The 144,179-nt window shown below is 37.1% G+C and overlaps 1 protein-coding gene across 1 annotated transcript; it reads right to left on the minus strand.

Annotated features, from left to right (window-relative positions):
- Window positions 1-2,123: 2,123 nt before the first annotated feature.
- FAM83B (family with sequence similarity 83 member B) lies at window positions 2,124-65,356 on the minus strand. The gene is made up of 4 exons (XM_030841004.2): window positions 64,913-65,356; window positions 15,733-15,897; window positions 14,920-15,044; window positions 2,124-4,425 (listed from the first exon to the last, which is right to left on the minus strand). Exons 1-4 carry the CDS (start codon window positions 65,354-65,356, stop codon window positions 2,124-2,126), a joined length of 3,036 nt encoding a protein of 1,011 aa, XP_030696864.2.
- Between the last annotated feature and the right edge of the window lie 78,823 nt (window positions 65,357-144,179).

Here is a 144,179-nt window from a genome sequence, read left to right on the forward strand (position 1 = left end):
ATACTTGGCTACTTTTCCTGTGAAAAATGACTGTTCACTCTTAATGTTTACATTTATGCTGTTAAATTATTAGGAAGTGTGCAAATTTTCCAATCTTTTACACTCAGCTTTCCAAAACAAGCAACTCCCACATGTAGTACTTGGAAATTCCCTATGTTATAGCAGGAGTTTTAAAATCTACTTTTATGAATGATGTGACATTGAGTACCATATTCTGGATTTGTGTATATAAAATGCTATTGTTGTACAGTTAGATATATATTTCTGCAACTCTTAAAGAGAGCAAAAGAGAAAGACAACGAAACCTTTGCTAGCTGATGGTTGTTGAGTCAGGAAATATAAACGTTCTCTCATTTAATTCTCAACAGTTTGGGTGAGGCAGGTGTTGAACACATTGGGGAGGTAATAGGATGTGATAATGTTATAGACACTTTAGTACCATGACTCACTGGTGATGTGGTTTGGGGCATTACTTCTCTGAGTCTCAGTGTTGCAATTATCACCTGTAAATAATGAGGACAATGGTAGCTGCAAAATAGTGCCGCGGGGACTTTAGATTCTAGCTGAGGACCTGGTCTATGAATGTTAGGTTTTCTTCTGCTGCTGTCATGTATTTTCCTGACATGTTTCTTATCATGGCTTTAAAATACTGTGGAAATTTTTTTTAATGACATAGATATTTCAATATCGTTATTTTAATTACTTAGTATTGACGTAGATATTAATATTTGACTGAATCTTGAATTTTGAAAACAACATGCTGCCTCATATAGCAACTTAGAAGGTGTTAAACCATATATTTAAAGTGTCATAGGGGATTTCCTTGGTGGTCCAGTGGTTAAGACTCCGCTGCAGGGGGCATGGGCTCAATCCCGGGTCGGGTAACGAAAAAAAAAAAAGTTTCATAGAAACACTTTCCACTTCTCAAATGATGCATTGTTTCTTGAATTCTGTTCTTTGTGGATGAAATAAAGCCAAGTTAAAGTCTCTGTAATGGATATAGAGCTTTTATTTCATTACTCTAAGAAAGGCAAAGTGTATCTTATGAACTGCATATCATCATCAAATTAAGATATAGAAAGATTTAAAACTTTCAATGAGGCCCCAAGGTCATGGAAAAAACAAGCCAGATAGCACTTCTCCTCATTTTCATCAGGGTTCTCTCAAGAAAATACTATGCAGTCAGAGTGTATTTGGCACAGTATAGAAAAGAACAAAGACTTTTGCAAGCAAAACACCTAAGCACTGTCGTACTAATCCAAGATAAAAATTTATGTAGAAGTTTACATTTCTAAAACCTTCTTTGTATTAGAAAAAAGAGAGGAATAATTCAGGTTTTCCAAATTCCTGTTGGCTTGCTATAAGTTTGAAGGAAAGAATGACAATAAAAGTTCAGCAGCTGATGGGTGGAGTGCAGTACAGGCTCTCTTTGTCCAGAGTGGAAATAAGCACATCCTGAAAATAAATTTCTATGGTGTACTTGAACTACCTGAGGTTGATACTTTGCAAACACCTCAGATAAAATAAAAAATGTGCTGTGCTATATGGTTTAAATTGTACTGTTGTTGCCCAACCAGTTCCACAGAAAAGTTAATAAAACATTAATAAAATACAAGTTATCTCATAGAATTTAAAGGTAATTAAAAACCACAAAGGCTTTGTCCTATTTTCTCATAATTTGAAGTTATGAAAACCCCACAAAGATGTACTATAAAGGACCATTGACAGCATTATGATCCATGATCCATTTTAATAAGGAAAGCATTTGCAATGAATGGTTAAAATCCATATACCGTCTCTCCCCCAAAGTTTCCATTTAAGACTTAAGAAGATCTTCAGTCTGAAGAAAACAATTTCATTACATTTGTCTTACTATTACCATTTAAAAATCATGTATTTATGGACATTCCATCTATAGTGTAATTAAGCACAACTAAATTTATCACACAGAACAATAACTTTACTATACATTAGTAAGTTGGTAAACATATACTTCACACCCAAAATTCCACCCCCATAGAAATCTATTAGGATATTACAAAAAAAATCTACAATGTTCTTTGGACAAATATTTATAGCCATATTTATTTTGTATTTTAAAGTCTATTTGTAGTTACAGTATTTCATTTATTTTTGTTTATGAAGTTTCCAAACTTCTGTATAAGTCCTCGAAACTTGTTTTCATTTGGCTGATATGAGTGGTAAACACCAGTGTTGTAATTAAGCATTGGGCTGGACCTGCCATAACTATTGCTCATAGTTGAGGATTTCATTTCTGGGTGGTGTGTACTGGTATTTGGCATGTTGCTTGTTGGCTGAATAGAGCTTTCAATACTACAAAATGGCTCAAAACGACTGTAAACACGCCGGTCAATTGAATGAGTTCTTATAAGCTCATCATTGGGCTTTGGTCTTGGAGAAGAAGCTGGTTTTCTTTCAGGAACAACAATTGCTTTAATCTCCTTCGAATCTCGGTACTGGATCTGCTCAGTGTTGAATCTCGGGGCAGAGGCATCTCCTGCTTTTTCCAAGAACTTGCTTTCAACTGGACCTGAAGAAGGTATAGTTTTGTTACTTTCATCGGATGAAGAATGTATCCCCTGAGATGAACGAACTGCTACATCTTCCTTACCCTTGTGGATGCTGCCTGGAGAGCTGGATGAAGAAGAATGTTTTCTTCTAGGAGATGAATCAATTTTGGGTTCTGATTTTTTTTGTTTTTGATTCTCTTCAGCCTCAGAAACTAAAGTGTCAGAACTACTACACATTCTATAAAAGGCAGGTGCTTTATTTTTGGATAGATTTTCTTTCTTTTCTGGGGTAAGGCTAAGTAATGACCTTAACTTCAGAGAGCCCTTTTTCAAAAAACTTGGGGAACCCTTCACTTCTTTCTTGGAAGTGAGTTCTTTGTTGGGTTCTTCTTTATTCTCATCGAGCAAAGCAGCAATGGAAATTGATCTGATAGCAGTGCCACTTGGAGGGTCTCTCTTGGTAACCTCTTCCTCATCCTCTTCCATGGCATGGGTCACATTATGAACACTTCTAGAACTTTTTAACAAATCCTCTTTAGTTTTTTCTGGTTGTCTAATTCGATTCCTCGTAAGTGTACTATACACATAATGCTTACTATTTCCATGATTTAAATTGGCTTTTGAGTGGTCAGTGAATGGGAAACTTCGCCTTTTAAGCAGATTCTCATTTTGTTGATTCTTTAGGTTTTCTGTCTGCTTATTTACAGACAAGGTCGTACATAAATGTTTGTTTGAGTCCATAGGGCCATTTGTAGTTGGGATTAAAACTGCCAGGTTCCTTTCGGGAACCTGTAGGGTGTGCGTTTTTGGTGCCTCTGACTGCAACGGGAGCTTGGGGGTTGATTCCTGTGAGGGTTTGTCTGTCGGATGCTGTGCGCCTGTTGGGGTGTCTGGGATCTTTTTAGGAGTGTCATTTCCCTGGGAACCAATGACTGTTGAATTTGAGGAATCAGTTGTACAACTGTTAACTTCCTGTTGCTCAGGTAAAGTGGGTTTAAACACAAAAGAAGAATGAAGCCGAGAGTGAGTATAAACGGTATTGGCTTTCAAATTCTCAGGACCGTCGTAGCCCTCAAACCGGTCACCTAGAACCGATCCATTGGAATCACAAGAAGCTTCTGAATGATCATTTAAGTAGGATTCAATTCTCCAGTTACGCAAGAATGACTTGGTGGTATGTTCAAGGTTTGGCATGTGTTGTTGCAAAAAGCGAATATGATTATCTGTCCCGTTAAAAGACTTCCGCATGTTGGAATTCCTTTCTGGAAGGTTTGTCGTCTTCCTCTGGGCAAGTCGGTCAGCAAAACTCTGGGCAGGTGTGTTCTGGTGGCCTGCATAGCCTCCCTGTGATGAGGATGCCACACTGAGACTATCTGAAGGCCTTTTCCAATTATAGGGAGCATTAATGGTTCGATTCAGAGCCCTGTGAAGCAGCAGGTATGGTGCTGTTTCTGGCTGTTCCCCAGCATAACTATGCCTCTTCCAATTTTCATTTATCTGACTGTGTTGATGCTGACGGATTGGATCATTAAAGTTGGAAACAAAATGAGGTCTGTATGCATGATTTCTTATGTTATATCTGTCACGTTCATTGAGAGTATATATCCCTCTGTTTTTGAAGTAGCTAGAATCTAGTTTATGAATTTTGTCTTGTGTACCAAAAAGGTTTCTTTGGCTGGAAATGGAAGCTAAGGAAGACACTGAATGCTGGTAAATGCCATTCTCCCAGAGTGCTTTGCTGTGCTTCACCCTTGCTGACTCTTCCCATGCAAATGAGCTGGGGACAGAGGACCTGGCATAGAGAGTCCTAAATTCTTCATCAAAGGACTCAACAAGTTGTCCTGTGATTATCTGAACCATGCTGAGGTGTGCTTTTTCAAATGACCACATGTAGCTGGGAAAAAAAAAATCAAAATAGGCAAATTTTAATTGTGCTGACAATATTTAGCTCTATTAAGAAAAGTGTCATTTAATGTTGACAAAAGAGTATTTTTGTTTATTTTCCTTAACTACCATAATTTAGAACATTTTCAGTCATTATATGCTTGCAGTACATGTCTCCCCACTCCCATATTCATATGTTAAATAACAAAGCAACACAAGTTCTGGCTTTCAATCCATCCATAATTTCAAGAAGTACAAAGAAAAGCCTGGTGTGCATTTTTCATCTCTGCCTACTAAGATTTTATGGAGTAAAATATGACATTATATTCCATATACAACATCCTGGCAGGGTGCAGGCAAGCTGGTATTGGAGGAAAAGTTGAGAGCCTCTGCCAAGCTGTCTATTCCACATGAACTTGGACCTCAGTTTCCTCCCAGCCAGAATGAGGATAAGGACAGCATAATTCGCTACAATTCCTTATGGTCCTAGCATGTCATGATGCAAGATCATCTGTGCTAATGCGTGTATTTCATCTCTGTGGCTTAAGTGTAAATGTAATTTAGGTGCCAGGGTTTGGAAACAGACAGGATTTGTGGCAGCAGCTTCAGCCACTAAGGGCATCCTTCACTTCACTAAGTATATACAGTAAATTCAGTACTTACAAACCATGCCAATCAGAATGCCAATTAAGACCTTTCCATGTAGAATACAACTGCTAGGGGATTGAAGTTTGTAATTACTTTATAGTACTTTGTGGAACTTCAAATCTCTCTCCTGAAGTTTAGAGGCAACAGTTATCTTGAAGTTTCATATATAATTTAAAATCTTATTTTAGAAAATCTTGATAATGTAACATAGAGAGTAACTGAGTTGAAAAGGCCATTGCTAATATGCTATGTCTCAAAAAATGTACATGATATAATGGGGTTTATACGAAAGAAAGAGGAGACAGAGCCATTCTCCACAATAAAGGAGCTTACTGTTTATACAGGGAAGATAATAACAGAGGGCAGATGGAAATATTAAAAGAATGTGCAGAACAATAATCTAAAATACATAAAATATCATAAACAGAGTGTATAACTTCCAGGTTTTCCTATGACAATTTCAAATGAGGGTATCCAATTCAAAATCTGATTTACAAACATTGATAAAAAATTATGTGTTTTATCTCTTCATTGTTAGTATCAAGATGTAGCAAAACACCTGTTGTGTTTTCCTGATAAAACTGTCCTTGTCACATGTGAGCTGTCACACAGTGTGTGACATGGTGAGTACAGATGCCAGACCTCTCTAGAAATGTTGAGCATTTAGCATTTCAAGAAGTTTTATGGCTAAGAAATTTGAATTAAAGAAGAAGGCATTCTCAATTTGCCTACAAGGAAAACAATGGCAATACTAGAACAGCAGAGATAAAGGCTGCTTTTACCTAAAAGGGAGAGTACATTTTTAACCAGTTTCTACAAAGACTGGTTCATAACAGTTCCACCAGATCCTCTTATATTTGGTAACAATAAGAAAAATCCATAATTATTAGTCAGAAAAAAACAAAAATGACAAGGGCTGAAAACCATCAATTTTTTTAAAAGAAGTATATTTAAAATTAACATGAAATAATAAAGAAAGTAGAGTTGTTAGATAATTGTTTTGGTGAATTTTAATAATCTGTGGTCCTATGTATTCCATATTCACTTACACAAACAGCAACTTAAATTTTGCCTCTGGCTTATGATATAGATAAGAAGATAAAGAGTTTCTGTTGCTGTTTGTTTGTTTGTTTTTTCCAACACCAATTTTAAAGTAGCTCATTTACAGTCATCTCAACAGATATCACCTGTTAATACCTAGTAAGACAAAATTGATGTGAATTTATTGTTGAAGATAATCTTCAAAGTCAAGTTAAATAATAAAAATAGAAAGTACTCATTATGATGAGAATAATAAACACCATTTTATAAGTCAAGTGAACTCCTATTTTAATTAAAATTTCAATTAAAACCCCTCTAAAAACAAGTGGGTCTGACTAAATAGAAACACAAATAATGAGTCTTTAAAAGAATTCATTAATTTCAAGCACTAGTTGTAACTTCTGCTCTTAACACATTTTCTTTTAAAATTCCAAAAAGGATTTTCAATATAGGGTCCCTGAGCTCAAAGAGAAATTTAGCAAATATTAACAGTTAAAACAGGCCTAAAATAGCAGTTGACATTAGGGGCTTTGGATGAATTAACTCATTTAATTCTTACGACACAAAGTAGGTTCTATTATTATCCTCCTTTTAGAGAGGAGGAAACTAAAGGGCAACCAAGTTAAGTAACTCGTCCACGGCCACCCTATTCAATGAGTTGCCTCCTTCTTGTGGACTTTTTAGTTCTTAAGAAAAGAGGCAAAATTTGCCCTCACATTGTCCTGTTGACATCCACAGCTCTCCTGGCTGCTTCCTGCAGGCTTTAGTATTGAGTGACCTAGGACTTCACGTGTTCTTTTTTTTTTTTTTTTCCTGGTCTGTTATCATGATGAATTATATTGATTGATTTTTTTTTACATCATTATTGCAGTATAATTGCTTTACAATGGTTTGTTAGTTTCTGCTTTATAAAAAAGTGAATCAGTTATACATATACATATGTTCCCATATCTCTTCCCTCTTGCTTCTCCCTCCCTACTACCCTCCCTATCCCAACCCTCTAGGTGGTCACAAGCACCGAGTTGATCTCCCTGTGCTATGCGGCTGCTTCCCACTAGCTATCTATTCTACGTTTGGTAGTGTATATATGTCCATGCCACTCTCTCACTTTGTCACAGCTTACCCTACCCCCTCCCTGTATCCTCAAGGGCATTCTCTAGTAGGTCTGTGTCTTTATTCCCATCTTACCCATAGGTTCTTCATGACATTTTTTCTTTTTTCTTAGATTCCATATATATGTGTTAGCATACGGTATTTGTCTTTCTCTTTCTGACTTACTTCACTCTGTATGACAGACTCTAGGTCCATCCAAATCACTACAAATAACTCAATTTCATTTCTTTTTATGGCTGAATAATATTCCATTGTATATATGTGCCACATCTTCTTTACCCATTCATCTGATGATGGACACTTAGGTTGTTTCCATCTCCTGGCTATTGTAAATAGAGCTTCAATGAACATTTTGGTACATGACACTTTTTGAATTACGGTTTTCTCAGGGTATATGCTCAGTAGTGGGATTGCTGGGTCATATGGTAGTTCTATTTGTAGTTTTTTTAAGGAACCTCCATATTGTTCTCCATAGTGGCTGTACCAATTCACATTCCCACCAGCAGTGCAAGAGTGTTCCGTTTTCTCCACACCCTCTCCAGCATTTATTGTTTCTAGATTTTTTGATGATGGCCATTCTGACTGGTGTGAGATGATATCTCATTGTAGTTTTGATTTGCATTTCTCTAATGATTAATGATATTGAGCATTCTTTCATGTGTTTGTTGGCAATCTGTATATCTTTGGAGAAATGTCTATTTAGGTTTTCTGCCCATTTTTGGATTAGGTTGTTTGTATTTTTTGTTATTGAGCTGCATGAGCGGCTTGTAAATTTTGGAGATTAATCCTTTGTCAGTTGCCTCATTTGCAAATATTTTCTCCCATTCTGAGGGTTGTCTTTTGGTCTTGTTTATGGTTTCCTTTGCTGTGCAAAAGCTTTGAGGTTTCATTAGATCCCATTTGTTTATTTTTATTTCCATTTCTCTAGGAAGTGGGTTAAAAAGGATCTTGTTGTGATTTATGTCACAGAGTGTTCTGCCTATGTTTTCCTCTAAGAGTTTGATAGTTTCTGGCCTTATATTTAAGTTTTTAATCCATTTTGAGCTTATTTTTGGGTATGGGGTTAGGGAGTGTTCTAATCTCATACTTTTACATCTACCTGTCCAGTTTTCCCAGCACCACTTATTGAAGAGGCTGTCCTTTCTCCACTGTACATTCCTGCCTCCTTGATCAAAGATAAGGTGACCATATGTGTGTGGGTTTATCTCTGGGCTTTCTATCCTGTTCCATAGATCTATCTTTCTGTTTTTTTGCCAGTACCATGCTGTCTTGATTACTGTAGCTTTGTAGTATAGTCTGAAGTCAGGGAGCCTGATTCCTCCAGCTCTGTTTTTCGTTCTAAAGATTGCTTTGGCTATTCGGGTTCTTATGTGTTTTGATACAAATTGTGAAATTTTTTGTTGTATTTTGGTGAAAAATGCCAGTGGTAGTTTGATAGAGATTGCATTGAATCTGTGGATTGCTTTGGATAGTATAGTCATTTTCACAACGTTGATTCTTCCAATCCAAGAACATGGTCTACCTCCCCATCTATTTGTATCATCTTTAATTTCTTTCAGCAGTGTCTTATAATTTTCTGCATACAGGTCTTTTGTCTCCTTCAGTAGGTTTATTCCTAAATATTTTATTCTTTTTGTTGCAGTGGTAAATGGGAGTGTTTTCTTGATTTCACTTTCAGATTTTTCATCATTAGTGTATAGGAATGCCAGAGACTTCTGTGCATTAATTTTTTATCCTGCTACTCTACCAAATTCATTGATTAGCTCTAGTAGTTTTCTGGTAGCATCTTTAGGATTCTCTATGTATAGTAGTATCATGTCATCTGCAAACAGTGACAGCTTTACTTCTTCTTTTCCGATTTGGATTCCTTTTATTTCTTTTTCTTCTCTGATTGCTGTGGCTAAAACTTCCACAACTATGTTAAATAAGAGTGGTGAGCGAGGGCAAACTTTTCTTGTTCCTGATCTTAGTGGAAATGCTTTCAGTTTTTCACCACTGAGGACAATGTTGGCTGTGGGTTTGTCATATATGGCCTTTATTATGTTGAGGAAAGTTCCCTCAATGCCTACTTTCTGCAGGGTTTTTATCATAAATAGGTGTTGAATTTTGTCGAAAGCTTTCTCTGCATCTATTGAGATGATCATATGGTTTTTCTCCTTCAATTTGTTAATATGGTGTATCACTTTGATTGATTTGCATATATTGAAGAATCCTTGCATTCCTGGAAGAAATCCCTCTTGATCATGGTGTATGATCCTTTTAATGTGCTGTTGGATTCTGTTTGCTAGTATTTTGTTGAGGATTTTTGCATCTATGTTCATCAGTGATATTGGCCTGTAGTTTTCTTTCTTTGTGGCATCCTTGTGTGATTTTGATATCAGGGTTATGGTGGCCTCGAAGAATGAGTTTGGGAGTGATCCTCCCTCTGCTATATCTTGGAAGAGTTTGAGAAGGGTAGGTGTTAGCTCTTCTCTTAATGTTTGATAGAATTCGCCTGTGAAGCCATCTGGTCCTGGGCTTTTGTTTGTTGGAAGATTTTTAATCACAGTTTCAATTTCAGTGCTTGTGATTGTTCCGTTCATATTTTCTATTTCTTCCTGATTCAATCTTGGCAGGTTGTGCATTTCTAAGAATTTGTCCATTTCTTCTAGGTTGTCCATTTTATTGGCATAGAGGTGCTTGTAGTAATCTCTCATGATCTTCTGTATTTCTGCAGTGTCAGGTGTTACTTCTTCTTCATTTCTAACACAATTGATTTGAGTCTTTACCCTTTTTTTCTTGATGAGTCTGGCTAATGGTTTATCAATTTTGTTTATCTTCTCAAAGAATCATCTTTTAGTTTTATTGATCTTTGCTATCATTACCTTCATGTCTTTTTCATTTATTTCTGATCTGATTTTTATGATTTCTTTCCTTCTGCTTACTTTGGGGTTTTTTTTGTTGTTGTTGTTCTTCTTTCTCTAATTGCTTTAGGTGCAAGGTTAGGTTGTTTATTCAAGATGTGTCCTGTTTCTTAAGGTAGGATTGTATTGCTATAAACTTCCCTCTTAGAACTGCTTTTGCTGCATCCCATGGGTTTTGGGTCGTCGTGTCTACATTGTCATTTGTTTCTAGGTACTTTTTGATTTCCTCTTTGATTTCTTCAGTGATCACTTCGTTATTAAGTAGTGTATTGTTTAGCCTCCATATGTTTGTATTTTTCACAGATCTTTTCCTGTAATTGGTATCTAGTCTCATAGCGTTGTGGTTGGAAAAGATACTTGATACAATTTCGGTCTTCTTAAATTTACCAAGGCTTGATTTGTGACCCAAGATATGATGTATCCTGGAGAATGTTCCATGAGCACTTGAGAAAAATGAGTATTCTGTTGTTTTTGGATGGAATGTCCTAAAAATATCAATTAAGTCCATCTTGTTTAATGTATCATTTAAAGCTTGTGTTTCCTTATTTATTTTCATTTTGGATGATCTATCCATGGGTGAAAGTGGGGTGTTAAAGTCCCCTACTATGAATGTGTTACTGTCGATTTCCCCTTTTATGGCTGTTAGTAGTTGCCTGATGTATTGAGGTGCCCCTACATCCGGTGCATAAATATTTACAATTGTTATATCTTCTTCTTGGATCGATCCCTTGATCATTAGTAGTGTCCTTCTTTGTGTCTTCTAGTAGTCTTTATTTTAAAATCTATTTTGTCTGATATGAGAATTGCTACTCCAGCTTTCTTTTGGTTTCCATTTGCGTGGAATATCTTTTTCCATCCCCTCACTTTCAGTCTGTATATGTCTCTAGGTCTGAAGTGGGTCTCTTGTAGACAGCATATATATGGTTCTTGTTTCTGTATCCATTCATCCAGTCTGTGTCTTTTGGTGGGAGCCTTTAATCCATTTACATTTAAGGTAATTATCGATATGTATGTTCCTATTCCCATTTTCTAAATTGTTTTGGGTTTGTTATTGTAGCCCTTTTCTTTCTCTTGTGTTTCTTGCCTGGAGAAGATCCTTTAGCATTTGTTGTAAAGCTGGTTTGGTGGTGCTGAACTCTCTCAGCTTTTGCTTGTCTGTAAAGGTTTAATTTCTCTATCAAATCTGAATGCAATCCTTGCTGGGTAGAGTAAACTTGGTTGTAGGTTTTTCTCCTTCATCACTTTAAATATGTCCTGCCAGTCCCTCTGGGTTGCAGAGTTTCTGCTGAAAGATCAGCTCTTAACCTTATGGGGATTCCCGTGTGTGTTATTTGTTGTTTTTCCCTTGCTGTTTTTAATATGTTTTCTTTGTATTTAATTTTTGACAGTTTGATTAATATGTGTCTTGGCGTGTTTCTCCTTGGATTTATCCTGTATGGGACTCTGTGTGTTTCCTGGACTTGATTAAATATTTCCTTTTCCATATTAGGGAATTTTCCATCTATAATCTCTTCAAATATTTTCTCATTCCCTTTCTTTTTCTCTTCTTCTTCTGGAACCCCTATAATTCGAATGTTGGTGTGTTTAATGTTGTTCCAGAGGTCTCTGAGACTGTCCTCAGTTCTCTTCATTCTTTTTTCTTTATTCTGTTCTGCAGTAGTCATTTCCACTATTTTATCTTCCAGGTCACTTATCCATTCTTCTGCTTCAGTTATTCTGCCATTGATCCCTTCCAGAGTATTTTTTAATTTCATTTTTTGTGTTGTTCATCATTGCTTGTTTCATCTTTTGTTCTTCTAGGTCCTTGTTAAATGTTTCTTGCATTTTCTCTGTTGTATTTCCAAGATTTTGGATCATCTTTACTATCATTATTCTGAATTCTTTTTCAGGTAGACTGCCTATTTCCTCTTCATTTCTTAGGTCTGGTGGGTTTTTATCTTGCTCCTTCATCTGCTGTGTGTTTTTCTGTCTTCTCATTTTGCTTATCTTACTGTGTTTGGGGTCTCCTTTTTGCAGGCTGCAGGTTCGTAGTTTCCGTTGTTTTTGGGTGTCTGTCCCCACTGGCTAAATTTGGGTCAGTGGGTTGTGTAGGCTTCCTGGTGGAGGGGACTAGTGCCTGTGTTCTGGTGGATGAGGCTGGATCTTGTCTTTCTGGTGGCCAGGTCCATGTCTAGTGGTGTGTTTTGGGGTGTCTGTGGACTTATCATGATTTTAGGCAGCCCTCTGCTAATGGGTGGGTTTGTGTTCCTGTCTTGCTAGTTTTTTGGCATAGGGTGTCCAGCACTGTAGCTTGCTGGTCATTGAGTGAAGCTGAGTGCTGGTATTGAGATGGAGATCTCTGGGAGATTTTTGCTGTTTGATATTACGTGGAGCTGGTTGGTCTCTTGTGGACCAGTGTCCTGAAGTTGGCTCTCCCACCTCAGAGGCACAGCACTGACTCCTGGCTGCAGCACCAAGAGCCTTTCATCCACATGGCTCAGAATAAAAGGGAGAAAAAGTAGAAAGAAAGAAGAAAGAAAGAAAGAAAGAAAGAAATTAGAGGATAAAATAAAATAAAGTAAGATAAAATAAAGTTATTAAAATAAAAAATAATTATTAAGAAAAACTTTTTTAAAAAATTAGAAAACAAACAAACAAACAAAAAACCCGATGGATAGAACTCTAGGATAAATGGTGAAAGGAAAGCTATACAGACACAATGTCACACAGAAGCTTATGCATACACACTCACAAAAAGGGGAAAAGGCAAAAAAATAATAAATCTTGCTCTCAAAGTCCACCTCCTCAATTCGGGATGATTCGTTGTCTATTCATGTATTCCACAGATGCAGGGTACATCAAGTTGATTGTGGACCTTTAATCCGCTGCTTCTGAGGCTGCTGGGAGAGATTTCCCTTTCTCTTCTTTGTTCGCACAGCTCCCGGGTTTCAGCTTTGGATTTGGCCTCACCTCTGCATGTAGGTCGCCGGCGGGCGTCTGTTTTTCACTCAGACAGGATGGGGTTAAAGGAGCCGTTGATTCGGTGCCTCTGGCTCACTCAGGCCGGGTGGAGGGAGGGGTACGATGCGGGGCGAGCCTGCGGCGTCAGAGGCCAGTGGGACGTTGCACCAGCCTGAGGCACGCCGTGCGTTCTCCCGTGTAAGTTGTACCTGGATCCCGGGACCCTGGTTGTGGCGGGCTGCACAGCCTCCCCGGAAGGGGTGTGTTGATAGTGACCTGTGCTCACACACAGGTTTCCTGGTGGTGGCAGCAGCAGCCTTAGCGTCTCATGCCCATCTCTGGGGTCCGCACTGTTAGCCATGGCTCGCGCCCGTCTCTGGAGTTCCTTTAAGCATTGTTCTTAATCGCCTCTCCTCGCGCACCAGGAAACAAAGAGGGAAGTAAAAGTCTCTTGCCTCTTTGGCATGTCCAGACATTTTCCCGGACTCCCTCCCGGCTAGCCGTGGTGCACTAACCCCTTCAGGCTGTGTTCATGCCGCCAGTCCTCTCCCTGCGCTCCAACGGAAGCCCAAGCCTCAGCTCCCAGCCCCGCCCGCCCCAGTGCGTGAGCAGACAAGTCTCGGGCCGTTGGGTGCCGGTTGGCACCGATCCTCTGTGCGGGAACCTCTCTGCTTTACCCTCCGCACCCCTGTTACTGTGCCCTCCTCCGTGGCTCCGAAGCTTCCCCCCTCCACCATCCGCAGTCTCTGCGAAGGGGCTTCTAGTGCGTGGAAACATTTCCTGCTTCACAGCTCCCTCCCACTGGTGTAGGTCCTGTCCCTGTTCTTTTGTCTCTGTTTATTCTTTTTTCTTTTGCCCTACCCTGGTACGTGGGGACTTTCTTGCCTTTTGGGAGGTCTGAGGTCTTCTGCCAGCGTTCAGGATGTGTTCTGTAGGAGTTGTTCCATGTGTAGATGTATTTCTGATGTATCTGTGGGGACGAAGGTGATCTCCGAGTCTTACTCTTCCGCCATCTTCCCCTTCTCCAGTTCACGTGTTTTTGGTGTTTTTATCTGCCTATTGATGTAGCCTTACTGTGTTATCCCATTCAGGACCAATGCCTGGAATTTATAAGGGAGTTTGAAGGCAGCACTTAAACTCTGGAATCAGCTGGACCTAGACTGGGTTGCCAGACCTGAACTGTCTTTTGGCCCTTAACTGTGATGTTTTGGGCAAGTCACTGAACCTTCTAGAACTTCCATTTCATCATTTATCAAATGTAGATAAAAACAACTGCCTTGCAGAGAAGTTTTAAGGACTGTGAGTGAAACATAAGAGCCAAGCTAGAATAGAAGTAGATATATTCCAGCAGTGGTACCCTAGAAAGATGCCAGAGAGTAGATCTGGGGCTGAAAAACCTTGCCTAGTGTCTACCATGGCATTTTTACAGCCAGACTCTTCAATGATTTTTCAGTAGTCCTATGATGACAACATGATAATCATTAGAGTCTCAATAATACTAAAATAAGAGCAATCCATTAGGCAGGTTCTTCAATGTGATAGCTTCTATTTTTATGAACAATTATTATGATTCATACTGTTTTCATAAGGAACAAAAACACTTTTAGCATATAGAGCTTTAGGAAACCTGAGATATAAGTCAATGCTCTCATTTTGGGGAGGAAGAACTTGAAGCCCAAGGAAGTTATGTGACTTGCACAATGACTTCACAGCCAGAACTGAAATTCAAGTTCCCAAGCTTTTCATGCAAGGGTTCTTCTTTTATTTTCAAGAAATAACTAAATAGATTACATTAAAACTTTAAACTCATAAATTCTGTAAATGATTGATAATACTGGAGGTAAACACAATGATCTTACCTGTAGGAACCATACATAACTTTCTGGCAGTCAATTAACAAAAATTTTTGTTCCATTTTTCCATGAAATTTTGCTCCTGTTTTGGAAAGATAATCTTGGCCTTTTACTGTCCGCACTCGAATATTCTAGAATTGCATGTAAATATAAAGTAAAAATTATGGCTAGAAAGGGGATATCTTGAAAAGTAAAATATGTCATCGTAAAAACTTAGTAACCAAAACAGTACACATGAAATAATTTTTTAAAACATATAACAACAAAAACAAATATAGTGAAAAGCACATTTTAAAACACCACCCAAAAAAGAAGGAACATGGTCACTTAAAATAATATATTTTAACATAACTTACATCATTTACACAGGATGGTTCTATAAGTCACTTAGGGTCCTACTGCAAGAGCCCCTTTCAGGTTATAGTAGCATGATAACAAAATAACTAAGAGTAAAATCCACCTGTCTTTTAATAAGTCAAACATCACTGAAAACACTATGCTAAATGATTGTGACAAGCAATATCTGCTGAATGAAAGATTATCACTCATGCCAGTCATTTCAAGGTTGTAAATTAATTATGACTGGCAGCAAAGTTAACTCAAAAGCTTAAGTGCCCCACCATCAAGAAAAGCATCCTATAAAACCATCACGAAGATGGTGAAGTCACAGTCTGAAGAGTACAAGGGACCCCTTCTGTGGTCAGCATCTTAAATATATGGTGTACATTTAGAGTAATATAACTTAACATGCCTTACATTCAATGACTGAGATAAAGATAAAATAGTTGAAGAAAACAAAACAAAGCATGAAATATTTACTCTGAGACGTTGAACTTGACAGCCCTGTTTCTCAGTCATACTTAGGAAATGATTAAAGTTTGACTCATCAAGCAGAATGTACACAGATATCCCTCGAGTTGATGCCTCCACTATTTCTTTGAAAATGTCCACGTCTGTAAATATATCCATCACTAAAGCAATGACCTGTTAAAGATAAGAATATGAAACAATTTTAGATACCCAATAGAGAAAGATCTAGAAATTGCTTGCTTTCAGGAAAAACTGGACAAAATAGAAAATAGTTCAATGCATAATAAATATATATATACACATATATATAAATGTATACACAAATATTTTTGCAGTTTTCTAAAATAGAAGATAGAAAAGTATATTGAAAATAAACAAACTATATACATATTTGTAACACTAAGTAATTTCATACTAGCTTTAAGTCAAAGGGAATCTTCATTTCAGTAGAATGTTGAGTGAAGGGCAGATCCAAACCATGGCAATCTAGGTTGCCTGTAGGGTGAATGGAGGGGACATTAGAGGGACAGATAGAGGGTAGAAATTGGTGCTACAGTTTTCATGGGAAATATTTCAAGGGAAAAGCAAGATTTCTGTAACTAGTTAAGAATAAAAGTATTGGAGAACTAGGACAGAGAAAAAAAATCTTCTAGAAATAGAAATATAGCTAAGAAAGGACCAAAGATAAGAAAGGGGATAAGAAGACTTGAAGACCAGAAAATTAAATACATATGCTTAAAATTAGCTTAGCAGACAGAACAAGTAAAAGAAAACAAAATGGACAAAAAGATATGATTAAAAAGGTAAATGCAGAGAGAAATATCCTAAGGAACAGGCCCCTAAAATGGAGAGTCCAAGTTAACTGTTGGAAACAGAACCATTATTCCCTTTGAGAAGCAGCAGGAGTGAAATGATGCTGAAAGAAAGGGAAATCATTTGACTGACTATATGCCAGATGAGAAGGACAGAATCCCTGCCCTTTGTGAAGCTTACAAAGTGGGGGAAGAAACCACAAGCAATACAGAGAAGAGGTAAATTATGTGATAAGCTATAAGATGATGTTTTTGGGGAAAAAAATAGAGCAGGATAAGGGGAAATCACAGTTCCCTGGAAATTGAGAAGTAGGGGTTTGGGGTTTTCAGGGTAAGCCTCTCTGAGAAAATGTCCTTTGAGGAAGTCCTCAAGATGGATATCCTGAGGAAGCATGTCCCAGGCAGGGGGACCCAGCAATGCAAAGGTCCTATATCAGGTTCAAGAAACTGAAAGGGCAGAAATGAAACAAGAAAGGGAGAAACTAATCACAACACCTTGAAGGCATTAAAAAGCCTTCAGTGGTTTTTCCTGAATAAGAGTGTAAGCTGTTGAGGGTTATTATTGAAGTAATAATATGGTCTCATTTATGTTAGAAAAGGATTTTTCAGGCTTTTCTTTGTTTAAGAACAGACTTTAAGGCTGGAAGGCAGGGTGGAAGCAGGGAGGCCAGTTAGAACTATTGGAGCAATTCCAGTGGGAGGTGATGGTGGCCAGGACCAGACAGTCCTGGTACCAGCCACTATCAGTGATGAGGAGAAATCGTCAGCGCTGGATATTTTGAGCCAAAAGGACTTCTAGATGGACTGAATATGGGATGTGGGAGAAAGAGGGGGAAAAAGAGGATGATTCTAAGATTTTTCAGCTCACCAACCTGAAGGACAGAGCTGAGATAGGGGAGGGTACAGCTACACTAAATTTTAGGTAAAAAACTGAAAAGGCAAGTTAAGTTTGAGGGACTTGGATATTCAAGTGGAATACTGAGTAGGGAGGTCTAGGCCAGAGCTGTCAACTGGGTGTTGTAGTGTAGAGATGACAATTAAATCCAAGTCATCCAGGGAGACTGGATGAATAGTTAGGAGATCTAGTACAAGAGGGGCTAGCAAAGGAAGTCTAAAAGAAGGGACATCCTGAGAGGCAAGTTAAGACAGGGTATCAAGAAGTGTGTCCTCAAGAGTGTCATACCCTACTGCAAGGCCAAGTAACATGAGGATTAAGCATTCATCGGATTTAGTAATATACAGGTAATTGATGACTTCACAGTGTAGTTTTAGTGGAGTGGTGAGAGCAAAAGCTTTCTTGGGAGGGGTTTAATAGGGTTTGAGAGGACAAAGTATATTAAAAGAGCCTAGGAGTGCTATATAGAATGCTAACTTTAAACGACAGTTATAAACACACTTATTTATCCTCCTTGTGTAAACTTTCCCTGCAACCTTTATGTGTATTGTCTTTATCAATCTTTGTGGTTTTCCAAACTGGTATACAGTCAGTATAATTATTAGAAAGCAGACTTCTTTTTAATTAAACATATTTCATTACAATAATTAGTCTGTGTACTCATTAAGTAGAATTATCTATCATTTTCTTCTAAACACTGGATTTGTTTCACAGCCTCAAACTGTCTCAGGGATCCTCCCACACCAAGTATTTATTAACCTCAGATACTGAAAGTTATCTGCAGGTATAGGTAACTCTTTTTGAGTAATCTGACTACAATGAGAAGCAGAAAAATAGAGCAGTAGCTGTGGGTAAAGCTGGGTCAAGAGAAGTTGTATTTTTTGTTTTGTTTTAAGGTGAGAGAAATAACAGCAGGTCTGTGTGCTAATGAAATGCTCCAGTAAAGAGTAAAAATCAGTGATGCAAGAGATGGTGGGAGGTGGGATGGGGAAACAAGGGATTTCTGGAGGAAGGCCTTTGAGCAGGAAATAAAAGACAGGATCTAGTGCAAAAAATAATTAGAGCACAGGGAGTAAGGATCTTCAAAAGATCATTGTACTACCAAGCCAGAAGGCTAGGTACAAGGTGCAGGTGCTGGTGGAAGTACAGATGTGGTGGAGGGGCTATGGATGTTCTCCTCGGAATAAAGCCACTTTCTCAGTGAAATGGGAGGCAAGGTCTTCAACTGAGAAGACCTTGGATTATGGAAGACACGTTAGCGGTATGAGGAAAGGCAGTTAAGTAGTCAGCTAGGAGGGTAGAAGAGGGAACGGACTACAGAATATAGTGTGACTACAGAGTGGCATTAAGGACCCACCAAGTCATAAATTTAAAATCAGACCAGTCAATGTGGTTGAGAGCTATTCTCTCTCACCAAGGAACAAAAATTGTCAAGAAATGAGAAGGAAAGAAATGCCCTGGGAATAGACACATGGCAACAACAGCTAGGATAATATACTGGATACATTGCAAGTATGTTAGAACATGAAGAAGGTCATGGATAATATATTATTTAATCCAATAAGATGTTAGAACAAAATGCTGGGCCATGTTCAATTTATACAAGATGATGACGTTCTTTAAGCTACCAGTGAAATATACTTCAATCAGATTTTCTTTAGGAAGAACAATTTCAATCACTCTAATGGCCTCATGTGATCCTTTCCTTATAAATGGTATGATGTGGCAGGAGAAGCGAGAAGCTAGTTAGAATAGCCTCACCTGTATCTTGTGCATATTCTCTATAAAATAGAACATGTGAAAAACTTTCAGTCACATCCACAATTATTAATGAATGCATTTATATACAATAATGAGTGATGTGATAGTGTATGGACATTGAGATAAAGAAATGAAAATGTCCATTTTATAAACTTATTTTACAAAATAACTTTTAAAAACATATGTCTGGAGCAGTCTAGCACTATTTTTTTTTTAACTAGAAAGGAATTTTTTAAAATAAAGAAACATTATTATACTACATGGTATTCTTTGTAAAAAAATAATCAGTATATCTAAAGAATTTATTTTTAATTTGTCTGATAGTCTCCTGTAACAAGTTACTTGAGACTTTGGAAATGAACAAAAACTCTTGACCAGATAAATAAAGGGTTTTGTTTCTAAAAAGTAATTGAAGTCACTCAGTCAATGGAAGATTCTAGCACATAAAAGGTAGAACAAATGACAGTCCCTCTTGTATGACAGATAATGCAATGCATCAGGATCTGGGAGACCAGATTACACATCTTTGACAAATTTGTGTGATGTCAATGGAGTCAGGTACCTTATCAGGATTTCTGGTTCCCAGCACCCAGTAGATATCTTGAAAACTTATATAAAGTCTACAGAAAATTTCAGCTGTGCCAAGAAAGGCAAAATAAAATGTAGCCTTTTTTTTTTTTAATTTAATGGTGGGTTACATTCATGGAAAGGAATGATAACTAGAAATGAGGTATGCCAAACCTGATCTGAAGGTGTTACACTCCCAGCTAGTTAACTAAATCACACTGTGCTGTAGAAATAACCACAATGACTATATATAATGAAATAAAAATGATATACCTGATTAGTACAAGGCTTTTCAAAAGGTATATTAATTGATTTCATAAGTCAATACAGAAACCAGTTACATTAAATGGCATTCATTAAACTACCATGTTATATAATTTTAAACTTCTTCTCTTGCTTCTTCATTAATTACTGTTTTATTCTTGTTTGATAAATTGAAAAAGTAAACAAGGAAATGCATTCATCAGCAACATGAGACTTAGAAAACTTTCAGGAAGATATTCTGAGTGACTTTTAAGATTTGAGTGAAACTTTGCATCTTTTAGTAGTTTCAGAGAAACTGATTCAAGGATATGAGTTTCCACTTATTTTTCTCAGAGTAGTAAATTTTCCTGAAGTGACCTAGACACACTGAATTAAAATAATATTAAAATTAAATATTAAAATAATATAAACAGTGACAATAAATTTATGATAACTTCATATTCATGATACAATTTAAGCTCATTTAGGAAAGTAAATAATGAGTTGTTATGTAATTCAGAGAAAAGGGAGAAAAACCTCTAAATGTACATGGTTGTCAGGGTGGGTTCCCAGTAGAATGAAATACACTACCAGGGCTTCATGAATAAGCCTTAAATAATGAATAAAGATTATTTTTAGCCATCCAAGCTGGAAGACTAGCATTACAGAAATAGAGGCAAAAATTAGAATGATGGCAACAGTAATATTTTAATAAATGTTTATTGAATTAACCTAAAGTTAAACACAAAGATTAACACACTTATGAATATGGAACAAATTTACTTAGGATTTATCTGCATAACTGCTATGAAGGATCTTGAAAATCTGACATATGTTTAGATTTGATCTTGAGAGCAATATAAATCCTGAAGAGGAAAATATGTGCACAAAATAGTGTCTTGGGAAAATGTATCTGATAGCAACATTCATATTGAAAGTATCTAAATTCTAATGAATCATATTGACTAACGAGGATCATGAAGCCCTCTTTTTATGGTAATGTTATAAGTGCAGTGAAATATTTTTTAAAATGTGAGGTAGAAATCAATGACAAGAAAAATGAAAAGTATGATAGATTTGATAGAAAATGTTCATCACAATGTTGACACTGAATTACTTGCATTTCCTTAGAAATATGCCTCACCATCTTCAGAATTTTAATTTTGAAACCCATACTGTATTTTCCACTATAATCCATTAAGATAGAACACTATTAGCAGTATGCTTTTATATGACCTAAATACTTAAAGAAATGTAAGTACACCTTGGGTTAATGATCTGTAGTCACAGAACTGTCAGTATTACCCTCAAAATTGAAAAAGTGAATATTATACCTTTTATGCTTCAAAATACTAAGCACCATTTGAAAGGATTCGGACTTCCTTGGTAATTGCCTGCATATATACAGGAGGATTTCCTTTTTCCAACAGAAGGAACACTAATAAGGAGTTCAAATTAAAAAAAAAATCAACAAAACTTTTTAATAACCGTATCTATAATAAAATTCAACACAACTAGAAGACCTTAAGAATTGAGTAATAGAAATCTAGGGAAATGATCACTTAGGAATTATATATCTCTGAGTCTGTAATGCCTATTAAAAGCAATGTGCTAAATGGATTTCAGAAAAAAGAGAGCCCGATATTAAGAATAAGTGCTTTTGGTCCTTATCCTTCTGCAGCCTAAATAAAAGTATCAATTTTCATATATAATATATTGTATGCACTATAATATTGTTTAGTAAGTTTAAGCTTTACATTATGAATGCCATAACTTTTGTACATATATAAGCATCTATACTAGTAGCTAAATTGATATCAATTGGTTTGGTCTGCCATAAATTGTGTAACCTTTGGAAAGTCAGTGAAGTGATTCTGAGTCTCACTGACCTCTATTATATATTAAGTAAATCACAGACGATCGTGTGTGTACCAAGTTCTAAAATTCTATGTTTCAGTAACTATTCATTCACTCCCAATTACCCAAAAATTGGATTAAAACATGCATTGTACTTAGATTGTAAAAATCTCACCAACCACTACCTGGTGAAAGTGAAAAACAAACAAGCAAAAATCCTGGGTATTGTACTAAAATTCAACAGAAGATGTAAGGGGGAATGTTTGGGCTGTGTTATGGCTACAACATAAATCTGTAGAAGTAGTACATATGTTTGACAACTCAGAAGCGTTGCATAATTTTGATATTTCCCTCCCTTTCTGCATTGTGCTACATGATTGAAAGTACTTATACACCAGTATTATGGACTGAATGTTTGCGTCTTCCAAAAATGCATATTTTGAAATCCTGAGCAGGCTTAAAAAAAAAACAGCAAGAAGAGCCATAGTCCTTTTACTGATTTCACAGTTCAGCCCTCGTACAAGCTCTCATTTCCCCAGCACTTCCAAAAAGTAACTTCTCCTGAAACTTGACCTGACAAGGGTCCTGAGCATGGGCCCCCAAGCCAAGGTATCAGAATCTAGATCTTGGCAAACTGACCAAAGTAACTTGTTTTCCTGACACTCTTAGGAGATCTCCTTTAACCTGTAGCATAACTATCCATTGGCTTGGAATACCTATTATCTTATTTAAATTTTTCCAATATTAAGGGATTTCTGTCAGGAAGAAAGGAGTGAAGGGCACTGCAGGTGGAAAGACAAAGAGGGAAGAAAGGAATAAGAATCTATTACTAGTTGTGTTGGGAAAATTGTAGAGTAGCACTTAAAGGGGAGGAAACGTTTGGGTAACAGGAGCTGAAGCATTAGGAATACTCACCAGGAATAGCATTAGAACCCATTTTTCTGGGTCATGGAAATCTGCTGAGGAGGAGTTAGCCATAAGGCTAGAAAGATTAGAAAGGTCAATTTGGCCAAGATTGTAGAGGGCAGCCCTTGCACGCCAGGCTAACTACAGATTCCATAAGGCACAATGGGGAAGCATGTAAAGCTTTTCGCCAAAGCGTTATGTGATTGGAAAAATACTTAAGAAGATTAACATTTTAGTATACATGGGATGAATGAGAAACTGGAACATCTACCAGCAAGTAGAGGAGTTAGGAGGTTTCAATCCTAATGCAGCATAAATGTGTAAGATCCCAATGTGAATGAAGGCAGCAGGAATAGAAGGAAGGGATGGAGGTAAAGCTGCAAAGGATGACTTGACAAGACTCAGTGGCTGAGTGCTTGAGAAAGACAACAGAGAGAGGCTAGTCAGGGCTCATCAGGTATTAGAGACCTAAATTACATGGAAAATTATTGTACCATTATAAGAAAATTTAAAATTTGAAAGGAGTATTTGTATATAAGGAAATTCAAAACAACGTGATAAACACCATGCTAAAAAGTTGTACTCTCTGTTTTTCCCATCTACCTATTTATCTATTCATCCATCCTTTCATCTATGCTTTTTTTTAAATTAGCCATTGAAACTTAAGTGTTTTTAGGCATACAGGAAAAGTTGGGTGGACATTAAAGGAATAAAATAGGAAAGAGGTATACAGTTGATGGCATACAATCTCGGTGGAGTCAGAATGGGATGGCATGAGCAGAGGAGGGTTTGCCTTAGAATTAGGTTCTACAGATGTGCTAAGACTACAGGGAAGAAGAGAATGAGTACTAACTGCAAGAAACGTTTTGATGGTGTATAGGGTATTGTGAGAGGAGGAAAGGGAAACAGATTAGGTGACTGTCACTGGATGCCCTCAGCATATACTTCATGGTTGGGGGTAAAGCCTACCTCTGGGGCTGTGGTCAGTGAAGGCTCAGACTGTGGGCTTGCATGGGAATGAAGAAGGTCCAGAACAGTTGCTCTGAGGAATACAGTACAGAGTTAACAGGAAATTAAAAGTTATTCAGTATAACAGTGAGAGGCCAACTGAACTTTTTCTTTTAATGTAAACTTGAAATTGACTTTTTAGCAAGTTTTTGAGAAATTTTCCATCAACATTCAACAAATGTCAAAAGACATTTAGGTAACAGAGAAATTTCAATACTGACTAGGTATTTAATAGTAATGCTTTTTTTAGGTTTGATAATTTATGCTTTTTAAAAAGCCCTTATTTTTTAGAGAATTATATGGAAGCAATTACAGATGAAATGAAATAATCTGTTACATGTGATCTTCTTCAACTTAATTCAGCAGCAGTGGAGGATACGGAGGAAACAAAGTTGAACACAAGTTGATAATTAATGAAACAGGGTGGTGGTACATGAGGAATCATTATCATATTCTCTCTTCTTTTATATACGTTTGAAAGTTTCCAAAGCAAGATGATAAGTAATCAAGAAACTATCTAAACTTTCACTCTATCCATTGTATTCCTTCTTCTCACTCTTTTCTATTTTTATCTTTTTAGTTCAGATATCATCCTTGCTAAATTTCCCCTTTAATTTTGTACTCCTTCTTCCTAAGTCACTCTTCAGTGTTTCCTTTACTTCCACAAATATCTGTTCCTACATCTCTCTCTGATTCTGTCATTTTTCTAGCGAGGTGAACTAAGAGAAGAACATAACTTTTTTGAGCCTCAAATTTTTCATCTATAAAATCAAGTGAATAACTCCCATTCTGTAGGATTATTGGGAAAATTGAGATGCTGTATATCAAGTCTGTAATAAGTGGCCCATGGTATAAGATGTTACATAGTATAAGCACGTGGCAAAGGATCACTGAATAGTTGCTACTATTAATAAAAGTGTGGGTGATAACAGAGCTTGAAGAATAGATATTTTGTTATATTTGAGCAAAATTTTATAGTCCCTAGTTTAAAGAGATGAGTAAAGTGTTTCACATGTTTCAAGCCATTATTTTCTTAATTTATAGCATTGGCCTTAACCAAATATTCCCCAATAATTAAAACAACAATTACAACAAAACAGAACAAAATTTTCTATTCATGTTTTAAGAGGGTGCATTCTTTACTTGAGCAATAACTGTGTTACTTTGATGTCAACTATTAATTAACCTGACATAAAAAAATCAAACATACCACATGGCAAAAATACCACAGGTCCTATTTATTCAATAGTAATTTCTATCTGGATAAGAAACTTGAATATCAAGGTATACATCAAAGGAATAAAATAGGAAAGAGGTAATACAGTTGATGGCATACAATCTCGGTGGAGCCAGAATGGGATGGCATGAGCAGAGGAGGAAGAGGTATCAAGGTATCAAGGAGTTACACAAAAGTTATGAAATATTGCAGAAGCATTTTTGCATTTAGTATAAGTCTTTCCTATGTCTTTATAGTCAAGTTACATGCACCTAATCCTCTGTTTATTTAACTCTACTACTCTCTTTTCTCTCTTGGATAATTTTTTCCACCTCTAGCCTCTGAGAATTGTGTATTATTTTTCACTTTGATGCCTGAAAGTTGAAAGGCCACATACCTTTGGTGGTAGGGAAGAGTCATTCTAAAAGCTAAGAGACAGGGGAAATAATTATCAGGGGCTCATCAAGCTAAATTGAAAAATGTTAACCGCATTACCTAGAATATTTCCTGAATAATCCCTCTCCCACACACTCCAGGTTTCTTAAGTATTTTGAACACCTAATGATACTCATTCTCTTCAGATAAACAATATACAGACACAAAACAGCAAATGTTTTTCAGTTGGGCTACAGAAACAAGACACAGATTTCCTATTTTACTAGCAACTATGTTATTTTCAAGTCTTAATTAATATGATTAAAATCTCATTGTGAGAATCTTCCCTTTCTCTGCTGAGAAAATTCTAAAGTATAATTTATTTATTTTCCTTATATAGGTTCAGAAGAAGGAACTTGTCAGAATTCTAGGTTGAAAGTCTGTTTCACTTTATTACATATTTTACATCTGAAATTTGAGGTTTTATCAAAAGGAAACGGTCTTTATCAAAAGCTGAAATAGCCACATTTATTCCAAACATTTTTATTAACTTAAACCAAATTGTTTTATCTGTAAAATTAAGGAAGGTCCATGTCCTTACATATCACCCTTGATTAATATTCTACATAAATATGTTATTGAAAAATAAAATATGTTTCATATAACTATATCCTCAAGCAGCTGGTAAAGTTATAGATTTTGGCAAAATGGAAATTAATGATTAAAGAAGAGGAATAGAATGAGATGAGGACAAAAGAGGAGAAAAACTATATAAAAATTCTCTTGGAGTAATACATTAAATTTCGTTCTTATACCAAATTTGTAAAATGACATTTGAAAAGTCATTTAAACTCTAAGTATTTCCAAAGGCCAAATAATTTCATCTTTTACATATAAGGACACAAATAATATTAAAAAGGTACTTCCATTCTAACAAAATTCAAGTTGGAGTTTCAATCTGGGCCAGTGAAATATTTTTGAAACAACTTAAATATGCCTGTAATTTAGATTTCTTGAGACTTAATTTTTGAAAATAGATCAAATGGCAAAAGAAAAGTACACTGGATAAGCATTAAAACATTCAGATAAAGAAAAAAACATATCCAAATCATTAAAATGTGAAGCAGTTCAGTAAGAAATCTAAACTTAAGCTTTTATTATTGAGCTGATCAAAGGCAACAGAAAGCCTGCCGATTGATAAGGAGACCAAAGGAATCTGTCCTCTGAGAGGAGTGTAGAAAAGGGGTATGCAGAATGCTCTCGTGAATTTAATGATCTGACAGGAGGGAACATGTCAATGACATATTTAGTTTCAAATTAAATTAAAGAAATTAAAGTTTCACGAGCATCTAGAAAAGATTTCCAACCATACTTTCTCAGATAGGCTAATTATTCAGTTAAAAGATCATCTCACAGTTCTTTTAGAAATAATGTTAGATTACTCTTTTTTACTTTCAAATCAAACTTCCTCAGTAAAATTTAGGAGCATTTCTTTCAATTCTAGTGTCTGGATCAGAAAGTAAACAAACAAGTGGTTAGCAACATTCTTATGACATGAAAAAAATGTATAAAATATTTTTCATAATTAGACACACACACATGGGGAGGGGAGAGGGAGACGAGAGAGAGAGAGAGAGAGAGAGATTGATTATCTGTCTCGTTCTCTCTACCTTCAGGGGAAAAATTACAAAAAACAGACTAAGAAAGGAAAAATTGCAACAATTTCACAATTATGCCAGGGACAATGGCATTTTCTTTTCTTCTTGGTATATACGTAGTTTTACAAAACTGACATTATTTATGTAATGTGTATGCCATATATTTGTCATTCTAGAATATTCTCCTATTAACAAACTGTCATAACATCACATGTTCAGAAAAGACAGTTCTCCAAAGCAGTGTGAAGAATGTAGTCTGAACACAGAAGGACCGACTAGGAATCTGCTGCAAAGGTCCAGAACCTGATCGGCAAAGTAGGTTACATCATCCAGAGGTCTGCCAAGAAAACATGTTTCCCTAAGAGTTTTCGTTGTTGAGAAATTAATGAAAATATTTACAGAAGTGTGGGTACAGTTAACGGAACTGACTATAGAGACAAGCAGGGAGAGAGCAAGAGAAAAACAAACAGAACATAAACTTCTCTCCAGCTGGTGTTCACTCTCCTGCTGGCACCTCCCACTGAGCACCCTTTCCTGATCAGGGAGGAGGTGGCAAGGACACCCAGGTGATGCAGTCTATGGCATCAGCGTTTGAAAAGCAAAGAGGGGCAGAGAAAGGTGGAAAACAGATCTGGGATGGGTGGGGATAGAGGATAATGTGCTCAGGGATGCAGAATGGAGGCTAGGTTTCAGAGATATTTAGGAAGTAGGTGGCAAAAATGCAATGTGACCGGCAGCTGGATGGTGGGGTCACGAGTAGAACATACTTCCGGATAACTTCCAGATTTCTGGATTGAATGACTGACTGGTTGGTGTCGTCAATGACAGACACAGGCAGTTGGGAGGTTGGAAAGGAGGAGGATGGCCTTGGGTCTATTGAGTGTCAGTCATCTATGACACATGGAAACCCTTACAGGCTGTGGGTTGTCAGGGTCTGGGATTCAGGAGAAAGCTTCTGGCCTCCAATGTTACAAATTTCCAGCCATGATTTAGACTATTTAAAAATATGTAATTTATAGAATCAAATGTAAATTCTTTACAATGGCATGCAAGGTCTATCACAATCTGAATGCCTTTTCTTCTTTGTTTCATGCTTCGCTGCATCTTCCATGCATCCCACTCTGATGGCCACGTGCCTTCACATCATGCTTGTGCAGTTCCTTTTGTCTAAAATCCCATGCTCTCCTTCTTTATGAAAATCCAATTCATCTCTCAAGGCCTAGCTTACCTGAAGACCTCTTTCACAAAGCCTCTGCTAATTCTCTGAGCCTAAATAAATGGCATCCTAACTTATGCTCCATCCATGGTGTTTAATACATTTAGCATAGCATTTATTTCATCAGCCTTGTGGCTCACTCGTTACTTTCAAGGGAGTAAAAAACTAGTGGAGGGTGGGGAAAATATACCTCAGTCATTTTGTATCCCCATCAACTTAACAATACAACTCAATAAAGTTTATTAAATTATTCATGCTTTCTCCAAAGCATCAAAGACAGCTATTTTCAAATAGTAAACAAGCAAATTTTTTAAATGAATATTTACAGTTCTAATTTGAATTCCTAAAGATTCCTATCATTTTCTAAATAAAGCACTGTCTCAGATATCTCTCATGGTACTTTTCATTTACAATTTACCAAGTCTGGGAAGGAGGTGGGTTGGAACACATGGACTGATGTTATTATTGTGTTTACTGGTCTTCTGTTTCTGGGCAATATTTTATGTATGTACACCTGTATGAAATAGCAAGAAGACTCCTGAAGGTCATCTGCCTGCTATTCAAATGAACTATGTCCTGAAATCTATCCTAAATGGCACAGGTAATAAAGGTAGAAAACATGGGTCCTAGTAAGTGGGGAATAATAACACTTGCACTGTGGAAGGTGTTAGTAAGAATCATCTTTCTCAAAATGGCTCACTTTAGTTGGGCTGGATAAGTTGTATTTCACACGAGTGACATCAGCAACAAAAAGCTAAAGATCATGGAAATTAAAGTATTTAAGATCACACAGTAAATGATGAAACTATGGCTAGAACTGATTTTCTTCTAGTTCAGTACTCTGCCATCAGGCCATATGCCCCCAGACCCTGCCTGAAGCAGGGGAAAATGTGTATACCTGAGGAGGTTCCAGAACTTGGTTCCAGACCATCTCTTTTGGTAGAATCCAGTTTGGTCACAGAGGTGTGGTTAATGCTTCATCAATAGTGAGAGGCAAAGAATAGTTTGATGCAGAGTTCTGTTCTTGAAATACAACTGTACCCCATGTTCTGAATCTTGTCTAAAAGTTCTGAAAATCTCCACAATATTACCATTGGGTTAAGCTAGTATTAAATTCTACTTTTTCTCTACAGTCTATCTAGAGCTATATCTGAGCCACTATGGGATAGAATCTTATTTTGAGAGGTTCTATTCCAAATGTATATAAAACCCACCTCACACCTGTCAGAATGGCTATCATCAAAAAAACAAGGTAGGATGCTTCCCTGGTGGCGCAGTGGTTGAGAGTCCGCCTGCCGATGCAGGGGACATGGGTTCGTGCCCCGGTCCGGGAAGATCCCACATGCCACGGAGCGGCTAGACCCGTGAGCCATGGCCGCTGAGCCTGCGCGTCCGGAGCCTGTGCTCCACTACAGGAGAGGCCACAACAGTGAGAGGCCCGCATACCGCAAAAAAAAAAAAAAAAAAAGTTAATAAGTGTTAGTGAAGATGTGGAGAAAAGGAAACCCTCGTGCACCATTGGTGGGAATGTAAATTAGTGCAACCACTATGGAAAACAGTATGGAGACTCCTCAAAAAATTAAAAATAGAACTACCATATAATCTAACAATTCCACGCCTGGTTATTTACCTGAAGAATACAGAAAGAATAACTCAGAAGGATATATGCATCCCTATGTTCCTTGCAGCACAATTTACAATAGACAAGACATGGAAACAACCTAAATGTCCATCAACAGAAGGTGTGATATACATGTACAATGGAATATTACTCAGCCATAAAAATAGAATTAAATCTTGCCATTTATGATAACATAGATGAACCTAGAGGGTATTAGGCTAAGTGAAATAAGTCAGACAAAGACAAATACCATATGATATCATTTAACATGTGGACTCCAAGAAACAAAATAAATGAACAAACATAACCAAACAGAAAGAGAGTCATAGATACAAAGAACAAACACATGGTTGCCAGAGAGGAGCGGGTTGAGGGGAGGGACATAGATGAGGGGGATTAAGAGGTAAAAACTTTAAGTTAAAAAATAAATGAGTCACAGATATGAAATGTACAGTGTGGGGAATATAGCCAATAACTATGTAACATCTTTGTATGGTGACAGATGGTAACTAGACTTATCATGGTGATCATTTTGAAATGTATAGAAATATCAAATCACTATGCTGTGTACCAGGAACTAACATAGTAGTGTAGGTCAGTTATACTTCAAAAACAAACTCATAGAAAAAGAGATGAGATTTGTGGTTACCAGAGGCGGGAGATGGGGTGTGAAGAGGGAAGGAGGAATTGGATGAAGGTAGTCAAAAGATACAAACTTCTAGTTGTAAGATAAAAAATATAAGGGATTCAATGTACAACATGATAAATATAATTAAGACTGCTGTATGTTGTATATGAAAGTTGTTGAGAGTAAATCCTCAGAGTTCTCATTACAAGGAAAACCTTTTTTTTCCTATTTAATTTTGTATCTATATGAGATGATGGGTGTTCACTAAACCTATAGTGGTCATCATTGCATGATGTATGTTAACTCAAATCGTTATGCTTACACCTTAAACTTATACAGTGCTGTATATCAATTCTACCTCAGTAAAACTGAAAGGAAAATGTATATAAGCCACTATGGATGACTTCAATACATGCATAAATTATATGAGATATGAAAATTATGCCTAGATTTTTTTTCTTAAAAAGTATAGCCGAAAAGTGGTTATTTGAAAAATCTATTTCATTAATTTAAAAATTAAAAATCAAGTAATCAAAATAAATCATATGTTCATCCATAATAAAATATATAGAATATTTTAAATAAGACAGGTTTCACAGCATTTAAAGGAGTTCTTGGTGGCAGAACTGTGCTCTAGGGATATTTCTCAAAATGGAAGAATCTCGCCAGGTAAGGAAAAGTAAAAGTAGAATGCTGCAAAAGTAAAAGTAGAATGGCTCATGAAAGAAATTGCTTAGTTTCTACTAAAGAAATGGAAGAAAAAATAAAGTGGGATGAGGGTGTAAGGGGTTTGAAGGTCAATGAAATCACTGACTACAATTCTATTAGTAGACTATCTTTTACCAGAATCTTTGCCAGCATTTGCCAGGCTTTTTTTTTTTTTTCTTTTCTCATGAAATGCCAAGAAGGCAGAGATTTCCATTTGGTCAATAAATGAAGTAGCAACAGCTGCCTCATATTTCACAAGTGTCAAAGTCCATTAATTTTTTCTTCCTCCAAATTTTGGTAAAGGAGAGCCTTAAATAAGTAATGGTAATTTTTTTTTTTTTTATCCCTCGAGTGGATTTTCTTTCATGACAGGTTCTATGTCATATCTGTTCAATGCCATTCCCTTGATAAAAATCATATGGTGACTCAAGCTAAATATGTCATCATAACATTTATGTCATTAGGTCTCTTTTCTGAGATTCCTTCAAATCTTAATACATTCTCTGAAGTTTGGTCCTATGTTTAACCAAAAAAAAAAAAAAATTCATTTGTTGAGCAAAGGCATGAATTAAATCAACTCTGACCTCTGAAGTGCTTTCAAACTCTGAGATACTATGCTTCTTAAAAAAAACACAACAAAAAATCTTCATAAAAGATTCCCTATGAAAATATCACTGAGAATTCTCCCCTACTTCTTCTGTCTCAGGCCATCGGCTCCTCATGCTGCAAGCTTATGCGATGTTAGACACAGAAGTTGAAAATGACTATCAAATGGGAGTAAAGAGAATAAGGAACTGAAGAGAACTTCACTGGGCTATGACATCACCCAGAAATGTCAGCCACCCTGGTGTCTTCTACTTGTATATTTCAGTAACATTGAACAATACTTTGGAGTCATTTGGTTGTCTTCCATGGTAATGTTTCCAAATGATTGAGATCAGTAAATAAAATTACACTATCTAAGAAAAATAACACATTCTTAAATAGCATTTGACTGAATAAAACAATGATGGGGATAATCTTCTTCAGTTTAATTAAAAATATAATAAGACTAATCTGGATAATGGCTTTACTACTCAGAAGAAACAACAAAAAAAAGGCTGGAATATGTTTCTAACATTTGTGGTTTTTTACCATTAACCAGCATTCAAGAAAAGGCACTGCCTGAAAAGAGATGCATAGCACATATTAAAAAGTAAGCTTTCTCCACATAACTGTAATGAGCTTTATATTTGATGCTCCTGTTTACCCTAAACACATTACAATAATAGAATATAATGGAAATGGGCACTTCATAAAACAGGATGAATTTTAATATAACCAGAAAAGAATGTCTAATAAAAAAGGTTCATACATATACATTGAATGAAAGAGATTGCATGATACTTGCCATACCTGTGAATGGATATTACAGTATGTGGTTATTTAGTTATAACATTTTACCAGGTCTTAGAGATAATTCTTAGCAACATTATATCAAATCACCATATATATAAAATCACCTATTAACTGTGGGAATAATCAATAACTTGTTTTGCTTTGACTCTATACTAGATTGAATTCTAAGTCTAGAAAAAAGTTGATTTTTTTCTTAATTTAAATTTAGATGATAAAATCATATAAAATAGATAAGGAAGTATAAGCAGCTTCTGGCAGGAAAGAGCTCTCTACAGGGGCCCCTTTTGTCTTGTCACTAACCTTACACCAGGCACTCCCATGCTCTACTCATCTCTGGCCCTAGCACACCTTTCAAACCTTAATCACACAATACCCTGCCCAATCTGTTGGTTCTTTCCATAGATCAAAGGAGTAGAAATGAAGAATAAGTAATTAACAGATGATCAGATCTCTTCCCTAACTTCCCCTTTAGTAATCTCGAGAGCGAACAGTGTGAACAAGATAGCATCTAAAGAAAAGTCACAAGAAGGCAATAAGCCTGCATACATGCCTGTGCACAGTGGGGTATGGTGACCAATCTGATGCCCTATCCCAGTGATTAACTGAGATTACTTCCTGTTTCTCTTTAAAACTTTCAAGGTTGAGCAGAATCTTTGGAGTTGGTTTTTGGGGAACACAAGTCCACCTTCTCCCCAGACTGATGGCATTCTGATTAAAAGAAACTTTCCTTTCTACCAACATTTCTCTGTCTCTCTCTCTCTCCCCTACACGCCCACTGATTTTTGAGCAGTGGGAAGCTGAACCTGATTAGGTAACAAAATCACCAGCTTAATTCAGCCCATGTACGTTACTTATATGGGATCATTGTCACAGGTTCTGGGACTTTTTTCTGCTCTTAATAGAATAAATGACCTAGCTTACTTCTAAATTGAACCAGACATTCTGTACTTTGTGAACTTTTGAAAATTCCATTTAAATGGAATTTCAGTTCTCCATAGAGATAAAACAGGAACGTCAGTTGAAACAAGTCTCAGATTTTCAGTTTAGTCCTTTCAGCACAAAGACACACCCACGGAGAGCTTCATCTTAGAACAAGGGAGGGAAGCTGTTTTCTGAGGCGAGAATCCCAGGCACCTGATCATCGTGGCACAAGCTGGGAGAGGCACAGCTGGAGCCCACAGTGATTTCAATCTGCTTCACAGCCTTCCATTTTGTCTGTGGCCAATAACCTGTCCTTTTCTCCACCTCTCTCACTTTGGGTGGAAGCACAGAACTTTATTCCGAAGCAGTTGACCTTTGGAGCATGGCTGGCAGCCACTCCCCAGCTCTGCCACTCCTTTTTCCCATGTGGTTGCTGCCTCTGGGGGTCTTTTCCAGGCTTCCCCAGGATGTCCTTCATTCTCCTTACAGGTCACTAATGTCCCCTCCTCCACCCTCCCCTTCCTCTTTTCTTTTCCTCCCTCTCATTTTCTTGTTTTCAATTGAAGTATAGTTGATTTACAGTGTTGTGTTAGTTTCAGGTGTCAGCAAAGTGATTCAGATATATATATATATTTTTTTTTCAGATTCTTTTCCATTTTAGGTTATTATAAGATATTGAATATAGTTCCCTGTGCTATACAGTAGGTTCTTATTGTTTATCTATTTTATATATAGTAGTGTGCATATGTTTATCCCAAACTCCTAATTTATTACTTCTTCCCTTTCCCTTTTGGTAACCATAAGTTTGTTTTCTATGTCTGTGGGTCTATTTCTGTTTTGTATATAAATTCATTTGTATCCCGCAATCCCTCTCCTGGGCATGTATCCGGAGAAAACCATAATTCGAAAAGAGACATGCACCCCAATGTTCATTGCAGCACTGTTTACAAAAGCCAAGCAACCTAAGTGTCCATCCACAGATGAATGGATAAAGAAGATGTGGCACATGAATACAATGGAATATTGCTCAGCCATAAAAAGGAATAGAATAATGCCATTTGCAGCAACATGGATGGACCTAGAGATTACCATACTAGGTGAATAAAGTCAGAAAGAGAAAGACAAATATCATATGACATTGCTTGTATGTGGAACCTCTCATTTTCTCTTGGTCTCTTTTTCCCTCTTTCTCTATTTCCCTGGATATACATTTTCTTTGCTTCTTTTTACTGCTTGGCTTCCCCAAAAGTCAGTTTTTGCCTCCCATGGCCACTCTGCCAACGTTGGATTGCATGAGGCTCCTGGAGCCAGAGCTACACTCTGGTTCTCACTCTTTCCTGGCACCACGGCTCTAGTGCTAAAGGTGTCTACTGACTCCGTCTCTGAACCCCAGTCTAATGTCTTAACAGCCAGAATCTCTTTGGCCCACCCATGGAACAAACACTGAAGTCTGAAATCAGCAGAGATGGGGTCTCATCCGTCTGCTTATTTTTAATTTTAAAAAAGTGCATTGAGCTCTCATTCTTTGCCAGATCCCAAGAGGCATTAAATCCAGGGTGGAGGAAGTGGGCAGTGTCCAGTGGAGAAGTGTTTATCTTATCTTAGAAAGGAGTGGGGAGGCAATAATCAAGATTAGAACAAGATGTAACTTTTGGACAACAGTACTTCTAGGTAGAGATGGTAATAGCTGTGAATTCACTCAACAGGGTCCCTTAGGACTTTTGGAAGATAATGCTACTCACTGCTTTGGGACAAGTTTTGTTTGCTCAGCTGGACTTGTTGATAACTGTCTGCGTATCAGCATATGTACTTACCATCACTCCCTAACACCATTAAATATCTGAGAAGACCAGCTAATTATAGACATTTTAGAAGAGAGAGAAATAGTCTTTTACTTATGATTTTTTAAGAGCACTGACTTATTACTTAACAATTGGACATTGAACAATATGTAAACAAAGACTTTAAACTTTGTGATTAGTCATAGGAGCCTTAAAATAGAAGCAAATATCTTTGCCAAATGGAGTGAGACAATAACCATCCAGGGTGCCCAGGACAGTTTCAGTCTAACAAAGAACTCTTCCCCTGTCATACAGGATAAGGGTTGACACTAATTCCTCAGTGAGGAGCTGGGAAGTGACATTAGAACCTACTCTATATATGCATGATCCATAAGCATATAGAGCAACGATTCTAATATTCACCTGGAAAATAAAATATGAGTACATAGAAAAATTCAAAGAAAAGGGTAATTGAAAGTGTACTCTTACGCTAGAATAAATAGTATGCTACTGGCATATAAAAACTAGACCAGTAGAAAGAAATGGAGGAAAAATAAAGAAGAATGAGTTAAAAAATATACTGTAATCAAGATTCTGTTAAAGATGATTTTCAAACAGTTAAGAAAGAACAATGTTATTACATTAATAGGGTTAGAAAATAAGAAAATAAAGACTAATACCCCAATAGAAAAATGACTGAAGCCAAGACACGTGGCCAATAAACATATGAAATGTAGCACAAAATCTCAGTAACAGAGAGTATTACAAATTAAACTGTCGTGTTTTACCTATCAGCCTGTCAAAAAAACTGAGGTGACTGACAGCACTCCATTTCGGCAGGTGGTGAGAGAAAATCTCAGCAGTTGTGTAAATTGAGACAATTTTCCTAGGTGACAATGTGGTAACGTTCTTAACAGTGAATAGGTACCAAACCACATCCTTTTTCCCACCAGGGCAATTCCCTGGACTCATCCTAAGAGAAACGGTACTCAAAGGTAGAGATGTACACCTTCATGTTCAACCCTGCACTCACTATGACTACACATATTTGTAAGCAGCCTACATGCCCAATAGATAATATGGCATTATAGTACATCCATATAATGGAAAACAGTGGTGACAATAAGCCAGGTTCAAAGCAGTTTGTAGGATATAAACCCATTGACTGAAATATAGAGGAATATATACGTAGAAAAAAATCTACAATTATAATCACCAAATTTATTTCAGGTTATTTTTATTGTCTTCTATCTTCCTCTTATTCTTGTACTGTATTATTATAAGTGAGACTAGTTCTATTTTTTGATTATCAAAATGCATTCGTTTTAAATATTTATGAAATCAAACTATATAATTTTCACCTTACGTAGGTGAGAGTTCAGTCATTCTGAACAAATCGTCTTGTTTTATCCTAAAGGCTGAAGTTAAAGAGCCCCTCAAGACACTTGTGTACAGAGACAACAAATATAGTAACCAGCACTCCTTGAAAAATTCTGTCCTAATGAGACTTATTTCTGCCTGAGTGTGTGAGCTACAGGTTATACATAGATAAGATTTTGGACATCACTAGTAGACAACTAGAAATAAAATGAAAGGACAATTTGACTCTTGTACAAAGTAAAGGAGGTTTGCCCAGAATTCTATGGTTCTTTTATCTTAGAACCCATACAAAAGTTTTGGAAATTGTCAAAAACAAGATAACTGTAATGATTAAGAAGGGCATGTAGCCTCCCCAATAATAATGACAAACTGACAGAATTCTCAGAGAGGCTAAGATCATAGTAGAGCTGAAGACTAAATCATGGCAGTCAATTCCTACTAATGAATCCCCAGGTAAGAAGAAATTCCGTATGATAGATATTGGACTTAGGAAATGTCTACCTCTGGAAGTTGGCAGAGTCAAAACAATGGGAATATGATCCAGGATTCCGAAAAGTGAATTCATGAGTTGTAGATTCAGAGCTCTGAAATAGAAGGTGGGGGGCACTTGGGGACATTGTCTTCCATTTTGGGGAACAGGATTATTTTAGCTCACATCATGCACTTGGATGTCAATGTCAGGGACAAGACACAGACACAGGACACAATGTTTGACCCAATAAGGCAACCCCTTTGCTAGGAGGTGGATGAAAGAAGAAACACAAAAACAAATGTATGGTTACCAAAGGGGAAACATAGGGAGAGGGATAAATTGGGAGACTGGGATTAACAGATACACTCTACTATATATAAAATAGATGATCAACAAGGGCCTACTGTATAGCATAGGGAACTCTATTCAATACTCTGTAATAACCTACATGGGAAAAGAATCTGAAAAAGAAGGGATATAGGTATATGTAAAACTGAATCACTTTGCTGTACATCTGAAACTAACACAACATTGTAAATCAACCATACTCCAATATTTTTAAAAAAAAGATATAAGAAAAAATAATGGTAATAAACTACGAAGAGAATTTTTTGCACCAAAAAAAAAAACATTTTACACCAAAAAAACCAAAACCAAAACCAAAACCAAAACCAAAAAAAACTGTGCTGAAAGTGATTCAAGCAAATGGTGGCAAATTCACAAATCATGAATGAAAATGAAGTCAGTCTTAACCTCCTTAAATAAGAAAGACCCAGGGCTGGGAAGACAGCTGGCTTCTAAGACTTGAAAAGGAGGCCGAGGAGGGATGACTCCTGGACTGAAATATAGTCTGTCAAATCAGGTGGCTTGCCTCACCAATTACACACCTGTCACTAAACAGCATCAGCCTGTCAGAGCTAAAGTGCTTAATTACCTTAAATAATTTCTTTATAAATCTGGCTAATAAAAATGAGCTGAATGTAAAATGCTGACTTCTCTTCAAAGTCATTCCAAGGTAGAACTTAGTGCCTCAACAGCCTAACTTCAGCAGCAACTGTTATTTCTTTCCTTTATGTTCAATATTAAAGGACTGAATAAAGAAAGCAATGTTATTTTTATGAGAACCTACATAAGTCATTTTATTAACTTTCTATATCATGGCAATGCTGTGTCACCACATTTTTAAAAACTTCTTCAGTTGAGTATATGATGCGTTATATATTCTTTCCTATGACAGGAAATTCTTTAACATAACAGTTACAGGGGATAAGACGATTGATCATCTACTTGCTTTATTGTAACAGGCTTTCACCATATTTGTTTCAAGAGCATAACAATACACATTTTTTTTATAACAGTGAGCAACGTTGTAAACCTGATACAGTATTACTGACTGAGATTCTAAATTGAGCTACATGGTTACCCAATTCCCCAGTCCCGGTGGTATTTCCAGTCTAGGAAAACGTGGTAAATATATCAAGAGGAGAGCAACAGAACTCGAGGAGGATAGCGTAAAAAGCAGGATCAATATAAATTGAGTTCTGAGACGTGTCATCTTTAAGCTTCAGGCTTCTTCTTTGTAGACTATTCAAAAATACTGATTTGGTGAGATATATAGGCAGATTCTCAATTCTTTTCACACGTGTCAACGATAGCTTTTGTTGCTAGCAACTCAGTAAATTAGTGAAGTTGACAAGTGCCAAAGAAGTGTCATGATCTATTGAAAAATTTAAATTTTGACCTATGATTGCCCTTTAATATCCTAATACACAATTAGAGATGCTTTGAGTGTTGAGTATGCCAGTGCAGTTACACGTGTGGTCTTGCACACACATTTCCCAGCCATTCTTACAAGGTCAATGGGATGGCCCATCATGCTCATCAGTTTCGGCATCTCTCAGTTTCTTGTTTTTTAAAAGGACTTATTTGAGGCATGCTGCCATTTAGCTGCAAGCAGAGTCAATTCAGCCTCCACAATCAAGCATTTTATTCGCTATGTATATTTGTTATACACATGTATAAATATACACATATATATACATATGTTGTCAGTGACATGTGCTTTTTCTCCCCTGAGTCATCAACATTTACTTGATTAACAGCAAAGACAGAATCTGTGGCACCGAAACTATTATTTTTATGAATGCTTCACTTGAATATGTAAAAATACAAAAACTTTTATTTTTGGTGCTTTTGAAGTATGAAACAGAAATCATACCAACTGCTGACTTCGTTCTTCAATAGCACTCTCACTTTTTCTGCCTCAATATTCTTCAAGAATACCACACTCCCAACAAGTGAAAATTTTCTTTACACATGGAGATTCCTCCCTCCCCAGGCTGTGAATGATCACTTTGAAAAGGCCCCCCCCCCAGATTCTACTCTGTTGCCGCAGGGGTGGGATGCGGCTGGGGATGCCTCACTCTCTTCCCATCTCTCCATCCACCGAAAGGCAACGATCTAAAGAGAGGTAAGTTCTTTGCTCCTGCTTTCAAGTTGTGCCTTGTATTTACATGAAGATGCTAAAAGCTGTAAGCCCCACCATTAAGGTGAAGTATGTTACAATATTCATTACATGAATAACTTTGTGTACATAATTGCATTGTACACATCAAATGTGCATTTTCACAAAATCTTGGTTGATTTTAAATGTGATACTGCATTTTGTAAACATTTATAAACTATCATGGGATAAACTCTTTTAACCTGCTTTATATACCAGGTTTGATTTTTGTTTGTTTTAACCCAAATCGTTTCATTTCATTATGATTAAAAAGTGTGCTCTGGGTCATTTGGGCCCTGGAGCTCAATTTGTCTTCAGTCACCAAAATCTGAGCATGAACATTTGAACAACATTCAGTTTGGCAATTTCCCTGAGCTTTTGAACAGAACACTGACAGACCCAAGTAAAGAGGGCACTGGAATTATTGGGTATGACAAAGGATAAAATGTGTATTTTGAATCAGGCTTCCAGTTGCTGCACTTACTACTACATCCTAAAATCTCAGTGCAAGTTGTCCTTGCATGCAATTTCTAAAATGCTGAAAAAAGGAAATGTTTGGAAAAACCTTGAACCTATTCTCTCATTCACACAAATGCTGTATGTAATATCTATTTAAAATATAATAATAAGGCTTTCCTAATTTCTACTTTATCAATTTATACCGCTGATTTTGGATTTCACGGCAAATCAGAACTCACTTTTCTATTTCTCATTTTTGTTTAAGAAGTATGCTGCACATTCACTATGTGCTAGGTATTTTAAAGTATACAAGGTAAAGTTCCTTTCTCAAGGACTTTAACGTTTAGTTGGAGAAACAGAGGCATAAACAAAGATTTGAATCACAGCAGGATTAAGGGCTAAAAAGATGTGCATGGGGGCATAGAAAGTAATACTAAGAGAACCAGGGAAGTTCAGGAAATGCTTAGCAAAGATGTGTTAACTAAAACATGAAGGTAAAGAAGAAACCGACAGGAGAGACGACTGTAAAAGAACAGAAGAGAGGTTCCCAAATCAGTCCAGATAAGAGACCATGCAAACCTGAAGTTGAGCAGATGACACTGGGCACTTGCACATCTTGGTGAAAGAACCAACAGGTCTTGATAAAAGTTTGGATGGGGGTAGGGAAAGATACATGAGAGAAGGAGTTAAAATGATTTCAAGGTTACTATTCTGAGTATTTTGGGGTTTTTAAAATTTTTATTTTATATTGGAGTATAGTTGAGTTACTGTTTTGAATGCATGTTAAGATGGTGATACAGTCAGAAAATATAAATGCAACATCTGATTTGGAAGTGGGGTAGAGATAGGAGTTCAGCTGAGGAAGTACTAAGTTTGGGGTGCACGGGACACTCAGGTGGCAATGTCTGGAGACGCTGGTGTGAACTGGTGATGGGCAGCATGTCATTCTTTCTGGCCTTTTTCCCAGTTCTCCACAAGTAACAAATGACCTACAAAGACCAGCCATCTCTGTGTCTGAGTCTCTGCCAAGTGTAGAGCATATCCGAGCCTGCTTCACACCTGAACAGAGCTAGCGATGAGCCTCCCAAGGACTCCTGTTTTTCCTACACGGCTGTGGGGCTGGCAGAGAATTCTCTGAGCTAGAGACAGCCGGGGAAGAAAGAGCACCAGACAGAAGCAATAGGCAGGTTTAACTATGTCAGAAGCTTCTGGTTCATTTCAGGTTTAATTACCAGGGGATATACAGAGAATGTCCTGTTGGATCCTTGGAAACCCTTTGTAAGACAAAAACATTTCGCTAAATATCCAGAGGGGGAGGAAGAAAATAACATTAGCCTCTCTAAGAAAGGCCACCCTGAGTAGAGGAAGGAAGGATGTTTTCCTTATTCTGGTCTTCTCTCGGGCCCAAATAATTGATTATTTTCCTTGAGTATACTGTAATTACAACACCAAAATTCCTTAACTTTAAAGGTTGCTAATTAGGAAAATAGTACAGGTACTATTTTTATTTTATGCGGGTCTAATCCCTACCTGCTAGCCAAAATCATTGCTGGCTGTGAACTGGTAGGCATGTGACCTGCTTAATTCTTCTTCTGGCAGATGCCTTAGTGTTACTTGCATGTCTTTTTTTTTTTTTTTTTCCTGTTACATTATCCTACTAGTTCAGACAAAAAGAGAGTGACTAGAAGTTCCAGAATATTCACCAATCGACAGCTTAAACACTTCGACCTGAATTTGACAGCTAACTTAACAGTTAGGTTTTCATGTTCTTTTGTCTTTTTCCAGACATCTGCAGAATTTTTTAACATGAAAATTCTTATTAGAATTTCTGTCAAAAGCTGTAAGAAAATTTCTGAGTCCTCTGTCCCTATATTCTATTTGTAGGGAACACAATAATACATAAGTACATGTCATAAATTTTAATCTCATCTAAGGGCTTTCCTATTTATAACATTTAAGCTACTCAGAATACACAACTATGCAATCAAGGCTTTCATTATCAGCAAGAAGACTACAAATATTATTTCAGATTAATCATGGTACCCAAAGCTGTTTCCCATCTGTGGTTTCCCTACTTTCCAGGTGCTGTTGTTGTTTTCTATTATCAGGTCATGTGATGGGTTACTCCACACCAGTGCAGCAGCAGTATTGGCTGGTAAAGCTGTCCCAGGTCTGCTGAAGGTACTAAGTAGCCTAAAGGGTCTCAAAGAGAGGACCTGGGAAGGAATGTAGCAGTGGTGACTAGGAAAATAATAACAATAAAAACAAGAACAGCAAAGACTCAAGTGAAGGAAACAGAGAGACAACATCTAACTAAATACTAACAGGATGATGTCAAATGTAATTGTATACTATTTTGCTTTTGTACTGTTTCCACACGACCTCTTAGAATCTAGACTTGACTATAATATTATTATGTTTAATTCTTAACAAATGCAGTTGATTTTTATTAAAGAAGATCCTTCCAAGGATTTGGGGTAACATGTATAAATTCAAACCAGATAAATTTTCCTGATAGTTGTTGAAATGTGACTAAATACCAAAACATTTTGTTGTTTTTATCCTATCAATTTTAAATTGACAGCATTCTTAAATACAGAATAATCTTCCCTGATATACACACTACTATATATAAAATAGATAAACAATAAGGACCTACTGTATAGCACAGAGAACTATATTCAATATCTTATAATAATCTATAATGGAGAAGAATATATATATATATAACATTATATATATATATGGAAAGAATTTGAAAAAGAATATATATATATATAAAACTGAATCACTTTGCCATACATCTGAAACTAACACAACATTGTAAATTAACTCTACTTCAATTTTAAAAATAGTTAAGAGGATAAATCCTCCCTGACTTCTCAAGCATAGTATACTGAATATAATTTAAATCCGATATTATTTAAATGTACTCTAAGACAATGACAATTTTAAAGGCTGTTGGCAGAGACACTTGCTACATGCTAAGGCCTTATGAGGCTATGCTTATGGTATTCGTTTGTATGCTTCTTACTGTTTCTCTCTTGCTATCAGGATGTCAAGCTAACACTTTCTTTTCTTGTCAGTGTGGCTCCTTGTATTCTAACTTGATATTTGTAATTTGATCTGGGTTTGGAAAGAGCTAATTTGAATTTTGTATACTATAAGGGACTAGGAGGCCTGTCCAACCAAAAAGCTATCGTTTTTGCCATGTCTATTTTGGCTGTTCTAGGGCTGATTTGTTTATTTCTTGGTTCTCTGCGTCATTCTAGATGGTGGTATAAACAGGCGGTCACATCTGGAAAGGTAACATGTTGGTGTATACTTTAGGTTTAAGCAATTGATAAAGTATAAAGTATTTTAACCAGTGATTTTTTTTTTTTAGTCTTTGCAACTGGTTATTGGTTTCAGAACCCATTTTTCCCTAATTTTGATGAAGCCTCTCTCAACAGAAACAACCATTATACACTACATTTACAACACACATGTAAAAACTATGAACGTGAACTTCACATGTTTATTTTCAGAATATATGATGCCTTGATATGTGAGTGTGTGTTAAAATTCTCTGCTGCAACAATCGTGTTTGAACACAAACCGCCTGAGAAGGTAAAAGCCAGAACCACAAACTGGTACGTCTACCTGAGGATAGGAAAAAAACACGCGTGTATTATAAAAAGATATGTACAAATCTCAAGGAAGTATTTTACACAAGGCTAAAATGATAAAAACTGAAGGGATCTTGATGTGGTATCGCATCTCTCCGTTCCCAGGTCTGTTCCCAAGAAAACACACCTGCCCCAGGCAAACCAAAGCTTGTCCTGTCCAGGCTCCATCATGATCATCTCTTCAATATCCCTTTGTAATGCGCATTCTCACTCACCCACATTTTGGATGTTACTGTTGTTGTTTTCCCACACCCCTTCTGAGTTACAGAGTCCGTGGCAATAAAGTATTTGTAAATGCCCTGGCAATAATTAGGTTCCAGGCTTGGAACTACCATGCTAGCCGTGGTCAAATTACTTCACTTCTTGAAATCTCAGTTTCTTTATCTGAAAAATGTGAAAATAAAGCATACCCAACAGTCTTTTCAAGGATGAAATAAAATAGTCTTTTAGGCATGTAGCATCATACCTAACACATGGGAGAGGCTGCGTGGTCGAGCTGAGGTTCAAAGCCAGGCAGTCGGGATCCAGGGTTCACGTCCATGTTCATCATCCCTGCCCTAAGCTGCCGGATACATTTGCATATTCTGAAGTTTCTTTCTGAAAAGTATCACATCAGATTTGTCCCTGCTTATTTCTAATAGTTTTCTGGCCAAACAAAGCCATTCTTCATGGGCAGCCTAAATTCCAAGGGTCTACTACCATTTCTAATATGTCTACTGAAAACTGAAGAAACAGGTTTTGTATTCTATTCCAGTAAAAAACAAAAACGTTAATTGAAACACCAGATGGCTGAGGCACACCCCTTTAGAGTTCTGTTTCTTAGCTTCCCTAAGATGACACATATTCTTAATTAAAATCTCTTCAGGTATGTTCTCTCAAATATAAGACATGACACTTGCATAAACTATATTGTATTTGTACCATTTTTGGCATATGTGTGTTTTTTTATTGGCAGACATCACACACATATGTTAAGAGAACTATATTCAATATCTTATAATAATCTATAATGGAGATTATGTTACAGAAAGTACATTATATTTCCCTAATTTACCTATAACTATCATCCTAAACAAAATCAAGAGACTCATCAGTATCCAAATAGACTATATACACCATCTATCAGGAAAAAAAAAGTGCTTCTAGGACTTGGAGTTTGTAAATTCTGGGCAGATCCATTGCTTCCTGAATTTAGATATGGAACACTGGGAGAGCCGTTTAAATCACTGGACAGCACAGTCACCGAAGGCCATTGGCTACATACGCCACAACACTTACGGGATTCAAGTGCAAAAGACACGCAGTTAAATATGAGCCTGGAAAGAACTCTTCTCTCTCACCCTTAAATTAACCCCCTAAATTAACAGACAAATATAAACGTCCAAATGGAAAAGAACAGTTTTCTTCATGGAATAATTAAAGACTGCTCTTCTCCGACGACCATAAAACACACTGATTCAGATTTGAGTAAGGTGACAAGAAACCAATTATCTTTTAGCACTTGACACACTTAAAGTAATTAGAATGTCAAATCACTTCCAGAATGGAGAGGAGTAGAATGGCTACAGGAATAAACATTGAGGCCTCACGTATATGCACATGTGCACAAGAAAGGACTCCTTGGAGGTTCCTTTTATAGTTCTCTTCATATAAATATTATCAAAGGAGAATCTTAGGTGCTAAACTTTTAGAAGGTTTTTATCAAGTCACATTCCATCTACATCACTTTGTTCAGATATTTGACCTTCGATTTAATTTAGAAATTGGTTCTGTATGTAACTTGATTTAGTAGAAGCAGAATATTTTAATTGGTCCATACATATTGGGCATATATCAAAGCTGGAACTGTGAAACTTGTGATGCTGAGAATGTCTTTTAAGAACCACCAGTTGATGGCAAACACCATCTCTAGAACCAAGATATGAGGTGTTAAGTGGCTGAACTGATATCAGAAATTTTGTTCATATTATAAGTGCTGATGTATTTTACATAGTTTATTAAACAGTTTAGACTTGTAAAAATTTGCCCTAATACACCAACTATAAAATATTATTAACAAATAACCATGATACGAAGAGTGTGTGTCAAGGAACAAGTCAGTGGTATAAATTGAAAGGGTTCTCAGGATTAATCTCATCTTGTTAGTTCAGATCAGGCTTCCTATAATAGTTATCTATCGCTGCTTAGCAAATTATCCCTAAAATGTAGTGGCTTCACACAACAAACGTTTATTATCTCACAGTCTACATGGGTGAAGAATTTGAGAGCAGCTTAGCTGGGTGGTTCTGACTCAGAGCTAAGGTTGTCGTCATCTGAGCCTGGCTGAAAAGGAGTATCTGCTCCCAAGGAGGTTCTTGGTTCCTGACCCCACGGACCTCTGTATAAATCGCTGGGGGACCTCATGACAGAGCTTACCCCAGAGCAAGAAATCAAAAGAGAGTGAGAGGCAAGCAAGATATCTTTTAAAACCTGATCTTACTTCTGCCATGTTCTATTCATTAGAGGGAGTCACTAAATCTAGTCCACACTCAAGGAGAAGGGAATTCAGCTCCACTTTTGGAGGGAGGACTGTTGAAGAGTTGTGGACATATTTTAAAATTAGCACACGTAACAGTAAGATATGTTGCCGAAAATTACACAATATTAGTAGGTAGAGATGGAGAAGAGTATTTCTGGAAGAGGGAAGGACAAAAGCAAACATTTAAAGGCAGAAAATGGCAGATATCAAATCTAGAAGGCAGATTCTGGATGTGGTCAGTGCTTCTGTGGCACTTGAAGAAAGCAAAGACACAAAGGTTTGTAATCAGAAAAGGATGATATTGATCCTTCTGGCAAGAAACTGTAGGGATACTGGAGAAAGCAGAATTGTTAGGGAGCAAGAGGAGTTAAAGGGACTGTTGCAATTAACCGTGAAAAGTTGGGAGCAGAACTTGGGCGGTAGCAATGGAGAGAATTAGGAGGAGGGAGACGTGGCCGAGGTCCAAACCTCAGGGCCCGATGACAAAACTGGAAGCGTAACATGAGAGAGGGATGAATCATATGTGATTCCAAGGTACTGTGGCCTTGGTATCTAAGAAAGTGATGATGCCTTTCACAGAGAGAGAAGACAGGAGAAAACACTTAGGGAGCTTCATAAACTTCTAGCTACTCTTTTGGACATAATTGCATTTGAAAGTCCAGTGAGCCATGTAGGTAAAGATGTCGGACAGTCAGCTAGAATTAAAGGGCACCGTTCAGAAGACAGTTCACACCAGAGTTGTAAAGAGCAGGAGGTGTGGAAGTGGAAAGGGACACCAAGGAATAAAATGTAGAGAACAGACCCAAGGGCTAAAACCTTTAAAACGTTCACTTTCAGAAGATGGAAACAGAGCTACCAAAGGACATAAAGAAACACTAGAAGTACAGGAAAAGAATGAAGAGAGAGAAATATCATAGAAACCAATGGTAAGAGATGAAAGGTGACCAGTGCCTACAGAGAAGTGGAGGAGGCTGAGGATTGTTAAAAAGTGGCTGGCGTGTCTTGATCATGTGGACAACAGTGGCCTCTGAGGCACTGGGTTAGAGAGGAATGGAAGACAGACCCAGACTGCAGAGATTAGAGGAAAGAGCAATAAAGAAACAGAGACGCTTGATGGAAAATACTCCCTAAGAAAGTATAATGATTAAAAAGTAAGAGAGAGAATGGTAACAGGGTGGAGGCAAGCAACTCACTGAGTATGTTGTACTGGAAAGCAGAGGGAAATAACTATAAACACAAAATAGAGATATAGAAATCAAAGTAATAGAACTGCAGGGGACAGTTAAGATCACAGATTTTTTTTTTTTTTTTTTGTCTGAAGAAAACAGGAGGTTAGGAGAGAGGACAGCCGATACTAAGCTTTTGAGGGGGAAAAGCTGGAGGTTGAAAGGGATTCACTTAGAAAGTCTTCACATCAGGGATTTATCCAGGGAAGCAGCTCTTGGCCTCTGAGTAGTAAAGATGTTCAATACAGTTTTAAATGCTAAGCCCCATAATAAACATGTGTAATTTTAAAAATTCTCTTGTCACTGTTTCTTCTTAATATGAGATTACATGAGTTGAATATACTGTGACATAGGTTACAGCAATCTGAAGCAGTTTCTTCAGCAGTAACCAGGAAACAAAACAAAACAAACAAAAAAAAGAAACGAAAGAAAGAAAAAGAGGAAAGAAAAAAAGGACTTTTTCTACTTCCAGGCTGAAGGGAGAATTTCACATGTGTAATCAATGAGTGCACTCTTTGGGTCACATTTCCTGAAGTGGTATTTTTAAATAATTGGGCTCTCAACTGCTTTGATCTTACCCTGAAAAATAAAACTGTGTGGACACACATGTTAAACGTGAAAATAAGCTCTGGGAAATCTGTGACTCTGAGCTCCAGGGACTTTGCTACTGTGAAACTATGCAAATAAATCTTAAAAGCCCTGATGACTGAATCAGAATGGGTCTACTTCTACAAACACATAAAAAGGCAGCTGACATGACAACCTTTTATTTTAGAAGTTAGCTTCATGGTTTTCCAAATTGGATTGTTAACGGAAATAAATTATTTGGAATGTAACTTAGAAAGAGAAAAAGACTGGTGTACTTGGCTCAATGAATACATTTATTTTTTGAATGTGGCAGATGTTTTTTGAAAAAAGGTGAAATGAACATACATCTGAAAAAATTAACACTACATTTTCCCAAACCTTATGCTTTCTAAAATACAACTTTGACAAATATAATGCTATAAAATTCTTGTATTTGGTTTCACTCAGGGCCATTCATTTCCCTCTTGATGTTTTGAATAGAATCTGACATTATATACTTCTGTTTAAAAAATTAGGTTTAGGGAGTTCCCTGGCGGTGGTTAGGACTCGGTGCTTTCACTGCTGTGGCACCAGGTTCAATCCCTGGTCTGGGAACTGAGATCCTGCAAGCCACGCGGCACAGCCATAAAAAAGAGGGAAAGAGAGAATATTACTAAAAAATTAAGTTTAACAGAAATTGTTAAAATATAAAAGTTATATGTACAAAATTTATATGTAAACTTCACTACTTAATATATCTAAATAATATATTGCTATACATGATATTTATATTTATAAAGCCATTTTAAAAAGATACACAGTTTTTTTTTTAAGGTTTTAAACCTAGGAGCACTTAAACCCTATTAAATTTCCCATGGAGTTAAACATTTATAAGTGTGCTTTAAGAAGTCTCTAAGATTTTAAACATGATGAAAAGCATGTACATATAAAACATATGTAAATATGAACATCTATCCTTACACAGATAGAACATCTATACATAAATGTATTCTCACATGTATACTATTTTTAAGTAGTATTTTAAACACAAGACTATCACTTGCAGCTCAGATAGACAAAACTCCATGAAGATAATGGTTGTAATAATGAGTTTGATGATGTGTACTGCATGGAAAAATGTTGGAAAAGTAAGGCATGAGGAGGAAAAATAAAATATAGGATGGTCTCCGTTCATAAACATGTTAGAAATTCTTAAAATAAGAGTAAAATAAAAATAGTCTTTAACTGATTCATTGAATGAGTACTATCTATATTTCAGTACTAGACATAAATTTTAAACAATTTTTCTCAACTTTAAAATAGTGATAGCTTACCCTTTATTTTTATTTTTAATTCCATTAATATATATCTAAGAGATGTGTAATTTTTTTCTCACATGAAGATTTTGTGATATTTAATCATACTAATTCTTCCTAAATTAAATGAAAGGGAGTCCTCTAATACAAGACTATGACAGCTTATATTAGACCAACATTCTTTCTGAAAACAATAAAGGCTATAAAACAAAAATAAAGGCAGCCAGAATTTGTGGAGCCAAGATCATAGATAAAGGAGAAGCAATGAGGAAAGCCAAGTGTTTCCTGCCACTTTTTCACCTAATATTTTTTCACATTTGCCAGTTCACACAGCAAGGCACTGAGGCCAAAGCAGTAAGCTGTGGTGAAGAGTTTTTAGCAATTTCAGAGGGATGAAGAAAACAGAAACTGGATTCCAGTACCATCAATGCAAAAAGGACTTACAGACACCTGATCACAGAGAAAGGGGAATCATGATAAACTGAACTCAGGATTCCATGCAATTATTGCCCTAAAGACATTTGGCAAATCTTAAATTGCACACTGAGTAAAAGGATGAAAAACAAAAGAGAAGAAAGTTGATAAGAGGGTAAAGAGCTTAAGAAAGCTTTTGAAAATCACATTAGGAAGATAAAAATTGGAGTTGAGATTCTTCCAAGAAAGAGAGGCTCCTCTAAATACCTCCAGTGAAATCCCAGAAGAGTTACCCTAGAAGTAGATGAAAACTGGAGATAGCCCACTATTCTGTAAGACTAAATGTCATCCTTATACCTCAATCCCTGTATGGAATAGGTTGATTTACCCTTACCTTAACTGTCAACTTAAAGAAAACTAAATCCTCTTTAGTGGAGATTACTTCTGCACCTTTTCATACTAAATATTCAGCATTCAATCAAAAGTTCCAAGCATGTAAGAGGACAGGGCCAAATGACCAAACACCAAGTGGAAAAACAAAACACAGATAATAGAAACAGATTTATAGGTGATCCAGATACTGGTGCCACCAGAAACAGACTTTAAAATAACTATTATTAAGGCATTCAAGAATTATCTGGCTGTTATACCCTGAGAAAACCATAATTCAAAAAGAGTCATGTACCACAATGTTCATTGCAGCTCTATTTACAGTAGCCGGGACATGGAAGCAACCTAAGTATCCATCAACAGATGAATGGATAAAAAAGATGTGGCACATATATACAATGCAATATTACTCAGCCATTAAAAGAAATGAAATTGAGTTACTTTTACTGAGGTGGATGGACATAGAGACTGTCATACAGAGTGAAGTAAGTCAGAAAGAGAAAAACAAATACCGTATGCTAATACATATATATATGGAATCTAAAAAGAAAAAAAAATAGTTCTGAAGAACCTAGGGGCAGGACAGGAATAAAGACGCAGACATAGAGAATGGAATTGAGGACACGGGGAGGGGGAAGGGTAAGCTGGGACAAAGTGAGAGAATGTCATGGACATATATACACTACCAACTGTAAAATAGATAGCTAGTGGAAAGCAGCTTCATAGCACAGGGAGATTAGCTCAGTGCTTTGTGTCCACCTAGAGGGGTGGGATAGGGAGGGTGGGAGGGAGACGCAAGAGGGAGGAGGTATGGGGATATATGTTTATGTACAGCTGATTCACTTTGCTATAAAGCAGAAACTAACACACCATTGTAAAGCAATTATACTCCAATAAAGGTGTTAAAAATAAATAAATAAATGAAAATCCCAAACCTAAAAAAAAAAAAAAAATTAAATGGCTGAAAAATACCATCCGAATTAAGAATTCAACAGTTGAGTTTAATAATAAATAATACTCAAAGAAAGGATTGGTTAAGACTTAAAGATACCTCTGTAGAAAATATCCAGAATGAAATATACAGGGAAAAAATTATGGAAGATACAAAAATGAATATGAATTATATGGGATGTGTTTAAGTAAAAATAAACAAAGATGTATACACCAGCAATTAGAATTCTTAGGACAGGAGCAGAAATAGAACAGGAGGATCAACACTTGAAGAGATGCTAGCTGAGATATTTCTAAAGCAACAGAAAGACAAGACAGATTCAAGAAGCTCTACTATGTCAAGGAAAAAAAAAATTAAAAAATAAGTCCTCATCCAGTTACATCATATTAAAGCTCCTGAAAATGAGACATGAAAAGGAAGCCTTAAAAGCAGATGTAGAAAAAAATACATTATCTCTAAACAAGCAACAATAAAAGTCTTTACAACTGCAATGGTAGCTTGTTTAAAAAAAAATTCACAGCAAGTACTGTTTGTATTTCATGCTATATTCAACATTGTAATGGAAGACCTAGCAATGTAGTAAGGTAAATCAAAAATATAAAGAGTTACATGGATTGCAAAAGGGAAAATAAAACTAGCATTAGTTACAGATATGATGATATATCTAGAAAATTCCAAATAGTCTATACATAAACTATTGGAATTAATAAATGAATTTATCAAGTCATTGAATCCAAGGTCAAAATATGAAAAATATATTGTATTTCTACACACTAGCAAAGAAGAAAAATTAGAACAAAAATATTCAAATATTATTTCTAATATCAGAAAAAAACAAATAACCATTAATAAATCAAACAAGTGATATGTAAGACCTATATACAGAAAACTACAAAATCTCACTGAAAGAAAGTATTTATAACTATAAATGTAGGAACATATGTCATTCATGGATTGGAAGATTCAATATTGTAACATTTAATTCTGTTCAAATAGTCTACAGATGCAATATAATACCAATCAAAAGCTCAGATTTTTTTTTTTAATTGACAAGATGATTCTAAAATTCCTACAGAAAAGCCAAGGATTTAGAATAGCCAAGGCAATACTGAAGAAGAGCAAAACTAGAATACTTATGCTACCAAATAGAGAGGCTTACTATAAAGCTATAAAAACTAAAACACTGTGGTCTTGGAACAGGGTTAAGAAATAGATCAAAGGAACAGAATACAGTGAGAAATATATTAATATCAAAGTGGTCACTTAAGTTATGACAATAGTGTCACTGCAGTACAGCATAGAAGGGATGATCTTTTCAATAAATGGTGCTAGGTCAACTAGATAGTAACTCTACAAAAATTAAAATGGACCCTGACCTCATATGACACACACAAATCAATACCAGAAGGATTTGTAAACCTAAATATGAAAGACAAAATAAAACTAAAAGCTAACAAAGGAGAACATCTTCTTGATCGTAGGTAGAAAAATATTTCTTCCATGAAACTCCAAAATAGCTAATCCTAAAATAAAAAATAAAAAATTGAGCTACATTAAAATTAAGAACCTCTGTTTATCAAACAAATATACCATATCAGGGTGAAAAAGTAAGCCACAGAGATTTGCAAGACATGTATCTGACAAATAATTAATATATGGCATAAAAAATTCTTAGAAATCAATCTTAAACAAATAACCTAGTTTAAAAAATAAGAAAAGAATGGGTAGAGAACCCTGAGCCCTATGACAGAATGCAAAACATATCTCATCTAAAATCCAAAGCACAAGTATAAAGGTGACAATATCATAAGAGCAACTAATCAACATCTGGCAAGAAAACTGATCAGGGCTCAATGTAGCAAGTAAAATTGAACATGGATTTTAAAAGATGAATGGGAGGCAAAGAATATGGAAAAGGATGTTCCAAGGAGGGGAATAATCATGTAGAAAATTAGGAAGCAATAAGCTGTCATGAAAGGCCCACAGAATGGCAGTAAGTAACACTGCAGGGTCAAGTGACAGGAGGGAGGTGGAAGGAGATAAAGCACAAAGGTGAGGATGCAGCGGGAGCCACCTTTAACAGGAGGAGCCTCATATACGCCATGCTTGTTGACCTGGACTCTATCTGGTACATCATCAGGAACCCGAATGTAATAGGACCTGTACAAAAGTGTCCTGAGAATTCAGTGGTTTGCCTGGTACCAGCATGGAAGGTCTATCAGGTGCTCTGTTTGGACTCAAGTACCAGCATTGCCTACTTCACATCCTAGTATAAATTATTTAACCTCTTTGTTCTTCACCCATGAAAGGAGGCAACAGAGGTACCTACCTGAGAGAGCTGTTGTGAATATAAATATTAATACATATAAAGAGCTTAGCACACAGCCTGGCACATACCAGCCAATAAATGCTAGATAGTATTAATGTCATGAACAAATTTAGTTCTCCTTCACAGTAGAGAAGCGACGTGATATGAGTCTGGGAATGGAAAACCCCTGAATATGATCTGTACTGAGAGTTATTAATCAGTTGGGTGACTTTGCACTTTTGGACTTTCTCAATTTCCAACTGCTCTTTAGTAAAAAGACCACATGGTCACTAACCCGAGATTCTTTTCTGTTTTTAAGTAACTGCTCCCAAATTTCAGCAGGCTTGAGTATGACTATGTACTGTGACTCAGATACTGATTTTTTCTCATGATTATGGATTTTCCAGTAGCACATATTGGATTGATATTTAGCCAAATGGCAATGTTTTTGCATTTTCACATTTATTTACTTATTTAAAATATTTGTTTGACTTCTTAGGGGGAAAATTGATAGGTGATGATTAATAAGACATTAATACAGCCCAAAGGAAAGAAAATGTACACTTACTGATTTTTCTGCTTTTAAAGCTTCGAGATTAATTATTGAGTAGCTAATAATTATGCAAAAATAGTTATGAGGCTTTCTTCATTTCTAAATTCTAAAGGCTTTCTAAAGGAATATTACTGGGAGATGCTCATCATATCAGTACTGGTGTGCCGAGGGGTGGGAGGAGGGTAGGTACGGGTCCAGGTAGCAGGGATCCGCCCTGTCTGCAGCAGAGGCTGCCCTGGTGAAAGAGCACATTATCCCTGATATTATTCACACGGTCTCTGCCAGCACACGGTGTCATAAAAAAAGCACACTGCCTTTTAGTCAGACTTATTGTTGTTTTCAAATTCCCAAGAGACAATGAACTTCCTTATTACCTGCACCCAAGCAGCCTCCACTGCCCCTGTTCTATATGCCTTTGCTTATCAGCACAGGAAATCAAGTATTTTATTATGGGAAAAATCCTAAGTGGAAAAAGCAGGAGGCAAATTGTTATACATAATTTCAAATATGATCTCAACTATTTTACATGCGAACATTCTATTTCAGCGATCTAATATTGGTTGTTCAGAGATCTCTCTCTCACACACACACACACACACACACACACAGTTGTGTGCACATGTACTTCTCTATCCATCTATTTATATCTTAGAGGGAAGAAAATTTCTAAAGTTTATTTTCTTAACCCCTTCCTGTATTTTCCCCCATATTTTCTATAAGGAATAGGTATACTCTGATAATAAGAAAAAATAAACCTTTATTCTATGCAATCATTGAACTAGTAATCTGTCTCTGCCAGCAAATATTTTGAAGGCATTTCAACTACATCAAAACTTTTCTACTTTGAAACTTCAGGAAATATCTCTATAACACTCTGATACACAGAGTAAAAAGGTGGGAAAAAAATCCAGCCCCTTTGTAATACATAGGTCACTCACATAATGTCCATACACCCTCAACCTCTTATCTGTACAACTCCCAGAAATCTTTTAGCACATCCCCCAAATATTAGACTCTAAACCACTTGAAGTGTTTATTTTTCTACTTGTATGACCTAACAGATTGTCTTGAACATAGCAGGGATTCAATAAAGACATATAAACTATATATAATATAGTATGTAGTTGAGACTTTTTATACAGAAATAAATTTTATTGACTTAAAATATTAAGACATTTTTAAATAGCTTTAAGACCTACCCCCTAAATCATCTTCTTTAGGGCACAGAATTAAGTAGTTATAGTTTTCTATTCCTGCAGGAAATTGAAGGTATATTCTCATTTCAAGAAGACGTCGTCAGCTCCAGGCCATTATCAGTCTGCTGGTGAGCATTATCCCAACATATGTTACAAACTGTTTTATATTTCCCTCTACATTTTAGCTAACCAACAAAATGTTAATATATCCAGGATCGGATGTAATGGTATTACTCAGAAACATTTCATGACCTCTCACTGTCCATACCCACAAAGCTGGACTGAAGGACCTTCACAATTTGATCTCAACACACACCCCCCACCGCCTTCCTTTTTACAGCCCCACTCTACTCCCCCCACATTCCCTGTTGTCTAAAATGTCAAGCTCTCCACAGTACATCTCCTACTCCTCAACATGTATGACCCAAGGTGACCTCTGAAGAAAGTGAGGTCCCAAAGGCACCCTCCCAGTTCTTGTTTTTCCCCTCACCTGACCAGCACATGGGGTTGCTTAACACTTGCCTTTGGGAGACTCTGTTTCTCAGCAGGTTATATAACCTCCTGCCTTATCAGGTCCCGGGTCATCATCCAGACAGTCTTCTTATCTCACATGTTTTTTTTTACCTACTTCGTTGTATCTGAGGCTTATCCAGGTACTTCCTAGGCCGCCTCTCACCTAAGAGCTCAGGACCAGAACTATTTCCAAGTCCAGCCACACTGGATGTAGATTCTAATCTGAACCCTAATCTCTATTTAGACACATGTTGCTCTTGGTGGCTGCCATCACCAGTCAACTATCTCAGGGCTCTGGTGAAAATGATAACTTAAAAGCCTCTGTGCCTTGGTCTCTGCCTGCTTTCTGATTCCAACTCTCTCATGACTCTGAGGCCAACCTCAAAGGACAATGCCATAATCCTAGTTGCTCAGGCCAAAAATTTTGGGGTCATCTTATATTATTAAACTTATTTCATACCCCACATTTTACTGCCTTCAAAATATATCCAAAATCTGACCAGCACTGCTACCATCCTGGTGATCTAAGACAATATCATCTCACATTTGAATTATTGTAATAGCCTCTGCTATGCTTATTCTTAAGCCCCTATAGTCAATTTTCAATACTGCAGCCAGATATGTCCTTTTAAAATAAAGCATATTTCAAATTGATCATGTCTCTCTTTTGCCCAAAATTCTCCAGTGGCTCCCCATTTTACATGGAGCATAAGCCAATGTCTTTGTGATGGTCCATGAAGACCTCCATGATACCTCTCTGAACTCACCTAACTCATCTCCCCTTTGCTTTCTTGGGTCCAGGAACTGGCATCCATACTGTTCCTCTAACAAACAAGAAGGCATGTCCCTGCCCTAAAGTTTACCCTATGTCTAGTCTGCTCTGCCCTCAAAGAGATGCAGGGCTCATTCCTTCTTACCTCAAATCTTGACTCCAATGTCACCTTCTTGATGAGGCCTCTTCTGAACAACCAATTTAAAATCGCAAACTAACCCCTGCCACCGCTCTTAATCAGCACTCCTTACCCAGCCATATTTGTGTTTTGTTTTTTTCCATAGCACTCCTAATTTATTACGCTTATTAATATCTAAATCTCCCTATTTGTCAGTAAGCTCCATTCAAAGATAGGGTTTCTTTGGTACTTTATTCTCTTCCGTATCCTCAGAATTTAGAACTCTACTTGACACACAGCAGACATTAAATAAATATTTGCTGAATGAATGAGTAGCTTGCCATACTTGTCACCTGTTAAGACTGGCCAAAGGCTGGCTGACCCAGTCATAGTTGAACCAAGAAGAGGCCAGAGGACAACCTCATTGACTGCCCTTCTCTTACTTCTTTGAATGTCCCCTTTATTTGAAACTCAGAGAACCCGTTTCTGTTCAGTACATTCTGATTTAGTCTGCATTCTAGGTGCTACATCTCATCTACGTATCATAACCTTCTGTCATTTCCAGTAGGTCACTTCTGACTTCTAATAGTAACCCCACAATGGCTTTGTACCTGACCCATTTAGAAACCAGTGCTTCCACATCCCCACCAACTGGTCTCCATCCCAGACCCTCTCAACCAGGTCTTCTAAAACCTCCATTTGGGAATATGCAGCTATTAATAGTTTCCAGTTATGACCCTTTTAGATCATTACCACTGACTTAGTCACACCTATCACAAGAAAGCAGATTATTCATCAGTAAAGTATGGATAATAAAAGTACCTATTTCACAGGAAGGTATGAAGGTCAGTTTAAAGTACTGCATGCAAAATACTGACCAGTACATGACACATAAGTGCTCAATAAATTACGTGTTCCTGTTACTAGATAACATAAGATAAATCTTTTACTCAAAATCAGATGCTAGTTCCAGTCCTGATAATAAAAGCAACGTTTTTCAAGATAATTTGAAGAGCGACTAGTTAAAAGACATGAATGATTGATATAAAAGTATATGCCACATGATGAATCTGTGGCAACTACAGGAGAATAGGCAGAATCCTTGGAATACAAACATCCGTCTGGTGTGAGAGCCACCCTCATCTCAAAAGGGTCCCCATAGCAACCCCCCATTACATTTCACATCTCATTAGGAGGACAGATAAGCAAAAGAAAGTTATATCCCTTTATTCTCATGGAAGTTAACATTTGATAAGATACTTCAATGTGTACCTGAGGTCCTAAGCTTATCATCCCATTCAGCTGCAAACTACATTTTATGTATAACATTTTAAACAAAGATGCCTACAGAGTTCTCTTCATCCATGTTCCTTCCGCTTCCTATTAGAATACTACTTGCCCCGTTCTCCTGTGCAGGGTTATTTTTCTGGCTTGGCTCTAAAGGCATCTGAGTTTGCAAAACTGCTAAATTCTATCCCTATGAACTTTAAGTATTATTTAGACATTAGGAAAACTGAATGTTTTATGATCATAATGTTTTATGATTAGCTTTGCCATTCCAACAAACTACTAAAGGTGTATTATCAGAAAAATATTACACACTTCAATAAATAAATAAGTTTTTAAAAATTTAATCCTATGACAGGAAGGAAAATGAGTAAACAAATTATCATAAAAAATAAACTGTCTATTTCAGAGAACCCAGAATACAAAGAACTAAATTTTGTCCCATGGTCAATAACAGGCTCTCTCAAAGTTCAAGAGAAAGATTGTACACACCACATGCAGTCCCTATAGGAATTGCTTCTCATAGCTTATTTTGGAAAAAGAAAAGAAAAAGAATTAAAGAGTACCAAAGGGTAAAAACTGAGAACAGAAAATGGTCTTAAAAACATTTCCCTTAATCAGATAAATCATGCTCACTCTGAAATAATTCAAATTCAATAATAATAATTCAAATCGGTTAAAAATGAAAATCATGGGTGATTTAAGACTTTACCTGATAAGACATAGCCTGGTAAAGCATCTGAAACTCATAAATCACACATGACTTTAGTATACAAACCAAGCTGGAGGTCTTATATAACAATTTTTTTTATTTTTTCATACACCAGATTTTTTGCTTCCACAGAGCAGAAAAACAGCCACTCTATCAGGAAAGCAAAGTCTTTTAATCTAAGACTAATTATGGTAGACCTTAAATAATATACCTAATATTACTTTTTGAATTACATCAGAATATTTAGTAAGTAATAATAGTTCATAAACTCAGAGTTACTTAAACCAACTTTTGACCCTAAATGGCAGGTCTATAATAAATATGAACTTTAAAAACTTACAAAAACTTGCTCTTCTTTTTTATAAATATGGAACCCTTGTATAATGTCTTTATTTAAAAATCTAATAAAATTATCACTTTTAAAATTCAAGATGAAAATGGAATGACTACCGTTTTTCCTCTTGGTCTACAGAATGTTCCCCTACCTCCACCTTAGCTTTTCACCAGAACTCTGTATCTTTTCAGATCTTTGGATCTTTATGTAAGAAAGCAGGTTTATAATTTTTTCTTCAACTCTGAATACCTGTCCATAAAAGAGATGCCTTTTCTGCACATCCAGAGTATAAAATTCATACATCTAAGCTGTCTTCACAGTGGGTCTTATTTTCAAATATACAAACTTATGTTGAATCAAAATTTTCCCATTTTGAACTTTCTAAGCAGTAATACTGGGAAAATGCTATGTAGATTGCTAATGCAGTGTACATAATCACCACGATACTTCAGAAATGGGTTTGAGTCATTTCAACAACAGCTAATAACCCTGGCTGGCATTCCTGGTAAGATGCTGTCTTGTTACATACTGGACCTGGTCATTCATTGCTCTCACTTTTAAAGAAGAAATGCCAAATCACAGTGATGCAAAAATACAGGCTGATAAAACAAATACTGTATATTAATGCATGTATGTGGAATCTAGAAAAAATGGTATAGATGATCTTATTTGTAAAGCAGAAATAGAGACACATGTAGAGAACAAATGTATGGATACCAAGGGGGAAGCGGGGGTGTGAGAGGAGTTGGGAGATTGGGATTGACACATATATGCTATTGATACTACGTATAAAACAGACAACTAATGAGAACATACCACATAGCACAGGTAACTCTACTTAATACACTGTAGGGACCTAAATCGGATGGAAATCCAAAAAAGAGCGGATATATGTATATGTATAGCTGATTCATTTTGCTGTACAGTAGAAACTAACAACATTGTAAAGCAACTACACTCCAATAAAAATTAATTTTAAAAATACAGGCTGATGGATTCTTTGACAAAATAAAGGTCTGGAGTAATGTAGTAAGAGGAAAAGTAGAAGAAGGAGAAGAAGGGGTCACCATCATCTCAACACCACACGCAGGGTATTAAACATGTGGAGGTGTCATGGTAGATAGGTCAGCCAATTCATTCCACTCTCTCAAGGATCCTATGGAGTATTAGCATCTCCGTTTTACAGATGAGAAAACTAAAGCTCAGAGAGTTTGTAGTATAATGTCTAGTGCAAACAGCTGTTTGAGTTGGGATTCAACCCAGCCCTAACTGACTCTGAGATTCAGAGCCTTCATGTCATTCCAAGAAGTCTCTTTGAAAAAGAGCATTATTTGAAATTGGCAATTAAAAGAGGCTGCAGCTTTCTGTGTAACTGTGTTAAAGTAACTATGTTAAAGTAACTGTGTTAAAATCATCAGGGTTATTGTTAGTAGTGGAGGATAGGAGTAGAGAACCAGGAGTTTGGCATATAGAGAGTATTCCCATGCAGACACAGTGAGAGTTAACATTGTAAAGTCAGTACAATTTTAAAAAGATTTTTAACAAGATCTCTCGCTCTCTTTCTCTCTCTGTCTCTTTCTCTCTCTGTCTCTGTCTCTGTCTCTCTCTGTCTCTCTCTGTCTCTCTCTGTCTCTCTCTCTCTCTCTCTCACACACACACACACACACACGTATATACACACACATAAAATGCATTTTATTCAAAGAAAAGCTGTTCAAATTAATGTCACAGGATACTAATGTCATTAAATCTTACTAAGTAAAAGCTATTTTTTGGAAGAAACTAATTTTGACTCAAATTTAAACAAAGAAATATTCTTTGTGTTGGAATGGGAGGGTGCAGAGAGGAAATTCTTAATAAAAATTGGGAATATCAGGAGAGAGATAACCCTAGTCTAATAAAGGCACTGACAAACACATAAATATCACTTAGCTGGGCAGGATATGGCTGCAAAGTAATAGTGATGAAAGTGACACACTATGACACAATTATTATTATTCATATAATGAACTAATTCAGTATAACATATTGAAATAATCTTGAGGTGGTAAGTGCTATTAGAGATTTGGATAAGAACATTCGATTTAAAAAACCCTAAAATGCTTTGCTTCATGTCTTTCATTAAACAAGTGAAGATACCTGTGGTGTACAATGACTTGTTCAATCCATAACTAGTTAGCTATCAAGCCTCTAGTCCAGTGCTACTTTTATAACACCCATCAAATCCCAGAAGCCCCCATCATTAGTCCACCTTCCCTTTTGTGGCAATGGGCCACCCGGTAGTAAATGTTTCTCTGTATTACTAAGAATTCTGAGGCTGTAACAGACACACCTAGGAACAGTGACTCAGGGAGCAACCAAGATCTGAACTCAGGAGATGCAGGACAGAGCACCTCAGGAATCACTTCTGCCCTAATTCTCACTAGACTTTTGCTTATGTATCTTCTCGACCCCATATTTCACAAGAGTAAGAGTCACATCTTATGGAAGATGCTAGCCTAGAATTAGGAAACAGAGAGGCCAACAGCATTCTGGTTAAACATTTACATATTCAAGACTACCAGAAATGGTTACTTTAGGGATATTTATCACTGAGTGGACAGAAGAAAAATGACTTTAGTGAAAGATGACTTTTTAAAGTAATTAGAGGGGACATTTTCATAACACAAAGTAGAAGTAATTAGGAATAAATGCATATATCATCTTGGGAACACCTCTTGACAGACAGATAATTACCTGGGAAAAGCCTTGCTAGATGCTATCAGACTTTATAAAGTTGAACCAAATTTAATTATGTCAACCACACAGTGAAAAATAGAAGGAAGTTAGGAAAGAGCCAGTAAATAAAAATAAGACCATTTTAGGGCACAGGGTATTACCTGTAATTAGATTTTCCCAAAGGAAAATTGTCAAATAGCCAAATAAGCAAATATACAAAAGAAAAAAAAAAAAAGAAATGGAAACAAAAGAAGAAAAAAAAAATCTCTCTGAATAACCTGTGACAACTGACATAAATGAAATGAACAAATACAAACAAATCTATGGATTTTTGAAATACTATAAAGATTATATTCTGCTTATAAAAACAGAATGATTCAGAGATAATAAAACTAATGCATATAAATTAATGAAATTCAAAAACAAAGTATTTTCAGTGGTTATGATCAGACTTCAAATGATTGGACCTCTAAGAAAACTGCTTTTGGCTCCTTTCTATTATTTTAAGATTTTTTTTTCCATTATATGACATTTATTTTCATAAGCACCTTATCTTAATTGCAAACAGAGCAGTGAAAACGAATTTAAGTTCTTCTCTGAGATCATTTCCTGGATTCTGCTTTGCTGGTTCCTAGCTCTACTTGTTATGGCCTCATAGCTCCACAGAGTTTCGTAATGTTGATTAACAAAATAATTTCACAGAGGCAAAAAACTTTATTCTATTCACTAAAATAAACATTATTCAAATACTTTATGAAAAAAAAGATCATCCTCTTCATACATTTCATCCTGTCATGACAATTCATTGAGAGTTACCAATAAAGAGAATTTGTTCTCTGAAAATAGTTCAGAAAAAAGAAGTTTATCATAATAACTAACAGGCTTGATTCTGAAGGTTTACAAGAGCCTAACTTACCTGCTGAATAAATGATAGTCATGAAAAGCAGGCAGAATATTTAAAAGGCAACGTGTTTCAACAAGCTGGTATTTCATAATAATATTTGCTCTTCTTATTTTAACATTTTTCACAGGACCTTGTTCAGTTATGGGCTAAATAGTCTAAAATTTTGTAAAAATGTGATCAATAACTTTTTCTTCTCTGGAGTATTGGATCCTTCAAAAATCTTTAAACTAACATAGTGACATATGAAGAAATTTCCAAAATATTCGCAAAATATACATCCCATGCATTTATAGCCCATTTAACCTCAATATTTATTGCATCTGATTAGAAACAAACACATTCTCCAATGCTTTCGGGAAAAAAAAAAGGAAAGAAAACCACTAAGTAATCTATTATGATTTATATTCAATTTCAATATACTCAACTTATAAAGTTCAAATAATTCTCTTTCTTTGAATTCAGCTTGGATATGTATATACAAGGTAATATACATACCTTGGGTATGTATAAAGGTAGAATTCTTTCTTATTTTATGCCACTTAGATTTGGTGAAAGAGAAGCAAAGCATTACATTATTGTTTTACAGTTTGGACTTTGAGTTCCTCAGCTTGTTAATTCAAGTAGGAATTCTAAGCAGACAATGACCAGGCAGAGGATATTACTTTTAGAGGCTCACTAAATAAATAGCTGCCACATTAGAAAGAAAAATACATCAGATGGTCATGACTAATGTTCAGTTTCCAGTAAGTGCTAGCCCAAGAACTCATGCTAGCTCCTGAATTTCATTTTGTGCCACAGAAATGCAATGCCCCGTAGGAGATTAGCTGTGGTGCAGGCTGATGAACTCATAACTACTAAGTTTACCATAATAACAAATATTAAGCTTCACTGATGTATTTTTCAATTTTCAGTTAACACTGTAGTTCAAAAACATATTGTCTCCCCAAGAAGAAATTCACAAATGTTCGTACTTGATATTTGTTGTTTTACCTTTACAAGGACTCATATATTTTCTTGACTTCTGTTGTTTCACAAAATACAATTGTATACTTTGTTCTCAGAGCACAGGATATTCCAGTTTTAAAAATCCTCATGGTTCAATTCAGAAAATTGAACTGACAGTTCAATTCATTCAATGAAAGTTTGGACACCTACCATGTACCTGATTCTATAGCTAATGTTTAACAACTGGAATAGATTAGTGCTCCCTTGATGTAACCCTGCTAAAGGAGTTAATATGGTTACAAGGTCAGGTTATTTGAGTTTAAAAGGTCCAGGGAAAAAAAAAATCACCTTACTTTTGCAAAGCCTGAGTTTGACAGTAGCCTTGGAACACTGTGTCTTCCTAATGTGAACGGGAGGCTCTTAGTTGCCTGTCTTCTAAACTACCATGTCCCTGTGGGTTTCAAGGGTCTAATATGTCTGTACTTCATAAAAGCATGCTTTCCCAAGCATCTCTGTGTCTTGTTGACATGAAAGAAAGCTATGCCGTGTATGTGTGCATCACAAGGCCCCTTTTAGGTCTAAATTTCTATACTGTATAGTATCCATAACTAAGAAATAGACACTTCATAGTTAACAATCATAACTTTTTGATCATATACTTTAAAACTCAATAAACAGCCTGGGAAATTTTGTTGTAGTTTCCAAAGCATCCATCATGGTGGTGAGTACATAGAAAACTCCCAAGAAGCTTTATTAGATTGATTAAAAGAACATTTCTACAGTTTTAGCTGAGCTTTAAAATAGAATTTCTGAGATTTATAAACCAATATAAATATTTAAGAGAGAGTACAGAGGCCCTAAAATGCTAAGCACCTCAGGACTTGACTTTAGAATTTTACATTATCAAGCCTGATTTTTCACCATTTTCACACAACTTAGGAAATAAATAAGAAAATCTATGCTTTATTTAATAGGATAAACTATATCCAGAACAAGAATTAGGGCTCAGTCCTGTTAAGAACAAAGAAAAATTCACCAGATTTGCCAACCACATATTTCCTTTCAGAGATTAAGGAAAATGTAAGTGATTTAGGCTATGAATACATCAAATCATCTCTTTTCCGGTCCATACACCTCAGCCTTCATGGGTGAAGATCTCTCATGTACGTGATGAAGAGAAGGAAATCTCCACCTGTAGTAGGAACCCAACACCACTCTCTCAGATATTTACAAGGTATGGGAAGTTACAACCTTTCTACGTATCCATATATATATTTCCTGAAATAGGCATGGTCTATACATATAGAGACTCTTTCATTAACATATATGTCTGTTATACTACTCTGGTGATTTTCCACATTTCAAATTTTTCATTTATAAATAGAAATATTACCTTTCTTGCTTCTTTTATCATCTTCCGAATGGTTTCCTTAATTGTAAATAGTTGTGCTCTTGGTGGATGAAAGAGGAGGTCAATTTGGGTACCCCTTACGAGTCCAGGCATCACATATGGCCAGCCCAATTCAAGATTTGGAGCTTCCACATCAGACTCAACGGGCCAATAAGTCCCTGAAGATGAGGTATCATCGCAGGAATTATCAGTACCATATGCTGTGCTTTGTGCCACTTTTTGAACATTTTTCAAAATATAATTAATTTCTTCCTCGGCTAGAAAGTCTGACACTCGTTCCTTGGCAAGAAATTCTTGGTATGCATCTAACCCCTGTTCAATCAGTGTGTCCACAGCTACTCGATACCATTCCTTGTAATGAGGTTCAATGTAATTGTCTAATTTACATTCGTCATTCAAGGAGGAAAGCATTGATGAGTTCTCCATGCTTGCAAACCTTTGACAATGGCACTTTCAAATGCCCATTCGTGCAGGGATGAGAGGTATCTGGGTATTTAAAAAGAAGGAAATCAAGATCAGTTAGAATTCTGTAATCAAATGTTTCATAATCCATGTCAACTGTTATTTTTACATTTACTCATAAAAATGAGTACCAGTAGCTCAATATGACATACATTTCATATCCAAAGTGGCAATAATAATACCATAATTCACATATCTATCACAAATAAGCTAAACAGAATCCCATTCACAGACTGCTAGCTGATATTCCTTTTCCAGGTTACCTCTAACTATAGTTTCTCATCTAAGGAAATACATCTTCCTTTTCTGATATCCAGAAAGTCCACCCTCCTTACCTTTAATCTGGGATTACACATGGTGTGATCAGTTTCTTTTTGGTTTTAAAATATTTTAAAATAGAATTAGAAGAAAACCAATGCCTGGCCAGCCATTTATATAAATCTTACTGATTACTTGTTATACATATATCCTGATGAAATATAAAAAGCACAGAACACTTGTTTTCCAGGAACTTATTAATTAGATGAAGAGGCAAAAAGTACACACAAAACTGTTTGTTACCCACTTTGAACAAAGACATATATTGCTAAGGGCCAAAATGAGTACTGTCTGTAGTCAATGCTTTCAGAATAAAAGCAAGTAGAGATCAATATGGAATAAAAGAGTTACGGATAGCCTTGCACAGGAGGGGGGCTTCAGGTGAACCTGGGGCAATGAGTAAGAATATCATCAGGTGGAAAGAAGGAATATTTTCATCCCACATAAAAATGTAAAGCATAAGAAAAGCACAGAACAGGTATGCACTTGGTGCATTCAGGAGTTAATTTTAAAAAAAAAAAAAAAATAAAAATAAAAACCTTGGTCTGCTGGAAATTAGGATCCTTGTATTAGGGGTAGGAGATAAAGTTGAATAGACAAAATGGAGCCAGGTGTGGAGGGCCACTGGAGACTGTTGTGATTCAGCAAAACTTGTGTTTAAAACAATTAGTCTGGCAGTATCAGGGGAGTGGAGGAGAGACAAGTAGCTAGGAGAGTCTTTCAGAGTTCAAAGTCTCAGTGAGGACGTGACAAGAATATTCAAGTGATGGTTCAAAGCATGAACTCCTGAAATTTGATGGCTTGACAACATACAGGTGGTAAAAAACTTCAGGACATCAAAGACAATTCAGATTTCTCATAGGAATTAAAATCTGCCTATCTGAGCTCATGCCCCATCCCTCATGCCCACAAAATGTTATCTGTTCCATAATTCCCTGCATGAGATAATGGACTGGACCTTATCTCAATCAAATAAGGGACTTTCTATGCTTTTGAAATCAGGATCTTCATTGTGTGGATTCAAACAAAGTACAACCCTATGATGTGCTACAAGCACAAAAGGGCTTATTTGACCAAAAACATCTTTGTCAGTGGCCGTGCCCTAGTTTACAATTTTCCACTTCACTCAGACTTTTTGGTCTCAGGTTTACCAAAAATTGAATCTGATTTGGGAGGGTAACCCAGGAAGCCATTACCATTTATTAACTCCTTACCTGAAAATATGTAACAAGAGTCACTACTCATAGACAGAAGTCGTGAAGGAATGGACAATAAATAGGGTCATAAGTTCTGCTGGGGGAGAAAAGATCAGAAAAAGATCCAGCATATAGGAAGGCAGAGATGAGGAGTGAGGAAGATACAGGGTACCTTACGTTACTATTTTAGTGCAGATAAGCCTACGTCCATCCCTAGGCTCAGAGTTTTTACAGAGAAAATCTAGCAGTAATGAAAGCCTAAAGAGTAAATCTGATACAAAAATAAAAACAGAACATGTCCCTTTTGGTCTCCTAGAGGGTCCTCAGCTTGAGCCATAACTTGATCCAGGCCAAGGAGACTGAACCTGTCCCTGGGTCCCAAGACCGTCAGGCTGTGCAATGTGGCATCTGAGTTCTGGGCAATACCGTCTTCCTGCCCCACATGGTATTATGGTGGAGCTTTGGGTAACACACTCTCACTCCTCCATGCGCAGAAGGAGGAATAAATACCAAGCTGTCTGTTCATGTGAGAGATACGGTATGAAGAAGTAAAATTTGTTTCTTTTATTACCTAATTACATTTAACTTAATCTATTGACATGCACCAGGAAGCCAATGAGGAAACTTTCATAAATGTCTCAATCTTGTATAAGGTGCCATCTTCTTTCGAATGACATTTTATTTGAGTCCAGTGGTTCTCAACAGGGGAGATTTGACCCCACCCCCATCCCAAACAAGAACAATGTCTGGAGATGTTTTTAATTATAAGGATTTGTGGGGAGGGTGCTACTGGCATTCAGTGTGTAGGGGCCAGGGATGCACAGGACAGCCACCCACAGTAAGGAATTCTCTGGTCCAAAATGTCAACAGTGCCAAGGCTGAGAACTCTTCATCAAGTTGCGCACTTCCTACGCATGATATCATACTACTAATTGATGACTTTTTGGTGTTCATTACAGTTCTCTTTGGCACATAACACTCATTTTTAACAAAGAAATAAGGTTTTTATTTGCTTGAGAAGATCAATCCATTTGATGAAAGTATAGTTCCCTAAGGTTTAGTGAGGTGTGGTTCTCACTTGATAATTCCAGTCCATGAAGGGACAAATATTCAGGGATGACATGAAAATCACACAGATTATCTGTAATTGTTAAAAACAGTAGGTAACTTCTGATTGTTCATAACAATCCCAAGTTTTTTGAGCACTCATTTTTAAACTTTTAAAATTTAACTTTTGAATTCCTATAACTTATGATGTTAACTGCCTATGACTTATCTGGAAATTAAAATGCAAAAAGTGCTTTAAAAAACTATATTCATTTCTTAGCTTTACCTACGCATATATATACACTCTGCAACTATAAAAAATTTATTGTTGAACTATGTGTAAGCTGAGATATCATAAAGATCGGAGGGATTAGGAAAGTAAAATAAAACTAGGAGGATAAAGTGGAAAGTTAATTATGAAGGAAAAAACAATTGAAAATGAGAAAAAAGCAAAACACTACAGGACTAATCAAATAGCAAAGCCAGAAATGATGCAGAAAAACACACCAAAGGAAAAATACAACAGCCATAAGCACTGAAGCTGAGATATGATTTATAAGGGTTAAGAAATAAATACACTTGATTTGTCCTGCTGGAGAGAGGCTATCTTTCAATGTCTAGAGATATCCATTTATTGCAAGAGGTGTTTACAAGGGATACTTATAAAGGAGCCATCTACAAACAAATTTTAATGGAGGAGAGCAAGGTAATGGCACCTACATAAACAGCTACTGCAATAAAATAGCAACAGTATTTAGTTATAGACTTAATATAATACTTTCAAAAGTTCAATTATTAAATATTGGAAGGGCTATAATTGAGGATAAAATGAATTGGGTGTACCTTTAAACATACAAAAAGCATTATTTAATTCATAACCATTAAAAACTCCTAGAAAGTATATTCTTTCAACATACAGGATAGAGTTAATAAGTAGAGAAAAATAAAATCTTGCCATGATATGAAAGCTGAGCAGAGTGCTAGGCTCGGCTGCTATTTAAGTGACTCAGTCCAGAAAAAGAGCCTTGGAAAATACATGATTCAAATCCAGGCCCCAAACCACTACACACTGCATTTGATATCAAACCTTTAGTGTGACTTGAGGGAAGTATAAATTCCAAATGTTAAATCTGTAAACACAAAAGCTATAAACAAGGTATAAAAGAATAGATTTCAGTGCATGGGCCACTCTGAAAAACAGTTTGGCAGGTTCATTTATAAAACTGCATATAAATACACAACTAACACATGAGGCAAAAATTGCACGCCTGGGGTTGATCCCAGAGAAATGAAAACTTATCTTCACACAAAAACTTGTATATGGGGCTTCCCTGGTGGCGCAGTGGTTGAGAGTCCGCCTGCCCATGCAGGGGACACGGGTTCGTGCCCCGGTCCGGAAGGGTCCCGCGTGCCGCAGAGCAGCTGGGCCCGTGGCCCATGGCCGCTGGGCCTGCGCGTCCGGAGCCTGTGCTCCGCAACGGGAGAGGCCGCGGCGGTGAGAGGCCTGCGTACCGCAAAAAAACAAACTTGTACATGAATGTTCATAGCAGCTTTATTAATAATAGCTCTAAACTGGAAACAGCTCAAATGTCCTTTGCAGGTGAATATTATACAAACCGTGGTAACCTCAGACCACGGAACATTAGTCAGCTATACAATAAACTAACTTCTGATGCCTGCAGCAACCTGGATGAACCTCACGAGGATTACGCTGGGTGAAAAAAGCCAACTCCCAAAGATTCCACACTGCATGATTTCATTTATAAAATAGTCTTGAAATGACAAAGTTATAAAAATGATCAGATTAGCGAATGCCAGGGGATAAAGAAGGGGTCGATGTGGCTATAAAAGGGCAACAAGGGGCATTTTTGTGGTGATGGAAACTTTCTGGATCTTGACAATATCCACGTCAATATACTGGGTGTGATACAGAATGACTTTTTTGCAAGATGTAACCACGGAGGGAAACTGGGTAAAAGATAACAACGAATCCCTCTGTATTATTTCTCTCAACTTCATGTGAATCTACAATTGCCTCAAAACAAATTATACTGATGAGCAATTTCATCTGCCTTAAATAGAAAGCAAAAACAAAAACAACACATAGCTGGGAGGGTGAGAGCTTGTGTGTAGGCTCACACCACCAGGTTCAAAGCCTGCTTCCCAAATTACAGTAAGTCCCCTACATAACAAACCTTCAAGTTGTGTCAAAGATGCAAACGTGGGTTCCATCAACGTCAGGCGTGAGTGAAATTGCAGCTTGCCCTCTGATTGTGTTAGCTGGGTACATAGGCTAACTTTGTTGGACTTAACGAACAAATTGGACTGAGGAATACACTCTCGGAACAGAACTCGTTCATATGTAGAGGACTTACTGTATTGCGAAGCTCTTGGACAAGTGACCTATGTCCACAAGCCTCAGTCTGTGTTTGTTACCGAATGCAAGTTCATGTTCCTGACCCCCAGTGAGGCCAATCAAACTGAAACATCAGAGTTTGGAGCAGGGAAAGGCTTACTGCAGGGCCCAGCAAGGAGAACTGGTGGCTTTGGTGGCTCACACTCAAAAACCCCGAGCTCCCCACAGGGTTCTAGCAAAGCATTTGTAAAGGCCAGGTGAGGGAGGGACATCTCAGGGAATGTGGTCATCTGAGGCACAGTTCTCTGATTGGTTGATGGTGAGGTACCAAGGTGGTGTCACAAGGGTTAACAATGTCAATCCTTAGGCTCCAATAGGTCTAGGGACTATGTGGTCATGGTCATCAAGTAGTTAATTTCTTCTATTTGGTGGTGGTTTTTAACATCTGAAAATCTCAGGAAATATGAGATGCTATTATTGGGGGGTACTTCAGAGAGGAGCTAAAGCAGAAGATAATGGGGCAGGGGTCTGTCCCAAGAAGGCCCAATAGGGTCCTACTCAGTTACATGTTAGTGGCATTAGGTCATTCTAAGGAATAAATGAGGTAATACCCTTAAAATATTTAGCTTTTATCATAATTATTATTATACTACTATTCGTATTTTACGTTTTAACAATCTGTTAGAGTATAAACACTATAAAGATACAAAAATTGTTTGTTCACAAGAGTCTTTTAGGATTCAAAAAAAGGTAGTGTTTTCTGTCATCCCATTAACAATGTTATGCACTGTTTTGTCAACTGCAGTATTAAGCAAACAGTCAAACCTAGTCTCCATTTGTTTATGGTTTCTGATCTAAGAAAACTCATTGAAAGACTTCTGAAATAAGAAGAGGTCAGTGGAAAAATGCTCCAAGGAGAAATTACAAGCTTCTTAAATGACAGATAGTCTGAGGTTATGATTATTTCATGTGCAAGCAGCTGGCCCCAAATCAGGACTTTGACTGAAAAATACCAAACAGATCAGAGTTGCCAGTGTCTTTGAGGTCCTTTTCCCAACTTCCATCTTAGGCTGTTCCTATTCAACTATTGAATGCTGTTATGAATTCAATTGTGTCCTCCAACAAAATATGTTTAAGTCCTAACCCTCAGTACCAGTGAATGTGATCTTATTTGGAAATAGGGTCTTCTTTGTAAGATACAGGACATAGACAAATACACAGGGAGAACTCCAAATGAGGACAGAATAAGAGATTGGAATGCTAAGGATTTCTGGCAACACCAGAGTTAAGAGAAAGCCACGGACAGACTAACCCCTAGAGCCTTCTAAGAAAATGAGGTTCTGAGGAAACCTTGATTTCAGAGTATTAGCCTCTAGAACTGTGAGAGAATAAACTCTATTGTTTCAGGACAAAATTTGTGGTAGTTATAGCAATACAAGGAAGCTAATATAAACACACATAGGATTGTCTTTATTTGTAAACCTTAAAGAACGTAAAATAAAGGAACTTAATAAAAAATTAATTTACCCTCCACAAGTAATTTCAAGTGTTTTTCTAGTTTATGTGGTATTATAAAACCAGTTCTCTGACATAACTTCAATGTTAGGCAAATTTCACTAAGGGACATTTTACAGTCTTTTAAATATTGAGGAAAAAATGCCTCATATCACTCTTTTTTTGGGGGGTGAGAACTGACTCTATGATGTGTATCAAAATGTCTACTTACAGGGCTTCCCTGGTGGCGCAGTGGTTGAGAGTCCGCCTGCCGATGCAGTGGACACGGGTTCGTGCCCCGGTCCGGGAAGATCCCACATGCAGCGGAGCAGCTGGGCCCGTGAGCCATGGCCACTGAGCCTGCGCGTCCGGAGCCTGTGCTCCGCAACGGGAGAGGCCACAACAGTGAGAGGCCCGCGTACCACAAAAAAAAAAAATATATATATATATATATATATATATGTCTACTTATAGAAGATGAGAACATGTTTTATAAAGGATTGTTTCAGAACATCCCTGTCTTATAAAATCATAATCTATGGTGGACCACTGTTCAAACTCATATATCTCTTCTTCATTCAAATTTGTACCTGCCAAGATAAGTTTGACTTTGATTATCAGAAATTTAAGATGACAATTAAAACATTAAAGAAGTTACTGTTAAATTAAAAATTCACTATAATACTGAAGCTGCCAAGGACAATCTGATATCTAATTTTGGCATCCAAATGTATTAGGAGATTCTAAGCTGGCTTCATAATAACACTTAAAACAAAATGGTCCAGTATCCAAGAGCACAGGTCACAGGCTTCCACAGAGCAGGCCAAGGAATACATGCCTGCGTGGCACACGCAATCAGAGTGTGGGTGTAGATGTCTCCATACGTGAGTCACCTACAGAATCACCCATCTTATCAAACTCATGAAAAGCACAAAACTAAGCAGCTCCAACTCATTTTATAAATCCCAAATGAAAATTCCATTTGCTCAATATCTAATCATTTATTAGTTTCCTTAATCTCTTTTAATTGGGGATAGAATGATGATCACTTTCACATCAAAATAATTGCAGGGTTTGTTTATATTGGCTGCTCTTCAATATATTTGCACCCCCAGTCTAAACTATAGTTCAAATGTAAGAAAATAAAGGCCACCAATTTATGTTAATGACATTAAAACATAATCCTTCACTACCATTTGGAAGGATTTATTGAGTAATTCCTGTAAAGAAATTTGTGGGAAAAAGAATAAACACTTTACTGAGAGAACATATACTTAATAGTCAAACTGCAGAGGATTACTCTATGCATGGCTTAAAATGCAAGAGAAATTAGAGTAAAATTACTTTTTGACCAATATCTAACCTGTTCCTGAACTGTGTTTTATTATGATATTAGTACACCAGAAGCTCCAATGGATGAAACAAGGTCATCCTGATGGGTTGTAACTTGTGCCAAAATGATCCATCTCCACCTGATCCTGATAAATGTGTGTAACAACCATTTGGACCAATAAATAGAAAAACATTGATACAGTTTACAGAATTGAACAATAGCATATATATTAGATGCCAGAATCAATATTCAAAATGAATTCAAAATGATCTTAAGTAGTGAAATATAAATTTATTTAAATTTAATAAATCAACTGGATAGGATTAAACTCAATAAAATAAATTTTAAAGTTTGAATTTACATTTAAAACTAGCTATACAAGTATAGGATGGAGGAGGGTTTGGGAGCAGATTATGTCATAAAGAATAGTTGAATAATTGGAATGTTTAGTCCAAAGAGAACACAAAGATAGGGCATATTAGGGTAGTCTTTAGTTACAAGAAATGGTGAAGCAGAATTATTTTAAAGGCAAATGACAAATCACAAGTTGGCTCAGTGACCCAGAGTGGGAAAGATGGCCCAGGATTTGACTTCTGCTCTGTCACATACTGGTTGTTAAGACCTAGGTCTTCATTATTTCAGGGCTCCAAACCTCGTGTTCCTCATCAGGAAAATGGGTAAAATAACAGTACTGATAGCAAAGGGTTTCTATAAAGACTAAATGAGATTAAAGCTTTACTCTATATCAGCCATAAAAACTGCTAAAAATGGTGAGGTAGTCATATAGGAAGGAGTTTTATTTAGTAATAAGGCTCTATTTTTCTTTCTTACTGAGAATCCTCTCTCTGTATGTAATCACACAGAGGACATATTTTTGGATAGAGTCCTATAATGTGTCACATATTGGCTTCCTGGGGGACCCTTTGCTTTAAATTTTTAACATGATGTTTATTTGGCCTTCTGAAGAGACCTGGGATACCCACAAACTCACGAACTTTGTTTGGAAGCAAGGAAGTGGTGAGCAAAGCGTTTCTTAGGTGTAACAAAGACCTGCCTACTATGCCCTGTCCTGGATTCTCCAGAGTCAGCCTTCACAGTTTAGCTTCATTCTTTTGAAGTTAAATAAACAACATTATACACAAATGCAAAACAAATGAACAAAAAAACCCAAGAAAGTCAGAAGGTGTCTCTAGTAGTTTTAATAGCAGGCAAAAATGCTTCTGTTATGATGCTATATGGACAAGAAGCAGGCTACCAAACTACAAAAGAGCAAAATTATAACTAAAGAAAATTCGTCCAAAACCAAAAGGAAACACACACATAAAAATGAGAGTGCTTGTCTTAGAGTGGTGGTTCTATGAGTGATGTTTTAAAACTTCTTTACACATTTCTGTATTTGCCAGATGTGTATCAATGAATATGTATTGTTGGCACTGGGGAAAAAGAAAGTTGATAAAAGAAGTATCCCAACAGTTATTTTTGACTTTAGAATGTCCTCCTCTTTTTTTCAGTCATGTGCTAAGTTAACTGTAATAGGTAATTTAAAACTCTGCATATAATAATTATTAGACTCTGCAGTCTAATAATTATTACAAAGCAACACATGAAAAACTACAAAATGTCCAGAAAATAAAGCTATGGTCACAGGGACCACAAAGAAAAAAATAAAATTAAAATAACTCCATGTGGTTAACGAGGTCTTACTAAGTAGCTCAGAGATGCACAGTGTCATCCCCAACTCTCAGGGGTCAGGACCAGAACCAGGGCAAGGAGTGCCACAGCACTCGTGGCACCTGTTATCACATCTGATGCATCAATTAAAGGCCTTATTCACGATACCTCCTTCTCTAGACTAGGAGCTCTGGGATAGAGGAGACTCTCTGTTTAGCACACTCATTAATGCTCAGGATGGACATAATTGTTAAATAATAAGCTAATCACATACTGCCTTAATAACTCAAAGTAAGAGAATGAGAGTTGATTAAAGTATGATAGGTCAAAAATTGCCAAAATATAAATTTTTTTATAAAGCAATAATACCCATGCAGAACTTTTAAAGATAGAAGCAACTACTTGTTTATATTAACTAGAGGTTAATTTTTTGACAATACAAAATATTACCCATTTGTAAAGCACTTCTAAGAAAATAATTAGAAACCCAGTGACTGCTGTAAGTCATTAGATAAATCCAGATATCTCTATCAAAAAACACAAACACTTATTTCAAATGAGCACTTTGTCAGGAGAATGGAGATGTTATCAAGTGTCACTTGGGGATTCTAACAAAAATTTGTATTTGGAAATGTTTAATTATGTTGAAGTCATTCTGAAAACGGTTTCTGTGCATTTAACATCTTTACTAGAGTATAATTGCTTTACAATGGTGTGTTAGTTTCTGCTGTATAACAAAGTGAATCATCTATATATATACATATATCCCCATATCCCCTCCCTCTTGTGTCTCATTCCCACCCTCCCTATGCCACCCCTCTAGGTGGTCACAAAGCACCAAGCTGATCTCCCTGTGCTATGCAGCTGCTTCCCACTAGCTAGCTATTTTACACTTGGTAGTGTGTATATGTCAATGTGACTCTCTCACTTCGTCCCAGCTTACCCTTTCCCCTCCCCGTGTCCTCAAGTCCGTTCTCTATATCTGTGTCTTTATTCCATTCCTGCCCATAGGTTCATCAGAACCATTTCTTTTTTTTTTTTAGATTCTATATATATGTGTTAGCATACACTATTTGTTTTCCTCTTTCTGACTTACTTCACTCTATATGACAGACTCTAGGCCCATCGACCTCACTACAAATAACTCAATTTTGTTTCTTTTTATGGCTGAGTAATATTCCATTGTATATATGTGCCACATCTTCTTGATCCATTCATCAGTCGATGGACACTTAGGTTGCTTCCATGTCCTGGCTATTGTAAATAGTGCTGCAGTGAACATTGTGGTACATGTCTCTTTTTGAACTATGGTTTTCTCAGGGTATATGCCCAGTAGTCGGATTGCTGGGTCATATGGTAGTTCTAGTTTTAGTTTTTTAAGGAACCTCCATACTGTTCTCCATAGTGGCTGTATCAATTTACATTCCCACCAACAGTGCAAGAGGGTTCCCTTTTCTCCACACCCTCTCCAACATTTATTCTTTGTAGATATTTTTTATACACCTGTTCCATTAGGAAGGAAAAGAACAAATTTTCAAATGCATAAGATGCTAGAAATGTATTGGGTTTTTCTTTTGTTGTTTTGTTTTGTTTTTTGCAGAACACGGGTCTCTCACTGTTGTGGCCTTTCCCGTTGCGGAGCACAGGCTCTGGACGTGCAGGCTCAGCGACCATGGCTCACAGGCTCAGCCGCTCCGCGGCATGTGGGATCTTCCCGGACAAGGGCACGAACCCGTGTCCCCTGCATCGGCAGGCAGACTCTCAACCACTGCGCCACCAGGGAAGCCCTCTTTGTAGATTTTTTGATATGGCCATTCTGACCAGTGTGAGGTGATAGATCATTGTAGTTTTGATTTGCATTTCTCTAATGATTAGTGATGTTGAGCATCCTTTCATGTGTTTATTGGCAATCTGTTATCTTCTTTGGAGAAATGTCTATTTAGGTCTTCTGCCCATTTTTGGATTGGGTTTCTGTTTTCTTGATATTGAGCTTCATGAGCTGCTTGTATATTTTGGAGATTAATCCTTTGTCAGTTGCTTTGTTTGCAAATATTTTCTCCCATTCTGAGGGTTGCCTTTTCGGCTTGTTTATGGTTTCCTTTGCTGTGCAAAAGCTTTGAAGTTTCATTAAGTCCCATTTGTTTATTTTTGTTTTCATTTCCATTTGTCTAGGAGGTGGGTCAAAAAGGATCTTGCTGTGATATGTCAAAGAGTGTTCTTCCTATGTTTTCCTCTAAGAGTTTTATAGTGTCTGGCCTTACAGTTAGGGCTTTAATCCATTTCGAGTTTATTTTTGTGTATGGTGTTAGGGAGTGTTCTAATTTCATTCTTTTACATGTAGCAGTCCAGTTTTCCCAGCACCACTTATTGAAGAGGCTGTCTTTTCTCCATTGTATATCCTTGCTTCCTTTATCAAAGATAAGGTGACCATATGTGTGTGGGTTTATCTCTGGGCTTTCTATCCTGTTCCATTGATCTATATTTCTGTTTTTGTGCCAGTACCCTATTGTCTTGACTACTGTAGCTTTGTAGTATGGTCTGAAGTCAGGGAGCCCGATTCCTCCAGCTCCATTTTTCTTTCTCAAGATTGCTTTGGCTATTCAGGATCTTTTGTGTTTCCATACAAATTGTGAAATTTTTTGTTCTAGTTCTGTGAAAAAATGCCATTGGTAGTTTGATAGGGATTGCATTGAATCTGTAGATTGCTTTGTGTAGTGTAGTCATTTTCACAATGTTGATTCTTCCAATCCCAGAACATGGTATATCTCTCCATCTGTTTATATCATCTTTAATTTTAAAGTCCTGTGTTTTTCAATGGAAATAGTGATACAAATTAGCTGTAAAGCATGACTCATTTCACCTCTGTTATTAATGTCAGTTATATTATTAAATGGATTTATTTCAGCAGGAAGGAATGATTCATTCTCTGTTTAAATGAATTATGATTACAGACGTTTGGTATATCATTAAGGTGAAACTGGCATCGACGATATATTCCAGAGCAGCCTGGAGAAGTTTAAAAGTCCACATTTTTTTTTTAACAGCGTGATAAAACACAGCAGTGTGAGGCTTCTGTTTGTGCAATAAATTATCCTGTTACAAAGCCAGATTATGGTTTCGAGCAGTATGTAAATCTCTCCATTCTAAAGGTACGTAAAACTTGTGCGAGTCACTTGGTGGCCGTCTGGGTTATCAGACCAACTGGGGTGTCACAGGGCTTGTGCTCAAGTGACCCTTATTTTACTTAATAACGACCCCAAAGCAAGAGGAGTGAAGATGGCAATTCGGAAACGCCAGAGAGAGGATGTAAAATGCTTCCTTTGAGTGAAAAGGCGAAAGCTCTGTACTTTTCATCAGGAAAGAAAAAAAGGTGTGTGCTGAGGCTGCTGAGATCCACGGGCTTAGTAGTACAAGATGAGCACTTTCTTCTAGATACTTTGAAATATTTACGAGAATGCGTCCACTTTAGGAAGAAGCTAGAGCCATGTGGCTGACAGGGTCTTGGTGCTCCACCTGGGTGTCAGGCCTGAGCCTCTGAGGTGGGAGAGCCGAGTTCAGGACACTGGTCCAGCAGAGACCTCCCGGCCCCACGTAATATCAAACGGCCAAAGCTCTCTCAGAGATCTCCATCTCAACACTAAGACCCAGCTCCGCTCAAAGACCAGCAAGCTACAGTGCTAGACACCCTATGCCAAACAACTGGCAAGACAGGAACACAGCCCCATCCAATAGCAGAGAGGCTGCCTAAAATCATAATAAGCTCACAGACACCCCAAAACACACCACTGGATGTGCTTAGCTAGCTATATCACAGTTGAAATAAAGTGATCCTCTTTTATTTTCTCCCAGAAATTCCCCCTAAAAACATGTGATTGGAAAAGTAGCCCATAAGCTTCTTCATTGGCTCCTCTCACTTGTTTATAAAACAATTGCACACGTAGAAATTAGTTAATCAGGTCTAAATAAAGAAACACATTTTTTAAATGTGTAAAATGCTGCTGCATTTGTATAATGGATTCTAGGTCTTGTGGATTTCAGGGAAACAGTAACCTGAGTTCCCTGTGATCTCTCTTCGTAACTGTGCTTTAATCTCTCTGACCGTGGTTCTAACCCGGAAAACTGTAATGACAAGCAATCCCTACAACAATGTACATTTTCAAGTGGAAAGACCCTGGCACTGTTCTGAAGGTGTGTTATCACTGGTTACATTATCAAAAGCTATCTTCTCTGTGCTTCAGTTGTAACCATCCTCTGTACAAATCAAGAAAGTCATTCACATGTATGTATACATGTGAATACATGTATACAAAATAAACAACTATTGAGGGTCCTCCCCAGATAATGGTATTACTATGCTGTGATATTAAAATCAAAAGTAACAATTTGTTTCTTTAACTCAAATCATTAATGATTTTATCAAGTCACTTACTGTGCACACACCTACTAAGGATGATCTAGGGCTCCTGTCCCAAATTTCTGGGGAATCATATTTGGGATCCAATGGCCTTGAATAGATTTTATGCTCTTTTCCCTTTAGGTTTCTTGTCCTAACTCTTCTACATACAAGATGCAACCTGCTAACTGGGAGTAAGTCTACTCTATAAACAAAACACGGGATTTAATATAGTTTGAAGACACTGTCTTAATAACAGCGCTCTGAATTAAGGCTTTGAGGATGTACCAGATGTGACTGATTTCTCAGGGAATACCTTTAGATGCGAGTGTACAAGAACTGGCCAATTGCACAAACAAATGCTTTTGTAATAAAGCACTTTTCATGTTACTCTCAATGTTTAGAGGCTGATGTTTTTTGCCTCACATTAACAGACACGGAAATTGTAGACATAGGCTATCATTTCAATTTTCTTTAGTATCATTTTTCTATTGAGATTTTTTTTAAAAGAAAGATTCAATTATATGTTTAAGTGGTCCCTTACTTAGTCCTTTTGACCTGTGACTTTTTCTGCATTAGACACTGACACTCAAAGTAACTCTTCTGTGATAAATCCAGTCTTTAATCCATCAACTAAGAAACATTTCAATTTACTGCCCAGTAAGGCTGTCAGCATGTCAATATGCAGTTTCAAAACATCGTTATCCTCTTTTTACTCTCTTATTTGCACTCTTATTTGAATATTTTATTCCAACTTGAACTTATAAGTTTTTGAAAAATAGATAAATGAAAGTCTCCATGGTAGTGATAAAATGCTTATCTGATAAATAGAATATAATCAAGGCAAAGATGGAAATGATTGGATATGACAAATGAGGCAAATCTTTAGTTTTAAACAGATGATCATTATACACCTGTTCCATTAGGAAGGAAAATAAATTTTCAAATGCATAAGATGCTAGAAATGTATATTTTTGTTGTTGTTGTTTTGTTTTGTTTTTTGCAGTACGCGCGCCTCTCACTGTTGTGGCCTCTCCCGTTGAGAAGCACAGGCTCCGGACGCGCAGGCTCAGCGGCCATAGATCACAGGCCCAGCCACTCTGCGGCATGTGGGATCTTCCCGGACCGGGGCACGAACCCGTGTCCCCTGCATCGGTAGGCGGACTCCCAACCACTGCGTCACCAGGGAAGCCCTAGAAATGTATTGTTAAATATTGTATTTAACATTAAAGTGTAACTGGCAATATTATTTATAGTTTGGCTATCAGAGAATAAAACTTCTCTTGTAATGTGTTTTTTTAATACAATTTGATTTTACAGATTTTTAGAAACATATAATGTACCAAAGTAGAGACCTGTACTGATGGAGATGACAGATGGAAATGAAGAAAGATAAATAAATAAATAGGGGAACAAATGGAGAAACAGACAAACAGAAGTAGGGAATGGGAGGGCTGGACAGAGAAAAGATGACAGGTGAGGTAGCAAAAGAAGACGAGAGAAAGGATGAGATGGTGGAGCAAAGAAAGAAAGAGAAGACTGAGGAAAAGAAAGAAAAGGAAGAGAAGGAACGAGAAGGGACAAAGAGAGGCCAAAAAGGCTAAATGGACAGTAAGACTGGAAAGCAAAGGAACGGTTGAGACTGCAAAAAAACCCTGAAATCATTGGGAAACACTGTCAACAGTTCCTTACTCTAAAAACACCTTACCTTTTTTTCACTTTTCTCAAACCAATAATTCAGGAGTTACGTTTATTTGAGAAAAATACATTTTTTAAAAAACATCAGGAAACAGCTATTGAATGAGTCAGATGATACTGAGTATTTGGAGCAACACACTGTTTAGAAGTGAAGCCATCATTGCTTCTGCATGTATATAAAAGACAGCCCAGACAGACATCCCATGGTGAGCGACGCTATTACAGCCATTGAGGTGGAAGATGCCGCTTTTTAGTACTCTGAAAACTGCCTTTCCTTCCCCAAGTGAGTAATGCTTATACAATCTGAGAAGCAACGTGATAATAAACAGAGAACTAAAACCCTTTGAAGTGAAAGTTGGACAATAGAAGTGGAAATAATGAGATTCCAGTGATACCTTGGGGAGACCTTAGTTAACACTATTTTATGGTACCGTCAATTAAAAGCAATCACAGAGAATTTCAGAGCACAATGGGATACACCAGTGATCATGTATCCAAGCCCTTTCACACCAGTGAAAAACTTGAGAGGTTGAGAAAATTTAAATACTCCGTCCAAAATCACCACTAACTCAGGTCTGCTAATGTTCAATTTCACAAATGATTAATGAACATATACAATATCTGCTGAGATCTTCACAGTATGAAGGAAATACTGAGTAAAGGGACCTGATCATTAATATCTATTTGTACTTATTAGGTTCCTAACTGTGAGCTTCCTGAGATCCAAGAACAGGATCTTGTTACCCTTACATTCCTGGAGTAGAACACATTGCTTGGTGCATAACTGTCAATATATATATGTTGAATGAATAGATAGGGCACAAGAGCACAAAGTTATAACCTTTACATCATGACTGCACAGCTTTTGTATAAACTCTTTAAAATAGGCCACTGCCTACTGGCTGTCATTTATATACATGCACATGGAGGTTACACCAGACCCTATGCCAGTACGCAAGAGGCTGACCACTACCACCACCTCACCTTCCCCAAGGATGAGCAGAGTCTACAAATTATTTGACACATAGCTCAAAGGATAAATGACACATGCCTCTAGGGGGCATCTGGGCTCACTCCAAAGGACAGTGTGAAAATAAAACAATATACAAACTGGGTAGTAATTAGATATCCCCCGAGGAAAAGTTCCACATAGAAGCCATGATCATGTGACTCAAGCACTTTGCAATGTAGATGTGTCCAATGGGTGAATATTCCTTATATTGGTATCATCTCTCCAACCCAGGCTCATCTTCCTCACAGCATCACAGCTGCTCAAAACATCTTTTACCTCCCTGATCCCCCACCCCTACCTCCTACGCATGCTAGCATCCTGGCTCCTTAAAAACCCTCCTTCCCAAATGGAAGCCAACTTACTCCCATTCAAGTTCACCTCCACACATACCCTTTCTACTGGAGCTCACCATCCCCACCAGCCCCCCCCCACCCCGTCCTGTGTCAGCTGCCCACAGTACTCATCTCCCATGATTGGCAATGCCAACCCCCGTGGGTTCCCGACTCTACCTTGTGGGCTGGGATAGGTACCGCAAACAGTGTCAAAGCCCACTGGCCCACCTCAGGAGGAAGGAAGAGTCATCTGAAGGCTCCAGAAAATTTTCTCAGAGAAATTGGTAGTTGGTGGATTTAATTCTTGATGGAGCTTAGGTGCTATTTGTATAAAATTTAACCCATGAAACCCCTAAAATCCATCATTTAGAATTCTGTTTCCAGGGTTCTGGGGGTTGCGGAGTGTATTCTGATTTTCAAATGATAAATTCACCAACAAAGTTCTAAAATACACTTCACTTCTAGATTAGATATAATTAAGTGATCAAAAGGACATTTTTAACACTGTGTTTAACAGACGCTGTGAAATTGTGAAACATCCCTGGGACACACATACTCGGCAAGTTACAGAGGGAGACACATGAACTTACCTAACTAGCTAAACAAGGGCAACTTGTAACTTTACAAATAATTAGTTAAATTAAGCTAAGAGTGGGGCCTTTTCAAAAGGTCTCCTCCAACCAGATTTACATTACAGAAGAGGCCTGATTTACTGGAATCATAACTTCACTGCAAGATTCACAGGGCCCTGTTACATCTTGGAAACTCACAGGTGTATAATGTAATGGAACCGGAAGCAAGGAGGTGAGTTGTTTCTGGTCAGTAAGTCATGGCCAAGAAAAGCTCCACCATAAACTGTAAGGGGTCTGCTAGCAGGAGGGGATGTACTAGAAAGAATAACCATCCCCCAAAAGTTTAGTCAGTTACAGTTAAAGTAACAATCTCCAGAGAGTAACCACAAAAAACATCACTGAGCAAGAGGTGTGGTTTGTCTCCATGTACGCAACACCTTTCGGCAGTTGTTCAATGGGTGATGCTTCCCACATTGGGTGATGCTTCCCACATTACATTCTGAGCATCTGGGGTCTAAAACGTGCCAGCTTGAAAGGCAGGATCCACCCAGCCCCTCAGGCAGGCTCTGCAGGGTGCCGCCAGCATTCTACACAGGTATGTACACGACGTGTGCCGTAAACTCAAAAGCAAGGGGTGAAATTTGGACTGGATGGAGTGGGGGCCTCTATCATGCTAGGAACTGCAGGAAGACAGGGAGAAATCAAACAAAACCAAGACCCGCTTCACCCCCACCCCATCCGGATCCATGCCACACTTGTTCTTTTGTTATTTTGCAAAACTGAAAAGACCAGCTTCCTCTTCTGAGTCCCTTTCATCCCTGCTCCCTTTCGTATTTCTTGTCAGGACTGATTCAGCCTCAGTCATGGGTTTCCCTGGGGCTTCTGCCTGTGTTTGGGATGAGAAAGTGAAAGAGGGGAGGTGCCTGCTGGTAACCTAGCATTATGTCTATCAAGTGGGAATCTGGAAAGGAGCTGCTGGACATCAGCGTCTGGCCTTGACTGCTGGCTACTAGCACCACTCTTTCCTAGTGTCCTGGCCTCCTTAGCTCTTATCTCCACTGCTGGGGCTGAGACGCTATAATTTATAAGCACATTCCTAGGGGCACAGTCTCCATGCGGTCCTGTGTTCCCAAATCTCCAGTCTCTTCCCTATAAAGCACCACTGTCTCTTCACACACCCGTGATTCCAACTACTAACATACATACATTATCTTCCTCTTCACTGCCCGCCCGCCATATAGGTAATAATTCTCCCAACACGACACAAAGAACAGACCTCAAGTCTCCATGTGACTTTCCAGGAGCAATCCCCTCTCCTTTTAAGGCCACCACCACCCTGGAGCAGTGGTTCTCAAAATCTGATAGGAACCAGAATGACCGGGCGAGCTAATCAAGGTCACAGATCCAGGCTCAGGGGAACTAAAATTTGAAAAGCACAAGTCTGGATTAATGTGAGAGCAGAAGCGGGATCGGACCCAAATAGGAGAGTGTGTCAAGGTAAACTTTTATTTTCCCTTTTGAGTGCTGTTCCCCACGCAGGGTCTAAAGGACACCCACGCCCTGTGCAGCCGCGGTCCCCACCTTTTCCCAAGCTCCCCTCCTCCATCCAGCCGCCCTCCTCCCAAGGAGGCCTCCAGGACTCTCCCCACCGCCGACCCCAGAGCCAAGAGGAAAATGATCCAAAGTACACCGCGAGCGGGGCCTGTCCCTCGGGCACCCGAACCCAGCTCGCCTGAGCCTGAACTTTTCAAACTTTCCAACTCACTCTTACACACACGCTAACGAAAGAAAAGCAGATAAAAGCAAGAGACAACTCTGCACGCCGGCAACTGTCCGATCCCGCGCGCGCTGCCCAGGGAGGTTCGCGCCCTCCTCCTGGCCGGCCCCGGGGTGGCCGTGGTCCCCGCCCCTGTCGCCCCCCGCCCGCCGGGGAGAGGAGGGGAGGGGAGGGGAGCCAGGACCCCACTTACCGCCGGGAGCGTCCCGAGCCGCGCGCAGCCAGGCCCGCGCCAAAGGTTTGCGTCCCAGGAAGCGGAGGTTAGGAGTCACCTGCGCGTCAGGCGCTGAGGGCAGCTCGGTCCCGCCCGGGCCGCGCCTTCCGGGCCCAGGTGCCGAGCCAGCGAGGGCGGGGTGGGGACGGGCTGCAACAGGTTCCAAGCTGGGTCGTACCGAAGCCCGCTCAGCCAGCCAGCGCCCCGGAACCTGTCTAACTCAGACCTCCAACCCTCGGCCAGCAAAATAGAAAGCCTTTCTTTCCTGTCCGCCCTCAGGGCTACCAGCAACTACAAGTCGCGACATCCCGGCCGGGCGAGCAGAGCCCGAAGGGCGGCAGCGCTCACCTGGGCAGGGGCTGGGCTCACGGAGCGGCATTCAGCTCCCATCCCCCGTGCGTCCCGGGCTCAGGAATGCGCGGGGGCGGGGGGCGGCTGGGTGAAAGCCGGGGTGGTACCACCCCCAGGGAGCGGATGGACTCAGCTCCAGGGAGATAATTCCCATCGGCAGCCCGCAATGCAGACCCTACCCCACCGCCCGAGTGTGTCCGGGCTTGGAGGAGAGCAGGAGGTGGAAAGGTGGAAGACAAACTGCGTGTGAATTTATCTTTTTGTAAGAAAGAGTTTTACGTATCATCAAAGATGTGGGACTGACTTTGCATTGTCTTGATTACTGATTTGGATGAAAGGAATACCTGCGCGAAAAGCAGGTCACTAGGTGGGGTGATATGGAGCAATGTTATGGACATAGAGACACTATCATTTGGTTTTAATATAAAATAATTGCAGCAATTAATGAAATTAATTTTATATTTTTTCTTCTACATCTCAGTAAATCTGTTTCGAGTGTTGTTAATAATTGTATAATCACGTCGTCTTCAAGATCTAGCCATTTGCAGCAAATGTTAAAAATGCAGCCTAGTAGGGAAAGAATGAAACTTAGGAAAAATAGGCATATTTTAAACTTCTGGCATGATATGTCAATTATCATAAGCTGGAATTGACTTTTTAAATGACTTTTATGGCTATGTTGCCCTGAATAAAACACTTGAGGAAAATGCTAAACTGTTGAGATTTGAATTAAGTCCTGACTGATGAGTAGACACAGGAGAATGAAATGTACATATTCTAGATGTTGAAACAGGGCAAAAGACAAAGGTGGAAAGTAAAAGTAAGTTCCAGCACATCACAAAGACAAATTTCCAGATTGTGGTATCTGCGATCTGTAGTTTCTTCAACAGCATGTGCAGAATATTCTTGTTTTACTCAGTTAACTTCTTTCTTCTGTTTCTGCTAATTTCCATGTCTCACCTTTTAATATTTTTGCAATTCTGGTCTTCATTTCTGGCATGAAATCTTCTGACTCACTCAGTCCATGTTCTCTGTGTGGATCTTCATTTGCTGGTGTTCAAAAATAATGCTGCATTAAGAGAACAATATTTATGAGCATTTTGAAACTATGTTCATAAATATATGCTTATCCTATTTAAAAAACAGCAAGAACATTTAGACTAAAATTAAAAGGGACCCGTGGGAAGTTGAATTTTATTAACATATGCATTCGTGCATAAATCAAGTGAAATCTATATCTACTAAAATGTTAATTATTCAAAGCAAAAGAGAGGAAAGTATCAGTAGAGAGGAAGAATCCATTAAGGGTGCTATGCTAAGGGCTTTCCATCCTTAGTGGGATGAGAGAATGTATAAAATTGACCTGACACCTTAAGTATCCTGCAAGCTAGGTGAGGAGAGAGGACACATGTACAGGAAAAGGAGCTACTAGACAAGGCAGTAGAACTTTTTTTTTTTTTTAATTATTATTTATTTATTTATTTTATTTTTGGCTGTGTTGGGTCTTTGTTTCTGTGTGAGGGCTTTCTCTAGTTGCAGTGAGCGGGGGCCACTCTTCATCGCGGTGCGCGGGCCTCTCACTATTGCGGCCTCTCTTGTTGCGGAGCACAGGCTCCAGACGCGCAGGCTCAGTAGTTGTGGCTCACGGGCCTAGTTGCTCCGCGGCATGTGGGATCTTCCCAGACCAGGGCTCGAACCCGTGTCCCCTGCATTAGCAGGCAGATTCTCAACCACTGCGCCACCAGGGAAGCCCAAGGCAGTAGAACTTTAAGTGGAAAGGCTCTGTGTGCTTTACAGGTAAGAGGAAGAAATGATTAACTGCTTAGATTACTGGGGAATGCTGATAGAATAGAAATGTTGGAGTTTGAATTGGGTCCTGACTGATGAGCAGACTTGGCAGAAGATGGAAGTTGACGTATAACTAGATGTTGAAATCGCAGACGAAAGGTTAGAGGTGAGAAAGTAAAAGTGAGTTCTGGGACCCTACACAGCAATAGCCACATGTGGCCATGGGTATGGCAGGGCTGCACTGGAAGGTAAGTTTCGGAGAAAAGTTTCGAGATATTTCCTCAGCTGCAGAATGATATCAGTGTTATTTACTGCCTAGGATTGGTGTGAGAATTATGAATTAGAAATAGTACGTGTAAAACCCTTACCATAGCACTGATATGTGATACTAAGTGGCCACTATTATTATACTTGGGCTCAGGTTGTGAAGAGCCCTGATTGCAAAGCTGCAAAACACAGACTTGGTATTGACTGATGGTGAAATAATGACTAATCTAACAGTTGATGCCCTTTAGGATAAATTCTAGGGTGTGAGGAAGAGCAGTTAGGCCAGCTGTAGTGTCAAAAGGGTGACAAGGGTAGCAGCAGTGACAACAGAGAGACCAATTAGACAGCCAATGAGACTGAAAATCAATATCATTGGGGGTCAGAGTGGATGTGGAAGTTCAAGGGTTTGAAATAAGAAATAACTGGAGCTGCTAAAAGTTATCAGTGGAGGGAAGGAAAGAAATAAACTAGCCATGTATGTGAAAAGTAGGAAGAGGCAGGAACAGGGTCACGTGGAATTTATTTCTGAGATGTTGGGGACCTCTCTTAAGTCTATAGGCACTCAGGGAAAGATTGTGGAAAGGAAATAGCAAAGGATAGAAAGAATAGTGGTAAGGAAAAAGAGCCAGATAGTGTGAGAAAGCACACATAACCCTCAGTCTTTCCATATGAAAACCGTGCCTAATACATTCTCACCTCTATGATTTTTTTTAAACAGGTTAGATTGAAAACAGGAACTAAAATTTTACAAATAATACTTTAAAAGTAACTAAAAAGATGAGTGAGAAGATGGCATGCTTGACTAAGAGGCTCCCAAGACAATATTTATTGATCAGACAGCAAGTCCATCTTCATTGCTTCTTTACCCCATTCGACAAAATTTAGGCTGAAGTCCAAGAACAAAATAGTGGCAATGTTAAATTACACTCAACAGATCTTGAGCTATCTCCCACATTGAGTTCACATGCACAAGGAGATTCAAAAGCAGTATCAGTTTCTTTTTTTTTTCTGATCCTCAACATATTTATAATTTAATTGAGAAGACAAACTATACATATATGAAATAGAATAACACAGAGTATTATACAGATGCACAAAAACATTCATAAAAATAAAAGATACAGAAATCATAGAGAGAAAAAGCAAATAAAGTTTATTGGAAAAGAGAATTATATTCTTGGTGACATTTTTTTTCTGACTGTTTATTTTGCTTTTAACAAACACGTGTAACTTCAAAACTTCTTAGAAAAATGATAAGAAGCTATTTCAGTGGGTTACCAGATTTCAGTCATTATTTGTAGACCAAAGGAGCACTAAGCTTCTGGTTCTTTCAAGAGCTTTAAAATAAACATTTTAGTGCACTTCAAGGCAATGGCTTCCAGGCAGATAAAGCCATTGATACAGAAAGAATGTCACATTTAACAATAAAAAAACAAGTTGTGCTTATCAATAACATTTTCCCTAAGTACATTAGGGAAAGTTAAGAAGCAAAATTCCGTATCAGTGTTGACAAAACCTATAGCTGGATGCATCATCACATCAGTTTAACTGTCTTATGACATTTCATGTATGACTACTGTGGAAATCATTGAAATGAACTTCATTTTATTTATGTGCCACATTTAAATTGCTATATAAAGTATTATGTAAGTGTCATTAATTCAACACATATTTATCAAGAGTTTTCTGTAGGAAAGGCATCATGTCAGGCACTAATTAGGGCAGAGGTTGGAAAGTTAATAAAGCATAGCAGATATGCCTAGGAATTATCTATGTTTATCTGAATTTTTGACATTTGTGTATATGTTTGTGTGTGTGTGTTCATGTGTGTGTAAAAACTTAAGTACAATTTAAAGTCCAAAAAGATGGTATGATTCTTTGTGAAAAGAGGTACGGAAACAAATATAATTAAATATTATTAGGTACATATGTAGATTAATAATAGTTTTTTCTGGGTTTTTTTTCTACTACTAAATTCTTTCAAAAGGATGGGAAGCACATTATTATACTTTGTGCTTCCTCCATTCTTCAAAATTAATGTTTATTACTATGTAATTATTTTTTTATCTAGAAGTATCTATAAAAGTTTAGATAATTTTTTTTTTTTTTTGGCTGCGTTGGGTCTCCATTGCTGCATGTGGGCTTTCTCTAGTTGAGGCGAGCAGGGGCTACTCTTCTTTGTGGTGAGGTGCACGGGCTTCTCATCTTGGTGGCTTCTCTTGCTGCGGAGCACGGGTTCTAGGCACTCGGGCTTCAGTAGTTGCCGCACCCGGGCCCTAGAGTGCCAGCTCAGTAGTTGTGGCTCATGGGCTTAGTTGCTCCGCGGCATGTGGGAATCTTCCCGGACCAGGGATCGAACCCATGTCCCCTGCATTGGCAGGCAGATTCTTAACCACTGTACCACCAGGGAAGTCCAAAGTTAGATAATTGTAACAAATTATTTTAGGAAATGAGGTAAAGAGAAATTAAATGGTAATTAAAACAAAGAAAACCATCATCTTTTATTTTTAAATCGCTAAACTCATTAGATCCTACCCTCTCATGAATGCATATTCTCTTCCTCTTGGGCAGATCAAATATGGGAAAATATTAGGTTGCTTACGTTTTTCATGACACACACAAATAACTTTAAAAATCTTGCCAGTATTTACTAGTAAAACACACAATCATCAATGAAGTAGAAGGACAGAACATGTAGTGATGCTGATAGAAGATATTTGATATAATCTACTGATTATTAGAGTTACTAATTTTTAATAAATTTCCATTAGTGTTTTGTTACCAGTGTTTGCTAAGGTATATGAAAGTTGTCCAGTTTAAATATCTTTTCAAAGGCTTCACCTAACTTCTGAAAAGTCATTAGCTATTCATCATTGTTATGGATGAATATGAATAGCTGTCTTCAAAGACATTTTAGAGTGGCAGTATGCAACAGCCATGATCACCAAGGTTATTAACATAATCACGGACATCCATCGTTATCCTACATTGTATGAATTATTTAGACATACTGCAGTAGCCATCATTTTAGTTGTCCTCAGGGTCACTCACTACCTGGACTGGATTTCACAGAGGTCAGCTGAGGTCTGGGATATAACTTGTGCTTTTGTGATTAAAACAATGAGAGGAGAGAGACAGAGACAGAGAGAGAGGAGAGAGGAGCAGCAGCTAATTGCCAACTCCAACTGCCTTTTCTGGAAGATCTAATTTGGGGATGTCTGCAATCCTATATCACTGTCTCCCAGATCATGTTTATTTGCACTTCATGCATTTGCCCACGTCTGCTCAGTGGATCCCTAGCCTGTGATGCCCTCCTGTTCCTTTCTGCCTCTCTGTAGGATAGCCATTGCTCAAGACCCATCTCTATTCCTACTTTGTCTAATTCTAGCTTTGACTAGTGTAGGCTCTTTAAAATGCAAAAGACTTAATCCCTTTACTACTTCTCTGCTAAAAATATGTGACCTTATAACATACCTATCATTGTTTTCCAGGGCTGTTACTGAAGTCTTCTGGTATAATTTAACCTTCCCAGCATCCTGTCTTCCAATCAGATCAGTGGTTCTCAGCAGAAGGAATACCAATCCAAAGAGGACGTTTGGAAATGTTACAATGATTGAGGGCTCTCCTGGCATTTGGTGGGCAAGAACCTGGAAAGGAATATGTCCTGCAACGGGTCCAGCACAATGGAAAATTCCCCCCTGTATTGTGCAAGTAACTGCAGTCCTGCCACATAATGAGGGTGAAAAATCCATTAATTATTACCTAAGACTAGAATTTCTTCCTTTTACATACAAGAATTGTTTGCAACTAAGTTAATTTTTGCAAGTAAGTAATTCTTTTTTACTTGTAATCTTTTACAAGTAAAAAGAGTTTTAACATACATTGAATTCCAGGAATCTAGTTACAATATATTTTGCTTAATTTAGAAATGTGCTAAGAATTATTCTTTATTCTGTAAATCACAACACTAGCAGAACTGCATCAGTTACCAGTAAAACATATCTGTCTTCCTAGGCAACTGTAGGTCAAGCATCTGATTCGTGTTTTCTGGTAGAATTCTGTGTGAATATTTATATATTAAAAAAACAGTATTGTTTTACAAATTGCTTGTATTTATATTACAAATGAGGGCATGACATTCCTTTTTAAAAATATGTGTGTAGGTTGTTATTTTATCAATAGTTTTCAGTTTGTTTCAGTATAATGAGGGGACATTAACCTTATTTGTTCAGAAACATAGAGGGACATTGAGTCTGAGAGTTGAGACCTACAGAACCAAATTATACTATTTTGTGGGAAAAGGAGGAGTAAGTAAAGTAGAAAACTAGGATTTACTAAGTAATTCCTTTGTATCGGGCACAGTGTCTTAGATTCTAATATACACACAACACTGCAGGACCAACCCAGTGATGGCTGCAACCACTAAGTGATGAAAGAGCAAATAGTCCAAAGGCATAAAACATATACTGAATGATAACAACAAAGTCCTTACCATGGCCTGTTGCATGCACTGGCCTGCCTATTTTGCTACTTACCTGGCATCTCCACCTCCCTTCACGCTGTACCCCCTGCTCTCACCTTCTGAGTTCCAGCCCCATCAGCTTCCTCCCAGTTCATCTGTTTTCCTGGACGTTCTTCCTCAAAGCATTTGCAAATGCTGTTCCTTCTGCCTGGAAAGCTCACTGTCTTCCCCAGGCTTTCCCTCTTTTTCCCTTGAGGAAACCACTCTCTAGAATTATTCCCATGTTTTTTTAAAGCATGTTTGTTAGTTTGTTTTTCTGGCTCAATATTACTTCATGGAAATCTTTCTGTGTCAAAAGGCAAAGCTCTAATTGATTCTTTTAACTGGGACATGGTACCTTTTGAAAGGATGTTTTATATTATATATGTGGCATTTCTCTATTGATTACAACTTTATATCCGGATTACTATATTTTTCTACTATTCACAGCATTGCAATAAACATCCTGGTGCATTTAAGAAAAGAGTCTAATATGAACTCCTCCTTCAGAGTTAAACGTTACCCTTCCTTCCACTGGAAAGCCTTCCTGGCTTCTCAGACGGGCTCATTTCCAGGTTTGTACATTTTCATGTGGTTTTTCTTCCTTAAAACTATAGTAATTATAATTTTAAGTTTATGCAAATGCTCAACTCCTCTAGTTCACAGGGAACAAACATCCATCTGTTTCTGTCCACCTCTGAACCCCTAGTGCATAGCAGGGGCTCAAAAATATATGAAGAATGAATGAGGGAGTGAATGAAGTATTATACCCAAGAGCACCTTCCCTTTAACTCTTCTAAGTGGTGCCTGCATACTCACGTTTTTGTCTCTTAGCAACTTCTGTAGCCGACATTTCCTCTTCTTCTGAAAATTGAGTTGATATGGTGTTGAAAAGAACAAATGTAAGGGATTGTGAGCTTCAAAGGCCTGACTTCTATATTGCTCAATATCAGACTTCAAATATCAAAATGTATCTCTTAATCTCTGCTCTAATTATGAGACTGGAATTATTCATATTTAAACACAGACACACTTTTGAACAGTGCCATGTTCTGCCTTCACCACCAACAGTATTCCAACCAAAAGTATATTACTTCCCCAGTGGGGATTATTTTAAATACACTAGACTTCATTTAAGCAGATGTTCCCTAAGGTTCCAATTCTGCTTGCAAACATAAGCAAAATAAACTCCACCATCATTATGATTATTAGCTGGACAAAAGGAGTTAACAGAGAATGTTTAACAAAGAAAATAATTTATAAAAACCTATAGGATACTACTGCTGTAGAGAGTCAGATTACATTGCTATTTGTTATTATATAAAGAACATAGCTTTTGGTTTTAATTTAAAAAATCTATTATGAAATTCAGTTGGGACATTAGGGCATCTGGAATGAGAAATGGTGAGAAGAAAATAGAAATCTGGATGGAACAGAAATTGAAATCCAATAACATTACCAAAGTTTATAAGCCCAAGTTGTAGAACCAGCTGATTTTCATTCAAATCCTGGATTTGTCATGACCCTTGGCATGGCATCTTAAATGCCTCTGTCTCCAAATCCATACCCCTAATCTGGTATAATTATAATAATACTGACCAACCTCAAAGAGATGTTAGGTAGCTTAGAAAACGTACAGTTACCATACAAAGGTCCAATATGACTATGGCTATCATTACTGCAGACATTCCACACCTATTTCAAACATCAAAGCCGAGACAAGCTCTAAGATGAATTAGGACAGAAACAGAGCCTCATTCTCTGCATGGCAAAATTCCATTCTGATGGTTCACCTTGTATAATCATGTTCTAAAAGGCAAACTGATATTTCAAAATAACCACCCCCGTCATTCGGTTTTCAGCTAGCACAACCTACAGACTAGGGGAAGCCAATCAGAGTTTCTCTTGGAATTTAGAGACAACTTCAGCATCTGTCTGGAGCTATAAAATCAGTCTGCGAGTAGCCATATTTAGTCATGGAGACAGAAAAGCAAAGAGAACTGGTCTGCAAAGAGAATGAGGACACAAAAGCCCACTGCAGAGTAGAGAGGAAAGATGAAACTGAGTCTTAATTACCTTCCACTTTCTAGGCTCAGATTCTGTTGTGGGCTTGAGTGCAATCCTGTCCTTGGGCTTGGGAGAGATGCATTCATCCTCTTAATGTATCTTTCACTCCTACATTTGTAAATACAAGCTGGTTTCTGTTACTCACAGTCTAAAGAATTCTAACTAATCACCTATTTTAGTATCAGGTGGAGGGCTGAGAATAACAGACCCTCAGAGAATGTGGAACTGGCTTTCAGGAGAGGGTCAGCTTGATTTCTCAACCCAGAGAGAGAAATTGTTAATCTGTATCATGCAGCAGTGAAGTATTTGATTAAGTAATATGCGTTGGCTCTTGAGATTTAGGCTAAGTGCTTACCAGAAATGAAACATTAGTGGAAATAGTAGCAAATAACGATATATGTGAAAGTGTGCTGTTTGCACTCTGAGATGTTTAGTTTTAGCCCAGGATATGCTTCAGTCCTGCATTCGTCTGCAAGCAGATAAAGAAAATCTGGGTCGGTGATTAAAAACATTTGAGATCTAGGCAAAACAATTTACCATAAATCACATGAACTGCAGTTGGTGCATATACCAGGTACTATGGATAAGATTGAAGCAATGGTTTCAAAGTACAGAATCGAAATTTGAGGGATATGTATGTTAAACCTTACCACCTGCCTCCCCTTCCATGTCTTTCAAGCAGTCTTCTAACATTTGTTCCCAGAAGTAATAATCTTTTCATTTCACTGTAAGCCTCATTTCATCACTACATGGTCAGGAGGAAGGTACAGGACCCGGTCACGGTTAAGAAAGGCTCCTTCCTCATTCTACTGTTACCCATCCATGGTTTGTGGCCGAGGTCAATCAGCAGGGGATGGTGAGAACTGGTCACAACTCATAATCACAGGAAGGGAACTTTCATGGTAAAATAGGGTTTGGAGAGTGTCCTTATAGGCAGTGTCTTGTGGAAATGTTTTTCAGCAATTTCAGTTCCCCCAAATAAAGTCAAAAGACAGCCCAAGAAGTTTCAGGGCAGAGGCAGTATAAAACTCTGAGGAACAGTTATCCATGATAACAAAGAGTGCAGGAAGTATTATCCCCTTGGGTCACCCTCAGATCCAAGATCAAACAGCACTAGGAAGTAAGGGGTGCCCAAATACCTATGTGTATGTGCCTACCCACACCCACAAAGAGGAGCCTTCCTCATGCTCCTCCCAGGGGAGGCCTTGAAGAGCACTGCACAAGGAAAAGATCAAGATTGATTTCATCAAAGATTCATTCCGTTTTTTCCCCCACCATTTTTATAAAAAAAATTTTATTGGAGTAGAGTTGATTTACAATGTTGTGTTAGTTTCAGGTGTACAGCAAAGTGAATCAGTTATACGTATACATATACCCATTCTTTTTCAGACTCTTTTCCCATATAGGTTATTATAGAATATTGAGTAGAGTTCCCTGTGCTACACAGCAGGTCCTTTTTAGTTATCTATTTTAAGTGTGTTGGCCACAATTAAGATTATAATTTCAGGTAGCAGTATATAAGAACAAACTGAAAATAAACTCGAGAAAGAATGAGTTTCACTTAGAGAAAACTAACCCATTAAAATTTCCTCAGATGTTTTTGTCCAACAACATCCGCCTTTTGGGAAAACCATATTTTCCCTGTTCCTTTTGGATCTAATGGGTCTGAGAACCTCAGTACCTCTTCACTCTCCCCACAGCCACAGTGGTAAGCAAATGGCCTAGCCTTCCATGTTCACTATTAAAGCAAAAAAGAGAGAGAGAGAGGGCCAGGCTGCTCAAATCATCTACATAGGGCCAACCAGAGGTTGTCTCTAGAATCAAAATCCCAACATTTAAATTTTTTTAATCATAAAATATCTTGGCCGTACTAAAATGTATAAGGAATAATATAACAAGGATCCATGTAACCAATACAGCCCTTACATACCCCACCACAGGCCATCCTGTGATCTTGGAAAGTTAATCATTCTCCCCAGTTTTCATTCCCATGTCTGTCCTGATACTTGATTCTTTACTTATGTACATACCCCTAAATGATATATAGGATTATGTTGTAAAGTTTAAAATGATATCCATATATCATAATGCAATTAGAGAAGTTAGAAGCTGTCTTTCTGCTGAGATTGTTAAGCTGAGGTGGGGAAGGATGGCCTCTTCCTTTCCTAACTGAATGGATGAATGTGAAGAAAAAGGAAATTAAGCCAACTTATGAAGGACAAAAACTTTAAACAGTTGGGAAGTGGAGGGAGAGGACATTTTAGTAAGATGATAGAGTCCTGGATATAGCTAACTACAAAACCATCAATCCAGCTCCTGTTTTAAACAGAATTTGAGTTGGATTTTGTCCCTTGCAACCCAAGGAGTCTTCATATATAAATTGGTATCTTAAAAAGGAATACTTCAGGTAACAAAATGTATGATGCAAATAGATTGAACTGCATTTTTTTTTAATAGACAATTGGCCATGGGTGGGCCCATGACCAAAACAATATCAATCTTGAGTCTTCCACTGGATTATATATTTGGATACTGGAGAAAAAACTGGGATAGCACACCGTGAATCTAATAGTGACCCATCTTCCCTAGACACGTGGAGAAAATCCCTCGGTAGTTGAGAATGTTAAGTTTACATACAGAGGGAAGCAGTGGAGGTAGAGGTACACATATTGGAAAATATTTTGAACTCTGAAATCTAGTTGAATCTAATCTAGAGTCAAGAATTTCCAAATTAATGATCTAATAACTTTCCCTTTTAGTTTTAAGTTAGTTTGAGTTGCTCCTGTCTTAAAAGTCCTGATCTATTCCCTATGGTATAGCTCTGTGTAAAGTAAAGAGTATTACTTCAGGATTACTCTAATTATGGAGTATTTAAGTGTTTGTTGTTAGGCACTGGTTAGTTGAATCGTGGATAGGATATCTTTGGATATATGGAAAGAAAGACATAGATGAGCTGAGAAGTCAAGAGTAGGACATGACATGTCTTTTTTGCAGTGCAGACAATTGCACTGCTGACAATAATCGTCCTTCCTCTGGGAACTTCCCAAGCATCGGGAGGGTGAGAGGGCAGCCATCTATAAATTGCATCAACTCCTGGATCCTAACAAGATCAGGAAGAGCTTACTGAAAAAACCTGGACAGATGACACTTTCTCTCTATTTAGAAATGATCTTGAGAATGAACTAGTTACTCGTGGCATGTGACTGGAACCACAACATGTAAACTCGGTGGCCGTGGCAATGCCATTTCGTCTTAAAGATGAGAAGCAGAGAAAGCCATTATGCAGAAATGGAAAAACCGATGCAGATGTGCAGAGATAAACAAGAGAAATGGAAGGAGATTTTCATGGCTCTCCTGGGCCTAATCCCATTGTCTTCTGAGGCTCAACGCCATTCCAGCCCCCTTATGTTGCTTCTCCACCTCTGCAAATTCAATTAACCTTCATTGTGTACTTGCCCAACCATTAGCTGGGTTCTGTTCATTTGCAACTGTATGTTTCAAAACAAAACAGCTGTGCCATTATAACAATAACTTTGATGGCTATGATAATAGTAATGTTAACTAAAATTAATCAAGCATTTTTCATAACTTTATATGACATATTATTTAATCTTCTCTATAACCTTATGAGATAGATGTTATTATTTTCCCCAATTTAAATATGATAAAATGAATGTTAGCATATATTGTTACATCTTTCTTTGAAAAATATTCAGGCAAGTTATTAGTATAAATTAAAGAATTAATAAATGTTGGGTTCCTTTAAATAAACTGTGATATTATATTACACCTCCAACAGAAAAGGTGAGAAATTATCCCAGGAGTTCTCTTTTTCTTTCAGTTATTTTTTTGATAGTGGTTATTCACTAGCATGGTATGATAGTTATTAAGAAGTAAATACTGACCATCAGGTGGCATTATGAGTCATTTTGACAGATACTATAATTTAATCCAAAAGTCCCCCAAAACAAACAAACAAAAATGATACCCCACTGATACTGACCCTATTTAAAGTTCTCATAGAAAACCTTGTGATTATGTTCAGAGAGATAACACATAGTGCATTGTGGCTTCAGGATCTGGCTTTGTTTTCCCCTGATATTTTTCTTAGTTGAAGCTCTGGTTTTAAATTTTAAACAAATGCTTACATGACTCAGACAATTTGATGTAACATGAAAGAGCAACTTTGACCCTACCCAAACAGAACCTCCGTGGCTGCCTAAATAAAATGTCTGAAAAAAAATTAACCATGGGAAATCTTGCCTATGGCATGACTTATCATAATATAATTTAATATAAAGACAGAGTTTCAATCTAATATAACATCGTATCTTCTACCATACTGCGTACACTCTTATGTAGCACTCACTACATATTTTTGAGAAAATCAATGTGAGGTGGATCCAATTTTGAACTGTATCCAGGGATGACTTGTATATGACCCAGAATGATTTCATTTCAAAAACCTGCCACTGTCATAATTTCCTGTTGTTAATATTCCACAGATTACTGGAATGCATTTTCACTGCAAACATTTGTTTTCATGCCTGGCTCCCCATTAGATGGATTTTCTTAATATCAGAGACTGTGCCGTCCTTATTCACCTTCTTTCTTCAGTGCCTAGTACATTGTGAGCACTCAGTAAAAATGGGTGAAATATATCCAACATATGATTATCCCAAGGTTCCAGGGCACTCAACACAAGGAGTACACAAGTAGTCTGGCCATCTGGTATGTCTCCTTATTGGTGTCATCTACAGACTTCTTAGACACCCAAGATTCCTTGAAGACTCTAACATCTGGTTAGCTCTCTGATTCCTGGTGAGTGCAGAATACACATAGGTCATCTTTCCAACACACCCTGGTTACTAGATTTTTGTTGATCCTGTTGTTAATCTCTCCTCCAATAATCTTAGCCTGCAACCCATCTCAGGAGCCATGCCCACGGTCATACCCTGGACTTGGCCATTACCAATAATGACACCCTCTCTGTGATGTTCATTTCAAATATCCCTCTCTGACCACCACCTTCATTCTTCTCATTGTTCCCACTAGACCTCTAATATCTAAAACCTTAACTCCATGGGCCTTCAATTCCTCAACTCTGACATCTTTTTACTCCTCTTTGCCTCCCTCATTCCTCATTCCTCTTCTACCTTACTTAGATTCAATGTTCATCACTAGGATCATTCCCTTACCTATACCCTCGATTCCCACAATGCTCTTTCCCTCCATTGTATTCTCCTAGCCAGGTTCCCAGTTCTGGGTGCATATAACTATCTCCTCTGCACATACACCCAAGGAGAGACTAGAGCTGGAGGAAAACCCACCACCATGCTGCCTGGTCCCAGTTCACATCTATGATCACTAACTTCCAGCAGCCCACCGCACGGCACCTCCCTTGTTCATTTCATTCTCCCACTGTTCCTCATGACTATTTCCCAGCTTCTCCTCTGTCCCCAAACCTCTAATGTCTCCTCCACCCTCCCACTCACAGCTGATGATTTTGTCCCTTATTTTACTGAGAAAACTGAAGAAATCAGAAAAAAATGTCCTGATATTCCAGCCACCAAATATAAAACCTAAAAATGAAATTTTGCTTTCACCTTTGGGTGAGCTATTCTAACTCCTGGGAAAGGCCAATCCCCTCCACATGTGCACTAGATTCTGTTCCCTGTCACCCACTGGAAGTCAGGATGTGGCTTCCTCTCTCCTGCTTCATACACTAATTGTCTCTATTGAATCTTTTCCATGAACATACGAACATGTTATAGTATTTCTCATCTAAAAGAAAATGAAAAAATTATAAAATCTAGTTCCTCAATTCTCTGCTCCTCTTTACGACAAAGTTTCTAAAAAAGTTTCAGGAATCTCTAATATTTGTGGTCTCATTCTTCTTTGAGTTCATTCCCATGAGGTCTTCCCACCCTCTCCCCACCCAAGTGATATGAACAGCTCTTTTCAAAAATATGTGTTTCATTCATATCGCCAAATCCAATGGTCAGTTATTGATTTGAACTTAACAGGATCTATCAGCAGCGTGTCACAGTTGATCACTCTGGCCTTCTTGAAACAGAACTCCCGACTCCATGCCCTTTGGCCTCCAAGACACCTCACTGACTGCTCCTTCTGAGTTTTCTTTGCTTATTTACCGTCATCTCTTGGATTATAAACACTGGTGTCCCTTAGCTTGTCCTTTGACCTCTTCTTTATCCATATGTATTCATTAGGTGATCCCTGATGAGCCTCCAACCCAGTCCTCTCTCTTGATCTGCAGAATCATTCATCAGATGCTCCCACTATATTTTAACTTGGAAGTATAATAACATCTAAAACTAACATATCCAAAGTTAAGTTTTGGTTAGGCTTGTCCTTCAAAAATGAACAAAACAAAACAATTTGCCCACCAGCAATCTTCCCCAAATCAGTAAATAGTAATTCCATTCCTTTTTATTTCAGCAAAAAATATGGGTGCATGCTTGATTTCTCTTTTTATAATGTAATCTGCATTCAACCTACTAACAAATTCTATTAGATTGTCCTTCAAAATACATTCCAAATCTCACCATTTATTATTATTCCACCCCTGCTTAATCCTGGTCATTTTTTCCTTGGACTATTGCAGAAACCTCCAAACTTGTTAACATTTCACCTTTGCTCCCACATTTGCTAGGCTTACATTCTGCTTTATTTAATAGGAGTACACAAGCAATAGCATGAACAAGATAGAAATTTCCAGGAGGTTCCACTGTCATCAGGCACCTGGCATCCTTCTATGTAACTGTTCCACTGCACTAATCTAAGAGGTCTGCTCCAGCTCGGGCATCTGTCTGCATTCTGAGAAGTGAGGGGAGAGAAAAACACAAGGAAGAGATCACTTTCATCCTTTAAGGAGTCTCAGTGGGAGTCTTCACATAAAATTTCTACTTATTATTAGCCAGAGCTTTGTCACTTGGCCATGCCTAACCACGAGAAGTGGGGAAGTATGGAGATGTTCTCATCAATGTGTTGAGTTAATCATCAGTGTTCTGTTACCAGAGAATAAGAAGAAAGTAAATACTGGGAAGGATTCAGCAGTTTCTGCCACACTTTCCCATTGTGTATTCTTCAGCACCTGCAGTTATTTTCAAGAAGAAGAACCATCCAGGCACCTAGTTGCTGTGTGACTAGAAAGAGACTCTTACCTTAGTTCTTGGAAGAGCATCTTAGCTGTTCTCTTTACCTTTGCCCCATAATGTCTATTCTTACAGAGCAGCCAGAGTGAAACTTTAAAAATATGTTTAACATTATCATTCTTCATTATAAAACTGTCTAATGGCATATCATCCCACTCATAGTAGTGGCATATCATCCCACTCATCCAACATCCTTACAATAGCCTGCAAAGTCCTGCACAAATTTTCCTCTGGCTACATCTCTGACTTCATTGACTTTGAATTGCCCTCATGCTCACTGTTCTGCACATGTGGTCCTTGCTGCTGTTACTTACATATTTCACACATAGTCCTGCTGCAGGGTCTTTTCACTCACTGTTCCTTCTGGCTCCAGGATATCCTTTCCTCAGCTTTCTTATGGTTTATCAGACATGACCTTCCCCAACTGCTCTACACAAGAGAAACTCCCCCAGTCATTGTCTAGCCCGTTTCACCCTTTTAATTTTTATTCATCTACTGAAACCACCTGCCTTGGCCAGGCATGATGCTAACCACTTGCATGAGTTGTCTCACAACAGGAGGTCCTGATAAGGAACATGGTGCTGGCATGGAAAACTCACCAGGAGAATTCAGGAGGGGCTGAAAGGAGGGAGGAGATGCCAGCCCATAATATGTCCTACCAGCCTCCCAGAATCCTTTTGCTAGAATCCATCTTGGCTGAGAGAAGCACGCACCACTAGGAAGGACCCTGCTTCAGACCAAATCTGAGCCAAGCAAGATGATTGGCCAGAGACAACCGAGAAACTACCTCCATTATCATAAAACTTGAGATTATGAGCCACGTGGCAGAGCAGTTCTCCTGGTCTCCCTTACCTTGCCGTTCTCCACCTGGGTGCCCCTTCTGAATAAAGTCTTTTGCTTTGTCAGCAGGTGTGACTTCTCAGACAACTCATTTCCAAGTTTTAGACAAGAGCCCAGTCTTGGACCTTGGAAGGGGTTTCCCTTCCTGCAACACTTACTCTATACATTTTTGTTTGTTTTTATGATTTTTGTGGTCTCTTCTTATCACCATGTAGTCTTTTCAAGGGTGAGGATTTCATCATATTTGTTCACAACTCTATCTAAAAGCATCAAGAATAGCATTTGACACACAGAAGGCATTCAATATATAATAGGGAGTAAATTATATTTATTAATGCTAGTTGGGAAAAAGTTAACATCTAGAGTAGAAAATAACTTTTTGAGTTCATTAACTTTAGCTTTCTGTATCCCTTTATATGAATATTCATTTAATAATGGTTTTATAAGGGAGCAGTTTGCCACACCAAAATATGTCTCTTTGGCATGAGAATTAATTTAGGCTGTTTTTCAAAACAAGACTCAGGAAATTCTTCTCATTACCTCACCCTTAACTGCCTAAAAGGATTTAGACAAAGGGCCCATTCCTAGAATAGAGCTATTACCAGAGATATCTGGAAAGAATATGGGCTGGGTGTGGTGGGGGAACTTGGCAAAGCCTAGAAATCAGAGTTCACTTTGCACCCTGTGAGCCCTGCCTAGCCCAGCAAACGTTTGTCTTTCCATCTCCATGTGAATATGCTTCCTCCCATTTGAAATCCCAACAATTTGCCACAACATCCTGGTTTGTCTTCAGATGAAGGTGGTATTTTAAGGTAAAGGTTTTAGTTCATTTTGGAGAGTAACTCAGTTTTCCTGAGTCTCTCCCATATATATATATGTTATTAAACTTTTATTTGATTTTCTGTAGCTAATCTGTTTCATGTCAATTTAATTCTTAGACCAGCCAGGAGAACTTAGAAGGGGAGAGGAAAATGTCTTTCTCCCTGACGGCTTCATAGGGAACATTAGAAGTGCTGCTACATAAATGCTCTTGATCATTCTGATCCCCTGGTGTGAAACATGACAATTAAATACATACATCCCATATAAAATGTTCATGAAATTTAAATAGATTTTCCTTACCAAGGAGTTTTGCTCAAGGAAGAATCAAAGTTAATGAAGCATCTTAGAATTACACTTAAATAGTTACAAGACTCACTGAAGCCAAATTTTTCACAGTGAGTGAAGATTTCTAGAGATTTTCATGTGTATGAATAAAGTGATTAGCTATTTCAACCTCTGATGATGAGGGTGTTGAAAGAGATCCTCTGATAATTTTCTATTGCTAGTATCCAAAATGTTCCAAGGTTTCTCCTTAGAAATAGATGTTTGGTTAAAAATGTTCCCTATATTTTTTCGAGTATCCATTCTGTAAGTTACTACTGTACTGAACTAACCTGACCATCTAATTCATTAACTTGGTTTATACTTTAATGGCTTAGTCTGGTTGGTCTTAAAGAAATTAGTTTTTTTAAGCTGAATTCAAATTTAAGAACAATTTTTCCTTTTGTCTTAGCTGTATGTGGATTGTGTTGCTTTACTTCCTAGAGATTTTGGATAGTTAATGAAAATATGTAAAATTTATTCATCGAGGACTTACTATTGAATCTTTATACCAGCTTAATGAAGTAGACATCATTAGCCTATTTTGAAGATGGATAACCTAAGATTCATACTATCTTTTCATATGCTTAAGATCTATTTGCATTTTCTTTCTTTCTTTTTTTTTTTTTTTTTTTTGCGGTACGCAGGCCTCTCACTGTTGTGGCCTCTGTGCTCCGGACGCGCAAGGCTCAGCAGCCATGGCTCACGGGCCCAGCCGCTCCGTGGCATGTGGGATCTTCCCGGACCGGGGCACGAAACCCGTGGCCCCTGCATCGGCAGGCGGACTCTCAACCATTACGCCACCAGGGAAGCCCTATTTGCATTTTCTTATTCTGATAATTTTTAATCATACATTTTGTCCACTTTTCATTGGTTGATGATTATTTTCTTAACTATTTGAAGGAGCTTTTTTCTAAGCTAGGGAAATTAAATCTTTGTCTGAAAGTTACAATTATGTTCTAGTTTGTCTTTATACTGATTTTTCTTAAGGGGATTTCAGCCATGCAGAAACTTTAAAAATTTTCACTTCTGAGTAGTCAAATTTGTCAATATATTATTTCATGGCTTCTCTCTCTGTTTTGTTTTATTTTTGTATCATATTTGGAAAAAGCCTTCCTCATTCTGAGATTAAAAAAGAATTGTCCCCACATCAACTAAAATGACTACTTAAAAAAAAAACAGAAAATAACAAGTGTTAGGATGTGAAGAAACTGAAACTACAGTGCATATCTGATGAGAATACAAAATGATGCAGCTGCTATAGAAAACAGTATGGCAGTTCCTCAAAAAATAAACAGAGAATTACCATAAGATCCAGCAATCTCATTTCTAGGTGTATACACAAAGGAACTGAAAGCAGGGATTTGAACAAAATTCAAGTACTATTAGTCACAAGAGTGAAAAAGTGGAGAAAACTCAAATGTCTTTCAACAGATGAATGGGTAAACAAAATGTGGTATATACATACAATGGAATATTATTCAGCATAAAAATTGAGCAAAATTCTGATACATGTTACAACATGGATGAAATTTGAAAACATTGTGCTAAGTTAAATAAGCCAAGCACAAAAGGGCAAATATTATATGATTCTACTTGTTTGTGGTACCTAGATTAGCCAAATTCATAGAGACAGAAAGTAGAATAGTGGTTACTAGGATCTGGGGAAGGGAGGAATAGGAAGTTATTGTTTAGTGGGTACAGATTTTCAGTTTGGGATGATAAAAAAATTTCTGGACATGGATAGTGGCGTTGGCTTCACAATAATGTGAATGCACTTAATTCCACTAAATTGTACACTTAAAAATGGTTAAAATGGTAAAAATTTGTGTTATGTATATTGTACCATAATTTAAAAAACAATTATCCCATTATGTCATTTAATACTTTTGTAGTTTCACTTTGTGTTGGACCCTGGTTGCAAGAACCAGGTCAATTTTAAATAAGAAAAGTTTATAGGAAGCCATTTATTTATCCAATTTTATGCTAGTTTGTTTATTATTAAAATGGAATTTATTTTTTAAATACTCATAAAAACCACATTATGGAGACTTTCCTGAAATGTATACTTAAGTAGAAGATAAAGTAAAACCTGCTTTTATTTGTTGTACTTCAAGATGGGAAAAGGAGGAGATACTTTGCAGGCTCTTTTTTTTGCTAGGTATTATCAAAAATTAAAATTGGATAATCATACTAAAAGATAAGTCAGGGTCAGATTTTTATCTTCATAAGTTCTTCCCCTTTAGAAAATGTCAATTTAGTAACATCTCTGGTGTTATGGTTTTATTAACAGTACATTAACATCTAGTTAAAATGAATTTTTTCAAAACTCATATGAGAATTTAAGGGTGACTTATAATGCTTATTTTTTTCAAATAAATAAAATGTATTTCTCCAAAGACTACAACTTCCACTATAATGATGATTGTTTTCCCCCAGGAATTTCAACCAATATTTTTATATAAAATCCAAGGGTTCCATCTTATTTTAACTTAACACTCAGGGAGTGATACTAAAATTTTAGAAATTACTCTAAATACACACCTGCTAACAGGACTATGTGCCATGTGGCTGTTGCAAAGTTATCATGTGTGAGAGTGGAAAGTGATAAATTCAGAGAGATTTCTGGGGCCAGGTTATGTAAGGCCCTGCACATTCTGGTGAAGCCTGTGGATTTTTATCCAGGGGGATACAGGGAGGCACTAGAGGGATTTTAGCAGAGGAGTAATTTATATGAAAGTGAAGTTTGGACTGCAGTGTTTGGAAGATTCTGCAGAAAGGTAAGGGCGGAAGCAGCTGGATCAGTTAGGTAGCTATGTCAGTAGTCCAAACGAGGCATGAGGGTTATGTGGTCTAGGGTGGTGGCCCGAAAATTGTTGAGAAATGGTTGGATTTGAGGTATGTTTTGAAGTTGGAGTCAGGGGGATTTGTTCACAGATTGGCTATAACTTTTTAGAGAAAGAGAGGAGTCAAGGATGAGTCTGAGATTTTGGAATTAGGAAATCTATATTGGGAAGAAGTGGAAAATTAGATAGACACAATGAAGCAGAATAAAAGAGCATTTCAGTGCCAGATGGAGTCGTCTGGGCTTGCTCCTGTAAGCATTACAAAGTTGCTTTAAGATCTTGGGAAGGAGAGCAGCATGATGTAAGAGGTGCTGTTGGATCACCGGCTGCATTGTCTAGCTAGGCTGAGAGAAGGCTGACGAAGGCAGGACTAAGGAAACAGGACTGTGCTAGTTTCTGTCTGAGGCTGGTAAGACTGGTTCCTTCTCTTCCCCCTTTGGGAATGGAGGCCCTCACACCCAGTGGTTCCTTGTCTATCTGTCTATCAAATATGCCCTCCAGTTCCCAGTGGAATCTGTCAGAGTGAGAACATATTAGAATTAGTATGGTGGATCACACAGCCCCCAGTCACAAAGGGAGTTCACATGCCTCCCATAAAACGTTCCTGGCAGTGCACTGAGCAAGTTTGTGGAAACTCAGCTCAGACTATCTGATTTTGCATTCTGGTTTTACTGCTTCCATTTACCCAACTTTGGGCAAATTATTTAACTTCCCCACATCTCAGTTTTCTCACTTGGGAAATAAGGTTAAAATAGTACTCAACTCATAGGGTCAAGGTGGGAACCAAATGAGCCTTACGTTTTAAAGCATTTGGACAGTAAACGTGAGCTGATTTTTTCTTTACCTTTCAAAAAAATCAATGTGGACTAATCCTTAGGATATGTTCTATAGTAATCTTGGTATGGATTGATTAGGATTTCCAGTAGACGAGAGTGAGAAAAATTATTTCAAGAGAAGAATAGCAGAATTTGATATCTCGATAAAGGAAATAAAAGTGTAAATGATGACGCTGAGTGACTGGGGAAGAGTGGTGTCCTAAACAAGTAATGAGGAAAGAACCCATATTTCAAAAGGGGAAGTTGGCAAATTCTTTTGGAAATGTATTTATTTAAATCAATATTTTTGGATAACCATATGATGCAAATTATACTTACAACAAAAAATGATTCTCTAATTGCCTGTCACAAAGTTTCTCTCTAGCTGTAATGCACAGATTTATTGATTAGGGGAGAAAAGAAGAACAAAATTCTCAAGGAGAATAAACTATGTGTGATCACTTCCAAATATAAATTTATGAGAAAGGAACAATTCACCATTATTATAAGGCTGTGTTTCTATTTTAAAATGGTCAAATGCATTTCTCCTGGATTGAGTGTCTATTCTATTACCATGCAGATTTACAAATTGTGTTTATGTTGACTGGGTGATGTTGTTATTGATCATATATGATTACATGATTTAATTTGTTGTGTGTTTTCAAATAACTATCAGCCAGGAATATTTTCATCTTCTTTAATGATAAGAAAAATATTTAAGACACAAAAGCTTTGATTTTCAAAAAAAAGTTGTCTAAGTAATTAATGTGACATTTAGGCATACTGAAAAGAGGTCTGAATTTCTGAGATTAATATGCTTATTTATGAAAACTATTCCTATACCTACTACTCATTTGAGGGCCTTTAATTCTTAGCATATGTGGTAGGAAGAATAATAATGACCTTCCAAAGATGTCCATGTTCTAATCGCCCAAACCTGAAAATATGCTACATTATATGACAAAGAAGTATTAAGATAGCAGATGGGATCGAGATTGATAATCTCCCCTTGAGATGGGGAGATTATCTTAGATTATTGTGTGTGTGGGTGAGGATGTAATCACAAGGGTTACGATAGATGTAAGGCAGAGAGAAAAGAGGGAGAAGCAGAGAGATGGCAATGTGAGAAAGACTAGACCGGCCATTGCTGGACTTGAAGATGGGAGTAGACCATGGACCAAGGAAAGTGGGTAGCTTCTAGAAGCTGGAAAAGGCAAGAAAACAGGATTCTCCACCTAGAAACTCCAGGGCGAACACAGGCCTGCTGACACCTTGATTTTAGGCCAAAGAGACCCATTTTGGACTCCTGAGCTCCAAAACTTCAAGACAGTAAAGTTGTGTGGTTTTAAACCACTGAGCTTGGGGTAATTTTTTACAATAGCAATAGAAAACTAATGTAACACCTAAAGGAGATATTGCAAAATGTGTACAGAATAAAGTTTGAGAAAAAGTTTTGGACTTTCAGGAAGTTCAGGAGATGAGAATAATGGAGACAAATGTTTCAATTCAGGATTTATACAACTCCTAATATCTTTCACCAAAGGAAGTGAAGTTATATTTTATACTCAAGTCTCAATTTAGCATCTATAGCATTTTCATTTTAACTTTATTCTCTGATCACTGTCTCATTCTATCTATAGAATTTTCACAGATTTTGGTACACCTATAGCAGTGAACATCAAATACAAAAACTTTAGAATAAAAAATGCTTTATGATACTCTTCTTTAACACATGAGTGGCATTCTTTTTAAAATTTACCAAACCTGTCATTAAATTCTACATAAAACATATAGTTGGGAAACTTCCCTGATTTGAATTTGATTCTATTCAGATGTATACTAGTTAGTTTTATAATCATTAGTCTATATTTCTAGCACTGTCCCCAATTTACAATATTACTTTCAGCACATCACTTGCCCTCATCATATCTTAGATTCCACATTCACAAAGAAATAATTAGAGACACTTAACCCAAGAAGTGAAGTGATAGCTAATTAAATTGTGTCTGTAAAATATACATCTAATAACACCTTTCATCTGAGGATCCCAAAGCACAGTCTATAGATATTAATGAGTATTATTATCTCAAATTTACAAGGGGAAAAAAGGCAGAAGGGATTAACTAGACTAGAGAAAGCCATAAATTCCCCACTGGTGGGAGACTCTCATGGCTGTACTTGCTGTACTTCTATCTGCTTACCAGCATTTTAACCTCTATTTGATATCAGTAGGAAATAGATACATAATCAATAAATTATAATATTATTTATGAATGTAATATATAATATATTACTAATAGAATCAATACTATCCCAAGTCCTAAAACATATAGAAAATGCTCAAGAGAGCCTAGACTGTGTTTAACAGTCTGTGGAAAGGCTACTCATCTGTGTAACATTTCCAGGATTATTGCTGTCAGACCTAAGTGTATCATAAAGAGAAAGGAGATTTTAATATTTGTGTCATCAGTCACATTAGCTTTGCTAAAATTGTGGAGGGCTCTCACAACAGACAATGCATGGATTATATATAACAATTGAAACTCCTTATAAGTACTGTAATTAATTTAAGAGAATTTTGGCTATTGCATAAACGCTGCTCCTATTATCTTTTGCTTTGTTGTCTACAGTTAATAATACTGCATTGGACACTTAAAAATTTAAGAAGGTAGATCTCATGTTAAGTGCTTTCATTAATAATAATAATAATAATTATAATGAAAGTGGTGTTCACAAGTTTTTGGATTACCCAAATCAAGTTTAATACAGCTTCAACTACCTCTATCAACATTTTTCCAGGAGCTCCTTCTCCATCCCTAAGTTTATACAAACACCTATGCAAGCTCATATGCTTATTTGGTTCAGAAAAAAATTCCACAGCTTTCACAGCAAGCTCAGTTCCTAATGGAAGTAGAATATCTTGGTGGGCTCTGGTCTGCTGTCTCTGTCTGATGCTGAAGTAACATCCAATGTGGGGTCTTTCCCAGCTTCCTTTCCAAAACAGAGGAACCTGTTCAGCAGGACAGCTCCACTTGTGACTCTTTTCCCTCAGGTCCAAGTTCTATCATGGGGGCCCCTTGCTTGGGCTCTCAGGCTGTGCTGCTTACTTAGTGTCCCCCTCCTCCCCTCTCCACCATATCCTTGGTGCTCACAGCTACCCAGGAAGCTGTGCTTTTTTTCTTTTTTTTTCAGATCTTGATTCCTAAGAAAGAGACTTCAAATAAGATTTCTCAGGCTCCTGTACCTCTCACAAAACTTTCAGTCCTAAAACTCTCCCCTGTCCCTGTGTGGGTATCCCCTCTTCTTACGATTTTTCCCACATACACACCACATCTCTAAATGCAAAGCTGCCATAACTTTCTCCTTCTGGGATGCCTACCTGCTCCAAAGGTCATAAAGATTTGCCATCGGTGTTTCAATCCCCATTTGCAATTTCATCACAGTCATGAAACACAAAAGTCTCTTTTTCCCTGAAATCTTCATGTGAAGAAGGAGAATCTATATTTTACAAATAAGATCTGTCTGCCCTCTTGAGAAGGTAAAGGAGAATAACTGTTATTCCTTCTTGAAGGGCACATAACAATGAAAAGTAAAACCAAGCTAATTTTTCAATAGTTCATTACATGAACTTGCTATGTTAAATCTACAATGAATCACCATGCTCTGATAGTCTTATACAGTGTCTGTGGAGTTCTGGTCTTGCATAGTGACACACCTGTTTTCAGGTGCCACTTCTGTTACCAAACTCAGGTTCAGAGGCTCATTGCTCAAGAATCCAATGCTGAGATACAAGTGTTGGGTAAAAAGGTTTACTGAGAAAACTAGCAATCCTGGGGTGAAGGTGGACTCAAGTCCCAAAGAACCAACTCCCCATTGCCAATCAAGGGGCAAGAAATTTTAAAGGGGAGTTTCAGGGGTGTATAGGTGGAGGGAGGGGGATACTTGCAGAAACAGTACAGTCAGTTCTGACAATCATCTTGAAATTAGTCATGCAGTGGTCTGACCACTGTCATCTTGATTGTTTTAAGTACAGTTAATCTTCAGTTCCATGATTGGTTTGTTACAATTTCTTTGAGGCCAGTTCTTGGAATTGTGGCAGCTTATGTCAAGGCTACAGTCTGGTCATCATGTAGTTAACCTCCTCCACCTGGCGGGGACTTCAGTATCTACCAAACAGCTCAAAGGACATGGCTCAAAATATTAGCTCTAGCCCTTGAGGAGGAACTAAAGGTCCTTGACATTTCTTAATGACTAAACTATTATTATTTGGTCTTGTTTGACTATTTTCCTCTGTTTCTGCATTTTCTCACTTCTCTGATTAAACTTATTCTTTGGGTAAAGTTTTTCTACATACAAGAGGCAAGTGGAGGACATGGGGCATGGGGGTCTCTCATGGGAAGATTGCTCCATTACACCTCTACCAGGAAGTGAATCACCCAGCCAAAGGGAGATTAGGGTTTCTTTTGTGCTGTATCCTCCTTATCCTACATTGTGGAATACAACTCATGGGCCTTCTTCTCAGAGATACGGAGAGCTGCAGTAACACATAGCATGTGTCAGATTTTGGAGAGGTGGAAAGACTTGTGAAGAAACCTGTTAATGAGCACTAATACTTTGACTAAGTCTATTTTATAATTTAGACATAAAGGTCTGAAAAGAAAGAGGTGACATACCTTGAAAGGCCCAAGTGGCATAGAACAAGAATTACATGAGACATCTGGAAAAGGGAATTGTGTTGGATGTGGCTATTACTTTAGGTGAGACTTTTCTTAAGCTTTACTATAAGGAAGCACTAGAGATTGAAAACATAACCATTCTTTATTCAGTAGAATTTACTATATGTGTATAAGCTTCTCCTTACCAACTAGTGGAAATAAGCAAGGGTCCATTAATACTACTTTGAAAATAGTGTAGCCTCCAGCTATGTGAGAGCAGGGTCTCAATTCCACCTTTTAAGTCTCTCAAAGTTATTCCTGGGAGTTCCTGGAGTGGTCCCAGAGGGTAGCTCACATTCTTCTCAGTCACTTTTGTTGAATCTTTTTGTGATGTGTGTAAGGTCCTAAGTTAACAAATTGGCTATCTAAAATGGATGTACCCTATCTGTCCACAAGAGTCAAGATGCAGGTCATTAGAGTGTGCAAACCAGTAAACAGCATCTCTCATGGGAGTCTGTCCTAATGAATATTATTTTTTTGTTTGTTTCATATATTTTGTGTGTGACCTGTTAACATCTGTTTTGTGAATATTTGTAAATATTTTCCTGTAAAAGATGTCCTATATTTTTTATTCAATTTTACTTCACCAACTCATTTGATAAATATTTCTTGAACACCTTCTATGTGCAAAACTTGGGCTAAGTAGATGCATTTATGAACAAGGTATAATCTCTGCTCTGTACTCTAATAGGAAATGAGTACAGACAATGATAATTAAAATAAAAAGATATAGGAGAAAGTCGATATGAGAGATATAAATAAATAATTTGTACTTCAGAGGAGGAAAGTACTAGTGTTTGTTGGTGTCTCCAATAAGTCTTCAAAGAGAAAGTGGCCTTAAGTTGAGGCTTAATACATGAACATCATGTTTTAAGATAAACTTTATGAATTTATTCTATATTAAAACTGTTTATTTCATATAAATTAGAAAAAAAAATCATTTCAAATAGAAGGGAATAAAACTGCCTATAAGCCAGTCAGTCAAAAGTAATTTTGTAATTGTAGAAAATTAAATTATTGGCCACAATTTTTTATCCCCTCCATTTAATACTGTCAATAGTTAATAGTTTCTTTGCTATGCTTTCAGACCATACTGTAAATGTTATTTTGTAATCTGATTTTATCACTCAATATATTGTGGTCAACTTTCTATTCTTTTGCATCATTTTAATGTCTGAATAGCTTTTTTAGCCAGTTCCCCAAAGTAAAAATCTGTATTTGTTAGTTTTAGATTTGGCTGCAAATGAGAGAAAACCAAGCCTAAGAGAAGATTAAACATGGCAGAATTTTTTTCTTACATGCATGAAAGAACTTCTGAGCTGAGATGAAGCCACATGATGTAGGATCCCAGACCCTGTTTCTCAAGTTTCAGGAGGATGGAGTAAAGTTAAGCAAAAGGAAGAACTTTCCCATACACTGCACATTACTATTCTTATTTATATCCAAAGCGTAGAACTTTTTTACATGTCCATGTCTACTTACAAGAGAATCTGAGAAAAGTAGCCTTCAACTCAGGCAACTGAGACCCAGCAAAAAACTAAGGGTTCCATTTTCAAGGAAGAAATGGAGAAAAAAATACCCCACTATAATTGATATTCTCTGTGATTGACACCCATTTTGTTTTCAGTCTTTTAATATCATAAATAACGTTGTGATTAAATTTATAGTTCTTTTGACAGGCAGAAAAGGAGAGGATATTAGATAGAGAATGAAGTGTATTTAGAAAAACTTAGGGACTAGTTTATGAACAAGTAATATAATTTTGTAATAGTGTAAAAGACGAATAGGGGAATAGATGGAAATAAAACTTGTTTTCCAAAGGTATATTTGATCTTGTGTATCTAGAAAGAGAAAAATCCTGAGTTCCAAGATCAATGATATTAGACCCTCATTTTCAGTTGGTTATCTAATCAGCATATGAAGCATTTATGTTTAATAAGTGAACTGGTTAAGGCAACCAATGAAGCCATCTTTGAGCATTTAACCCCCTCTAGGCTTTTATCAGAAGGCAAAATTTTTTTCTTTTTCACATTAAAATAGAAAATCTTTCTGGAATAAGTAGTTTAAAATGTGTATGAAAAATATTCTATATTTTTATATATAATTTACATTACTTGTTATAATAATAGAAATAATAACTTACATTTCTAGAGATCTCTACAGTTGACATAACATTTTTGCATAAATTATTGCCAAAATGAGCAAAAATATATTATTTTTTACACATGAGGGAATAAAATCTCAAGAAATATTAAATACCTTGCCAAGGATCACACAGCTAATTAGAGTAAAGGACTGGAATTTGGGCTAAAACCTAGGACTTCTGATTTACATAACATCATATTATATTGCTCCTCTGGCCAGAAACCATAAATGCTTAATTTGAATGTAACTGGATTTAATATGACTCACTTGATGAGGAATAAGTAGCAGATCCTTAGTTAGAAATTAATAATAGTTTAAAATTTTTACACCAAACTGTATTAATATCTTAATAGTATTAATACTACTCAATTTGCCACTACTATTTTTGTGAAATGATCTTAAATTAAAAAGCTAGATAATCAGTATCTCCTGATAAGAAGTATTATCCCTTTACTATTTCCTTAACATATATGGCCAAATCATGTTGTGCCTTGGTTAAAAAACAAACAAAAAAACCCAAAACAACCAAAAAACTCTTAGGTGACCAAACACTTAGTCCAGAAAGCTGTGCTGAACCATTCTTTATTTCAAGATCAAAACCTTGTGATCCATGGAGAGTCCAGGTTAAGTGGGAATCTGGAGGTGATGCTCATTCCACTAACAGCCTTTGTTATGATACTTGGAGTAGTAGTTTGTTTGAATGTCCCTTTTTAGATCTTTTGGGAAGGCTTTTTGTAGTGACACTTCCTCTCCTCCCACATAAATGACCTTGCTGACCTCCACACACTTGCTGTTCTCTGGACCTAGTGCAGATCTTTCACTTGGAATGTAAACTATTCAGTTCCTTTAAACTTTACCCCAAGGGGGTGGAAGGGTCTGTGAATATGTCTGATGAATGCCAGATACAAAAGAAAGTAACTTCAGAGTGAAGCTCAATAAAACCAGGCCTTTCATCTCAGTGAGAAGGCAAGCTTCTCACCCAATGATTTTATCCTAAAGTAGTCAGTTTATCGTTCTGGATTTTATTTGAATTATAAAAGTCTGTCAATTACCCTAAATTATGGGTGTGGCCCTTACCCATGTACTTCAAAAAAATAGCCTCAATTAGCTTCTGTGATTCCATCAGCAATACTACAGTTTCCTGAAGAAAACCTGAATTTTCTTTGATCTCTCTTTCCTCCTTGCTGCTCAGAGGAATTAACAGAAAATCTAGGGAGTCAACATCAGTAAAAACAACTAAAATACAATGTGATAAATACAGCTCTTGGACTATGCTCAGAATGCTACAGAAATGTAATAGAGAAAATAATGAATTGGGAGGAAGTCAGGGAAATTTCAGAGGAGGTGATGGTGGAACAAGATCTTGGAGATAATATGATTCCATCCAGCAGAGAAGAGAAGAAAGTGACTCTAGGAGATTGGTCTCAATGACTGAAAATTGTGCAGGTGGGACACTATTTAACATGTTCCTGGAATCTTGAGAGAATGGATTGTAGCCAGAACATAAGTATATATATATATATATATATATATATATATATATATATATGTTGGGGGTAGGGGTGGGGGCACAGGAGCAACTGAAGATGAGGCTGGAAAACTCTTTCAAATTTTCATTTATTTATAATATGTATAATAACCTTTATAATATAATATATAATACAATATTATATAATCTTTATAGTATTAAAGATTAATATTATTGCTAATTCAAAATAACTTTCTTTTGTGTTTATAAAAGCACGGCATATTCATTGTGGAAAACTTCATGATCTGGCCGCTGGACCCATAGCAGCCCCTTCCTTATACTGCTGGACCATATATTGGATCATCTTCAATCCATTCTGCACACTGTCCCCTGACCAGCTACGCTAATGAGAATTCTTCCTGGCACACTCCTAATTAACGTTACAGACAGGGTGGATGCAGTGGGGCCATGTAGACTTAACTTAGCTAATGTAGTGACTCCCAACCCTGTGACTTCCTAAAAATATCAATACCCATGGACTTTACCACTAGTTTCTGGTGAATTGATCTGTGGTGGGGTTCTGTTGTCAGTGGAGCTTTAAACAACTGTCAGGTGATACTAATGTGAAGACTGAAAGAAAATCTCTGAGTTAATAGCTAGCCTCACAAATGACCGATCATCCATGTTTCACTTGAATATTTCCATCTTCATGAAGCAGGCTAAGCTATTTGCAGCCAACTCTATAAAATATTTCTTATGTAAAGCTAAAACTGGCTTTTATTTATCTTTAACCGACAGAACTAGTTCTGTGCTGTGACACTACAAAGAATACGTTTATCCTTTTCCACGACAGCCTGTTAATTACTTGAACATTTGCTAACATGGCCTTCTTGAGTGTTCTTGTTCCTCAAGCTAAGCATACAAAATTTTTTTAAATGTAAAACTGATGTTTTGCTGTTAGCTTAGGCCATCCCTAGCTGGACAGAGAGCTTGTTACGTTCCATAGATCAGATAGATTTACATTTCTGAATGCCTTGCATTCCTGAAAGACATAGTTTACAGACTCAGGTTCAGATGATGCTGCAAGCCAGAAAATTCCTTTTTTTTGTTATCAAACATAGGAATGCCTGGCCTATATCAGAATGACTGAAACATTATCCAACTACATTTTTTTTTTACTTTAAATAATCATTTGAAGAGTAAATACAGACGAGATTCACTATAATATACTATACTATTAGCTGTAGGAAATACAAAATATTTTATGCTTTGTATTATAGTAAAAATACTTTAAATATTTTTCTTTTTATTTTGGGACCCCAGTTATTTTGAAAGCTGGATTCCCTTGCGTTTTGCTATACGGTCATAAGAAGAAGAAAAAAACCTTCACTCATCTATCAAAAAATGTCTATGAGCTTTTTCTTTGATGATATATAGACCTTTCTATTGTTCAGTGACAAAGATTTCTAGTCTCTCAGTTACTATGTTTACTCATTTGTGGAGATGCCCTCCTACTTCAACTGTGGTCTGCTTAGTGAGGAATTGAATGGAACCCTCAATTCCCTTGCTCCAGAGAAAGTGTCTGACTTAATTATGTAGGCTGGATCTTTGATAACCCATTTAAAATGTCAGCTGTGAGGACAGCCCTACAGATTATGACCACACATCTCTCTTCTGGTTGACATTGGCTCATTAATCATAACCCAGCCTATTATCAATTATCCACAGAAAAAAGCCCAAGGGCTGGCAGATATTCAGGATCATCTATAATTAGGTCCCAATTTAACCTTTCTCCCTTTATTACCCATATCTCCCTAAAATGGAGTCCTTATTACATCAGTGTACTCACTGTCTCTCTAAATAATGTCACAGATATTTCTGTCTGCACAACTATACCATTCTCCCTGCAATGCAATGAAGCCTCCTGCCATTCACAGAATCCTTTCTGCCTATACGTAGTCTACTCAACATTTAAATATCAGCACAAGACCTGTCTCTTCCGTGAAAATGTCCCAAAATGCTGAAGTTCCCAAACCTTATAGTTCCTTTGAACACCTGTTGCCTTTATTGCCTATAATGGCAGTTGTAATAGCAACAAAAATAATAATCATATATATAATAAGGCCGTATATGACAAACCAAGAGCCAACATCGTTCTCAATGGTGAAAAACTGAAACCATTTCCTCTAAGATCAGGAACAAGACAAGGTTTTCTACTCTCACTACTATTATTCAACAGAATTTTGATAGCCACATCTATCAGAGAAGATAGCCACAGAGAAGATAGCCACAGCAATCAGAGAAGAAAAAGAAATAAAAAGAATCCAAATAGGAAAAGAAGAAGTAAAAATGTCACTGTTTGCAGATGACATGATACTAAACATAGAGAATCCTAAAGATGCTACCAGAAAACTACTACAGCTAATTAATGAATTTGATAGAGTAGCAGGATACAAAATTAATACATAGAAGTCTCTTGCATTCCTATACACTAATGATGAAAAATCTGAAAGAGAAACTAAGGAAACACTCCCATTTACCATTGCAACAAAAAGAATAAAATACCTAGGAATAAACCTACCTAAGGAGACAAAAGACCTGTATGCAGAAAACTATGCAGAAAACTATAAGACACTGATGAAAGAAATCAAAGATGATAGAAACAGATGGAGAGATATGCCATGTTCTTGTATTGGAAGAATCAACATTGTGAAAATGACTATACTACCCAAAGGAATCTACAGATTCAATGCAATTCCTATCAAACTATGGATTTCATTCTTCATAGAACTAGGACAAAACATTTCACAATTTGTATGGCAACACAAAAGACCCCGAATAGCCAAAGCATTCATCAGAAAGGAAAACAGAGTTGGAGGAATCAGGCTCCCTGACTTCAGACTATACTACAAAGCTACAGTATTCAAGACAGTATGGTACTGGCACAAAAACAGAAATATAGATCAATGGAAGAAGATGGAAATCCCAGAGATAAACGCATGCACCTATGGTCAACTAATCTATGACAAATGAGGCAAGGATATACAATGGAGAAAAGACAGTCTCTTCAATAAATGGTGCTGGGAAAACTGGACAGATACATGTAAAAGAATGAAATTAGAACACACCACAACACCATACACAAAAATAAACTCAAAATGGATTAAAGACCTAAATGTAAGGCCAATCACTATAAAACTTTTAGAGGAAAGCATAGGAAAAACACTCTTTGACATAAACCACAGTAAGATCTTTCTTGACCCCCCTTCTAGAGAAATGGAAAAAAGAACAAAAATAAACAAATGGGACCTAATGAAACTTAAAAGCTTTTGCACAGCAAAGAAAACCATAAACAAGATGAAAAAACAACGCTCAGAATGGGAGAAAATATTTGTAAATGAAGCAACTGACAAAGGATTAATCTCCAAAATATACAAGCAGCTCATGAAGCTCAATATCAAAAGAAACAAACAACCCAATCCAAAAACATTTAGAAGAACTAAATAGACCTTTTTCCAAAGAAGATATACAGATTGCCAACAAACACATGAAAGGATGCCCAACATCACTAATCATTAGAGAAATACAAATCAAACCTACAATGAGCTATCACCTCACACTGGTCAGAATGACCGTCATCAAAGAATCTACAAAGAATAAATGCTGGAGAAGGTGTGGAGACAAAGGTACCCTCTTGTACTGTTAGTGGGAGTGTAAATTGATACAGCCACTATGGAGAACAATATGGAGGTTCCTTAAAATCTAAAACTAGAACTACCATATGACTCTGCAATCCCACTACTGGGCATATACCCTGAGAAAACCATAATTCAAAAAGAGACATGTACCACAATGTTCATTGCAGCACCATTTACGATAGCCAGGACATGGAAGCAACTGAAGTGTCCATTGACAGATGAATGGATAAAGAAGATGTAGCACATATATACAATAGAATATTACTCAGCCATAAAAAAGAAGCAAAATTGAGTTATTTGAAGTGAGATGGATGGACCTAGAGTCTGTCATACAGAGTGAAGTAAATCAGAAAGAGAAAAACAAAGACTGTATGCTAACACATATATATGGAATCTGAAAAAGAAAAATGGTTCTCACAAACCTAGTGGCAGGACAGGAATAAAGATGCAGATGTAGAGAATTGACTTGAGGACACAGGGAGGGGGAAGGGTAAGCTGGGATGAAGAGAGAGAGTCATATTGACATATACATACCACCAAATGTAAAATAGATAGCTAGTGGGAAGCAGCTGCATAGCACAGGGAGATCAGCTTGGTGCTTTGTGACCACCTAAAGGGGTGGCATAGGGAGGGTGGAAATGAGACACAAGAGGGAGGGGATATGGGGATATATGTATGCATATAGCTGATTCACTTTGTTATACAGCAGAAACTAACACAACACTATAAAACAATTATACTGCAATAAAGATGTTAAAAATAATAATCATCATCATCACTGTTTAATAAGTTACCATTTTACTGAGCACTCTTCTGGGCAATTCATATATATTGTTAACCCTGAGGGTAGATCTTATTTTACCTGTTTTACAGAAGAGGAAACTGGGACTCAAACGGGTTAAGCAACTTGCCCCATATGACAAAGCTACTAAGGAGTGGAATTAGGATCAATTTCTGGTCTATCTGACTCTATCATATCAGGTCACCTTACTTCTATGTCTGCTTGGCCCTGAATCATGCACTGGCTGGTATTATTATTTAATTTTGCTATATTTGAGAAACATTATATTTAACTTGTAAAATAATAATTTAGAGTAAATCAGCATCATGTTAATACTTACGTATGAAGTGTAACTATACAAAACTCAACACTATTTTAAAAGCCTGAAACAACCTGAGGGGCACTGTCTCATTTGCTACCCCAAAGTCAAGTCACACCTCTATTCCTAGTCAACGATCTCCTTTCCTTTGTTAGAATTTAATTACATCCATTCTAATTAAGGGATTGCATCCAGATGAAATCTACACCCTTTAGAAAGTGAGAATTGGCACACATATGTGGATGGTGAGTTTCCCATAATTCTTAGATGACTTCCTAAGGAATTAATTCTCTTTCCAGTGCCTTCTCTGAATGGTTGGCTCTATCTCCCGTAGTTCCCACGTTACCCTCCTGCTTGCCTGTGACCAAACCTCTACCTGCCTCTAGCAGCTTTGCCTTCCCCAAGTACAGTTCGATGAACCAGGGTCTCCAATTGTGGTTCTGTGTCATGTTCACCCAGAGCTCTGCTCTTCTTTCAAGGTTGTGGTCAAAATGCGTGGTAATGAGCGCCGCTTCCCCAGGCCCCTCTGCCTCACTGCCTAACCTGCTTGCACTGTGTTAGAAGCCAGTCCAAAAGAGTGCTTGATCCAAACTGTGACCTGAATGCTAGCCTTTCCAGTACCATAAAGGTATTTCTGGCAGCAGGACTTTTCCATCCTTTTAAATCAAACAAGATTTAGTATCTGCGGGGGATTGGTTCCAGGACCTGCCATGGATACCTAAATTCACGGGTGCTCTAGTCCATTGTGGGCATTCTGTATCCGCGGATTCTGCACCTTCTGTGCTTGGTTGAATCTGCAGATTGGGAACCTGTGGATACGGAGGGCAGACTGTATCCATCCCCAGCCAAGGATACACCTGCAATGACTTAGTCTTAGGACTTTTGATAGTAAACAGAGAAACAAGAGCCAATCTCAGCAATATTGGTGATGTGAAGGAAGCGGTAGAAAGGCACCAAGGCAAGACCTGGCTTCAGTGTTGGAACTTTCCTGCTTTAATACTGTGCAAAATGTACAGTAGGATAGAATCTTTCTTCTCAATCCCTTATCAGGTAAGACAGAGTAGAAGATATTGGTCTTTATAATTATATATAAAAATTATATGTAAATATATATACACCTAGTACTTTTCCAGTGGTTTCTAAATTACACGAAGGTCTAGCCTCTCTTATTTGAAATATTTCGTGCACTTAAAACAAGTACTTAGCTAATCCTCAAGCACTCTTTAGGCAGTGCCATATTATTAACCTCATTTTAACAAAGACAGACTTTACTGGCTTATCCTTTAGTCCTACAGAAAGACCAGGGAGAACAGCAGAATTAAAAGAACTTAAACATAATCTTTATAGTCATGATGGTTTTTCTGAATAAATTATAGATATAAATCTTTTGTTAAATCATGGTAGGTCAATACTTGGAGAGAATTTACCTCTGCATGTGAAATCAAAGGACTGCTTGAATGAAGTAGCATTGCCAAGTATTAAGTTTGCCATTATAGGTCCCTGTAATGATCCATTGACCTCTTCTTCCAGAATAATATATTTCCAGAATATAATGACACATTTTAACTCAAATGAACTTTTATATCTTCTTATAAGCCATGGTTACTTTTATTGTTATCCACAATTTTAAGGAAGGTGTATCAATTTTTCTGAGACTAATATTATTACTTTCAATTATTGTATATATTTAAAAGAAAAAAAAATATGGTCCTTCAAGCCCAATCAATCACTGATTACTATAACGTTCCTCTTAGGAACATACATTTTAAAAGTGAGCCTTATTCATGTGAACTATGTATAATACATATGAGATATATTTTCTTCAGGAACATTCAGCAATGAAGGAAAAAACCTTTTGACTAAATGAGTTTAGAAATAGCCCTGCCTGCCTGATTCATTATGGAACATTAGTATGAGTCATAAGTACCAAAGCTCAGTTACACATTTGTGACATCATGATAGCATATGACTATGCTGACAGGCTTAGCTTCTTAAGCTTTAATTTCATAATTAACTTTTTCAAGGTAGGAAGGATCTGGCATCAGTGGTTACAAAGCTTTCAGCAAAACCCTGTAATATATGAAATATTTTATAAAAGACTTAGAGTCTGCTTAGTGTAGGTCATATAATTTAATGTTGAAGGGACTATAATTTTACTTTTAGGATTGAGATTATGATGAAACGTGGCCTTTCTAGCTCTTATGCCAGTTTTGTTTCATGACGGCTGATGTTCCAAAAAAGGGTTACATCCTAGTTATTTTCTATTTGGAAAATTCAAATACCTCCGGTGGTACCAATAAAAAAAAGAAAGTGTCAAAATTTCATCTACACTGCATGCCCCCCACAAATACTCTCCATTTGGTCGATTGACGAACATAGGAAGACAGTTGGCATATTTTTTCATTAAGTTGAATGCATTTGACTGACAGGTGAAGTAATTCTGCTTGTTTACAGTACATGACTTTGGATTTCCTGGAAAGACATATTTTACTGAATAAATAAATTGATAAATTAATATTTTAATGATTTTAAGTTGTATTTAATACTATTTAACATTACTTCTAATTGATTTTATCTTCCTCAATCACTCTGATCAACTTTCTGCACCAATAGAGGGAAATGATGACATGGATAATCTGAAACAAGAGATAATTTTTTTTTTTTTTTTTTTTTTTTTTTTTGTGATACGCGGGCCTCTCACCATTGTGGCCTCTCCCATTGCGGAGCACAGGCTCCGGACGCGCAGGCTCAGCGGCCATGGCTCACGGGCCCAGCTGCTCCGCGGCATGTGGGATCCTCCCAGACTGGGGCATGAACCCGTGTCCCCTGCATTGGCAGGTGGACTCTCAACCACTGTGCCACGAGGGAAGCCCCAAGAGATAATTTTTAAATATAAATATGTTTATATATTGGTGTTTAATTCTGAAGCTGAAGAATAGTCTATCTCATATTCTGCTCCATTGTAAATCTGTAAGAATGCAGATCCTGTCTTGTTTGACTATATCTCAAGGATATAGCTCAGTGTCTGGCATATAGTAGATATTTCAAAGTATATATTGAGCAAAAAAAATAAATTCCCTGTAATTGTGAACAGCCACACTAGCAAGGCCCATGTTGTCAGAGCAGGAAAGGAGTCCATCCCAAGTTCTTCAGCTACCAGAGCCTCCATGGTTCACCGCATGCTAGAAACTGAGTAGGAAGTATTAGAATGTAATTCCTTTTGTTATGTGCTTGTTTTGAATATTTTACTTTTAATTTGCAATGAGAGATGAGACAAGTATCAACAGACTCCTAGGTTCCCATTGCCTACCCAGTTCCCTACATTTTACAGCAGTAATGCTTACATTGCATGTCAATTTTCCGAGGAAAGTTTTAGGTTAAGTCTTTTTCACTTTCACTGGCAAAAGTTTCCCAATTTGGAAGATCTATTATTTGTTGCACCTCTCTGTGAACCTGAACATGATCCACATTCTCTAAGAATAAAGATAATTGACTTATTGACTCATAATAAACTCCATGGCACTGGCACAAAGTCAATGTCACCTTTTCATCATCTTTCGTGTATTCTTTGTCTTTGTCAGATGTACGTCTAGTGCTCACAAATTATGTGTAATCCTCTGTTCTAGACACAATCAGTGAATGATAAGCAACAGGGTAATCGAACAATGTTATGATATTTATTGGATTTCATTTTTACACATAAAACCCTCTACCTGTTGAGAAATTAAACTGTATATGTGGTTTTAGTGGTTCACTGTGACATCACAGTTCAGTCACCTGGAGATGATTTGTTTTGTAATTTATTCATACATGAGCAGGAGTCCTGTTTTCCACCCAGGAGAAAAGGAATCCATGGTACCATTTGGCTAAAGTAGGGTTCTAGCCTTGCTTCTGTGAGAGTCACTTTCTCCTGATCAGCAGTCACACTCTCCAGTTAAGTAAAACTTTTAAAATATCTGGATGTCAATCAATGGATTAGTGAGCATAATATAATGGCTGTTATGAACAAGGGAGGTTGGGAAGAAGAAGAAAGACCAAGAAGAAGGAAAGAAGGAAGAAGAGACTTGGGCTCATATTCTCAAAGGATCCAGTAGTTGAAATGAAATGAACAAACATGACCCAAAATAAAGGATTGTTTAAAAAGATAGATGGAGCACAGATGGCCAAAACACACATGAAAAGATGCTCAACGTCACTAATTATTAGAGAAATGCAAATCAAAACTATAATGAGTTATCACCTCACACTGGTCAGAATGGCCATCATCAAAAAAATCTACAAACAATAAATGCTGGAGAGGATGTGGAGAAAAGGGAACCCTCTTGCACTGTTGGTGGGAATGTAAATTGGTACAACCACTATTGAAAACAGTATGGAGGTTCCTCAAAAAACTAAAAACAGAGCTACCATATGATCCAGCAATCCCATTCCTGGGCATATAAAACCATAATTCGAAAAGATACATTCACCCCAATGTTCATTGCAGCACTATTTATGATAACCAAGACATGGAAGCAACCTAAATGTCCACTGACAGAGGAATGGATAAAGAAGTTGTGGTACATATATACAAGAAATATTACTCAGCCATAAAAGAGAATGAAATAATGCCATTTGCAGCAACATGGATGGACCTAGAGATTGTCATACTGAGTGAAGTAAGTCAGACAGAGAAATACAAATATCATATGATATTGCTTATATGTGGAATCTAAAAAAATGGTACAAATGAACTTATTTACAAAACAGAAATGGAGTCAGAGATGTAGAAAACAAACTTATGGTTACTAAGGGGGGAAGGGGGAGGAGGGATAAATTGGAAGATCGGGACTGGGAATGACATATACACACTACTATATATAAAATAGATAACTAATAAGGACCTACTGTATAGCACAGGGAACTCTACTCAATACCCTGTGATGGCCTATATGGGTAAAGAATCTAAAAAAGAATGGATATTTGTATATGTATAACTGATTCACTTTGCTGTATACCTGAAACTAACACAATATTGTAAATCACCTGTACTCCAAAAAAAGTTTTTTTAAAAAAGTGTAGATAGAGCAAGGTGCTGGGTCATTCTTTTTATGTGAACATATTGAGACTTAGAGATAAGAACATTGGAGGCACAAGTTCTTACACTTGTTTGTCAAACTTCAGATCATTGCCACAGATCCACCAAGCTGTCCTGTCTAGACATTTAAGACATTTTACATTGAAATAAGATGGGTACCTAGGCAGGGCAGCCATGTTAAGTGAGGCTTTTCATTGTTGCTATTAAGCCTGCATGTAGAAAGGAACTTTACTAATGAAAATAGAAAGAATGGTAACAACACAAGTTATTTAAGAAGTGAGAGAGGAATAAATCAGTATTTATTGTAAGTAAAGTAGCTTTAGGTAAGGAGTGGAATCTTTCTCTGTCCAGGGGGAAAAGATGAATATAGATGTAAACAAAGAAGTATGTTGAGATAGAAGTAAGAGAGATATGAGAGCTCACTCCAGATGGATTTCAAAGGCATTAGCTGAAATGGAGAGCTGAAATGGGGGAGTAGGAAGGAAGACTCGAGAAAAAGAAGGTCTGGGCAACCCCCGTCATGTCCTAACTGGAGAATTATCCCAGTGGTCTATAAGATATTTGCACAGGAGTGGAAAGGACCCAGCTGAAGTTTGGCCAGTCACTTCTACACTTGGTCTAATACTGCTCAGGGGCTAGAGCAAAAGCAGAGGAAACAAAGGTTGGAGTTATCCAGACTGAGATTAACAGGACGGGCATAATGGGCATGAAGGAGATGAGCCTGGGTCATTGGAAGGGGGCTGCCTGGAGGTTGCTGTGCTGCCTGGGAATCCAGTGTGAAAGCTGCTGCTCCTTGTTTATCAGGAAGGCTAATCAAAAACTGCTTTTGCATTTTCTCTCTGTCCCATCAGAAGATAAAAAAGGACTAATCTACTCTCTTCTGAGGAAAAATCTAAAGTTTACTGGAGCTTCATCCTGCTTTTATTGAAAATGCTCAGCTGTATGATGTTAATATCTTTTATATGTGAGTCACAAGAAAAGTAAAAGGACCTAGCAGAACTCTAGTGAATTAAGTGTACAGAAAAAAAAAAATCAATCACATGCCTTATTGGATAAAAATAGCCAGGATAGGTGCTAACACTGATATAACACAGTGTAGCACCTAAAAGAAAAAAAAAAAAAAAAGCTCTCAAGGTACCCATTCCAGAGAACAGCTGATTTCATGAAAAAATTTAAGGATTTGAAAAATTATTCTGCATCAGGCATATTAGAAAGTGCTATCTTTGATATGAAAGAGATAAGTAAAGATTCAACAAGTATGACTTTTCAGAAGCTTTATCTATGTGTAATTCCATCTTCCTAATAATGTGGGACTTGGTCACTAAAGGTGCTGATTCAGCATGATTCCAGGATTCCTATGACATCAGCAAGTTGCTACAGTAAGTTGCTTAGGGCACCGACCTTGAGGGCTTCCAATCACATTGTACTTGAAAGTGAATGTCCAGCCAGTCACATGATGGTAGAAAATCTTCTATACAGAGTGCCACTAGCATAAATAAATATCCACCCAAAAGTGCCTCTGGTTACCACCCATACAGGATATTCTCTTTCTGAATTCTACCCAGGTAAAAAAGGGAGAGCATTAAATGGTTCCTGATATTATTTGCAGCCTATTTATGTTTATATATTAATGTGTAAATTAAGAGTAATTGTAGTCATCAAAGTGCCAGATATATCCTAGCACTTTTCTCTTTTAAAGATAAATGAAAATTGTTAGTAGCCTTCTACCTTCAAATTTCACCAGCAGAGGTTTCATTGTTGTTTCATCCCTGGAGACAGTGTCATGGAATATCTTACTTGGAGCCACATTTACTTGGATTCAGTCCCGATGACAGCTTACTAGTCTAAGCTGGGTCCATTCCTTCATGGGCAAAGCAGGTAGAAAACCCTTTGCATTACCCACTGCACGTGGATGTTGGAACAGTCAGGTAAGGTAATGGAAGGAAGGGGCTCTGAGCCTATGGTCAGTATACATATTATTATTAATATGTTCATGTATTATTATAACCTAAAAAAGAAGACAATTTAAGTATAAATTTCACAAATGAATTCACCTAAATATAGTGATTTCCAGTATACCCTCTGTACATCACAGTGTACTCTCAAGGCCATTCAGAGTCTATGGAAATATTGGAACTTTGCTGTATCAAATATTGCTTTGAATAAATGACCTGGAACATAGATTTTAGATTTTTTTATGGTAAGAGTAACTTTTGTTGCTGTAATCAATCTAAGATTGATACAAACCCAACAAAACATACACACAGAGTAAATTTTTCCCATAATTAGTCTTAAAAGATAGATGTCATGTCAGACATTTATAGATATATTAGGTTTAATAGTCTGTCCAACTTTTCTACAACCCCATAAATATTTTAGGACATATTTCCATAATTAAATGGGCACCATAGTGGATGGGTACTGAATTACTATAATGATAATGTGAATGCTGCTGGTTTTACTTTCTAATCTGGGTTTTCTGTTCTGGTTAATAAAATGTTTGAAGTTTTGTATATAAATCGATCAGTAAGTCAAATAAATCATAAACACTACAAGTATTTTAAGGGTCTGCTTCTACCTTTGCTATTTTACTATTTCCTCGCTGAGTGTATTTTGTTGCTGTTTGTTTTTCTGTGGATCTTTTTCTTCAAGTCGGTCCCCCCTTTCAGGACTGAGACTCCTAAACTAAACCAAAATAAAAAACAAACAAACAAAAAATACCCCAGAATTTTATTTTGGGCTTGGTAGTAATAGGAAATAAATTATTATGCAATGTATTGAATATTTAATGGCTATTCAAAATGAATTGTGGCCTTAATACAAAAATTCAACTGCTAAAAATTAAGATTAATCCTGCACTAGGGAAAGTAATTTGCATCTTTGTATTCCTATAGTTTTAAATGTGAAGATTATTTTTAAAAGTAAAATAAAATACAGGAGATAAAAATATACCAAAAATATAGTGAACAGATTATAGCAAGTTATTTTGTGTATACTGACAAAATGATGTCTAAAGGTTATATGGAAAGCAAAAGACCTAGAATAACCAACACAATAGTGAAGGAGAAGAACAAAGTCAGAGGACTGATTCTACCAGATCTCAAGACTTACTAGATAAAGCTAAATCAGGGCAGCAAAAGAACAGCCAAACACATTCATGGAGTAGAATGGAGAACTCATAAATAAACGCACACAAATACAGTTAACCGATCTTTGACAAACCAGCAAAGGTAATTCAATGGAGAAAGGATTTTTTGTTTTAACAAATGGTACTGGAACAACTGGACATCCACATGCTAAAAAATAAATCGAGACACAGGCATTAATTCTACTTGGGGTTCACTCAGCTTCTTGAATCTGTATGTTTATATCTTTTACCAAATTTAGGAAATTTTCAGCCATTATCTTTTTGAGTGCTCTTTCAGTCTCACTCTCTTTCTTGTCTCCTTTTAGGATTCCAATGATACAAATGATGGATCTTTTGTTATTTTCCCTCAGATCCTGAAGATTCCTTCTCTCTCTCTCTCTCTCTCTCTCTCTCTCTCCAGAACCTTTCCTTGTAACTTTCAAATCATGGTAATAGTAATAATACTACTAATAATGTAATAACATTAACAATCATGTTGTTAATAAATACTGAGATGTTAGTTTGTATTCAATATTGCACTAATGCCTTAAATGGACATTGTCAGGTGATCTTCTAATAGTAATAATTGTATTAGGTGGTCATTTGTACTAACAGTATTTTAAAATTGAGACAGCTATGGTTTAAAAAAAAAAAAACTTTTCTTAACTGTGCTTAAGAAATACTTACCTGTGTTCACCAAGCTAGTAAGTAGTGGAGCTTTGACTTGAAAGCAATCCTTAAACATTGTGGTCAACTATATCTATGTTAAATCAACAGATAATTTGTTAAATCTAATTCGTTAGTGACTTGAGGCTCAATTTTTAAAACTAATATAATAAGTATATGCTTATTAACATTTTTATATCTGTTGTTAAAAGTTCAAATATATTAAATGGTTTAAATTCTTACTCTGTATTGAAATAACACATATTTTCCCTCATAATCTAAAACAAGGACATAGTATCCACAAGAAAAAATAAATTCGACCATGTTCTTATCGTAACTCACATCACTGACTCATGCCTAACTAGTAAGTGTGTTACTGGCATAAGTAAGAAGGGTTATGTGCCCTTGAAGAAGTTAAATTTAACACCAATTTCCAGCCATCCTCGCCCCCTCCCACCCAGCCAAGGGGGATTAGAGGAAGAAAAGGCACAGTAGACACTGAACAACAGAGTGTTACAAATTAACAGTTACTGGGCTTCCCTGGTGGCGCAGTGGTTGAGAGTCCACCTGCCCATGCAGGGGACACGGGTTCGTGCCCCGGTCCGGGAAGATCCTGTATGCCGCGGAGCGGCTGGGCCCTTGAGCCATGGCCGCTGAGCTTGCGCTCTGCAATGGGAGAGCCCACAGCAGTGAGAGGCCCACGTACCGGAAAAAAAAAAAAAAAAAAAATTAACAGTTACTATCGCTCCCTCCTCTTCAATATCCTCCGGACAACACAGACTGCAGATCTAAGAGAAATGACGCAAAAATTTCCATTGATTGTAATAAGCATTTGGCAACAATGATCTCTTCTGTCATGTATGGTATAGCTTGAATTAGTCATTAAATGGCTGTGCTAGATACAGTACGTTCCTTATACTGGTTAACAATGCGTAATCACAATGAGACTCTGAAATTCCTATTACATTTGTATTATTCTGAAAAATAGTTTCTGAGGCATTGTTAATGGCATATTCTTTTACTAGCTTTCAAAATGCTTTCTGATTATTTTACTAGTGGAGAGAATGGATAAGGAATCTCCACATTATCTGTCATAATGTAACAAAAGAAAGAGCACAGCATTTGGGGTTAGGTGAATTTGTATTAGTAAGTTCCCAAAAAATTTTTATTTTCCTAGTCATAAAATGGAGCAAGTATTAATTAAGCCATTAACTTTCTTTTAAAATTCCTCAAGGGAATATTTGTAAGAGATACAAAATGTGGTCAGAGTACGTGCTTTTGTAAAATTACATCTGTAAGGGGTCATTTGGTAATTTTGGGGTAATTATTAGTTTAAAATATATTAAGATATCATTTATATTGTCATAATTTATATAAATAGATATTTTTGGTAGGGCACAAAATTTAGTCTTATTAAAAATTATTTTGTTAGCCCATAATGTATCTTAAATAATGCAAAACATATTAGTCTAGCTTTATCAGAATTATTAGGATTTGTAAGTTAAATTTAAAAATTCAATTAACAGATTTATTGTCAAGAGTTTAGATGATTTGTTCAAGGTTAGGTTTTTGATGCAAGAAGAATTGCACTTAATCATATATTAAGTAAATCAAAAGAAAATCATTTGATTGATGGTAGTAATACTTTTCTTCAAGCATCTTTCCCTAATCATCAGAGTACCTATTACTACACCAGGCACTAATTTATGTTTTTTTTTTAGTGTCCTTGGAAGAGTTAAGTCATTCTTGAGGGTGAATCATATAGATGTTTGAGATGCTAAGGTCAAACAGCTGAATAATTTTAAAGGCAGCTACTTTTCATCAGCCTAAAGCACATCTTTACAGAGCATTTTTTTAAATTTCTTTAAGTCTTAATTGAATTTGTTACAATATTGTTTCTGCTTTATATTTTCTTTCTTTTTTTTGTTTTTTTGGTTGTGAAGCATGTGGGATCTTAGCTCCCTGATCAGGCATCAAACCTGCACCCCCTGCATTGGAAGGTGAGGTCTTAACCACTGGACTGCCAGAGAAGTCCCTTTACGGAGCATTTACAAGATTCCAGGCATCGTAAGCATACCAGGAAACAGAAAGGGAGCTTGTCCTGAGTCTCACAATTGACAACACACATGCAGCTTACTGGGCTCCAAACCCATGCTGTAATTATCCATAATGCCTAGGGATTTTTCTGAGAATTTTCCATCAAGTATACACACCTGGTAATCTATATATCTCATTATTTATCTTCTTCACATGTTCATGTGTACAAGGCACTTTTTCCCATTTTTTATGGGAAAACTTAGATTGCTAGACAAGTCTATGCTGAGGCAAAAATACTACAATAAATAATATCCTAGGGATCTGAATCATCTTATTCACATAAGGAATATGTGTCAGCAGAGAAGAGGAGAAAATCCTGGACCAGGAAATAGGAAGCTAAGCGCTAGGTCCTTTGCTGCTCTACACTAGCCAGTAACTGGTGGTAATAGCTGGAGACTTCTTTTGGAACTTGGGTTGCCTCATCTATGAAATAAGGGCAGTGAATCAGGAATCCTCAGCCATCACTCAACTCTACATGTATGTGATTCGAAACTTCAGATATATATGCACTGAAAAATGCTTTGTCAACCATTTAGAAACACTTGAAATAAATATACTTATTACCTGACTTTTACTTGGAGAAGGCAGAGAGAGTTTTCTTACATAGATTTTTAATTTGCAGAGTTGACTTTTCAATACTTGTGGAACATTGGGTACTGCTGCATTTTTACCAAACATGAAATTTGAATTTAGCCAAATTGCTTTTTTCTTTACATACTGCCTCCATTTTAATAATTTAAAATAAAATGTGATATAATTTAAGGAATAAAATTATTCTTCTTGTCTGCTTACACTCTTTCATATTAAAATAAACATATTGATCAAATTAATGGTGAGAAGTATAGCAGGCAAAAATGTATGAGATGTTGAGCCAAGAGTTAGCTGTCTAATTTCCAGTTATTTGGTTTTCTGGCTCCAAATTGAGAGGAACCAGGATGCATACAAAAAGAGGCTTGGGACTCCCAATCAGGATGAGGTGTTGAAACTAACAGAAAGATAAGTCATTGAACATAAGCTCCAACAGTTTTTCAGTTTTGTCTTCCCTTTTCTGACTTCTTTGTTGTTTCCTTGTTTCACCTTTACTGTTAAATTCATTCTACAGACTTTTTTTTTAAAGACACAAACATGAGGATACTATAGGGAATATAAATCGTTCTCCTTGTGAATATTTATCTCATACTAAGATATTTTTACCCAATGGGAAGGTATCATATCCCCATTATGTATTAAATATACCAGGAATGAGAATGAATAATTACAAATTAACCTGAAACTGTTTCATCATCTTCTAGTTAAACCACTATTTCTTTTTTCTTTTTTTTTTTTTTGCGGTATGCGGGCCTCTCACTGTTGTGGGCTCTCCCGTTGCGGAGCACAGGCTCCAGACGCGCAGGCTCAGCGGCCATGGTTCACGGGCCCAGCCGCTCCGTGGCACGTGGGATCTTCCCGGACTGGGGCACGAACCCGTGTCCCCTGCATCGGCAGGCGGACTCTCAACCACTGTGCCACCAGGGAAGCCCTAAACCACTATTTCTTTGGGGATTTTTTTTTTTTTTAATCTGACTCCTGAAATGCTCAGTCTAGACTTGCTTCCATGTCCTAAATGCATTGCAATTCCTACCTTTAACTGATGCATTTTAAAATCAGGAACGTGTTCTATACATGAGAGGAATAATAAGAACCTAATTTTTGTTTCTTTATTTCTAAATAACATATTTTGAATAATTGTGGTTAGGTCATTTACTCTCATAATAGGAAAGTAAATCAAAGTGTCACATAAAATGTTTTCTTTTTCAAATGTTTCATGGCCATTATTGAAGCAATAATTTTTGTGAGCAAATCATCTGAAATCTGATACCATGCTATTCAAATTTCATTTTGTTAATGCTAGTTTTTCTTGAATGCATTTCTACTCTGGCACTTCTCTTGCCTTAATGCCTGACTCTCTCCCAGCACGTTCAATAGTTAAACCTTTACACGCAGGCTCCTCTATTTTCAGACCCATCCATGTTCCCAACTGACAACTCCAACTCTGCACTTCCATGCTGGTCTGGCTGTCTCCTCATATTCATCATTCCTCACCCAACACACATAGATGGACCATGGACAGTTCTCAATGTGATCTTTAATCTTTGGTCCATTATGTCTTACTGTGCATAAGTGAACCCATCTCTGTTCTTGGTTCGCTACCATCTGACCCTTGGGGGAAACTGTTTGGACCTTGCTGACTCCTATTACTTGTCTTCATAAGTCATAGGGGATTTTAACTTGGTGGGTCTGAAAGTAAAACCATTCACTCTATGTATGTTATTTTATTTATATAAAACTATTATCTTAGGGATAAAATATGCAGAGCTCTTGTGGTACTGTTTCCAATTGTCACAGTAATTATGACAATGAATCTTGTCTCTCCAGTTAGATTGGAAGACCTCTGTGGGCAGCTATTACATCTTAAATTCATTAAACAAAAGTGCTTACATAATCGGGATAAAAATAAAAGGAGTCAATCCCCGCAGTAGAGTCTATTAGATTCAGTGTTTATTTTTCTTGTGAACTTGCACAAAGTGTGCTGCGGGCAGAAGTTTATCAGCTAAGGAGGAAGAGGAAGGTAGAGGAAGGTTATTAGTTTACAGGGAAACAAGAAATAGCCTGTGTAAAGTTACAAGGACGTGAATGGGCTTTGAGTTTTGTATAATTTGCTTGTAATCATTCCTTAAGAATAAGAGTGTGTGTGTGTTGTTTGTGGGGTTTTCTATGGTATGTGGCAAAAGTAACTATGTAGCTTTGCTCCCCAACACGTGCTCCATGAACCAGCATCATCATCATCACTTGGGAATTTGTCAGAAGTGAGAACCCTTCAGCCCCACTCCAGATCTATTGAAACAGAATTCTCATTTTTAAAAAGATATTCACCACCACCCCACCACCCCAAACCTGGTGATTCTTAAGCATATTTATAATAATTTTGAAAAGCTCTGGTCTATATTGTGTGTAGGATACAGTGTAGGTGGCATAGTTCATGTGGTCATTGCTGCAGATAAGGATGGACATGTAATGGGAACAGAACATAAGACATATTTGCTCTACTAAGCTATTTGATGAAGCTAGGGACCCAGAAAAATGCATACATCTACACAATCTGGCATAAAATTTCAGGGTATTTCAGAGTCCTTCTAGAGCTCAGAAATGAAGTGCAATTGTTAGCTGTTACTTAGGTAAGTGACAAGATCAGATTTGAGTTGTGGAAAAATAAATAGCAGTGGTTTAAAGGAAGGAGAAAATAGAGGCAGACAAAATTTGGAGGCCATTTCTAGGACCCAGATAAGAGAAGTATAATTTCCCAATGTATATTAAGTACCGCCAATATGCAAAATCCAGGAAAGAACATTCAAATTTTAGCTCTTAATGCAAGTGCTAAATATTCAGATTGATGACTGAGGATCAGAAGTAGCTAGCTACCTGAAAAATAGAAATCTTCATACTTAATCTAATCCTATTTTCTGCTCTCAGATATGAATAGGATCCCTTTTCCTTGACTCATTAGATATCTTCATGTGTTTTTGCACTGTTCTAGAGATTTGTAATTTCTTTACTTGATACCAAGCCCTCTGCAGTGACTTTTGTATTATGAACATAAACTCCATTATTGCCATAGGTTGTTCATTTATTCCAGAGACACCCCTCTGCAGGGCTATTTGTTCCATCACCCCTCCACTACAGAAGGCTGAAGAAAGGGTCTTTCTCACTGACAAGGTAGTGAGTTCTGCTTACTATCCTGAAGGATGAAACCAGGTGATTTTCTTTTTGTTTGATCCAAAAAGTTTCTAGCCACTTTTCCTTTTTCTTCTGAATTTTTTTGAGATGACCTCTTTCCATCCCTTACCCTGTAGTTACCCACTCTGATTCAAAAAAAGCTTTTAAAATAAAAATATAAAGTAACTCCTGAAAGTGACATTTGAAGCAAAATCTTGTCATAAGGGTCAATTTTACTGCTTGCAATGGCTGTAGTTGTTGCTTGTCACTCCCATCCTGACTTTCTTTTTATTTCTAAATCCAGATTTATAAGTGATTTATAGTGCCCACTCATGTTCTTGAGTGCTTGGTCTGTGCCAATGCTCTTCAGGACTTTAAGTGAATTCACTCATTTAGTCCCAACAATAACCATGACAGGTATAATAACAGGTTTAACATTTTGTACATATATCAAATACTAAAGAGTCACTTTATTAAAAAGAATCAGCGAGCTTCAGTAGATCTTAACATAAAAATTACTAAGTTGAAGACCTTGTTTCTCCTTGAAGTCATAGTTTCCTAAATTGCATGCAGTAGCTGAAAAGCATCTGCAAATAAGAATAACATTGTGAATCTTATTTAAAGTTTTAGGTCAGTTTTGTCACGATACATCACTCACCATCTGTCAAGTTGTCAGCATGTGAAAGGTCTCTAGAGAATAAAGAATATTTGGCTAGAAACAGTCTCTTCCAATTTTCTCCTCAAATAATGACTTGGGTCAAAATTGTTCTTACGAGGTCATTGCTAAATAATATTTCTGATATGTTTGACATGTTACTATGCATTACATCAAATCAAATTTTTATCATATTTTATAAAACTTCTATGTCAAATACAATGGCTTTCTCCCAGTGAGCACTCAAATGTGGCAATTAATGATGTCCAAGACCTACCTCTCATCAATTTAGTTTGCTTTAAATTTTTCTTTGTTATTTTTTTTTCTCCAAACCTTGGCATTACTTCACAATTTATTAGTGTCTGTGATCAGTTACTTAGTTTCCTCATCCATAAAATTGGAATACAATAGTGACTGCATTATAGGGTTATTACCAGGATAAAATGAGTTAGTGTAGGAGCTTATAACAATTTTATTACCAAAATATAGAGTTAAAAATGAATTTATATCTCAGAGTAAAACAAGAATGCTAATTAAAGGGGAATTATTTAAGTTCTTTACATACTTTTATTCACACATTGCAAGAAAATGCATGCATGTTAAACTACCAGCATGACTTAATCCATTAATGTGCTTATTTACATGAGTCACCTCATGCTCTCAAGAATGTACTCAACTCTTCTGATATGTCTTTCCTGCATTTGTAGATTTTGTTTTCTCTCCCTTCCTATATTGCTTTACATTTCTTTGCATCATGCTTTTGCCTGTATAATGTGCATTAAAGACGTAAATGTTTTTGTTTTTTCAAACAATCAAGTCCAACAAAGTTTTTGTAATATGAAAAAAATAATAGGTAACCACTCAAATATTTGTGTGCAAAGGTATTAAACAATATTAGTTGTAGGCAAACCATCCCCCAACACCCACCCTCCCCCACAACCAGCTGTCCCCAAACAGAAGTAATGAGCCGTTCTTCCAATCCCACGTTCTTTCCCACAGTGGTGGAGTGTTCTAGATCATATCAGTCTAGCTTGCTACTCTAATCTCCATCAGGAACAGAATCAATTCGTACTGAAGCCCACAGAGATGACATCATAGGAAGATACTGTTATTAGTCTGACATAATTGTAATCTTTTCATTTATGGGGGGATAGTTTTCATTAGTGCACTAATCCAAGGCTCCCTCCCTCCACCCAAAGTAAAAAGCAATAAATTGATACACTGAGTTTCTGCTAGCTATCACATGACTTCCTCCAAATGAAACAGCTCTTAAACCGCTCTCATTTCCTTTCTGGAAGGGTCTTATTGAATAAAAGCACCATGCTGCCAGCCGTGGTGAGGTTCTAAAAGTCAAGGCTGATCGGGTCATTTGCATCCTTAAAATCTTTTATTGTTTTCCTGCTGCTTATAGGATAAGGTCAAATCCCCCTTGCATGGCAACTCAGTCCTCCCTGATCTGGCCTGGCCTTTGCCTGTGCCTGGCTCTGGCCCATCACACCTTCCCTGACCCTCCATCTGGTCACGGTGCTTACATCATCTGGAAAGCAACGCATTCTTTCTGTATGTTCCTGCTTTAAATTTTTACCTGCTTATGTCCTGTTTACTTCCATTGTCTTCCTGTAGAATTAACATAAATACCCCTCGCTTCATACTCCTAAGTGAGTATTACCCTTTCAGGTCAGAGAATATTGTCACATTGTTTTTTTTGGGTTTTTTTTGAGATTACAGTTTTTTTGTTGTTTTTTTGTATTTTATTTTAAATTTTTTTTACATCTTTATTACAGTATAATTGCTTTACAATGGTGTGTCAGTTTCTGCTTTATAAAAAAGTGAATTATATATATATTCCCCATATCTCTTCTCTTTTGCATCTGCCTCCCTCCCACCCTCACTATCCCACCCCTCTAGGTGGTCACAAAGCACCAAGCTAATCACCCTGTGCTATGCGGCTGCTTCCCACTAGCTAGCTATTTTACATTTCATAGTGTATATATGTCCATGCCACTCTCACACTTTATCCCAGCTTACCCTTCCCCCTCCCCATATCTTCAAGTCCATTCTATAGTAGGTCTGCGTCTTTATTCCTGTCTTGCCCCTAGGTCCTTCTGTCCATTTTCTTTCTTTTTTTTTTTTCTTAGATTCCATATATATGTGTTAGCATACGGTATTTGTTTTTCTCTTTCTGACTTACTTCACTCTGTATGACAGACTCTAGGTCCGTCCACCTCACTACAAATAACTCAGTTTCATTCCTTTTTATGGCTGAGTAATATTCTATTGTATATATGTGCCACATCTTCTTTATCCATTCATCTATTGATGGACACTTAGCTTGCTTCCATGTCCTGGTTATTGTAACTAGAGCTGCAGTGAATATTGTGGTACATAACTCTTTTTGAATTATGTTTTTCTCAGAGTATATGCCCAGTAGTGGGATTGCTGGGTCGTATGGTAGTTCTATTTTTAGTTTTTTAAGGAACCTCCATACTGTTCTCCATAGTGGCTGTATCAATATACATTCCCACCAACAGTGCAAGAGGGTTCCCTTTTCTCTACACCCTCTCCAGCATTTATTGTTTGTAGATTTTTTTGATGATGGCCATTATGACTGGTGTGACATGATATCTCATTGTAGTTTTGGTTTGCATTTCTCTTACGATTAATGATGTTGAGGATTCTTTCATGTGTTTGTTGGAAATCTGTACATCTCCTTTGGAGAAATGTCTATTTAGGTCTGCTGCCCATTTTTGGATTGGGTTGTTTCTTTTATTGATATTGAGCTGCATGAGTTACTTGTATGTTTTGGAGACTAATCCTTTGTCAGTTGCTTCATTTGCAAATATTTTCTCCCATTCTGAGGGTTGTCTTTTCTTCTTGTTTATGGTTTCCTTTGCTGTGCAAAAGTTTTTAAGTTTCATTAGGTCCCATTTGCTTATTTTTGTTTTTATTTCCATTTCTCTAGGAGGTGGGTCAAAAAGTATCTTGCTGTAATTTATGTCATAGAGTGTTCTGCCTATATTTTCCTCTAAGAGTTTGATGGTGTCTGGCCTTACATTTAGGTCTTTAATCCATTTTGAGCTTATATTTTTATATATATTTGTGTATGGTATACACAAATTGTATATTTGTGTATATATTTGTGTATGGTATACACAAATTTCATTCTTTTACATGTTGCTGTCCAGTTTTCCTAGCAGCACTTAGTGAAGAGGCTGTCTTTTCTCCACTGTATATTCTTGCCTCCTTTATCTAAGGTAAAGTGACCATATGTTCGTGGATTTATCTCTGGGCTTTCTAACCTGTTCCATTCATCTGCCTTTCTGATTTTGTGACAGTACCATACTCTCTTGATTACTGTAGCTTTGTAGTATAGTCTGAAGTCCAAGAGCCTGATTCCTCCAGCTCCATTTTTCATTCTCAAGATTGCTTTGGCTATTCGGGGTCTTTTGTGTTTCCATACAAATTGCGAATTTTTTTGTTCTAGTTCTGTGAAAAATGCCAGTGGTAGTTTGATAGGTATTGCATTGAATCTGCAGATTGCTTTTGGGTAGTAGAATCATTTCCACAATGTTGATTCTTCCAATCCAAGAACATGGTATACCTCTCCATCTATTTGTATCATCTTTAATTTCTTTCATCAGTGTCTTATAATTTTCTGCATACAGGTCTTTTTTCTCCTTAGATAGGTTTATTCCTAGATATCTTATTCTTTTTGTTGCAATGGTAAATGGGAGTGTTTTCTTAATTTCACTTTCAGATTTTTCATCATTAGTGTATAGCAATGCCAGAGATGTCTGTGCATTAATTGTGTATCCTGCTACTCTACCAAATTCATTGATTAGCTCTAGTAGTTTTCTGGTAGCATCTTTAGGATTCTCTATGTATAGTATCATGTCATCTGCAGACAGTGACAGCTTTACATGTTCTTTTCCAATTTGGATTCCTTTTATTTCTTTTTCTTCTCTGATTGATGTGGTTAAAACTTCCATAACTATGTTGAATAATAGTGGTGAGAGTGGGCAACCTTGTCTTGTTCCTGATCTTAGAGGAAATGGTTTCAGTTTTTCACCATTGAGGATGATGTTGGCTGTGTGTTTTTCATATATGGCCTTTATTATATTGAGGAAAGTTCCCTCTATGCCTACTTCCTGGAGAGTTTTTATCATAAATGGTGCTGAATTTTGTCAAAAGCTTTCTCTGCATCTATTGAGATGATCATATGGTTTTTCTCCTTCAATTTGTTAATATGGTGTATCACGTTGATTGATTTGTGTATATTGAAGAATCCCTGCATTCCTGGGATAAATTCCACTTGATCATAGTGTATGATCCTTTTAATGTGCTGTTGGATTCTGTTTGCTAGTACTTTGTTGAGGATTTTTGCATCTATGTTCATCAGCGATATTGGCTGTAGTTTTCTTTCTTTGTGACATCTTTGTCTGGTTTTGGTATCAGAGTGATGGTGGCCTCATAGAATGAGTTTGGGAGTGTTCCTCCCTCTGCTATATTTTGGAAGAGAGAAAGATAGGTGTTAGCTCTCTCTAAATTGAGAAAATTTGCCTGTGAAGCCATCTGGTCCTGGGCTTTTGTTTGTTGGAAGAATTTTAATCACAGTTTCAATTTCACTGCTTGTGATGGGTCTGTTCGTATTTTCTATTTCTTCCTGGTTCAGTCTCGGAAGTTTGTGCATTTCTAAGAATTTGTCTATTTCTTCCAGTTTGTCCATTTTATCGGCATACAGTTGCTTATAGTAAGCTCTCATGATCCTTTGTATTTCTGCAGTGTCAGTTGTTACTTGTTTCAATTTCTAATTCTATTGATTTGAGTCTTCTCTCTTTTTTTCTTAATATGTCTGGCTAATGATTTATCAATTTTGTTTATCTTCTCAAAGAACTAGCTTTTAGTTCTATTGATCTTTGCTAATGTTTCCTTCATTTCTTTTTCATTTATTTCTGATATGATTTTTATGATTTCTTTCCTTCTGCTAACCTTGGGTTTTTGGTTCTTCCCTCTCTAATTGCTTTACGTGTAAGGTTAGGTTGTTTATTTGAGATGCTTCTTGTTTCTTAAGGTAGGCTTGTATAGCTATAAACTTCCCTCTTAGAACTGATTTTGCTGCCTCCTATAGGTTTTGGGTCATTGTGTTTTCATTGTCATTTGTTTCTAGGTATTTTTTGATTTCCTTTTTGAGTTCTTCAGTGATCTTTTGGTTATTAAGTAGTATGTTGTTTAGCCTCCATGTGTTTGTATTTCTTACAGATTTTTTCCTGTATTTGATATCTAGTCTCATAGTGTTGTGGTCAGAAAAGACACTTGAAAGGATTTCAATTTTCTTTAATTTACCAAGACTCGATTTGTGACTGAAGATATGATCTATCTTGGAAAATGTTCCATGAGCACATGAGAAAAATGTGTATTCTGTTGTTTTTGGATGGAATGTCCTATAAATATCAATTAAGTCCATCTTATTTAATGTATCATTTAAAGCTTGTGTTTCCTTATTTATTTCCATTTTGGATGATCTGTCCATTTGTTAAAGTGGGGTGTTAAAGTCCCCTACTATTATTGTGTTACTGTCAATTTCCCCTTTTATGGTTGTTAGCATTTTCCTTATGTATTGAGGTGCTCCTATGTTGGGTGCATAAATATTTACAATTGTTATATCTTCTTGGATTGATGTCTTGATCATTATGTTGTTTCCCTCTTTGTCTCTGTAATAGTCTTTGTTTTAAAGTCTATTTTGTCTGATATGATAATTGCTACTCCAGCTTTCTTTTGATTTCCATTTTCATAGAATATCTTTTTCCATGCCCTCACTTTCAGTCTGTATGTGTCTCTAGGTCTGAAGTGGGTCTCTTGTAGACAGCATATATACCGGTCTTGTTTTTGTATCCATTCAGCCAGTCTACCTCTATTGGTGGGAGCATTTAGTCCATTTACATTTCAGGTAATTATTGATATGTATGTTCCTATTACCATTTTCTTAATTGTTTTGGGATTATTATTGTAGGTCTTTTCCTTCTCTTGTGTTTCCTGCCTAGAGAAGTTCCTTTAGCTTTTGTTGTAAAACTGGTTTGGTGGTGCTGTATTCTCTTAGCTTTTGCTTGTCTGTAAGGCTTTTAATTTCTCCATCAAATCTGAATGAGATCCTTGCTGGGTAGAGTGATCTTGGTTGTAGGTTTTTCTCCTTCATCACTTTAAATATGTCCTGCCACTCCCTTCTGGCTTGCAGAGTGTCTGCTGAAAGATCAGCTATTAATCTTATGGGGATTCCCTTATGTGTTACTTATTTTTCCCTTGCTGCTTTTAATAGTTGTTCTTTGTATTTAATTTTAGATGGTTTGATTAATATGCGTCTTGGCATGTTTCTCTTTGGATTTATCCTGTATGGGACTCTCTGTGCTTCCTGGATTTGGTTAACTGTTTCCTTTCTCATATTAGGGAAGTTTACAACTGTAATCTCTTCAAATATTTTTTCAGTCCCTTTCTTTTTTTCTTCTTCTTCTGCAACCCATATAATTAGAATATTTGTGTGTTTAATGTTGTTCCAGAGGTCTCTGAAGTTGTCGTCAATTGTTTTCATTCTTTTTCTTTATTCTGTTCTGCAGTAGTTATTTCCACTATTTTATCTTCCAGGTTATTTATTTGTTCTTCTGCCTCAGTTATTCTGCTATTGATCCTTCTAGAGAATTTTTAATTTCATTTATTGTGTTGTTTCTCTCTGTTTGTTTGCTCTTTAGTTTTTCTAGGTCCTTGTTAAATGGTTCTTGTATTTTCTCCATTCTATTTCCAAGATTTTGGATCATCTTTACTATCATTATTCTGAATTCTTTTTCAGGTAAACTGCCTATTTTCTCTTCATTTGTTAGGTCTAGTGGGTTTTTGCCTTGCTCCTTCATCTGCTGTGTGTTTCTCTGTCTTCTCATTTTGCTTAACTTTTGTGTTTGGGGTCTCCTTTTCACAGGCTGAAGGTTTGTAGATTCTGTTGTTTTTGGTGTCTGTCCCCAGTGGCTAAGGTAGGTTCAGTGCGTTGTGTAGACTTCCTGGTTGAGGGGACTAATGCTTGTTTTCTGGTGGATGAGGCTGGATCTTGTATTTCTGGTGGGCAGGTCCACATCTGGTGGTGTATTTTGGGGTGTCTGTGGCCTTATTATGATTTTAGGCAGTCTCTGTGCTAATGGATTAGCTTGTGTTCCTGTCTTGCTAGTTGTTTGTCATAGGGTGCCCAGCACTGCAGGTTTTTGGTTGTTGAGTGGAGCTGGGTCTTCGTGTTCAGATGGAGATCTCTGGGAGATTTTTGCCATTTCATATTATGTGGAGCTGGGAAGTCTCTTGTGGACCTGTGTCCTGAACTTGGCTCTCCCACCTCAGTGGCACAGCCCTGACGCTTGGCTGGAACACCAACAGCCTCTCTTCCACATGGCTCAGAATAAAAGGGAGAAAAAAAAGAAAGAAAGAAGAAGATAAAATAAAATAAAGTAAAATAACATTATTAAAATAAAAAATGATTATTAAGAAAAAAAATTTTTTAAGTAATAAAAAAAATCCCCCCCCAAAAACCTCATAAAAACAAATGGACAGACAGAACCCTAGGACAAATGTTAAAAGCAAAGGTATACAGACAAAATCACACACAGAAGCATACACATACACACTCACAAAAAGAGAGGCAGGGACAGGGGGCAGGGAGGGGTACAGATGATCGTCTGTGCAGGAATCTCTCTGCTTTGCCCTCTGCACCCCTGTGGCTGTGCTCTCCTCTGTGGCTCCAAAGCTTCCCTCTCTGCCCACCACTGTCTCCACCAGTGAAGGGGCTTCCTAGTGTGTGGAAACCTTTCCTCCTTCACAGCTCCCTCCCACTGGTGCAGGTCCCTTCCCTATTTTTTTGTCTCTGTTTTTTCTTTTTTCTTTTGCCCTACCCAGGTACGTGGGGAGTTTCTTGCCTTTTGGGGGGTCTGAGGTCTTCTACCAGCGTTCAGTAGGTGTTCTGTAGGAGTTGTTCCACATGTAGATGTATTTCTGATGTATTTTTGGGGAGGAAGGTGATCTCCAGGTCTTAACTCTTCTGCCATTTTGAAGCTCCTTCTCTTTCATATTTTTGTCACTATTTCAATGTCTCCTTCTGCCACTGTCTGTGTGCTCCAAAAATAGGTATAGATTCTTTGTCAGCCTTACTAATATTAGTAAATTATTCTTCTCTATAGATTACTTCAAAGAACAAAAGGAGGTTTTGAAACTTTTAGAAGAAAGCAAAGTGGGACACATATGGATTTTTTTCATATTGTTAAGTAGAGCAAGGATAATAATCAGCAAATCTGGGGAAATGCTTAGATAAATTAAGATGGGATTGCAGGAATTTAGTTCAGCAATTAACATTTATTGGGCACCTCTTATGTGTCAAGCATTTTACTGGAATCTTTTTATGGGTCTGCTCATACAAGTAAATAGGGTTATAAAGAACTTAGAACATAACAGTCAAAGCTTGACCATAAAATAAAAGGAAGTTAGTTCTAGCCACTAATTTCTCAAATCAGAAAGCTTTTACCTGTGTTGTCTCCATGCTTCCAAGTTATTCAAATACATAAAGTATATAGAGAAACAGATTGTTAACATGTAATTCTTGTGTTTAATTTAGCTCCCAGGACTCAAACCTAACAGCTTAGAACTGTTTATTGATTTAAATAGAGGCACAGTAGAAATTATCTCAGAGTATATAAATTATGAAACCCTAGACTTTAAAAAATTAAGATATATTATGGCTCTTATGGAAGAAATTTACTTTGAATGACAGTGACACTTTCAGGCTTTTCTATAAAATAGTATATGTATCATGTATTAAAAAGCATTTTTAGGTTTTGTGTATTTTTGTGTGAACGTAAGAAAGATATAAATATTGATTTTTTTTATTTTTTATTTATTTATTTATTTTTTTTGTGGCTGCGCTATGCTGCTGCAGGATCTTAGTTCCCAGACCAGGAATTGAACCTGGAGCCACAGCAGTGAAAGTGCCAAGTCCTAACCACTTGGACTGCCAGGGAACTCCCTTCAATAGTGAATTCTTGATCTAAATTTAGTATTAT

This window comes from Globicephala melas, chromosome 11, assembly GCF_963455315.2.
Source record: "Globicephala melas chromosome 11, mGloMel1.2, whole genome shotgun sequence".
Lineage (NCBI taxonomy): Eukaryota > Metazoa > Chordata > Mammalia > Artiodactyla > Delphinidae > Globicephala > Globicephala melas.

Excerpts from the sequence above, each read along its gene's own strand:
- FAM83B (XM_030841004.2), bottom strand. The coding sequence starts at position 65,356 with ATGGAGAACTCATCAATGCTTTCCTCCTTGAATGACGAATGTAAATTA. Across the intron at positions 15,045-15,732 it reads GTCAAGTTCAACGTCTCAGA|AATATTCGAGTGCGGACAGT; the intron begins GTAAATATTTCA and ends ATGCAATTCTAG. Across the intron at positions 4,426-14,919 it reads GTTATGTATGGTTCCTACAG|CTACATGTGGTCATTTGAAA; the intron begins GTAAGATCATTG and ends TTTTTTTCCCAG.